Source organism: Tiliqua scincoides, chromosome 13 (genome assembly GCF_035046505.1).
Source record: "Tiliqua scincoides isolate rTilSci1 chromosome 13, rTilSci1.hap2, whole genome shotgun sequence".
Lineage (NCBI taxonomy): Eukaryota > Metazoa > Chordata > Lepidosauria > Squamata > Scincidae > Tiliqua > Tiliqua scincoides.
Genome location: NC_089833.1, coordinates 4,117,247 through 4,255,669, shown reverse-complemented (window position 1 = coordinate 4,255,669; position 138,423 = coordinate 4,117,247). Strand labels below are relative to the sequence as shown.

The window sequence follows — 138,423 nt, the reverse complement described above, 5'->3', positions numbered from 1 at the left end:
TTTAGCTGTACCTATAAAATGATATAAATAAGTTATTAATTTAAGCCTTAACATTATTTGAATAAATACGTCTTAAGAGTTTATGTTTCACACACACACATCCACACAAACACAAGCGCCCACATGCACACTTAAAGTGCCCACCCCACCTTGAGTTAGCTCCTGCTCTCAAATAGAACAGCTCCTTCAACACTGTGGAAGAGTTTTGTGCCTGTAGAAGTAATATTGCTTTGCTTAGCCCTTTTGTAATGCAACTCTTTTCCTACCCTGAGAGTAGGGGTAGGGCGGAGATCTACTCATTTATTGCTCATAGACCTGAGAAAAAAGGGAGGGGGAGAATCAGTGCATACTCCTTTCCAAAGGAAGCTGTTTCAGTGCACTGCAGGAAAACTTGTGTGTGGGGCGGGGGGGGTGCATCTCTCAAGAATGCCAAAGCATGTTAACTAGCACTAGCCAGGCATCCATCCTCTGAAATAGGTTTCATACTTGAAAAAACCTGGAAGTGTTCCACACCCACCCACCGAATCTATGTACATAGTAGGTGTGCATCTAATTTCTGTTACTGAGACACCTTGTGCAACAGATGGCTCTGTTGATGCCCCAAGAAACTAGGCTAATTTTTTGCTACACATAAAGACAGCTCTACAGGTCCTAACAGGTAAGGCGACATAAGGTAGCTCTACAGTGGCATAGAGAGATGCTAACAAGAAAGAGCCCTTGAATCAGGAATTATGTAAAAGACATGCAAAAGTGATATGCATTCTAATGCACAGATTTGCTCATACACCACCCCGGAAAGTCCATCTTCACAACTTAAAAGCCGTGTCTATTCCTGAAGGATTTCAAGCAGCTCTCCAGAAACAGCATTCTGTCCAAATTGTCGCCCCCTGTGGTCATCCAGATGGCCAGTCAGCCATGTGGTTCTTCGGTTCAGTCCACAGGGCAGACCTGAGGAAGGTATCTCTAGGCCCAGCAGCTCACTGTTCAGCATCCAGCACACCCCTAGATGAGGTTATCTAGAAATCAGAGAGCTGCTCTGCGATTGGTTGGAAGTTGTCGTAGCTCCACTGAGCTGTGAAAAGCCACTGTTGCAAGATTCCAGGCTTGACATGGAACCCCTGGAATGGAAGGACAACATGCATTACACTGTGCCCTTAATATCGATGTGCACTTAAATACAGTCAGTTTGTTTTTTACTCCAGTGCGGTCATCTGCTTGTTCTTTTCTAGTGTAGGACTGGCCAAGGTGTCCTAAGAATTGTTCAGAAACCTTACTAACTCCAATAAAAGTTCACTAGCAAGAACTATTCAGAAGGTAGAATTAGCTATGGCAATCTAGAGTTACAATGATCAACAAGCCCTCAAACTCAATTACTATCCAGACAAATCAGTCATAACTAGGGGTGGGTGAAAACGGTTTTTTAAATTATTATTTTTCAGATTTCAGTGTTTTCAAAAGTTAGAAGTGCAGAAAGCGGTGTTATGTGTTTTTATTTCGTTATCACCGAAAAACCCACCACAATGTTTTTGAGGATATTGAAAGAGGGAGCATTTTACATACACATTTAAGGACAGGATTTTATTAGGGCTTCCTTGCTTCGACTCTGAAGCCAGAAGTAGGTGTTTGGCTATGCAAAGGATTCACAATTCTGATTTTTTCCTCAATAATGAGATTAAGAAGCCTGAGTTTGCCAAAAATTTACTTCCATCCTGAAAAAAACTGTTCTAAGGGTCAGTTTTGATATATCCTGTGGAAAAGTGGTAACGTGAACAGAGCAACATTGCCATTTTCTATCTTTGCACACGCTCAGATACGTTTAAGCTAGACTAGAGTGTCAGATCAAGTGATTGTTTTGATTCCTTCAAGATCTTCACCTTCAGGATAACCTCAAAAGGATTTGGAACCTATACCGATTTGCCTGATAAGACCTTCAGTGTCTTGAGCCAGATGGCATACATTAACAATGAAAGTAAAAACTGAAGGTCATAGCTAATACTTCTAATTGTCCTGGAGACTGAGCTGATATGAAAATGTTTCAAGGAAGAAAAAGACTGATCTCTGGACTGATGTGGCAGCCAGATGAGCTGCCCATAAGAGTGTTGAAACCCTATTAGTGCCATAAAAGAAGAAAAAATTACAGACAACATTAAACTGGATTTAGAAAAGAGAAGTCTGTGATGGGGACTCTGGGCGATGGCTCTCCAGAATCACACCAAGCACAGCTTCCATAAAGCAAGCCATGCAGTCAGTTGTCCCATCAGCCCTCTTACCTGAACTCTTTGGATGCAAGCACCTCATAGTAATACATGATCTTGCACTTGTGGTTAGAGACTTGGAGAGTGGCCAAGACATCGTCAACCCGAGACAGGCTTGTCCCAGCAGAGGGAGTTGGGCTGTGCATTTTCCACTGCAGGATATAAAAGCCAGGCCAGCGAGTCACATGGGAGCCCTGAAAAGTGAGAGATGGTGAGAAACAAAGGTAAGGAGATAAGGGCATTTGTTGTTCTGCATTTTTAAAAGCCATCTTTATATTTGGTATCTCAAAACAAAAAGCCAAACATGCTGTAAAAAAGGTCAAAAGTGCTGTGAAAGTGACGTACATATCAGCCTCATAGAAGACAGAATACTTTTGTTGGTGGAAAAAGGTGAAATCATTAAACATTTTCAGTTACCTGGTCCTTTCCAGCAAATGTTCTGTCTTTTTCACACTTTGGAAACTCTACATTTCCAAGCTGTTTCCCAGCTAATCCTGGGGTTCCTCCTTCACTTATGTGCTCCTCCACAACAAAATCAGTCACAGCACCCAAACTTTCCTGATGGACAGCTTATCTGCCACAACCATGTTCAGCCAACATTGTACAGCCACGGAAGAGTACTTGATATGCACTCTTACTTCAGATGGAGCAATTGATCTGTGTCCTAAACTTGTTCTAGAACCCACTACAATGTGCTAGGTTTCCTTGGCAGGTGTGCAGTGGTGCCTTGACAAACAGGTTGATGTGGAAAGGGTTTTCTGAAAGTAGAAAGCTTGGAAACCACTTCTCCAGGCCCATGCTGAGAATGCTGTTTTCAGTTATGTGCCACAGAGTTTTACCTAGCAAAGGTTTACTTGGCCTTTACATGGAAAACCTGGGTTCAAATCTATATGCCACCATTAACTCTGATTCTAAATCACTGACTCAGCAGCCCATCTATAAAATGGAAACAGGAACAACCAGCAGTTGTGAGACTGAAATACACTATGGGTGGCAAATCACCTTGAATGCTGAAAGTATTACATAAACAACCACCACCCACAGCTGAGCACCACAGGCTGCATCTAGAACCTCCAGTGCAATTGGTCAAGTATGCGTCCTTGCAACTGATGTGAGGAGCTCTAAGTCGATGTGAAAATCTCACAGTTTTAACCTTGGAAACAGCTTGCTTTTCCCCTATCAGTTAAACCAGAAGTTCTCAGGAGTAGAAGCACGACTGACCTGGATGCTCTCGCCTTCCCGGCAAACCAGTGGGGACTCCACACGGCTGTAGTCCACCCCTAGGACCCAACTCTTGCCAATCAGCTGCACATTATCCCCACCTGTCAAAGCATTTGGCATTGGGGCCTCCTTGCGGCTTGTCTCAGGTGCTCGCTTGGAATGGAAAAGGCTGAACACCACATCCCCCTTGAGGATGTCGAAGTCCCAGGTGATCACTGATTCACCTTCCAAGATCTCCACAACTATCTAAACAACAAACAAAAGTCAGAATTCAATTATCATCTTGCTCAACATAATGCTGGCCTTATCCAACAAAGAAATTAAATCATGCAGTAACTTCTGGCTCCAAGCAACCATCTTCAATTCCATTTGAAGGTTTGCACCTAAGCACAATACTTCGCCACAAGCTTCTCAAACCAGCCGTGCACCCAGGAGCCTGCCTGATAAGTCCCAATACAAGTACAGCATATTCAGTAGGTGTTGGGGCTCATGTCAAGGCTGCTAAGACAATACATTAGCCTGTGCCCCTTCTACCAACACCAGATTGGGGGGCTTCAGGTTAAGGCTGGGGAGCTACACAAGACCTGGCCACCTTAAGGTCAGAGGAAGATCACAAGCAAACAATAGCCAAAAGGCTTTCCCCAGCCCCACTGAAACAGGCACGCCTGGGATACCCTACTCAGCCTTTGGAGTGCCACACTACAGGAGGCATCATGACAGGCAACGACATAAGCGGTGCTCAGAGCATAGTTACCCTCCACATGCAATCTCATCTGATCTCAGAAGCTAAGCAGGGTCAGGCCTGGTTAGTACTTGGATGGGAGACCGCCTGGGAATACTGGGGGCTGTAGGCTTATACCATAGTCTTTCGAGACTGAAGGTTGCCAACCAGAGCATAGTTACCATCCCCTGTTACTCTAGCCTTCATAACCATAGAAGTGCACTTGTACCCCTTAGCTACTATCAAAGTTATCCTCTCCAATATCCAGAGGATAGAGGACCAATTGACTCATGCAATCTCAAGCAAATTTGAGAATAATCCAAGGCCACAAAACACTTTCCTTTCATAGGATCCTCACGTCTTTCAGAAGCACAAAACAGCTATGAGTTCCATTAATTTTTTTACCCCTTCAAGAATGAGGTATTTGTGACATGTGAAGGGACATTACACGAGGAACCTGAAAATGTTTCCTGACCCCCAAACAGTTTTCCTTTCCTTTCATGCACCTCCAAAATCCCACCTAAATCATCCAGGCCTGGTCCAGCCAAGCACAGAGCATTCACCACAAGCTCAGGCCTCAGACCCCGTAGGCTGTCCGCAACTCCTACTAACTCTTCTATTGATCAGCAGACCCTACCTCATGGGGAGCACCTTTGTAGATATTTGCAGAGTGATAGATGGTTTCGGTCCAGAGGCGGATAGAATCAGATATCTCAGGCTCTTCATCTGTTTGATACAATGATTTGGGGACTAGACCACCTTCAGGCACGTTACACTGTTGGGATGGGGGTGGGGGGAGAAAGATTGAGCATGTCGTGCAAAAGAGCATGTCGTGCAAAACATGATTCTCAGCATTTTAAAGATTTCTACTCCATTTTTTTTTACTGATTTGCAGTAACAACCAGCATGATATGCCTTGCTATTCCACATAGCAATGCAGCTGGCCTCTGTTTTCTACCACTTAGCAAAAAGACATAGGACAGAGACAATTCTCCTCCTCACCCCTCCCACCAGCATTTTCCAATAAGAAGTAGCTATGGCAGAAGGGACCCAGCATACACATGCACCCCTTGAAAATTCACCATTCAAATCAGTACATCCTCGACTCAGCTGTTAAAACCAAGAGGAAGTTTGCTGCCCAATTAAAAAACCCTCCTCCTTACTAAGAGAACTGTACACAGGAAGCCAACAAGAAGTGGTCAGCCCAGCAGCCCAGAGGAGCGAAGCAGGAAAAGGGACAGTGTTGCCAGGGAGTACGTGAGCTGCGGCTATGCACTTTAATGCAAGGACAAAAAAAACATTGCCCCAGAGAGCTGCCCCAGGGAGCTGTAGCACCTGGAGGACAGAAAAAGCAAGCGAGCAGAGTGAGAAGCAGCAGGAAGGCACAAGTAGAGCATGACTGTCCTCTTGCAACAGTGTACAGTAAGTTGCACTGTAAAGCACCAATGCACAGCACATTTGTGTTCAGGTACTGCAGCTTCTCACAAAAACTGAGACGGGGTCCTGATGTTTTTACAGAGTTTACCAAAATGAAGTCACAACGGAACTGGAACGTGGCACATTAACATGACTAAACTTTGACTAAGGAAGTATTGACTTCAGAGATAAGAGACAGAACCTCTGTCTCAGCGCTGTGCTGCACATTTCAGTCATTCTCCAGACTTACCACACATTCTCCTCCAAGGAAGTCTGGAATCACATCTTTGTCTAGATAGTCCACAAGCCCTCCAGGACCCTGGTAGTTGTTGCCACTGTAAATGAGGAACTTCTGCCTGGTGTTCTCATTGATAAAGGGACTAACCTGAAACAGACAGCAAAAGCTGTTCTTATTTAAAATGCATCACTTGCCCTGTCATGGGCTCACAGCATGTCATGATCTCAAAATCTCATTAAAAATAGGATTAAGTTAAATCAAACTTAGGATAGTTAAAAATAGTTAGACTGAGATGCATTCCAAATGTCAGATCTATCCACTGCCTTAACTGTAACCCCAACAGTCAACCTAAAGACATCTTGGTGCTTTCAAGATGTTCAGTCACAGACTTGGATGTGTTTCTCAGGGAAGGAAGCTTTGCAATGGTGAGGCAGCCCTGGAGAAAGGATTTCTGCACACATTCTTAATATCTAACCCTACAGCATCGATGTTCTTGTTGAATTGACATTCCTAATTGATCACACAACAACGAGGCACAGGAGAGGTGGAAATCTTTAATGCATGTTGCACCTAAACCATTTAGAACTTTGTCAAGGCCTCCTCTATACCTGAATGAAATGGAAAGAAAAGAGCGCCAAAATCTCACTGGTTCATTTCTTGCATTTTGAGCCCAAAACCTCTCCCAATCAATATATAGTATTATCGTTTGTGATTCCCATCACAATTCTCACTGTGTTGATGTTTTACAGTTATTAGCATTGCACTATCCATCAAAAGTAAAATTCTGCATTAAACAAAGAAGTTACAACAGCCAGGATGTCCCTCCTAAGTTTGCAATTTTCACTTCCACATGCCTCCCAACAACACTCCCTTATAAGGCTATAGTAAAGAACAGGTGAGATTTCCCGTCACCAATTATTTCATGCACTGAAGCAGATCTTATTGCCTGATTGATATTCCACTCACCAGAGTCCAGAGAACAGGGAACACTCTGGGTGCTCGCACAATCAGAAGCCTTCCCAGTGTTTCCGGGTAGTTGTCCTCAACAACCTCAATAATCCTGAGAAGAGCTTTTACTCCAGGCCTCCAGAGGTGACGCATGTTCAGCCCTTCAAGATCAACTAGGCAGGTCCAAGATCTGAAAGACAGCAAATCTGTGAAGTCGTCCTTTTTCATAGGAGCAAAAAATAAATAAATAAATAAAGCAACAGGGAACCTTTCTACAGAAATCTGGCTGTTTCAACAAAACAGTCATATTCCAAAGTAAAGTGACCAAATGCTAATTTCTCAGGAAATGGTGAAAGAAGAAAGTTTCTTCTAGTTTCTTCCCATCTAGTAATGGGACACATACTTAAACGGTCAGTTTTGTAATTCTCAACAACTATGCCATTACAATACAGGCTGAGCCGACTTATCTGCGGATTTTCCATCTGCAAACCTACATGGAACCAGACTTGGCCCAACCTGAGCCCTCTGAAGGTGTGCAGAGCACAGTTCCAGTCGCCTCAGGAGGGCTTTCTGAAGCCTGCAGAGGCCATGTGCATCCGCTATGGATGCTGTGGGATTTACAGTGCCTCTTAGAGGTAAAAACACAACTTCTGGTTTTTTTGTCAAAACTAGAAGGGACTTTTTATGCCTTTAAAAAGCACTCCGAGGGTTGGGGCATAAAAAAGTCACTTCCATTTTTTTTGTCGGAACCAGAGGAACCTTCCTACATCTAGGAGGTATTCTGAAGCCCACAGAGGCTGCGGGCAGATACGTGCGGCCCTCCAGAGAAAGTCATCCAGAAGCAACCAGAAAGCTCTCCGGAAAGCACAGGTCTGGTTGCCTTTGGAAGTTTAAGGGGCCAAAAATAGTGGGTTTGTTTCATGATTTTCAGTGTCCATGGGGGGTGGGGTTTGAGAATGGATCCCTGTGGATACCGAGGCCCCACCTGTATCATCAATTCTGAGACATTAATTCAGTCCTGGTCCAGTCAGCCAAGAATTAGAATCAATCGTGTCCAACTTCAAGAGAAACAGAACAACATAATTAGGGACAGATACTCTGGCCTTACTCCATATAGAAAGGGGCTGTGTATTGGTACTGCACAACTTGCTGGTCCTCTCTGGTCACAGGCATTTTAGGGTGATGCTCCAAACAGCATTAAAATCCTTCATACTAAAAATGGCTCTCTTCCGATGTCACAATTAGACTCAGAAGTGACATGTCCAAAGTAGAAGAGCAGAATCACCAAAAAAAACTGTCCTTGTCCTAGGACATGGGTCTCCAAACCCCAGCCCGGGGGCCAGATGCGGCCTGTGGCAAGCCTCTATTTGGCCCGTGGCCAGCCTCTTGTCCCCTGAAAGCCCCTGACCCACTTGGCCAAACACGACTGGAACTGTACTGTGGTTGTGTCTGAAGGGTGTTCTAAGGGCCAGAGAATTTGAAGGAATGAGCCCATTCATTCATTTATTCACTCATCTAAGTTCCATCTCTAATTTATTTATATAAATTTTATATTTAAATTCTTTTTTCGGCCCCCAACACTGTGCTAGATATTTGATGCAGCCCTCGGGCCAAAAAGTTTGGAGACCCCTGCCCTAGGACAAGGCATCACAAGATTTTGAAACACACCTTCCCTTACTACCCAGGTTCATGTAGCCCATTCAGAAAAACAGAAGCATAGCTCAGTGCATACTTACGTGATGGGACGGCCAAACAGACTGGTGTTTTCCTCACACCTCTTTTGTCCTTCCTCATTAATTGACAGCACCTGAAAGAAGAAGAAGGACAGATTGCAATTAATTTAAAAAGTTCTAACAAATAAGTCATGGCAAATTCTCACTAAATACAGAGAATTGCACTTCTTTCTAGAGTGGTCCTGGGTGCTGAACAAAATAATCAGGGCAGTGGCTGATCCACATACAATTCAATGTAAAGTTTGCATATTATGTTGAATTACCAAGCATGTATATAAAACTACATACTTGGAAAGAAATAATTAGTGGGTGCAGAGGAACCCAAAATGCAGTGTGTGGACTGTGTGGGCTACAGACATAGCCACAATTTTGCAAAGAGTAACTGTCTTACAGAAATAGGTTTCCTTGTTTAAAATTAGGTTTCCAGTGCTACTTCCACACTTTGAAGTCCCCACCATTCCTGCAAATCCCAATCAGCAACAGCTGGGCAACCCACTAACAAGATTCCAAAGATCCACTGCTTGGCCATCAGTGTACTCAGAAGAGGCTCATGCCTGCAGCTTCTTAGGACCAGGACTGGATTAATGAGGCTGATGCCTGCAGCTTCTTAGAGATTTCGGCCATTAAAATTACACAGGTAAAATAAAAGACATGTCTTACATGACGAAGGAGTGATTCCTCGCCCAGGGCCTTCACAAGACCTTTGGTATCCATCTGGCCAAGGCGAAGTATGTAGAGGGGTCTTCCATCTTTAAATACAAAGAATCAACAAAGTAGCTCAAGGAAAGAGGTTTTTGTGCTGCAGAAGAAAAGTTTCTACTGGAGACACAGAAATGAACTAAAAAAGAAACTGTGCCAGTCTGATTTCAGCTGCCTGCCTATGGAGGTAAAATGCCTGAAAGATCAACTCTTCTTGTCACTGGCTACTGACACAGTACTAAACACAATCCCTTGCTCAGTCCAAAGTCATAACCTACACCTAGGAGAAACAGAAAGGCCTACAAAAGATTAATCTGTAACCTCTACTTTGTACAGGAGAGTGTCATGGGTTAGAGCCTAAGGGCCCAATTCTAACCAGCACCGGTGCTGAGCTCCGGTGCTTAGCTCCAGCGCCAGGTGTCACAAATATGCCATAAGGCACATCCATGACACCTGAGGAGGAGAGGACACTGGTGCTGGACCAGTGCCCTGGGCCTCAGTGCTGAGACAAGATGCTGAGGGAGCACCTGGGGATAAGTTGCACAGCTGGGAGGTGGTGTGGGTTTTTTGGGGTGGAGGGAGGGCAGAAACTGACCTGGAGGGCTGCTTCGCTGAATCCTATCCTCTGTGTCTGAAAAGAGGTTCCCCAGTCTGTGCTGGCAAAAAGCCGATGGAGACTCAAGTCGTCCCACGGCAGGGCCTCAGAGGAAGAGGATGAACAGGGGAAGGGGAGGAGACATCCAGCAGCCTCCAAAGGGCCGCAGGATACAGCTGTCAACATTTTGGCACCACTACACCCAGCAGTCCCACTAGGGATAGGATTGGGCTGCCCTTCTCTCACATACTTACTATTCAGCAATAGAATATATCATCAGCCACTGAAAAGCTTTGCTTTTGATGGAAGAAGCGAGTTCTTTTTTGGGGTCTTTTATACTGAGAAAGAGCAAGCATGAGTATGAAATATAGGATGATCCCAAAGAAAAAACACTAAAAAAAATGCTTTCCATGTGATACTTATATTTGCATCTTCTCTCTCCTGAATACATTTTGTTTTTATGATTACAGTCCTCTTTCACCCATGTCAATCTCTCTCTCTCTCTCTCATGTGTGACAGTCACAAGGAACATTCACAGCACCACGACTATGGGCAATCAGAGACAGTGTGACAGGGACAAGGCCTGATGCTGCCTCGTCCACAGCTGTTGCCTCTGCTGCAGCATGCTAAAAAAAACCACCCTTTTCTCCATTGTGTGGTTTTTACAAAGCAGGAAGTGCGGGACTTCCAGCTGCGTTTAAAAGAACCTGGCAAACAAAGAAGCTCTGCTTCATTCACATGGCCCTTTTAAATTAAACTGCAAATCCTGCCATTCCATCTTTGCAAAAACTGTGCAACACAGTATTCAAGTAAGTACGAAGACAACCAAAGTGGCTTGTGTCCACAGTCAGCTGGAGGGAGGCAGCAGCAGGCTTAAGGTGGAGGACATTTCGTATTCACAGCCCCCCTCACCACCTGCCATTGACATAAGCCTCATCAGGTGGCTTGGCGAGACGTGTGAGCAACAGAGCAAATTCAATCTATTTGAGACTTACAGTAGGGTTGGAGGTGGTTTTTATTTGGCTTAATTAGGAAAATCTCAAAAGGAAGACAGTTGCTCAAGAATAGCTGTCTACCCCATTAGAGACAGCTATTCCAATTTCTCTTTGGAAAACAGTTAGGGCACCTCAGGTGGCTTCCAACACTAGTTCTCCCAACTCATTCATGTCAGAAAGTGGACAAAGAATGGGCTAACATGCCCATTTCTGCACTACAACAGGTAAAAATATGAGATGCACACCTGCTGCAAGTTTTTGAGTTACATTCCCAGGTCACCAGATCACATTCTAGTTGCTTGACTACAAGTCCTTTCAGAAACCAAGTAGGGACATGTAACAAGAGAAGCAGCCCTCAGAGGTGTCAAGAGCCTTAGGCAATGCTGTGACAAATGGGTAACCAACTGAACATTACAGGTCACCCCAAGATACAGCCCAGAGACATACAGCAAGCTTTCTACCTTTGTCCTGGTAATGCCACCCGCCAGTATAGTACTCTTCCAGAAGAGATGGTGGTCTCCACGTTTGCAGGATATAGTCCACCTGATATTGCTTGCGCCAGGTCAGTGACTGGCAAAGCATCTCCCGAGCTTTGTCAATGTTAAAGTCCCGAGCCCTCAAAAAACGGAGGATATGTTCATCTTTAGGAATCTGAAGAAAGAGACAAAAGGCAGTGCACCTATTTTTGCTCATTACATTATCAAAGCCACTGGCCCATAAATATGTTTTGAGATGTCTGCTAAAAAATTAAAAGATAGCAGCTATAAGGAACACGTCAAATGTGACAGAATTCTTGTGCCCATGTACTGATAGTAATTTAGCACATGATTAAATTCAGGCATAATCAATTAGCTTCTCTTTGTTGCCTAGTGATCTCAAGCCTGCTAAATGTAAACATGTGCGGACAATTTAATCTCATTTCAGAAATGGGTAAAGCAGAGGAAAGGTGAGCCACATAGCTATGCAGTAGAAGCTGATATGATAGCCTGAGTAACACGAAACAATTAAGACCACAGGATTGCAAAAGTCTACTTAATCCTTTTCTTTCACCTAATAGAGAGACTTTTCCCGCAGGGGCTTACCTTGCCTTTATGTGTTTCTTGCAGCCACTGGCGAAGTCTAATCAGGCAACTTTCCTGCATAGGAGTCAACTGCCCAAGGTACCTTTCTATGTAATCTGCATCCAGTTTGTCAGCTGGGGAGTAGCAAGAAAACAACCCCAGAGGGCAGCAAGTCAACCAAATAATCAAGATATTTCTGCTAGCTATTAGCTTCAATAGTGACTGCAAAACAGTTTAAGCTTTACTCAGAAAAGGGAATCTATAAGGCTTTACTCCTAGAATGGCAACAAGCTAATTCCGCATACAACTTTAACAATAGCTCAAAAGGTATTTGAGGCAGGCGGGGAAAGACCAGCGCAGTCCTAATCCAGACCACACTGGGGAAGGCTGTGGCTCAGCGGTAGAGCACCTGCTTTGCATGGTTCAACTTCTAGCATCTCCAGGCAGGGCTGGGAAAGACCAGTCTGAAACCCTGGAGTCAGTCAGTGCTGACAATACCAAGACACATAGATCAGTGAACTAAGTAAAAGGCACTTTTCTATGAATCAGCAGAGTGTTGCCCCTACAGTAACTTTCTTTCCCTATCCCTAGAAGAGCCAATTGTTTGCCATGTTTGGGAGGCCTTAACCCTCTTCCTCCTCCATCAATGTTACCTATTTGTTTTGTGAGCCCTGAAGGGGCATGGTCCCAGATATACAATTAAATTGCTGTTCGCCTCCCAGATAGGGTGGGAAATATAGATTTTTTTTTGGGGGGGGGGGGATATAAATTTTTATTTTAAAAGTTTCATACTACAATAAAGTAGTAGGGTGGGGATCTGAAGGTGCATGATGCATCACCCTCATTGATGCTGAGGAGATGCATGTCTGCTCAGTGTCTGAATGGGGCCCGCTTAGAAACACTGTGTACACTACCTTGGGTTCAGCTGAAGAAAGTGGGAAAATAAAAGTAAACAAATATAAATTGAAGCATCTAAGCCAGTGAATTTAGACCCACTGCTGGGTCATGAACTGAGTTTTGGTGGGTTGCCAAAGGGTGATGATAAGATCAGATAAGTAATTGCCTCAAGCCCTGAGGCTATTAAAAAATCATATACCATAGCTGTCAATTACCCTGCAAAGAGCTCAGTTCCTGCAGTTTGCAAACATGTGTAAATATAGAGAGAGATGTTTGAGGGTCTTTTTTCTGGTTACTGTTACTAATAAATATATAAAAAATATTTTCTTCTTCTTTCAAAGTCTGGTAAGCCTAGGTGGGTCCTGATAGTCATTTTAAAAAGTGGGTCCTGGTATTAAAAAGTTTGGGAACCACTGATCTAAGCAAACTGGAACGGGATCAGCAATCCCTTTGCTGCAAAGCATCAATTAACCCCTCCCCCTTTAATTTCTGCCTTCATCACAAAGCAATTCTGGACACTGTTTCTACAGCAGAAAATACTATTCCATCAATTATTATGATAATCAGTCAAAAAAAGGTGGATACTTTTTGCTATATGGCCACCCTGCCACTATGCCTCTGGAACATGCATAGAAAGTGTTACACAGACAGCATTTCGGGCAGAGAAGCAGATGTGCACCTGCAGGCAAGTGGAGCTAGTAAAGGGAACTCTGCACCAGGAGGGTAGTGTCATGGGACTGTGGCTATGCAGGAGGCATATGGAAACAAAGAGGAACAAACAGGAGGGAGGGGAGGGAGGAAGGGAAGGAATTTTCTCGGTCGGCTCCACATGAGGCAGCAAAAACAATTTTTTTGCTCCCAAACACAATAGTTTACAGTACACTCGAACAGGGATGAAATGCCTAAGGATACCCAGCTGCCAGGCTGCAGGAGTCCTACAGTCAAAATTAGGCTTCCACAAATGATCCAGAACAGATATTTGAAAGACAAATTGTAAATGAGAGGCCAGGCATGAGGTGGTTGTGGGGGGAACTGTGGCATCTGTTCAAGGTTCAAACTGACAAATGCTGAAAGAATCCTAGCTGGCTGGCTCACACACACCCACCATCAGGAGTCGAGGCCTCCACAGAAGGGCAGGTGTTTCCACTCTGCTCTTGGCCACCTGCATGCGGGTGGAATTCTGTATTCACAGTATCACTACCACATCCTGAAGGAGTCCTTTTATCCACCTTTCCACCAACTGCTGGAGGAGTCCACCGGGGAATAAAAGTGATACGCTGGGCAATCAGCTCCTTCAGGTAATGCTCAATCACTTCTTTGCCCTGGAATGAAATGATTTATTACCTTATAATCTGCCTTCTCAGATCACGCAGGAAAGACGTGACCCTACATTAGCAAAGGCTTTGCACACGTATGCAACACAGTGTCTAGTGAAGAGTTTTCAGTATGGACCTGGGCTCAAATCTTGCATTATTATTTTGTTTGTTTTCAAGATTTATACCTTGCCTTTCGATCTAAATGGTCCCCAAAGAAGGTTACGATTATCCAATTCAAGACAGGTTTATGATGGTGAGACAGGTATGAAAGAGGGGCAGGGAAAATATGACACTGAAGCCTCTTCCTAGGTTCCTGCTGCACAGCTACTATCGTTGTAGGATATGGGAGCTGTGGCAAGACCTGGGGAAATGGAAGCAGGCTGTCCAAGCAGTACCAGATTTTACCTGGGGAGTCCGACCTCATATACACACACCTGCACTAAGAGTGGTGTAGGTGCTGTACATATTTCTTTTAATAAAAATCAATCTGTTAAGTCTGCATCATTAGGCAAAGATAAATGGAAGAATGCAGAATTGGCTCCTCTTTTGGAAAGCCTACACAAAGACACACACAGCAGCTTTGCAATCTTCAAATTATGTTTGGTTTTGTGGGCAATGGGGTCTTTTGAAGAAACAGACTAAACCAGGAGGAGAAAGCTTCTTTAATAAAAAGAGTGCTGGTTTAATAGTTCAATTTCCATATACTCTTGCTCACTATAAGGAAATTTTGTGTTGGTGTTTGACCCATATTGGAGAGCTGAAAGGATGCCAATTCAATTATACTTATTCCTAGTTCTGTGATACCATCCATAGAGAAGGGACATGACATTTTATCCTAGCCTCTGAGCAAGAGCTCAGAACGATGAAAATACTGCCCATCAGCACAACAACCTAACCACACCTATCACTGGTTCAAGGTGACCCACCAAGCTTGAAGCCAAGCAGAGATTTGAACCAGGATCTCCTTTCCCACTACATCACATTGGCTTTCAATGGTAGATCCATGACTGTAACTTCTAAAATGCTCCACAGTTTGACAACAAGGTTACAGCTCCTAGGAGGACATGATGGTGTGCACAATGACTCCTGGGAGCTTCCAACCTTTCCAACTCGATCACTCGCATGTACAGTAATTTTTTAACCAAAATAAATCAACACGGGGCATCTGCAACCTTGTCTCTGAAGTCATCACCAATTGTTTATTTCTTCAGACTAAGGGCACAATCCTAACCAGGTCTACCCAGAAATAAGTTCTAATTTGTTCAATGGGACTTAGGAAAGTGTGGTTAGGATTGCAGCCTAAGACAGGAAAGCTGCAAACCACAAAGAGATGGGACAATCATTTCTCACCCGCTTGATGTTGGCTGTATATTGCTTCATTGCAATTTTCTCCACTGTGTTTTCAAAGCCAAAGAATGATTTGATGTCAAGAGACGCAGATTGTTCAAAGCACGTCCAGTCTTCATTCTCAGGGTGAACCTAACACCAGACATAGATATGGCAGTTAGAATTAGACTAGTTGATTGCAGAAAGGCTGTTTATGCTAAGAAGCCAGGTCTCTGATGCATTTTTGTGCACAAATTCTGTGTGTTCTCCTTCCAAGGCTGAATGTTTCTCTGGGTTTAAACCGCAAACAGGAAGAAAGCACCTTCCAGCTGAATCAAGGAATTGGGAGAAAAAAAATATAACAGTCCATTTACCCCTGAAAGTTGACAACTTGGCTTTTGTGGACATCTATCCCTCAGCATTCCTACCTGAGGAAGGTGGAGCTGACCCAGCACTTAAACAGCTTTGCCTCAGAGCACAAACTTTCCCTTGCACTACAGGAGGTTAGTGTGCGGGGGACTACAGGAGGTTAGTGTGTGGGGGACAGTTCCTGAACCAATCGTTGGCAATTCAGGTGTTCATTCACTGGAGTAAAAAATCTAGAGCAGACAAGGACAGCAGACACCTAAACAAGTGAAAGAATCTGTATCTAAACAGACAGGGAGAAGAAAATATGAAATTCAAGCCAAGCTGAGAAGAAACTCAGCAAGCCCAGACAGAATCCCTATTAACTGGCAAGAGGCACTTTTTAAGTGGGTGCTCTTCTTTTATTTAGCAGGGGGAGAGTAACTGGCCCTCCTCACCCCATCTTATCTTATCTAGTGGTTATCTAGTCTAGATAAGATAACCTTATCTAGTCTAGTCTAGACTAGATCTTATCTAGTCTAGATAAGATCTAGTCTTATCTAGTGGTTGTCTGCTGGTGTTCTTTTGCATCTTTTTTAGATTGTGAGCCCTTTTGGGGCAGGGAACCATTAGTTGTTTGTTTGATTTTCTCTGTCAACCGCTTGGTGAACTTTCCGTTGAAAAGCGGTATATAAATACTGTCGTCATCGAACGTCCACACACTTCCCTGCTAACAGCAGCAGGAGCGTCAAACTGGCATTAATTCCTGCTGCATTCCACGTAACTGCTCTTCTCTCAGAACAGGCAGAACTGGAAGCAATAAAGAACAGATCAAGAACCCACTGCAATGATGATGCCTAGTTGCTGGGCCTCCTGGAAACAGGCTGGAACAAGATGTAATGGAGGAAGACTCGTCTCAAGCAAAGGAGGGAAAGAACAATTTCAAATGTAAAAGCAGGCTATGGTGGTGGTGAAACCTCTTCTCTTAACTAAGATCAGCAAATAAGCCTGGCTTGTAGAAGAACCAGTGCAGAAGGAGAGGGAAGTGAGGGGTAGAAGAAGGATTGAGCACCTCCTCCCATCTGCTACTTTTCCACTTGAAGTCACCCACCCAGCTTTGCAGCTGTTTGACAGTGATCTATATTTGAAGACACAGGTCGGCCATTTTTTCATCTAGTTTCATCTTTAGTTAGCACCTGAGCCAGAGCAAAGGGATAGTTGATTAGAAGTGCTGCAGTATTTTAAAGTAACCACACCCAACCACCTCAGATACAGGACATGTGTCTTGGAACATATGAAACCCAAGAAGCCTGGGGGGTATCGTCACCAGGGTAAACAAATGCAGCAATACTTGCTTCTTGGCTTTCACAAAGATACTGTCCTGAATTGTTGCCAATGAAGCAGGTAAGTAACACAATCTGGGCTTTTGTTTACTGAACACAAAAGAGTATTTAATTACTCCCAGTGATAGACCAAGCTACTTCTAATGCTGCAGCCGACATAAGAGGCAAACCTCTGCTTCACTAAGGACAGGCCAAGATGGCAGATGGTGCACAATCATCATAATAGGCTCCAGATCCATAGTGACAGTGGCAGGGAAAGAAAAAAAAAAAAACACAAGCCGGGGGACCTAGGAACTGACTTCACCTAGCCTAGTGAACTTCACCTAGTCTAGCCTGGTTTTGGCTGCTCCAATGAGAAAAAAGCATTCTAGGGAATTCAGCAAGGTTAAACGGAACAGAGTGTGGGCCAGAACTATTCTGTATTAAATATGGCTCCCACTAGCTTACAGAGCCTAAGAATATGATCTCCTGAGATATCTTGTCTGTCTGCTGTGAAGATTCTGCAGGTCGACGAAGACCAGATCACACAGAACGTTTACACTCCAACATGAGACCGACATACAACCAACCCAAACAAAAAAACTACAAACTCAGGAAATTTTATAACTGTTTCAAGCAACTACCTGTGACCACATAACATTTCAGGTTCAATACAGTGCAGGCAGTCTGGATCAGGTATCTTCAACTAAGAGGTTGGGACCCCAAAGTGTGTCACTATCAGACATCAGGTGAGACATGGAAGTACTACTGCCTGCCACTTTATTTTGAGGCTCAGGCCTGCACAGTTTGAACAGTAGCCAGGGACAAAAGTCCTACATGACATGAATCCCACATTGGCTCTGGAGAGGGTATTTTGGCCTCACCCTATCCCCTACTCATCCAGCTGTTCTCCAGCTATTGTAGTACTCTATCTTGCTTTGGCTTCCTCCCTCTCACTTGCCAATCGAGTGCACCCTGTTGCAATGCCATTCTCTGCCTTCTCCCTTCTGCAGTGTCATTCTCATCCTCTCCTTCCAATTGGTCTGGGAGTAAACAAGGGGCAGGACAGCATGCTGATTGGCCCCCAGGTGGCACAAGGAGAGAGAAGAGCAAACACGGTAACGTGGGTATTCACTTAGGGTTTGGGGTGAGCTGTAACTTCAAGTTAAGGCTGGTCTAGAACTTAGTAAGAGAGCCAAGAAAGAGCAGAGTCTCAATTTCCCTTGTTTTTATAAATTCCAATTAATCTTGCAATCCCCTTCCCTCCAGAAATTGAACATGAGCAGGCACAAATCCAAACCATCTCAAACCTCCAAGTGACATCCATTAACAGACTACTGCACAACCTTGAGAAAAACCTGGCTGGCAATAATAAAAGGTCTCTATATGAGTGACCAAGATGCAAGGCTGAGCCAGGGATGAGAAATTTGGTAGAGTGAAGACTTACTGAGTAGTTACATGTCTCCAGGACAGTGACACGATTAGCAAAGGTCTCATTACTAGCTTCAATAACAAGGGTTCGCTCCTTCCAGTTCACTGTGTTCTTCTGGATAAAAAACACATATTCTACTCCAGCAATCTGAAGGAAGAAAAGCAAGGATAGCATGTTAAATCACAGAAGCAAGGAATAACCTATAGCTCCTTTCAAGCAGGGCCAAAGGAGCCCTTTTAAGGGGTCCGTACATCCCTGAGCAATTTCAGCTCCCACCTTCTTTAGCAACCGAGGTGCATCCACGTTCAATTTACAGCTTCGTTCAATGATATGAATGGCTCCATCATCGCTCTTAGATTCACGAAGGACCTCACTACCCAAGAAAACTGGGATCTCTGGACAAGTGGGAAAGCGCTTTTCGTAAGCCTGAGATACAGAGAGTCAATGTTATAAGAACCAGTATGTTTTTTGTGCTTTAAGTAACCATTTCTGTTACAGTAAAATACCACCTAGTTAAGAACTGAAATTAAGGCTACATACCTAAACACACTTAGAAGGAAGTTCTGTTAAACTCAGTGGAGCTTACTGTCAAGAAAACATGCTCCATGTTGGGTTACAAATCTTATTTGGGTCAGGAAAGGAACACAGAGAGCTTAGAAGAATTGCATGCAAAACCAATAACCAAGCAAGTGACCCAACAGATTTTGTTTTATCAAACTCATGCATCTTATTCAGTCTCTGGATAGCACACCTAGGCACACCTTTGTATATCACAAACAAGGCTTTGTGCTCGGAAGCACAAATAGGATCAATCTTCAGGCAAAAGTAATACTGCCTATAAATCACATTGCTCCCCTGTTGGGGGAGGAGAGCACAATTTCAGTATCTGAAAGATGGATCTGCTACTGCCCACGTACAGGAATGCATTCTGGGACAAGACATACCAATATTCCTAAAATACGCAGATTGGTTAGTACACGTTCTACTCTTCCTAGTCATATATCCTAATGGAATAGTGGCTATTTTAGGCCATGGAGGTAAATTAATATCTAGATAAGACAGATACAATCATGTACACTCTAGTCAAGCTTCCAATATTGGTGACTGTTGTGTTGTGTTCTATCGTGAATTTTAAAGACTAAACACTATCACAGCCAATCTATTTATCAATTCTTGAAAATAAATATCTATATTAAGTATAGGTATTGAGTTTACTCTGTTCCGTTATGGATTTTATTGATTTATTTATATTTTTCATATGCTGCATTATGACTTATTTTACACATGTTTATGGACTACTTGTGAGTTGCCCTGGTGGTCTCTGTGGACCTGGTGGACAGAAGGGTGGAATAAAAGTTTGTTAAAATAAAAAACAAAGCAAGATGAACTCCATCAAGGTTAGTAGCCAAAATTAGAGAGATCCTGTGTTTTAAAACAGCTACAGCATCGTCTGCTTTAAACATTACTGTATACACGTGGAGAGATGGGAGAGAATAGTGAATGAAAATGCCCTTGACATTAAAAAAAAAAATTCTGATGTTTTCCCCATTTGATCACAGCCAATATTCCAGCAAATGACCTTGAGAAACACATTATACAACATGTGTTGGTCAGAAGTATCAGCATCCAGTCTCCAAAGGCACAAGAATACCCAAGTGTTAAGCAGCAAACAGTTAAAAAACCCTCACAGACCAGGCCTGTACAACTTTACTCCAGTACACCCTGGAAAATTCAGGTCTTGTACAGCTTGATGGAACAGCTACCCAAATTAGGATATCAAAATTTCATAATAGCCTCTCAGTTCAGGAAAGGAAACTCAAGAGGATTACACAGGGAATGTAGCAACCCAGAAGATTTCTTAGGAAAGCAACCATTTGGCTGGTCTCCGTCCAAGTCATTGTTTTAAGGAAAGATGAACTTTTAAATATCCTACTCACATATGACCAAGTGCTATCAGAAGACAATGAGTGTGTGATCCAACACCCCACCTCCAAATGGCTCTCTGAATCCAATGTTTATTTAATTCCTATCCTGCCTTTCTGCTCCAAGAAGGAAGGTTCTATAAATCTTATTTACCATATACATACTGTGGCAAATACAAAACTATTATTGTGTTTAGGAAAAGTGTGTTGCTATGTGGCAAAAGCTGACCAACAGTAATGTTACCTGTGGCAAAACTCCTACAGTGAAGGTCTCCAGAGATCACAGCAAAAAGCTGCTATTTTGGGCAGTCTCCAGAAAACATAATAAAAAATGTTTTAAAAAGCATACAGTATACATACAGCATACAGCATACAAATTTCAGGCTAATTTGAGACTCTGGCAAGTACAATGGCATATACCAACAAACTGCATTACGTTAGATTTGAATATGCCCTTGGACATCTATAACCAGCACATTAAACAATCAAGATACATTTTGCGCTTTACAGCACAGAAGCCGATTTCAAACCAGGCAGGCAAGGAACAGCTGACATGACATTTAACATGACTTGCCTCTAACATGACATCTCTGCTAAGGATTAAATTACATTTAATGATGCAGAAGTTACTATGACCCCTCAAGGTCTCAAACAGGCATGCTGCAATGTTCCTCTATAGAGCAAACAAACAAGAGATGTACCTGCTTGTGTTATTCAGGATTGGGCAGATAATGCTCTAATGATACAATTGGGTATGAAAAGTTTCATAGATGCCCCTGAGAAGACAGCTGGGATAATACTGCATTATAAGCTGTTGCAGCTGACAGGAGAAAAATTACTCCTGACAGGCTATCTATGACTAGCTATGAACACATGTATAAAAAGGATGCACCCACAGAATCAAGAGGTGGGGGAGAAGACTTTTATCAGTACAGTGGTGCCTCGCATAATGAAATTAATCCGTTCCGCGAGTCCTTTCGTTATGCGAGTTTTTCGTTTTGCGAAGCGCGTTTTCCCATAGGAATGCACTGAAATTTAATTAATGCGTTCCTATGGGCAAGAAAAGTCAGAACAAAGTCAAATTTGGTTTACAAAGTGTTTATTAAGTGCTCTTTAAAGGCATACATACTGTACAGAGGATTTCAAAAAGGGGGGATGCTGAGTGGGGAGCTTGAAAGCTGTAATCCTGTGCACACTTTCCTGGGAGTAAGCACAATGGGACTTACTTCTGAGGAGACACGCACAGGATTGTGCTCTAAGCTGGGGAGGACACAGCAGTTGCATTCAATTGCTTGCTTTTGCCGTGATCATGGGGGGAAACGTGAAGGAAATGGGGCAGTGAGAGGGTGAATGAGCGATGGGGGGGATGCTGAGTGGGGAGTTTGAAGGCTGTAATCCTGTGCACACTTTCCTGGGAGCAAGCACAATGGGACTTACTTCTGAGGAGACACGCACAGGATTGTGCTCTAAGCTGGGGAGGACACAGCAGTTGCATTCAATTGCTTGCTTTTGCCGTGATCATGGGGGGAAACGTGAAGGAAATGGGGCAGTGAGAGGGTGAATGAGCGATGGGGGGGATGCTGAGTGGGGAGTTTGAAGGCTGTAATCCTGTGCACACTTTCCTGGGAGCAAGCACAATGGGACTTACTTCTGAGGAGACACGCACAGGATTGTGCTCTAAGCTGGGGAGGACACAGCAGTTGCATTCAATTGCTTGCTTTTGCCGTGATCATGGGGGGAAACATGAAGGAAATGGGGCAGTGAGAGGGTGAATGAGCGATGGGGGGATGCTGAGTGGGGAATTTGAAGGCTGTAATCCTGTGCACACTTTCCTGGGAGCAAGCTGACATGAAGATCCTCCCCTTACTAGGGTGGACGGGATCATAAAGTGACATGAAGATCCGCCCCTTACTAGGGTGGACGGAATCATAAAGGGACATGAAGATCCGCCCCCTTAAGACAAACCAGGACAATAAAAAAAAATTCGTTATGCAAAGCATAAGTCATAAAAATTTGTTATGCGAGTTACCAAACTTCACACACCGCTTTCGTTCTGCGGGTTTTTCGCTGCGCGGGACATTCATTATGCGAGGCACCACTGTACAGTCATAGTTTACTATTAGTGGCTGAAATATTAGTATAGGTTGAGGCTACTTATACATAGATTTTATATCTGCGAATTTGGCCCAGCCTGAAGCCTCTGGATGCCGAAAACCAGAAGTGCACTTCTAGGACCTTCAGATGCCATTCTGATGCCCATAAAGGCCATGCGCGGCCTCTACGGGCCTCAGAAGAGCCTCTAGAGCAGTGGTTCCCAATTATTTTTCACTTGTGTACTCCTTGGCAGCCCATTTTCGTAAATTGTACCCTTCATATTAGCAAATTGTTTGTATTTAACAAAGTTTTTATTTCAAATGTGTGTTTTCAACTACTGATTAATATCTGATAATACCCAAACTGATGACCAGAAACTAGCAGTTGTGGGGGTTTTCGCTAGCTGCCTTCCTTCCTGCCTTATCGGCCCTGCAAGGCTTGCCTTTTCCCACTATTATTCAGTTCCCTAAAGAGCCTGGCAAGTACCTCTAGGGGTACATGTACCCCAGGTTGGGAACCACTGCCCTAGAGGCAACAGGAGCCTGAGGTGAGCTCTGAAAACCATGGATTTTGCTATCCAAGGTTTTCGGTATCTGGGAATGAAACCCCTGCAGACAAACAGGCTCTACCTGTAGCCATAATCTCTGGTATCAGAAAACATGGTAGATATTATGGACAAATCTAGCTATTTTAGAAATGTGATAACTGGTTCTAAAACAATTAAAAATGTTGCTCAAGCCTTCAAACCATAGATTAACACACTGTAGGATCAAGTCCTAACGTTTCACTTTCAACTGTGGAAAGCATCTTCAGAGGGTTACAAAGAATTCTGTATCTTCTGCTCGATGCTTTTAATGAAGCAGATTCGAACCAGCTTTGCACACCTCTAGGCAATTATTATTCACTGGTTCTCTCTTAAAATGTCAGGGTGTAGGCACATGAATAGAATTAACATCACTACAGAATGACCACACAAGTTCTTCTTCCATTTTTCTGCTCAACCCACACTGTTGTTACTTTACAACAAGCCAAGCAACTTCACGCCCATGGAATTTCCAAGAGCAAAGAAAATGAATCCTGCAGATGTCACAAAAGTCAGTCCTTTTCTTCCTAGCAATAGACACTGTCATCAACTCTGCATACTCTGACATTGGCTCTGAGAAGACATACATACATATTTATATACTGCTTTTCTGCTTTATTAAATGCACTCAAGGCTGTTTACGTTGGCAGGCTTATCTAAACCACTATTTTTCAATGGGTTTTTTTTACAATATCTTCTGTAGAAAGACACACAGAACCCTCAGTCATCATAAGTTGCCTTCACAATGTGAGTCTCTCTCTCTCTCTTCTCTTTACACACACACACACACACACACACACTACTACAGAGTAGCTGTAAACTATTCTCTTTTGGGTTTACTGTATATCTGTCTCATTCTGAAAAAAAGCCAGATGAAGAGAACAAGGTACAGGGGACATTTCAAGGGTAGCAAACTAGGCAAATCTTCTTGGTAGGGGCAGCCAGAGCAAAGTAAGTTTAGCCAAAGAGAATAGCTGGCTTGCAATGCTCTATATGAGTCAATCTGTGACTGACAGGACAACAGATTCTTTACGTCAGAGAGACTGCAGTAAGATTAATGGCAAGTGAATGTCTACTACTAACTTTGATCAATGGGGCTCTCTCTCTCTCTCTCTCTCTCTTTGTCTTTCTTTCTCTCTGTGGTAAGCGTGTTTGGAATTTCAAACTTCTTGGAATTTCAGACCACTGAATCCAGAATATGGATTCAAAACTGAGAGATGGGTCAGCACTTTATAGTTACCTGCTTTGCAGCTCCCCAAAAGGCCACTGCTAGGATCGACTCCTTGTAACTAGAGATCCAAGTGCTCCATTTCACACGTCTGAAAGACTTTCAGCGTCCAAGCAGCCTCCTATACAACCGTGCGTTAATGTACCAAATTCCAAAACAGACAACAAGCGCATGTATAACTGCTCTCAGGTTCCTTACAGCTGCCTTGTTCAAGCGCAGACTTAGCCTGAACCTGCTTTGCACAAGACCATATTATCATAGCACATGGTAAGTGAGTGAAGACTGCAGGCCGAAGCACAAAGTTCCTATGAATATTACACGAGCAGCACTGCTGCTTCAGGGTCAATCCCTTCAATTTATTCAGAGAAAAGCTTCGAAGCCAACATCAGTGCAGCCATCAGGCCATACAAAATGTTTTAACGGAAGGTAGGAATTAATTTGGGGCTGTGCAAATTACTATGTCAGCACCCAGATGGAACTGTCATGTGCAATCCAGGGACCCTTATATCAACATTTTGCTCACAGTGTCAGTAAGCTGGGAAGTTTCCACTTCTGTACCAGCCCAAATATAAAGTACTTTGTTTTTCTTTTTCAATCCCAACAGCAGAATAATGAGGGCAGAGTTAAAGGTACAGAAACTGGACACATCTTAGAACTACTTACAGGTATTCACAACTACGGAATATAAGGCAAGGTGTTCATCCCACCGTAAGACTATCTAGCATAAGAAACTCCACCATGGAGATCTTGTCGCATTCCAACAATGTCAAGAACAGATTGCTTCCTCTGCATTTAGCTGGTAAACAAAGTCACTGCAAAGCAGACTAAGTCAAGGCATGGTCAGCATGGCTGTTCACTTTCCTGATTATTCAATGAGGATACATATGGTCACTATCAGCTAGGACACACCCTTAATTCTTCCGCTCGTAAATGTAACGAGACAGAAATTTTAAGGGCTTGTTGCTGTAAGAAATATACAGCAACAGACACCTAAAATGTTCCTCTCATTACATTTCTGTGAGGAAGAATACAGGAAAGGCTTATCCTGAAGTCTTTCTCCTGGTCCTTTTTTGGGCTCCCCTTAGGACTGCTTCCTAATTAACTTTGTTCATAGAAATTCATTTGCAAGTCTCTCTTGTAACAGAAAGCATGAAGCGAGATGCAGCTACATCCAGATTCACAATGTTAAGTGAATCTGGGAGCAGTTTAACATATCTGCATCTAACTAGTGCATAGGCATCAATTTATGTGTACCCCATAAGGTACAGCTGTAAGTAACATCAAACTATACTATAAATGAACCCCTAAGTGTACACTAAGGGCCAAATCCTATTCAATTTTCCAGTGCAGGTGCTGCTGTGCCAATGGTACATGTGCTGCATCCTGTAGTAGGGGGGTAATCACAGAGGCCTCCTCCAGATAAGGGAATATTTGTTCCCTTTCTTTGGGGCTTCTATGCTGTTCCCAAAACCAGGGGGGTGGAAGCATGAGCCCTATAGTTGTCTGGCTGCTTAGGGGGCGAGAAGCAACGCCATTTTCTGCCCCAACAAGGACGGCAGTCAGGGGAGCATGGCCAAGAATCGCCCTGCAGCCAGGCTCCTATGCTGTTCCCAAAACCAGGGGGAAGCACGAGCCCTACAGTTGTCCGGCTGCTTAAGGGGCGAGAAGCAACCCCATTTTCTGCCCAACAAGGACGGCAGTCAGGGGAGCTCAGGCAGGACGGCTGCAGTCCTTTTCCTCACAACTTGTTTAAAAGTAAAGAAGGGGTCAAAGCCCCAGAAAAAAATAGTTTTGAAGGTCAGGTAAGCTGACCAAGAAAAAACCCAGCCTACAGTGCCTAGAGGCAAGGTCGGTCTGGGGAATTGAGGGAGCCCTCCCATCAGGAAGACTTTGTAACCTGACCTGACCTGCCTGCCTGAGAGGGAGGACTTTCCCAGATGTCAAGGACTGACCCTGCCATGGAGATTCCACCGGAGAACATCTGATGCAATAACAGCTGTCCCTATTAGCCAAAATGATAGAAACTGGTCTTGTATGCCTGCCAGTCTCTTTCACTGTATTCAGAAAATGTGAAAAGAGCTGACTTTATACACAAAAGTCTCCAGTGCCAAAACCCATAAGGCACAGTTCACATGAGATGCAGGCATGCATGTCTCCTCTCCCAGATGCACTGAACATGGCACAAAAGACAGATATCATGAGCAGAGTAGAATTAGCCATGGTTGGCTTTACAAGAGATTTCTACAAGTCTTTTCACCCACCTCATTCTACAATAAGATCTATAGACACAATATGAAGCACATTTCCTAAAATGAGTATTTAGAAAGAGCAGAATGACAAGGGGAGTGAATCTTTTTTCCCAGGCAACACAAAAACATCGCTCCAGGCCTGGGGGTTAATGGAAGGGGGGCAATACTACAGTACTTATTCTACTTAAGTAGAGGGAATTTTTATGCAAGCTGCTCTGAGAGATATTTAAAATTTTCATTGGTAATTGGCAGAATACTTTTCTACTGGAGCGAAAATCAGGTACAGAGGGAGCAGTTCAAGTACAGAAGGTCAACATTTTGACAGCTTTACTACATGCTTAAATAAGACAAAAGATGAAAACCAGAACCTTTCCCCCATTCCTCTGACATTTGCCACAGATCAATTCAGCACTGATGTTAGAAGCAGATTTTTGGTGAAAAATACGGCACATAATCAAAAGGAGCCCAATGACAGGTTGATATAGAAGATTCAACCACAACTGCAGAAATAAATCTTTAAGGAGCTGAAATATGACACATGCTACATTAAAAAAAAATAATCAAATGCTAAACACTATACAAACTTCTGAAGGATGGTTTGTGCAGCCTGACCTACAAAGGAGAGACAGAAATCGGCACTTACCGCCATGACAAGCTCGAAAGGGTATTTGTAGACTCTAACAGGGGACTGATATTTTTGCACCATTTTTACTTCACACCTGTAAGGAAAGAACAGCAACCCATTAAAAAGTCCACCCTGAACATCACATAGAAAGTTCAAACACACCTCATTCAGTTTTGCAAAGGAACTGGTGTACTTTCAGCATGGAGGTTGCAGCCAGGAGGTTCAACAAAGATGGTTCAGTTTTCTAACAAAGTTGCCCAAGGAAAAGAAGCCACATGCTGGTCAGTTCTCACAGCCCAAATGCTGTAATTCCTTTCTTTTTATTTTGTGTTGATGTCATATCACCACCCTGAAATTAATGCTTTGGATTTTAAAAGCCGCCTAAATCAACTGCATTCAAAAGTTACATCCCACTGTGCTAAACTCTTTTGATTTTCAAAACCAGAAAGAAAAAGAAATCCAAACAGAAGATGGTAGGCTTTATAAAATGTTCCAGGAATAGTTTAGAAAATTATACCATTCTGACAAGTAACTCAACATCAACCTGCTACCTTGCAATGAACACAAAAGCCTGAGGAACTTAACAATGTCAATCTCTGCAGTTCATTTACCCAAATCACTGGAATTCCTCCCTCTGCCCCCATCAACAGCTTTTAACACGCACCCCAGTAACAAGAATTCTGCAAGATAATGAACCCATTCTTACAAAAAGCTCATTGTGTGCTTTCTGCAAACCCTGTTGGATATGCTGCCTCTGCTATTACAATACTAAATTCCCATGAATGCCAGAAATCTCACAGGCGAAGACTCTAAACTTAGCTTTTCTTACTCATATTCCAGTGCTGGAGGCACAAATCTCTGCATCCAAGCAGCGAGATCACCCCAAGGGACAAAGTGTTGGGAGTAAAAAATTGGAGAAGAAATGGTGAAGGTACTCAAGTGCAATATACCTTCAGGAAACTTTCCATCTAAATGTCATTTAGCAGCCTCAAAAAGCAAAGCTTCTATAATTAATTTATTCAGGAAAGAAAAGTAGCTATTCAAGGTTATTCATAGAGATACCTGGTGTTTGGGGGCTGCCCGCTTCAGTCAGTAAATTTTCAGAACTGGTATTAACACTGCATGTCCATTAAGCAGCTATCTAGAATTGGGAAGTCCTGGATAAATCATTAGTACCACACAGATGCTGGTACGACATCAAGAAGAGCATATAAAGGTCTTCTGGCAAGCACTAACAGGACAAAACTGATCTCTAGAAAGCTTTGCTGATATCATGTAACAGCTATCCGAGCCACAAAAAACACAGGGTACCTTACAACCTTAATTTGTAACCATGATACCTGGAGTGCACAGGGAACATCTGACTGTGTTAGTATAGTGGAAGAACACCAGCAACGAAACATATCAAACTGATTTTTTTTGCACATGTTGAGCTAACATCTAAGAAATCTGTGTTACCTTATACAGAAAGGCCAGCATTGTGAAAGAGGCCTGGATTTGCAAAGCACCATCAGCATCTACAGTACATTTTTAAAAAATGCACCAGAATGCGAAGGTACAGGAGTAAGGATTCAGCATTAGCAGGTACTTGCTCCACTTACAGATAAAGCTGGGAGTAAATATGTATAAAGACATATTTCACAGGGTAACCATTCCCATTCTGTATTATTTGGGATGTATTGTATGAAGCGGACTAGCTATCACAGACTGAGCTAGTTCTTACACAGGCAAGATACTTACCAACTGAGAAGTTCCCTGACATCAGTGCATTACTCAGTAGGATTTGCTCCTTTACCTCTAAGCTCATTAGCATCATCTTATATTTCTACAGTTGTAGAGCTGCATTTAAAACTCATGCAGTATTTTTTGTGCATGCATGCACTCCCGCCTGTATCACACAGTAAAACAGTCTCCCAATTCCAATGGCAGTTAGGAAGTTTCAGAGATCTTGAGAAAGCTTATTTGCTCACAGAAAACACCGCCATGGATCTCCAGCTATCAGCATCCTCACAACTCCTTGCCCTTCAAAGCAAAACATATACTAAACACTTAGCTCTTGCTTCCAAAGCGAAATATATCTATATAACTAGTTAGCTATCAAGTTACGGTCACAGCATCAAAAGCGCATGTCTTGAACTCTATATACATGGCTGTACATTCTCTTTCTTGCCCCACTTCAAGGGAAATGAGAACTATGAATACGCAGAAAAGGGATATTCTTTAGCGTTAGAACTCTTTCCTTCCTCCCGGACTTAGGGCCCAGTCCTATTCAACTTTCCAGCACCGGTGCAACCACAATGCAGCCCGGAGGTGAGGGAACAAATGTTCCCTTATCTTGAGGAGGCCTCTGTGACTGCCTTCCCAACACAGGATGCAGCTCATGCCCCACTGGCACTGGAAAACTGGATAGGATTGGGCCCTTAGTCACTCTGGAACTTTAGAAGCCAGGTTAAAACAAATTGAGTGGCACTTACCATTCTGCATCCCTGTGTCCAGATCAGCTTGAACGGTAAGCACCACTCGGGACTGGGGAGGGGTGTGTGCTTTTTCAGGACACAGCAGTTTCCAGTTTGGAGACCACTGTTACAATGCATTTATACAGTGCCAGTGTACATAAGGAGAGAGACAGATCTTTGTCCCCCAAGAACTTACAATCTAACACAGATGGGGGGGGGGAATAGAGAGAAGGGAGGGACAGACAGACAAGAGCACCTCTGCATTCCCACAGATGTAGGCCAATACAGCTACATATACAGGGTGTCCTTGACTTACATCAGCCTGGAGCAGGTAGGCTCTCTGTGGGCCAGCAAGGGGAGGAGAGAATAGATGCCAGGGAGGGGGTGTATTGCAGCAGATTGGGCCCAAGAGGGGGACAGGGATGGCAGCAGTGTCTACCACCATATCTTTTCCCCCTTCCCAGGCCTGACTGCCCACCACAGGGCTGCTCGGACTTGCACCAGCAATTTTACTGGTCGAAGCCCAAGTAGCCCCATAGCAGCAGGTATTTGTCCCCATCCCTGAGGGAGACGTCCAGCAGCCTCTGTTACTACACTAGAGGCTGTTTGGGCACCATTGCATCACAGCATGATAATGTCAATAGGATTCTGCCGTAAATAAATGAAGTCACAGCAATCATTGTGGAGAGGGCTGTCCAGTTGCAGCTCGCCACTGAAGCAGATGATGTTCAGGAACCGTTTGCCTACCACACCCTGAAACTTGCCAGTGAAGACCTTGCTTATCATGAGGAGCAAAGGAGAGCTGAAGATGACACTGCATGGGCTGAGCCACATGGCTGTGCCATCGTGAGGTGGCACAACAGAGAGCAGAGCAAAGGCTCTTCTCTGCATGCTGCAGGTCATTTAGCCAGGTGTGGGAGGCCTTCCTTCCCACGCTTACCTGATTTACACTGATTTTAGGGTCCTCTGTGGCCACTGAACCCAGAAGGACGTGCTGATGAGATGACCAGCCACCTGTCATTGGCACTTACTTCTGGGTTTGGTGACCAGCAGGAACAGGGTGTCGCTAGCCCAGTAAGTTTGGGAAGCACTGTTCTTAATGCAGGCACATGGTTAAGAAGAGGATGCCTTTCTGAAAGAATAGGCTTTAAGTTTCCCAGTTTAATTGTAAAACTCCATGCTGACAATTAATGGAACACAGCCTGGCATGCAACCTGAACTATTGTGATTAAACTGCATGCACTTATCTAGACCAAGGTTGTCAAGCATGAGGCCCATGGGCTGAATCCAGCCCCCGGTTGTTATTGGTCTCTCTCATATCTTGAAAATATGAACAAGATTTGCACATTTTTCTTCTGTCATTTACAGCTAATGCGTTGCAACGTGAGAAGAAAGAGCTTATTTCTGGCCAGCGTCTGCTTAAGGATGTCACTTTCTGCCCTCAGCAGGCATCCTGAATGGTAACTTCGGCCATCTGCACAAGTTTGACATCCTAGACCAGGGTGTCACTCATTTCATACAGCAGGCCAAATAGCATTCATGATGCCTACTGAGGGCCAGAAGTGATGTCATTAGGCAGGAAGTGATGTCATTAGGTAGGTCATAAACCAGAAACAAGCACTTAGGAACTCATTAGCTGCAAACGACAAAAGAGAAAATAAGCAATCTTGATCATATTTCAAGGTATGGGAGAGCCCAATTATCATGCAGGCAGCCCTTTCAGCAGTTACAGCTTGGCACATCTCAGCAGCTGATTATGGTGCCGGGAGAGACACCGGCCAAATAAAAAGCTTCCAAGGGCCTCACCCGGCCCCTTATATTTGACACCCCTGTCCTAGACTATAGTTGTTAAGAATTGTGGCTACAGTCTTTTATGTATGCCTGCTCCTGGTTCACCAAGCCCAACAGCAAATCAGCAGCAAAATGGAATGGACGCAGATGCTCATAATGGACTTGTGCATAGCACATAAGGTAAACACCCAGCCTGCAGAATTGCGCCTTCATCACTTGGGCTTTGTACTTCCAATGTTAACATATGTTCCAATCAGTCAAATTAAAATTTGATTTCATTATGGGTAGCCTTCCGAGTTCATCAAGGGGTCTGGCTGCCTCTCTCATTTAAATAGGTTAATCTCTCTCTACAATTAGGAGATAGGTAGAAACATCTAAAGAGATACACATATACAGATTGAGTCTCACCATCTATGGGAGTTCTGTTCCCAGAAAATCATGTTAAATAAACTCAATTTAAAAAATAATGTCCCTTTACTCAGCTGTTTAAACATAGCCTCGCTTACCATTGTAATGCAGGAGAGCAGGCAGGCAATCAAACAGCTTAGGTCAGTGGTTCTCACACATTTAGCGCCGGGACCCACTTTTTAGAACGAGAATCTGTCAGGACCCACTGAAAAGGATGTCATGACTGAAGTGACATCATCATGCAGGACAATTCTGAACAATCCCAGGTTGCAATCCTACCCACACTTACCTAGGAGTAAGTCCCATTGACTAGCTTCGTTAAAAGATGATAGCATCGAGTCTAATATATTAAAAATAAAATATTGAAATGAATAGATCCACCTGAAAATGGCTCACGATCCACCTAGTGGGTCCTGACCCACCGTTTGAGAAACACAGACTTAGTTTCAGTTCACTCCAAGGAAAGCAACTCCGCCCCCCCGGAGCATGCAAAAGAATGCAAAGAGGAGGCAATAATCACAGAGACAATAATCACTTTGCGTTCTTTCCCACGCTTTCCAGGGGGAAAGGAGGGGTTGCTTGCCTTGGAGTGAATGGAAACTTAGCTGTTCTAAGCCCCTGGAGAGAGTTTGATTGCCTGCCTGCTGTTGCTTTCTGGCATTACAATGGTAAGCAAGACTGAATAAAGGAACATTAATAACTCATTTTTGCCTGGCCCACAGGTGTACATATTTGGTCCCTGTTGTGTATATGCAACATCGGGCAGGAATTAAAGGAATATTTTTCCTTTTATTTAAAGGGCCCTCCTCATCATGCTGAGATAAAACCATGGGTGAAAAATCCATGGATAATTAGGCAATATCTGTACAGTGAAAAAAGGTAGCTATGAGCGCTTCACTCTTACAACTTTTTCTGACTCTCTAGATTTCTCAGTAGATGGAGCCCTCTTTACACATGGCTACTTCTCACACAAGTGTAATATTCAGCTAGAGTCTGTGCAAGCTAGAAAGTCTAATTAAAACAGGCAAGTCCTCACTCTTATGATTATCTGGCTTACAAGCAACATCAGTGATACTAAACAGACATAAAGATGGATGACATAATAACTACACATGATTGGTTGGAATCTTCAAAATGTATGTATACAGATTGTTCTTTAAACTATGGGCATGCTTTCCACCATGATTTCTCTATGAAAACTGCAGCCCCAGCAACGAAGATCACTCCTGTTGAGTGTTGGCCATCACGCAAGCTACTGTTGTAGATGTCATTTATAGACTAGGCCTGCAGTTTTCAAACTCTCCAGGAATCTGAAAGCTGCCGTAAGTCCTTGCAAGGGAGTGGAGGGACGCAGAGGGGACAGGGGGAAGGCAGCAACACGATTCCCAGAAACACGATTCCCAGCATCCCGGCAACACAATTCCCAGGATCGTGTCGGTCAGGTGGCTGCAGGGACTGGGATGCACTCACCAGTCCCTGCAGCAGCCTTCCTGAGGTGTGGAGAGCCCTGTGCAAGCATCTGCAGGGCTCCCCAGCTGGCAGAAAATGAAAATGGAGCGATCGCACTCTACTTCCAGTTTTGCAGAAGTGGAGAGCAATCGCTCCACTTTCACTTCTGACAAGCTGGGAAGCCCCATAGACACTCACGCAGGGCTCCCTGCATCCCAGGAAGGCTGCTGCAGGGATTGGGGATCGCATCGCTGCCTCCTCCCTGCCTCCTTGCTGCCCCTGCCCCTAAAGGGGGCAGAGGCCAGGTCCTTCAAGCTGGGGCATCGCGACACCCCAGTGTGAATACCACTGGTAGGCTATCGTAGCCCCAGGAATAAAAATGAGTAATTGAGTTTGCCAAAGTTTCCAGAACTGTGGGCTTGAAAGAACAGGGCAATCTAGTCAAAACTGTGTTTCTCCAAAATGAAAACTATTTTCTGAACACTATCAATGAATTTCCCAAGAGTTGGGTTATATTCAAAATTAAGATAGTACCAAAACTCACTACCTATTATGGCCAAGACAAGCCTCTGCAAACCTAAGCAACCGCATATTTGAAACACACCATCCCATTCTGAAGCTTTGCTATGACATTTGGGCCCAAATTCACAAACGCATGTGAGCATAGCCACTTGCAGTACTGCTACACAAGTATAGCCTCACAGGATAAACTAGCTGGATGAAGCAGCCCCTCCCTCAGTCTTGGGTATTTCATCTCTGCAAAACAGGAAACTTGCAATAACTTTGTGGGAAACAAAGGAACCGCAGAAAGTCACTTTATGTTTGCCACTAATAGTCGGAGAAGCAAGAGAGGTGGTATATGGATATTGGAATTATCATTATTTATGTAATGACTTGACCTCAAGAAGCCAAAAGGCAGAAGACTTGGGTTGTGTCAAATTTTTATAGGCAGGATCATGCATCAGAATCTGAAATATCTGACCACCTATATTTGATTAGAATAAAAAACAAAAAAGTAGTCAGATAAATCCAAAATGATTTATGCCTTCTTTCTCCAATACATTTCTGGGTGTACATTTTCCTTAGTTGTCTTCTTTGGATAGAGCAGTGTTTCTCAAACTGCGGGTCGGGACCCACCAGGTGCTTCACGAGCCAATTTCAGGTGGGTCCCCATTCATTTCAATATTTTATATTTAATATATTAGACTTGATGCTACCGTGGTATGCAACTGCATTTGGGGAAGTGTTACAGATCTCTACTTTGAACTGGCTACTCTATATATACTTTTAACAATGAGAGTCAATAGGACTTAATCCTGGATATGTGTGGGTAGGATTGCAGCCTAGGATTGTTAAAAATTTTCTGCTTGATGATGTCACTTCCGGTCATGACATCACTTCTGGCGTGTCCTGACAGATTCTCATTCTAAATAGTGGGTCGCAGTGCTAAAGGTGCGAGAACCACTGGGACAGAGGATTTAAGGCCCAATCCTATTCAACTTTCCAATGCCGGTGCAGCCACAATGCAGCCCTAAGGAAAGGGAACAAACATTCCCTTACCTGGAGGAGGCCTCTACGACAACAGTACATGCCCTGTTGGCACAGCTGCACCAGTGCTGGAAAACTGGATAGGACTTGGCCCTTAGTCTGTAGTTCTGGAAGGCCTCCCCACACCCCAAACTCACTAAAACCGATGGGTGAAATGTCAAATAATGGCACAGTATTTTTAACACTAGTTTTATTGGAACATACACATTAAACAAAAGTATATGTTGATTAATTACAAGAGTAAATTAGTGAAATTATGAATGAAGGCTGCAAGATCTGCTTGCTTGCCTCGTCTGCCCAACTTCTCTTCCCTGCCTCTTTTTCACTCTTCAAAATTCTTCTTTATTCTTCATCCTCCTTCACCCTGTAGCATTCTGCAAAATCATGTTATTGCCATCATCCAGCCTAACCCGTCTCTCATCCTCCTTCACAATTCCCAATTCCCACCCAGATCCCTCAACTCACTACCCGTTGTTCTCTAAAAATTCTTCCATCCCTTTCCCAAATTCAAACACTTTCACTTCACTGACTTTCCATTTGGTCCTATTTCTCCTTAGTATGAACAGAGAAGGGAAGAGAGTATTGCCTGCATGTCACTGGGATAAGGGCCCTGCACATTAGAGGAGGCAGATCTGGGTCTTAGATCTACAGCAAATTTGTTAATCCCAGTTTTATTGCATTAGTTTTCAAACTGTGCTGTTTAGAAGCTTATCATAGGCTCCTCAATTAGAAAACCAGTATCAGCAGAAACCTTCTCTAAAGACATGTTGCCTGTTCACTCCCACTCTTTCCATGCAATCTGCTGATGCAGGAAAATACTGGGTGCATTTTAAGCCACACTCTGAAGTCTTGTTCTCTGAAAATGCAGGTATAACTGTGTCTGTGCTATACTACTTCAGCCAAAGGCAAGGGCTCACATGACAATGGCCCTCCTTACAAGAAGAGTCATGCATACTGGAAACAAGTAAAGGCCCAATCCTATCCAAACTTTCCAGCACTGGTGCTGCTGTAATGCAGCCCCAAGATAAGGGAACAAATGCTCCCTTATCTTGAGGAGACCTCTGTGACTGACCCTCCACCACAGGATGCAGTGCATGCCCCACTGGCACGGCTGCACCGGCACTGGAAAATTGGATAGGATTGGGCCCTAAGTCACGGAAAGGTTAACCTAGGCTTCTCCCAAACATGCTAGCTTGCTATGTGCAGGATTTTTTGTATGGAGTAGCCTTTAATCATGTGAGCATCTGCTTACAGTCTGCAATGACATAGTCCAGAAACAACTGTACCTCTGCATCTTCCATCTGTGACAATGAGGTCCAAGTTCACACTGGTCAGCAGCAAGTCCTAAAAATCCTGATCAATATGAACAAGGTCCCGTGTGAACCTGAGAGCATCTCTCAAAATCCTTTCAGAATCCAAGCATACACAAGAGGTATCTCATCAAGCAACTCAAAATGCAAATATTCCCTGAAAATCTTGATCATGCCACCCTGCAAATTCAAGCCGGGAAATCAGATGGATTAAACAGACTGCTTTAAAAATGCCTAGAGACAGTTGGTGAACAAGAGGCATTAGTTTGAATTCAGCTGCAAGAATTCTTTTAAAGAGAACAAACAAGTAATAATTACCATATAAAGCAATTTACTTTGTAACAGAAAGCCATTTGAGCTCGTCAGTCACTTGTCACCAGGCTGAAAGCTTTACTCCTATTTCTGCTTCCCTAAGGCTCATGACTAAGTCTTCCTCCATCTTCTCAGATCTGAAAGCAAAGCAATTCTTTCCCACCCACTCCCCCTCTCAAGCCCTGGCCCCTATATAGTTATGAAAGTCATTTTTAAAATTTAAAGGTTTTGCCCACATGGGAACAGAAAGCGGGCAATCCACCACTGAGCAGTTCGCTCACCATGGGTGCTTTCCCAGAAACAAGTTCCTGACAGTTTCTGGCACTTATGTCACCATACAAGTTGTTAAGCCTACTCAACTTCTCTGACTGACATTGAGCCATCTCAGCAGGAGCTCCTAATCAATGTAGTCAAGACAGCAGAACCTGGTATCTACTTTCAAGCTAATTCAGTGGCTCATGTTTCAAAATGTTAGTATTCTATATGCCCATTCTGTTCAATATGCATATCCCAGAGCACCTCCATCCCACATGCCCTAGATCAGGGGTGTCAAACATAAGGCCCGGGGGCCGGATGTGGCCCACGGAAGCTTTTTATCCGGCCCTCAGGTTCTCAGCTGAGGAACAGTGCTGAGGTGTTACTGCTAAAAGGGCAGCCCATGTGAAATTGGACTCTCCCATAACCTGAACTATAATCAAGATTTGTGTATTTTCTCTTCTGTCATTTGCAGCTAATGAGTTCCTAAGTGAGAAAAAGTGTTTATTTTTGGTTATGACCTGTTTAATGACATCACTTCCTGCCTAATGACATAACTTCTGGCCCTCAGCAAGCATCATTAATGCTATTAAATAGCATCATTAATGCTAATTATTATTATAATTAATAATTATAGCATCATTAATGCTAATAAACAGAGGGCTATTTGGCCCTCTATTTGAAATGAGTTTGACACCCCTGCCCTAGATATTATACATTATGAAATATGTTTCATATTATAAGTTTATAAACATATGTTTATAATATATACACACACACATAATATACACACAGGCATGGAGAGAGAGAAATATTGTAAACGTGTGGTTAACTGGTTTCAGAATTCAACAGGTACCATCTGACAATTCAATTTAAAGCTTATAAGAAACTATGGCCATGCACAACAGTAGAAATGAGCATTACTGTTCACTTTGCTGTCACTGTGCTTATTTTTCATGCATCTAAACTTTACTTAAAATTGTCCAAGAAATGCAAAATGTACAGTTGGTGATATCTGAACCCCGTTAATATTGCTTTCTCCATGTCCTTGTAATTTTAGGTCAACTGAGGATAGCACTTCACAAAAGTAGGCTCTTGTCCACAGAAGACCATGCCACAATAAATACATTAGTTTTTAAAGGTACAAGAATCTGCTGTTGTTGAAACAAACTTACCATGGCTGCCTCTCTGAGAACTGCCTGTTTGACACTCAGATTCCAACCTTGTATCAGGTCTTTAGATCTGGACTGGCTTTCTATAGATCAGCTTGAGCCTGTAGTAGAGTAAAAGGACTGATTATACTGCTTTTCCAATTAAATTTTACATAATTGTAAAGAAATATTTTGTTTCTCTGGTACTCTCCAAGCCTTCAGAATGAAGCAGATTACATATCTACATAAAGCACAGACATCCTTTTCAATATTCATTGTTTCTGTTTCAAAAAAACACAAGGATGACAGCCGGGGGGCTGAGGTTGGAAATGAAATTCATAACAGATACAGACCTACAAAGTCTTGCGGAAGACTGAGGAAATCTGACTACACTATAGGAAGAATCTCAGTTTTAAAGACTGAGCTGGAAGTACCTACATATTTGGTTTTGAACAATACTATGACATGCTAAAATGGGTCAGCTCATCTGTCTGAATGAACACTGAAACTTCAGTCTTGTAAAGAGCTTTTCTAAAAAGCCATTTTAAGGTATAAGTTACTTCTAAATCAGTGATCTGAAGCAAATACAGTATACATTACATTCAAGGAGCCAGGTACAACCCCATCTCAAAAAAAACAGGGAACTTAATCAGCCCCAGAGCCTGGCTGCATTTTCCATCTATCCTGTCTCATGAAGCAAACTCTGGCAGTGGTGCCAGCTATCCCACTCCCCCACTGCTTTTTTAACTTAAGGACAGAAGGCACAAAAGAGACACACAAGAGCAGGCAACTTAGTACTTCACTGCATTCCCATGGTACATTGCTATAGCAATTGCCTCTCTGGACTTCCTCTCTGCCCGACGGCCTGAGAAGACAGGGAGGAACATGTGAGAGCAGCAGCAGCAGGTAGGGAGAAGACACTATATCAAGAGGAGTAGGCAAGCACACTTCAGATGATTATCAGACAAATGTAGAACAGTCCACTATCAGCAGGCTTCATAAACATTGATTATTGAGAGAGCAAAGTAGGGTTAATTTTCTCTAAGGGGGTAATGTCTCATGGTACTTTTATCCTGTGGCAGCAACAGCTATTTAAAGCAAGCAAGTTTACCAGAGCTAAATTCTGAACCTGGATTAGCTGTCTCTTTTACCCTAGGTGTCAGACTCATCTTTTAATTGCAGGGTAATTTTCCCCATGGTAAGTAGCAATAATGTCACAAACAAACTCAATTTACTCTCCAGAATTAACTCTCTCCTATTGAAATAAAAAATCCTCCAAATCAAGCAAGTATAATTCTTTAACTGGCTATGACAGCTAGTTGCAGAAGTTAAGGCAAGCACTAAAAAGACTGTTCCAACAGCACACATAGTGACGAAGGGGTGTGTGAACCTACATCAGTGTCAGAAGGATGCAATCGAACTTCAAAAATTATCTACACCAGCAGTTCTCAAACTTTTGGCAGCAGAACCCACTTTTTAGAATGAGAATCTTCAGGATGCACTAGAATGAGAATCTTCAGTGATGTCATGACCAGAAGTGACATCATCAAGCAGGAAAAATTTTTACAATCCTAGGCTGCAATCCACACTTACCCAGGAATAAGTCCCATTGACTATCATTGTTAAAAGCATATACACAGTAGCCTGTTTAAAGTAGAGGTCTGTCACATTTCCCCAAATGCAGTCACATATACTAGAGCCTTTTGCTTTAAAAAAAAGCATTACTTCCACTAGTGCTTGTGAACTTTGGAGAAAGGAAAGGGTTGCCATATATAAGGCCCCATAAGCCAAATGGAGTGGGTAGATCAAAAAACACTGACAGGATGTGAGATGGTTCACTGGGGAGAATAATGGGCTACTGAGGGGTAGGGAACTAGGATTTCAGAACACACATAGTGAGGGGGAAGGGAAAGAAGCTGGGCTCTTCTATTTGTCTGCAAACCCTCCATCAAATATGACAGGCAGACATTACTAATACTTCATTGATAATATTAGTGATCCCTTGTTTATCAACGACGGTTAAAAATATAGAGGATGATTGAGGGAGATGATATTAAACAGAACCAGAAGGTTCTGTTTAATATCATAAAAAAAGATTATAAACACTAAAACAGAAGGGTTAAAAGGAGTTAAAAGGGGTTAACTAACCCTTAGTTAATAAGGAGAGGGCTAAGGGGTTGAAAGGGAATAATACAGAAGGAAAGGGTGACAAGAAATATTAACATTGAAGAACTAAGGAAAAGTTATTAAATTCAAGAGGGAAATGGTAAGAATATATCAACACAAAGGACTAAAAAAGGATATTAAAACAGAGAAATGCTAAGATTAGAGTAATAAAAACAGTGCAATAAAAACAAGGAGATTTACAAGGCAATTGTAGGAGAGGGTTGCATTCCAAACATTAGATAATATCTCTTCCTACAAAAGTTCAGGATATACAGATAGAGCCTCTGTATCCACGGATCTGGCTCTCCGCGGATCCCCAGGACACATGTTGAGCCAGACATGGTCCAAACTGAGCCCGCTGGAGGCGACTGGAGCTGGCCACCCCTATATATAGCATTCCTTGTCCCCAGCATATCCTCACCTGCACTCTTACACTGTAAAATTGAAAATTAGCTTTAAAATTAAATATCTCCCTTTCCTGTGTTTCTCTCCTTAACACAGAGGACGACTTAGGGAGGATATCATCATCTTCAGCAATATGGGCTAAAAAAAAGAGAGACATTTACAAATGCAGAGGACTGTATACAGATGGATATATGAGAGGAATTCTATCAGGGGTACGAAGTTTCATCTGGACCCCTTTTGGGTACAAAGTTTCTTTGGGGCTCTTTCCCTTCTCTACTGGATCATAATTTCATAGGATCATTGGGTCATAATTTATATGCATCACAATATACAAAACTATGTAGGCTGACAAAATAGACTACTAGTCTTCACACAATATCTGCAAGCAATTTCTGCGTTACCAGGAAATTTCTGGTTCCCCTTCTTTGGTACTTAGGGCCCTTTTATTGACTCCAGGGCCCAGGTATGATTTACCCCCTACACGCCCCCCCTTCATGGTCTCAGGTAAGATAGGAAAATGTAAGGTCCCAGGAGATTATGGGGGCCCCTCCTTTGGCTCTTGGCCCCCCTGTTTTGACCCTGGGCTTGGGTTCAATTTACCCCCCTGCAACCCCTCTCATGAGCCCTGTAAACAGAGGGCCAAGAGAAGTTACAGTCAGTTCTTGCTATCTGTGAGGGGCAGAACTGCCACCTACCTTTTGTTATCTGCGACTCTGTTCTCGTTATCCCTGAATACTGTGCTGGTGCACTCGGGGCAGAAGGGATTGGCGTAGCTACTAGCACACAGATGGAAGCAAGCAAGATTGCATGAGGAGAAGAGACAGTGCCCTCCTTCATGTCCAGTGCTAGTTTTCTGTATTAAATTGGTATTAGCCTGTGGAGAATCGCCAGACACATTTGGGTCCACTTCCAGACTTGCCCTACCATCTTGGGGGTGCTAGCTGAACTTGCACAACCCAAGTGATGATGAGAGGTCTCTGGAAGGCTACCTGAGAGCTGCTCTGGGGCTGGAGCAAGCCCAGGGAAGGAGCTAAGAGACAGGTGAAGCAACCCCCTCCCTACTGCTAAAGTTTAGCCTTACTGTCAGGCCAGCAACCTTCAACAAGTTGAGGGGCAGGCAGCACAGAGAAATCACCATAATCATTGCCACAACCTTCAGTGCATCAAGGTATATCCAGCACAGAGGCATCAGATGTTGGAGATATAGATGAGCCCTCATTATCACCCATCCCCATAGACTTCAAGTTAAGATTCAGGTTCATGACGTTAATCCAATGTATGGTGAAGAGGGACCCCTGGAAGCCTAACCCCAATTTTCCCATAGGCTCAACGATTCAGTATTTCCTAATTCGGTATCCACTAGATCAGCGATTTTTAATCTTTCTCATCTCACAGCACTCTGACAAGGCACTAAAATTATCAAGGCACATCATCAGTTTTTTTGACAACTGACAAGGCACACTGCACTGCTGGTGGGAGGCTCACATCCCCCAATGGCCCCATTAATAAATGACTCTCCCCCAAACTCCCATGGCACATCTGCAGGCCATTCATGGCACTCCAATGTGCCATGGCACACTGGTTGAAAGTTGCTGCACTACCTTTTCCAGGAAGCTAACCCAAGGCGATAACCAGAACTGACAGTATAAGCATTCCTAGCGCACCCCCAAAAGCATACCTTCACCTGCAGTCCAACACTATAAAAGTTTTAAAATCAGCTGTAAATGAAACCCCCCTTCCCTTGAGTTTCTCCTACCCCCATTTTCCCCAGAGCAGCCCTCAGGTATCCTTCCAGAGACCTCTCAGCCTCTCACCATTGCCAGAGTTGGGAAGGTTCAACTGGAGTCCCCAAGGTGGTGGGGCAAATCTGGAAGTGGAAACAAACATGTCCAACAATTCTCCACGGGCCAATTCCAACGCCCGTTTGACACAGCACCAGCACAATATTAGCAGGTTACAAGAACAAAGTCATAGATGAGGAGAGGTAGGTGGCAATTCTGCCCCTTGTAGATAAGCAGATTCACAGATAGTGAATTCACATATAAAGATAACTGTACATCATTGAAATAAATGGAGATCCACCTGAAATAGCTCACAACCCACCTAGTGGGTCCCAACTCACAGTATGAGAAACACTGAAGTAGTAGATAACATCTCTCCCTACAAAAGTTTGTGATACCTCGCATTCCTCGTCCGTCCGTTCCCAAAAGCAAACCTCACCTGCCATCTTACACTGTCAAAGTTTAAAATCGGCTTTAAATGAAATCTCCCCTCCCTTGTGTTTCTCCCCTTAAAAGAGGACGACATCATCATCTTCAGCAATATGAGTAAAAAAAATAGACACTAACAAACACAGAGGACTATAGAGGGATATATGATTAATGTAAAGAGAAGTTATTACTAAATGTTCCTACTATAACATAAGGGAGAAGGCTCATCGTGCATGGAAGAATGCGATGAGGGGGCGTGTGTCTGTGCGGGGGGAGGGGCAAATTCTGACATTGGGGGGAAGGGAGGAGGAAGCTCCTAGGTGGAAGGGGAGGTGATCCATACCTGATAATACACAAATTGATGAACAAAAAATAGCAGCTGGTGGGGCTTTCACTGTCAGCCAGCTGCCTTCATTCCTGCCTTGCCAGCCCCACAAGGCATTCTAATACAGACCTGACTTTTTCCGCCATTATTCAATTCTTTTCAAGTACCCCTACAGGTCCTGGCAGGTACTCTGGGGTACACATACCCTAGGTTGGGAGTCACTGCTGTAAAGTAAATCAACTTAAAATGGAATCTCCCCTCCCTTGGGTTTCTTCTCAACACAGAGGAGGACTCAAGAAGGATATCACCAACATTTTCAGCAGTGTGGGTAAAACAGAGACATTAACGAACACAGAGGACTATAGATGAACATATGATTGACGTAAAGGGAGGGCCAAGAGAAGTTATTATGAAATGTTGCTCTGTCTACTATAACAGGGGATGAAGGTTCATCATGCATGGAAAGGATGCAAAGAAGGGACATGTGTGAGGGGTGTGTGAATTCTGTCATCAGGTGGAGGGGAGGGGGAGGCTCCCAGGTGGAGAGAGGAGAGGAGGCTATGACAGGGATGGGGGTTCAGGGAGCCTCATAGAACCCCTTCTCCCCCCCCTCACACATTTCCCCTCTGGGCAGGGGGGAGGGGATATATGATTAATGTAAAGGGAGGGCTAAGAGAAGGTATTATTAAATGTTGCTCTACTATAAGAGGGGGAAGAAGGCTGATCATGCAAGGCAAGGATGCAATGAGGGGGCATGTACTGGGGGGTGAATTCTCACAGCGAGGGGAGGGGGAGCTCCCAGGTGGAGGAAGGAGGAGAGGCTGTGACAGGCAGGGGGGTGCAGGGAGCCTCACAGAGCCCCTTCTGTCCCCCCAGCTGTCACAGCCTTCCATCTAGGCGAGGGAGGGGATCACCTGTTCAAGGAGGCGGCTGAGATCTTGGAGGACCCACCTCGAGGCAGCCGGGCAGTCTACTGTAGGCTCCCCCCTGTGTGTGACAGCAGGGGGAGGAGGGCTCTGTGAAGCTCCCTGCTGCAGCCCCCCCCCGCCTTGAAATGCCTGGGGGGGTCCAGCACTGGCAACTGGGGAAGGGGTGTGTGGCCCGCAGGCACCTCAGGTTGAAATCCTAGGAACACTTTCCGGAGAGTAAGCCCCACTGAGGATAATGGGACTTACTTCTGAGTAGACCAGCTGAGGGTGGCGCCCTCAGGCTGACAGCCCAGGCACCCTTCTCTGGGAGTAAGCCCCACTGAAGACAATGGGACTTACTTCCGAGTAGACCAGCTCGGGAAGGCTGCCATGCTAGGGATACTTTCCCTCGAGTAAGCCCCATTGATGACAACGGTGCTTGCTTCCGAGTAGACCAGCTGAGGCTGGTGCCCTCAGGCTAGCCCAGGCACACTCTCCCGCGAGTAAGCCCACTGAAGACAATGGGACTTGCTTCCGAGGCCGGGCGGGACTCACCGGCAGCGGTCAGGGGGCGGCGGGGAAGAGGAGGAGGCCCCCCGGCGTGTCCGCGGGCCCCGGCACCGCCGTGGCGGTGTCCATCCCTCGCCCTCCGCTGCGAGCCGGCTTCGCGGTCCCCTCGCAGCGCGCGCCTCCGCTCTCCCCTCGAGCGAAGGAGGGGGCGTGGCCACGAGGCCCAGCCCACTGGCGCGCCTCAGCCAATCGGAGGCCGGCACGGCTGCACGCGCTGCCTCTCTTCCAGCGCTCCCGCCTCCTCCCTTCGAGCTGCAGCTCCAGTGCCACGCCCACTGCGGGAGAGGCCGCGCCCACCTCTCGAGAGGAGACTCAACGCGAGGCTCCGCCCACCGGCCGGTGGACCCGTGGGGAGGCACCGCCCACTAATAGGCGAGGCTCCGCCCACTGTCTCAGAGCGGAATGGAAGCCCCGCCCACCTCAGAGGAGAGTCAAAGTGAGGCTCCGCCCACTAGCTCAGGCCAGGACAGAGGCCCCGCCCACCCCTTGCTAGGACTTAGCCACACTGTCTCCATCCCCCAGGGCAGGTCTTGCTCCCTGCAGGTGAATAAGTGAGGGGCTGCCTCAGAGCCCCCTGTTGCAGTCGCGTCGTCGGCCTGCGGAACTCCCTGCCGCGGCGTCTGGCCTGGATGGCTTTGCAAGGGGCTTGGGCAGATGGATGGAGGGGAAGCCCTTTCCAGGTTATTAGACACAGTGGGTATATAAGCTGATTAACCTGCGGATGGGTAACCAGGTAGATGGGACTCGTCAGCCTGGGAAGGCAGCTCATCTAAGAGAAGGAAACTCTGACCTCAAACCTCCACTGCCTTGTGGCTACATCCAGTTGTGGAAAAGGCTTCAGGAGTCAACCTCGAGGCAAAATCCGGAGCCGGAGTCCCTGAGGCAGTTCATGGCTGAACACAGTCACGTTCTGGCAACTCCTGCGATGCCGCTGGAACCAACCGTATTGGCTTCTGCCTTTCCATTGGACCATTCCAGCGACGTGGAGAGGGGGGGATTTGCTGCATGGGTAACAGCCTATCCTCCATACCTTCTTTACCCAGGCTTCACGCACTGGAGGGGAACCACCATTCAGAGCGCGATACCATAGTTTTTCAAGACTGAAGGTTGCCAACTAACCTGCGGAACTCCCTGCCACAGGATGCAGGGATGGCACCTTGCCTAGGTGGCTTTGAAAGGGGTTTGGGCAAATGGATGGAGGAAAAGCCCATCCCAGGTTATAAGCCACTATGGGTCTAGGCTGATTAACCTAACTCTGCCACAGGATGCGGCATCTGGCCTAGATGGCTGTGGGAAGGGCAGATGGAGGAAAAGTCCATCATAGGTTACAACCTACCATGGCATGCCCACCCACTTCATTTTAAAGGTAGGCTGTCTCAAAAGACCAGGTGCAAAGGAGTTAATGAGTCAGGGGTTTGACTCCGAACCTGTTTTCAGAGCCACGTTGCAACCATGGAACATGTGAAACAAGGAGAACACCCTCTGAGTTAGGCTCTACTATTTTACATGAGGAAGAATTTTGAAAGATTACTCAGCATGTAATCAGCCTGTGGAACCCCTTGCCACAGGATGTGTTGATGGCGTTTGGCCTAGATGCCTTGAAAAGTGGATTGGGAAGATTGATGGAAGAAGAGTCCACCCAAGATATAAGTCACCATAGGCATGGCCAACCTATAGCCAGCTATCCTAACCAATCCTAACCAACTATAGCCCTGGTATAGCTGTGCCAGTGGGGCATGTGCTGCATCCTGCAGTTGGGGGACAATCACGGAGGCATTCAAGATAAGGCATTCAAGACAAACACTCAAGATAAGGCAGTGTTTGTTCCCTTTAGCATGAAGTTGCATTACCCTTATGTCGGTGCTGGAAAGTAGGTTAAGATTGCACCCTAAGTGTAAGAGCTGTCTTGCTCTGGAAGAGTCTGCCTCATGCAGTAGCCTGGAGCACCCTCATTGGAGGTTTTCAGAGGCTGGAAAGCCACCTGTTAGAGATGCTGTACTCACCTGCACTGAGCAGAAGGTGAGTGCAGTATCCCTCCAGTATCTTCCAGTATCCCTTCCAACTCTTATTCTGTGATTTTATTATTCAGTGTGAAGTATGTGGTATAGTGGTTAGAATATTCAGCTTAAAGCAGGAAGACCTATATTCAAAATACCAAGATGCTTACTGGGCGACATTGGGCCAGTTGGTGTTTTTAAAGCTTAGAGGCAGTGCTGTCACTAGTGCAGTTCGTACCAGGTGACACACACAGGGAGGTGACTACTGGCCAAAATTTTTAAAATGTTTAAAATCTTGGTATTTCCAAATAATGCCATCATGTTGTATATCATTCAACGCGTAATTTCCTGCAGAACGCAATGAACAAAACACGTCGAAATATCTCAATGCTATCAAAAGTTATAGCCACAAAAAACAGCAATTGCTTTTTGGGGACTAACAAGTGTTTAAAATGCTGGAAGGAAGCTTCCAGGCATCACTGGACTCCAACACCAAACGTACAAGAAGGCGGACAGAAAAACACATTCGTTGGTCTCTGCAGGGAAGTTCTCACTGAGTCAGGTCACCTAATAAGCAATGGGTGCTCCAGCCCCTGGGAACAAAGGATGAACCTAGGCGCACAACTTCCCATATGCGACTATGCACCTGTGGATCTATGGCTTGAAAGGGATGCTATAAATATTTTAATGATAAAATAAAGGTGAGAATATGCCCAGTACAGTGCCTTTTTAGAATGGAGGAGAAGCCTTTTGTTGTTTTGATGCACTTGAAAGGGTGGTACACTATAGATCAGGGGTGCTCAAACTTTCAACTTTAGGGATGCTGGACCTTTAACAAGTGTATAGAAGAGAGAATTTCAGCAGGTGCAGCTTGTCATCTGTGGGATGAGAAGTTGCACCTGCTGCAATTCTCTCTTCTATACACTTGTTAAAGGTCCAGCATCCCTAAAGTTGAAAGTTTGAGCACCCCTGCTATAGATGAACACTCGTGAACCTCTTGTAGACTGTAGTTCTTGGATCACACAATGGGACTTTGAATTGTGTGACCCAAACTTTGAACTGACAGTGCTTTTTAGATATTTTGTAGAGGGTTTGGAGTGCTCATTAGTTCATTTTAAACAATAACCATCAAGATGGCAAATTTTAATAGATTTAAACTGAGAGATTCAAAGCCAAATGGAATATTATGCAGCACAGGTTTGCTCAGTTCACTTATAAAGTGGGGTAAAGGAAGGGGTCTACTCTTTGCAGAAAAAGAATGAGCAGGGGAGGGAAAAGAAATGTACCCCCTGCCTGCAGGGCCATCTCCACCCATGAGAATAACTCAGGCTATTGCCTCAGGCAGCAGTCCGGCAGGGGTCACCAACCGTAATCCCCCCCCCTTGTCTTCCTTCCTGCTCCTCCTCTCATTTCCCAGATTGGAAAAGGAAGAAGGGAAAGACCAAAAGAGGAAGTGCAGTGGAGAGGAGAGTTGTGGGCTAGAGGGTCTCCTCTCTTCCATACTTCCTCCACTGTTCCATAGCCCTCTTCCTTTTCAAAACCAGGGAGCAAGAGGAGGAAGAGGAATAGGGGCTGGCCGAGAGCCCACTCCTAGGCATGTCAACTCAGAAATAAGTCCCATTATAGTCAATGGGGCCTACTCCCAGGAAAGTGTGGATAAGATAGTAGCCTGAGACAGTGGACAAATGGAGGAAAGTTCTCCCCACATGTTCCCCCCTGGCAATCTGCCATTTGACGCAGCTACCTCAGTTCACCTCATGAATGGGTCAGCCTTGTTTAGTGCCAGCTGTTTACCTGTTTGCTTGCTTGCTTTCCACCTTCTCTGCCTGAACAATTTGAAGCAGATGCTACAAACTACCTCAAGCCTTCAGTACCTTTTCTTTGGCAGGAAACTGAGCCTGTAAAAGGCAGCTGCTGAAAAATTCTACCCCTTGGAGACGTGGAACATGAAAGTGTGTATCTATGGAGAGTGGAACATCAGACAGCACTGAAAAATCATGCTTTAACTCAGGGGTGCTCACACTTTTTTGGCTCGAGAGCTACTTTGAAACCCAGCAAGGCCCGGAGATCTACCAGGGGGGAAGGAAGCGTCTGACAGACACCCCCTTTAATGTATGGAGCCCCTGCTGGAGTCTAGTCAGTTTCGTCAGTTTTGTTGCTGCATGCCTGAAGAGCAGCTAAAGTGTCAGTTTCAGTGCCAGTTTAGTGTCAGCTAAATATGTCAGTTTTGTCTAGTCACTAGACGAAACTGACATATTAACAGTTTGGAGAGACAGGGCTCCGCGATCTACTCATTTTGCCTGGTGATCTACCGGTAGATCGCGATCCACCTATTGAGCACCCCTGCTAACTGGTTCAGTTTGAAAAGATGGGTGGATATTAAGTTTTGGTTACACAAGGTCATTATAACATCTTTTCCTCTTTTCAACTCTAAATTGAAACCATCCATCCAATCTCCCTTCCTTCCTTCCATGCCTCCCCAAACACCTGTGCCATACCTCCTCTCTCCTTCCTTCGAATCGCTGTTTAAAATCCACATTTTCAGACAAGGCTTTAGCACAGGGGTGTCAAACCCGTTTTACTGAGGACCAAAGTTAGCATTCGTGGTGCCTTCTGAGGGCCAGAAGTGACATTATGAAGCAAATGATGTCCAGCACTTTTTTCTCACCTAGAAACTCATTAGCTGCAATTGTCAGAAGAGAAAATGTGCAAATCTTGTTCATATTTTCAAGATATGAGAGAGACCAATAATCACACAGGGAGAGCCCAATTATAACACAGGCCGGATAAATGGCTTCCAGGGGCTGCATTTAGCCTGTAGGCTTTACGTTTGACAACCTCTTACCCTTGACAGTCTTCTTACCCTATGCTATAAGCATGCTATAAGTATGCTTGTTGTTGTTGTTCAGTTGTTAAGTCATGTCTGACTCTTCATGACCCCATGGACTACACCAGGCCCCCCCATCAACCACTAACTTCTGGAGTTTGCCCAAATTCAGGTTCATTGCCTCCGTGACACTATCTAACCATCTTATCATCTGCTGTCCCCTTCTCCTTTTGCCTTCAATTTTTCTCAGCATCAGGGTCTTTTCAAAAGAGTCCTCCCTTCTCATGAGATGACCAAAGTATTTAAGCTTCAGCATCTGTCCTAGCTTACATACAAGTGACTAAAATACTATATTCTTGCCTTATTTATCCCATCTTCCTTTCATTTCTAGGTTGTCTCATCTCAAATCTAGATTGTAGGCTGTTTGGAGCAGAGACCTGTTCGGCCATTCTCTGCAAAGCACCATGTGCATGGATGCATCTTCTTCATCATTATCATCATCATTTTTTCAGCTCGCACACAACAACCCCAAGTCTGAAGTCTGCATGTTGAGTTTTGTATTTAAGAAATTTTATGTTGAATTCTGTTTGAAACTACCCCCCTAAACTGGTTACATTTCTCCAGAGACTTGCAGTCAACTAACAGGTCACCAGCTCTGAGATTCAGAAGCCTCGAGAGTTATATCTTCATTTATTAACCAGAACAGCGCTCACATCAGATCTCTACCATATTACTAACCACGTAAAAATCAATGCCTAATTAATTTTTTTTCCAGTTTATTAAAACATTGAATTGCTATTGAGCTGTCTGGGAAAGAGCTCTCAGTCTTCGTACAGCATCTGGTGATCAATATTGCTTATAGAGCATCTATAGAACATCTTCCAGGGACTTTCTCCACGCAACCATCTGGCTGTCTTCTGATTCAAGCAATGTAGTTTCAAGTGGAAAAAAAGCTTTTACAACAGAGAGCAAGAGATCAGTATGTCCCAAATCAGCTATGCAGAGCTAATAAGGAATGAGCTACCATAACCTACAGCCTGTAAAATGTACTTTGGTTTTTCATGAAAAATGCTGAGGATCTCTGGATTCCTCTCGGCTGTAGGCTGTTTTTCCTGTAACTATGTCTAAGTTCTCCAGCCTTCTGCCTGTGAAATTCAGGCATCCTTCAGTTATGGTTTCCTAACAGTTTGGAAAAGAGGAGAGAGCTGCACTGTGCAGTGGTTCATAAATAGCCATCCAGAACATGAGTTTCTGGGTTAAGTCTTGGGTGGACAGATGGGAGACCCAGTCTTCTTAAGAAGAAAACATGTAGGGGGTTCTTCTTATTTGCTCCTTGCTTTTCTGCCTCCAGAGCAGAGCATCCAAATCTCTGAACGTACAAAGTCAGTGACAGGAGCTTCCCGGGGCAGTAGAATTATGCAGGCTTCTCAGAAGGGTCCTTGGATGCGCTTAAAGGTTGTGAATCATCCTCAAAGCTTTGGCTTGGTGGAGGAGGCCACGTTGTCTTCTGCTGAAGATGGCTAGAAATTAAAAAAAGCTGTTACTCAGAAGCCAGAAAACTGAAAGTACCAGGGTAAAAGAAAAAAAAAACACTAGACATGGGTTCCAAGAGAAGAGTCAACGAATCCCATTTCCATGGGTCATGCAGGAAGAGATTCTGTTCCTGGGGCCACTTTGCTGACTCTACAGATTTACTTGATTTGTAAATGGGGGCCAATTTACTTGATCAGTTCCTGTGGCAGGGACAGAGATATGGCCTGTCATATTTTTCTGACTGCTGGTCAGAAATTATTTTGTATGGCAGATTACAGGTTAATAGTTTGGGATGGTTAGTTGATGGTTCATTGGTTGATTAGGAGATGATCACCGCATAATTGATATCTATCACAGCTGGGAGAAGGAGACACCACTGCCCCCTAAGAGCAGGGCTCGACTGTCTGAAGCCAATTGAGGAGGTTGTCTTGGGCAGCAGATCTGGGGGGGGGCACACAGGATACTCATCTCTCTCCTACCTTCACCACTCCTCTTTTTCCTCTTTCTTGGATTCAAAAAAGGAGAGGGGAACAGAGTGGGACATGGAGGAGAGGTGAGATGAAGTATCTCTGATACTCTTGCCCAGGGGCCTCTGAACTACAGCCCGCAGACCAGATTCGGCATGCCAAGAAAATCACCTTGGGTGCAGTGTGGCAGTGGCAAATCCTTGCCTTTCCACCCCACAGCCTGAATTCTATCTATGCCTGAATTCATGCTGGGCAGCCACTTCCCCCGGGAAATTGGGTTGTAGAGCTTTCTGAGGTGATGGGCAGCAGAAGTGGCTGCCTGGTGCAAGTTTCTTCACCATGGCGAAGCATGGTGGTGGCTTTACCACCACCATACCCAAGATTTTCTCAGTGCACTGTGGGACGTAATTTGGAGGTTCCTTCTCTAGCCCACCAGTCTTCTCCATACTTGTTTTTCCACTCCATTCCCCTCTTCCTTTCAAATTCAAGTAGATGCTAGGTGGCATGTCACCTTAGACAGAACTTGGGCCAGATCTCCCTAGAGGGTGTGGGTGAGTGGGTGGGTGGGTGGGTGGGACTGGCTGAGCGCTTGCTGGCCTGAAGGCAAATGATGCAGTTGCTTTGATGAAGTGAGGCAGGTCTGATCTGATCAATGCCTGTGAAAACCATGGAAGCTGCGCTGAAAATGATCGAAGGAAGGCAAGCAGGTATGTATGTATAACATACATACATACAAAGAGGAACTACCACGATCTTCTGAAGCTCAAGAGGAAATGGGGAAATGTGATGGGAGAGGGTGTCAGTTCCCTGTCTAATCCTCTCCTCCTCCAGTTGACCACCCCAAAAGATTTGGAACACAAGTGCTGTTCAAAAGCCTGAATGGTTTCTATCAACCTGTCCAGCCAGGAAGGTCAACTTTTTTGCACAAGTTTTCATGATCTGTGACTGACAGCATGTCTCTGGCATTTTTTTTTTTTATTCATACATTAAGGGGATTGGGAGATGAAAATGACCTGCAAGTGATCTAAGGCTCAGAGGCAGACTGAATGACTAGGATGTCCTGTTTCAGACACCTGTGGATAGCTTGGCAGATTGACTGGATATGAGAAGAGGAGCACTGGATTCAAAAATAAACCCAAATCACATAAAAAAAGAGTCCTTGATAACACATAAAACTAGAAAAAATCTTAAGGACTGACCCTCATACAAATTATTTTCAGTTCTGAACACAGCATCAGGAGGAGGTGTTTTGCATGGGACCCTGTGCTTAGGAATGTCAGCTTATTACACCATTGTCTAAACTTGTTTTCATTTTCAGTTGCAATGGTTCACTTTCTAATTGCGTTCATTTGTATTTGCACCAGGTTACTCTTGCCCAGCTGACAAAATAAGCGATCAAACAACTTCCAGTTTCACAGTCACAAACCAGAAGTGGTTTCTGATCACTTATTTTTTAATATTCTAAGACTCGGAAGCCCTACAGACGGCTTCGCAGGGCTTCCTGCACCTCCTGGAGGCCACTGCATCACCCTGTAAGTAAAACCTCCCCTTAACCCCCAGCAGCAGGGCGATCCTTGGGATTGTGTCACTGCCTTTGCCTCTCCCCTGCCAAGGCTTACCCCGGGAGAATTACTCCCAAGAAGTTTGAGAACCATTGGACTAGGGCAATACTGAACCAAGCAAGCCCACCTTTGGACTTCTTGCACTATCGTCCCAGTTGCTATGGGCAGCTGTCCCACAAGAGGTGGTGTCAGAGGTCAGCCAGGTTGGAGACTGGCTGAGGGCTCAAGTCCATCAGAGAGCTCACCTGGCCAGGATGTTGCCTAAACCCTCAGTACCGGTGACAGTACAAGCACTCAAGGTACTATGGGGGGACGGGGACACAGGGGTCACCATGGGGAGTCATGCAAGACTTTGACTCAGGATCCCCAGCAACCTAGTGCTGCAAGTGGCCACTACATTTCTTTCCAACAGTGCACGTGCATCAGAGAGGATTGTGGGAACAATGACAACTGGAGGAAAAGGGACAGAGACTCAGAGGGATCTTCAGAGAAGATTTGCAGGTCAGAGGTGGCTCTCAGGCCATCTGTAAAAGTCGAAGCTCCTAGATACTTACTCCTTGTAGTCTGAGGTTCCATCACCAGCTGGACTATCATCATATGGGAAAGCTGCCCATGCGATCAAAAGGCATCATCATGTCCATGTAATATAATCAAGAGGATAAATGCCACCTATAAATGCTGCCAGTGCTCAAATCAACAACTAATCAGATAACAGTTTTGTGTGTTTCCTAGGTTGATATCCCACCTTCCCACTGATGAAGTCCTTGGGCAGAGATAGAAGCAGGCAGAAAGAGAACTTCAGCACCTTGGACAGGGCACGTTTCACCTAAAGTGCTGGCAGAGATCTGTGCATAGGGCAAGGAGCATAAATGGCCTCTTGGCATAAATGGCCATGGACAGAGCTGCGAAGAGGTTAGGTGGGCCCCCGGGGAATATTTTTAACTGCTCCCAAATGAAGTGCCCTGGTTGCCTTGGCAAGTGGGACATGCTTTGGGGCATTTGGGAGCTGTGCAGATGGTCCCTGCTAAGTTCCCGTACGGTAAGTCCACACCGGACACTGTTAAAGGTTGGGTGGCAACCCTACTCTGGGCCACATTTAATGTCAGGGCCACAATAAATTATTCCAGGCAGTCCATGGAGAAGATACCGAGCCTCCCAAATATCAGGCTACTTTTCTTTACATGGGTTGCCTGTTCCTCAAGGACTTCTTTCTTGCTTTCTCTCTGGAAGGTGACTTACCGTCCTTTGGAGGGTGAGACGACGTGATGGGTTCCAGCAGTTCTTTTGCCTCTGCTATCAGCACACCCACAAGATCTGAAGATGGAAGAGAGGCTTCCGAGCTCACCCCTGTGTCGTCCTCATCTGCCTGAATGTCAGCTCTTGCAAGAAAGAACAGGTCATGTGAGACCATCTTGTGGAACATTTCAGGAAGTCCCTGGTTCAAATTTCACCATGGCTAAGGTTGACCTAAGCAAACAGTTATGACCTCAGCCTCTCTGCCTGAAGTAGAGGAATAGCAGCCTACCTTATAAAGGTGTGTAATGATTACTGAAGTATCATTTAGAATGTGGAATTTCTTCCCTTGGGATACAAGTGATGAAATTTTAATTGTGGCTGTTTTAGCAATTCTGCCACATTGCAGGCTGCCCCGAGAACTTGGGCTTAAGACTGGTTAATAAATACCATAAAGAAACTAAAAATACACTCTTGCTGTTATAAAAAGGCTAAGAATGGCTGCCAAAAATTGCTCTTACCTCTTTTCATCTGTTAATGTGCAGGATGTGCTCAGCAACTTATGGGCATTCTGTGTGGGAACAGAAAGGAAATGAGGAACTCAACTATGCAGGAATGTAAAGCTGACAGGCAATGATAACTCCCATCCACCTGGGTGACCTCTTGGCTCAAACAGCTTCTTCCTTTTGAAATTCACTCTCCCTTGCTACTACTCCCCAGGAAGGTCTGTGGCAATCCATAACAAGAGTCAAGCAGTTTAATGCAGCATTAAACACCAACATGAATTTCTGAGTGCAGGGAATAAGGAAGAAGAAATTACCACGGGGGAGGGAGGGGAAGACGCGCTTCTGAGGACAACTTTTCAAAACCAGGATAATTAACCTTTTGCCATATCCATTATATGCCAAGTCTGGCAAATGGGAAGCTACTGGCTACTGATGCACTGTTGAGCAAAAAAAATGGCTGCCCCTAAGGAGTCCCAAATGAATTGGTCTGAACTGGACACAACTACACCACAACCCATCAGTTCTGTACCAGTTTGACTGTCATGACTTCTCCCAAAGAATCCAGGAGAGTGCAGTATGGTGAGAGTGCTGAAAACTTCAACTTTCTGTAGCTTCCTCCTCACCAAATTTAGATTCTCAGGGTCCCTTGAAGAGAGGGAATGCCTGCAAAAACTGCTTTAAGCCTGTTGTGAGAATCTACCCTTACTGCTGAAGGGGATAGGACTTCCCTAGCAAATCCAGGCCAAACCCAGGGCCAGTCTAAGAACTCCTGGAACCTGAGTCGGTGCACCAAATGCCACTCCCCCTTAAGTAGTGGCATGGCAGCCACTGCTGCTGCCCCTCCTACTCCTAGAATTTAAAAAGAGAGGAATGGAGTGGAAGTGTGTAGGAGAGGAGACACTCTAGCCATGACTCTTCTCTCCTCCACAGTTCCTCTTCCATTCCATTCCCTCCTTCCTTTTTGAATCCAGGGACCAGGAGGAGGCAAAGGGGTGAGAAAGGCAGGAAGCATCCACCCCTTGACAACCCACCAGCTGAAACAACTGCCTCTGCCTGCCTCATGGATGGGCTAGCTGTGACAGTTCATTCTTCCACTGCAGTAGCTGGCCAATAGCAATCCACGCCCAGGCTCTGCAGATCATCGGGTGGACTGGGCACCCAGCTATAAATGGCTTCAGCAGTCCTACATCTCACCTGCACAAAGAGCAGCAGTTTCCTGTTGCAGGCTTCCAGGCGTTTCCGCGTGACCTCCGACTTCCTCAGCTGCCCATCCACCTGGGACAAGCGCTTTTTCAGCTCTAGAACGTCACTCTGATTTGGAGAGAAAGAACCAAGCGGGTAGAAAAAAGAAAACTAGGGCAATGTCTTGAAAAAAACAGCCACCTTCCCCAAAGAACGATGGGTGGAAACGTCAGGTGCCTAAAGGACTTGGCGAGCTAAAAGATGGAGCACCTGCTTCCACCCCTCCTGGTGCCAGTCCTCTTATTTTTGGGACTGGGGAATGCTCAGAAGTGGCACTCTCACTTGGAGCGATATTGTTGACTCTGCCACCTCCTTCTGCAGCATGTGCAGACCAGGCCTGACTGGGCAGGCCACCAGGAGAGGCATGTCCAGCTTCCAGTGCTTGGCTAGCCCTCTTCCTCGGTGCCTGCAAAAAGGAGCTTCAAATTTGTTTTCATTTTTAATTTTTTTGCCATTTGCTTCATTTTCCATTTGTTATTTTTCCCCCACCTTGTTGTTTTGATTCATTTCTTTACCATTTATTTTTTTCTAAATGCAAACAAAAATCCTCTCACTATGACAAGTAGCAGGAGAACCTCCTCCTGGCAGCAGACTTTGTTTTTCTACCCAAGCAGTCCCATGACCACAACATGGATGTCGACTGCAATAAGGCAGCTGCATAGTAGAGCTGCAACTAGTTTCTTTTCCTTTATATATATTAAAACAACAGCAAACAAGGGTTCCAAAAACGTCATTTGTTCCCTTTGTTCAAAAGCATATTTATTTTAGAATGAATGGAACCAGAACTGAATGGGATCCATTCATATCTGGTCCCCTTCCTTCCCAAGGCAAAGGCCCGTGTGTATTCAGGAAGCATGAACGGAATCAATTGTTTAATTATTTGTGGTGGCAGCTGGGATATTTCTCTGAGAATAATTATCAGTATTTGTTCAGTGATTTCTGAGAATGCAAAACCATTAACATGTATTCTCTTGATGTCCTCTGTACAACAACTCTGCAAGGTATGTGAGCTGCCCTGGCAGCTGCAGCTGAACAGCTGGCCTAAGACTGCCTAATGAGTACATGGCTGGGGTAAGATCCCAAACATGGAAGTCCTGATTCACAGCTGACTCTCTTTGTGAAGCCACAGCCCTACACAGCTCTCTTCTGCACCAGTGAAATTTACTGACAGCACAACCCTAACCTCCACTGGAACAGGCAAACTGGCTGGTCTGTGCTGTATCCAGTGGAGGGTTGGAGATGACTGTGGCGCAACTTGAGGCAAGGGGATATTTTTTTCCCCTTACCTCGAGCACTGCCCCAGCTACTGCAATGGGGATACTCGGATCTGTGCCAGCTAAATTGTTGGTGCCAGGCTGGGAATTAGGCCAGGCTGCTCAGGAGGGGTTTATGATCTGACCTAAGTGCCGGAGGCTGGCTTCACCCCCCTCCTGGGCCCGGCCCACTCACCAGTCCACCCGCTGTCCACCCTCTCCTACCCCGAAACACCCCCAAAATGCCCTTCCCCCTTCCCCAAACCCTGGTGCTGGCAGCCTGCAGGCAGCACAAGCTCACCTCTGCCACAGCTTGCTCCAGCACAGGAAGGCTGGAACGCATAATTGCGCCAGCCTGTCTGACTCAAACAGCGGAACAGACATGCCTTATGGGGTCCAGAACAGGACTGAGCTAAAAGCCATACTGAGGGGTCAGATCTACCTAAGAGCCAGTAATTTGACTTGTGTCTGCCAGAATTTCTAATCAGAAATTTTGTGACTTTGGCTATGTCACACACGTGCACACATGTTAAAATAGGTTCTAGTCTATTGACAGCCACATCAAGGAACTCCAATGCCATTTTGATAACTGTGTCTGAGCCCAAGAGGAGTGAGATATCTTCAATTATATGGGGCATTGGAATATCACCCATATAGTGGCACAACTATGTGGGTAGACACAACTACGTACATATGGACTACTAATGGCTGTTTAACCATGAAACAGACATCGGAATGAATATTTTAGCATTTTGATTAGTCAGTGCTATTGCCTGGTATGACTCAATGATGTTCCTGTCTTTCCTTTGTTTATGGTATACTAGCAATTTGGACAACGACTAAGAAGAAAGCATTTGTAAAGGGATGCTAATTTTGTCTAGAAATGGATTATTTGTAAAATTCAGACAGACAGAATCAACTCCTCAAATCAGACCTTTTAAAGCCTTTAATCACTTCCTTCTGAGTAATATAAGCCTTCGTGGTTTTATGTTCTAATTCTAATGCAAGGATTCTTAAGACAAAAGTTCATTGAACTTGGATCAGAATTTGTTGGTGAGCAAAATCCAAAATGTCATTTGGGTTCCCTGTCAAAATGGCAATTCTAAGGATGGCAATATCAAAGTGCAGACAAACTTTGAAGCAACCATTATGATCATCATAACCTAGAAGCTGATGTAGTGTCATGGCTAAGAGATGGGCAGTGTGATCCTAACTTGCACTGGAACAGGCAGGCCAAGAGGCCTGCGCTGTATCCAGCGCAAGGGTGGCGCTGACTGCAGCTCAGCCCGAGGCAAAGGGGAACTTTTCCCCTTACACCAGGTAAAGTGGCAGCAGCCCCAATGGGGCTACTTGGATCTGCACCACTTGACGAGGTGGCACTTGACGAGGTGGGCAGAATGGAGCAGCCTGGAGCTGCACTGCACTGCCCAGGAATGGGGCTAGGATCCGGCATAACCGCCTCCCACTCCCCTCCCACTTCCGGGAAAAACAATTTAATAATGGCGGAAAAGCAGATCTGAATTAGAATGCCTTGCGGGGCTGGCAAGGCAGGAAGGCAGCCAGCCAGCTGGTTGTGAAAGCCCCAGGAACTGCTAGTTTCCGGTCATCAATCTGTGTATTGTCAAATATGGATCAGTTGAAATATGCACATTTAAAATAACAGCAACTATATTAATTACAAATATTTTGCAAATATGAGAGGTACAATTTATAAGAGGTACGCAAGTGAAAAAACATTGGGAACCACTGGTGGAAAGGATGATGAATGGTTCTGATGATGAAGCTTTGTCCCCAAACTCAAAGAATGTCCATTTTCACAAATGTAAGAGATTCCCATTTGAGCTCTGAGGTCCGTCAAATCTGGCTTCTTCTTAGCACTGTTAAACTTTCCAAGGACTTCCTCTGATTCAGTAATGAGATGCTGGCATTGCAGAAGAGCCACTCCAGCAGCTCACTGGGGTCCTTTTCCTGCTTTGGTGGCTTTTTAACACAGGAGGCTGCACAGATTATTGTCCCTTGAATACTGGCTTTGTACACGTCCCACACTGTTTGCAGCCTTAGCTTGCTGGTTGGAGTCCTCCTTAAAATAATCATCTAACCCCCTCAGCAATTTTATCTGTCAAAGCCTCATTCTGCAAAAGTAAGCAGTTTGCCTTCCACCAGAAAGGGCCTAGTTGTAGTGGCCTAGTTCTAGTGAGCACAAAACTGCTGCTCAGCATACAATGCTTCCGTCCACAGAGTCAGACTGTTGGTCTATCTAGGTCAGGATTGCCTACAGATCGGGACTGGCAACAGCTCTCTGGCTATTGGACAGGGGTCAGCTCTGCCAGGAGATACTGCCAGGGATTGGCCATGGGACCTTCTGCATGCACTACCACTGAGCCATCACTTGGTGTGAAGGAGCCAACCATGTAGAACAACACTTGGTTCTGTGGCTAATGAAGTACAAACAAAAGTCATGCTTCCTATTGGTCTTTGGACCAAGCTTAGTAAGTGGGGGCTACCCCCATCAGAGGTCCCACCTCACTGGGCTGCTCCCTGAACCCTCAGTACCAGTGGAACTACTCAATGCCCCATCAAGAGGCAGGTGGGGGGGAGCCATTAGGGTTCCAGTACAGCACATTGCCTTGGAGCCCCCAGCAAGCTAGAGGTGGCACCACACACATGGACATGCTGGGTGCCCACTCAGCAGGAATAAGAAGACCAGAAAGGCCGCCTACTGCTGTGAGGGACCCCCGTACTATGCATTTGGAGGGGAGTATCAACCCTTGCCACCTAGGCTTTCCACAAAAACCAGTGCCCACAAGGGACGGCACAGGTGCACTCACCTGCACCGTTTGGGAATGCTTTGGCAGCAGAGGATAGCATGCAGGCAGAAGCCCTTGCCAGGGGCAGGAGGGTTAGTCATGTTGTCTGTGCATCCCCCAGAACCTGATGTTCCCTCAGTGTCAGCAGACTCACCTCTGCTTCGGAGACCTGTTTGGTTTTCCTTCCCACCAGCTGAGTTTTCAGCTCCGCAATTTCAGCCTCCAGCAAATGAATCACTTCCTCGTAGTCTTGCTCAGCGCTGTGGGCCTGCCGCTGGGACACCTCCGCCACCTGCAGCTTGCTGTGCAGAGTCCGGTTCTCTGAGAGGAAGCCCAGTGCTTTCTGGGATGGGATGGAGGAGAAGAGCCATTACTACTATGATAAAACCAACCCACTAGCTCATCCAACAGGATTTACGAGCTCGTATTTTATTTATAGTCTGCCCCATTCCAAGGACTTGGGGTGGAGAAGAATATATTACAGCCCAGTATATTACAGCCCAAGCATGTCTATTCAGAAGTAAGTAAGAAGTAATTCAGAAGTAAGTCCCACTGTGTTCAATGAGACTTACTCCCAGGAAAGTATGGATAGGATTTCAGCCTGTGCCACACAACTTCCAATTATACTGTTCAATCCCATCTCAAGCTATTCTTCCTTATTCTGGGCCACAAAAAATGCAATTGGGGTGACTCCTGGCGACAGTGGCGTCACTAGGGAGGTGTGGGGGAATTTGGGCCACATCAGGTGACTTTTGATAGAATAACTTTTGATAGAATAGAGATATTTCAATGCGGTTTGTTTCATTGCATTCTGCATGAAATTACGCATCAAATGATATACAAAATGATGGTATTATTCTAAAACACCAAGATTTAAAATTTTTTAGCCAGATCACCCCCCCCCCCTTGGTGCAGCCTGCCCCCTGCCTGCTCAATAGCAATCCCACTGGGTGGGTGTGATCTGCCATCTCGGCTGGCCTTGCGCACCTCATTACATGACGCTCTGGGATGGTTTGCTCCCTGACCCAGCTAGCTATGCCACTGGTTGGAATAAAAATGTCTTCCACAGCTTCCTGAAGTCATCTCAACACACCTGGCTGTGGTGAATCTCCAGGAAGAGGCAATCCCATCCTGTACAGCCTCTCTGTTCTCCTCATTCGCTAACATATCTCTGTTCTGGTCCTGATTTGCTGGTCCTGACTGACGAGTCTTTGTCTCTGTCAAAGCACAGCCCCAATTTTTATATTTTGGGCAGGGACTATTCAAGATCTTTGGGTGCCTGAGGCCCAGCACCAGTATTGAGAGCCAGGATGGTGTAGTGACTTGGGAGCTGGATTTAGACCTAGAAGATCCAGGTTCAAATTCTTGTCCAGCCATGAAGCCTCCTGGGTGACCTTGGGCCAGTCACCTACCCCACAGGGTTGTTGTGAGCAAAAAAGGAGGGCAGGAACCACATACACCACCCTGCGGGTGGCATAAAAGTGTGAAAAATAAAAATAAATTTTTCCTATCCGGTGTTGGAGGGGATATGGAATTTGAGAGCCACCCAGCACACCTCTCTCTGCCCTCTTGTGGTACAGACGTGACATGACAATGGTGAGCTCAACTTATCCTGCTTTTATTGTTCTGGTCTTTTTCAAGCAAGGTTGAGTTAATGGCAGCTTTGGAAAGATGCAGATTTGAGAAAATGACTTGGAGAAAAGGAGCTATTCCCCCCTCCCCCAACTCAGCCACTGCTCTGATCAAAACCAGTCCCTCATGTCTGCTGGAAAACAAAAATAAAATAAAATTGGAATATCCAATCACAGATTTCCTGCATCATATCTGTTTTTCAGCCCTAAATTGTTGACATTCAGGGCTTGCAAGCAGTTGCATAGCTAGAGGGGGTGCAAAGCACTAAGTTTTGCAGGGAGCTTCAGCACAGCATGCAAGCGGCCCCTCCCCTTCGCCTCTGTTTTGCTCCCACTACCTGGAATGGCTCCAAGGGGGAGGGGCTGCCTGCACTCCCTGAGGCTGAGACTCCCTGCAAAACCTCCTCTAGCTGCTCCATTGCTTGCAACACCCTGGTGCACTTGCACATTTTGCCTTGCCCAACGGAAGTCCTGCATTGTGAACTGCAGTTTATAAGCTGCAATGCACAAATTATAATGCAGTTTATAATGTGCAATGCACATTATTTTCTTGCACAAACATGCCACTGAAATCAAGACTCAATCAACCACCAAGCCACTTTGCTTACCTGATTCAATCTCTGAAGCTCATCTTCCATGGACTTCTTGTTGCTCTCCACCTCCTTCAGGAGAGACTAGGAAAAATAATAATAATAATAATAATAATAATAATAATAAAACTTTATTTTTATCCCGCCCTTCTCCCTAACAGGACCCAGGGCGGCTAACAACATATTAAAAAACAGATTTTTAAAAACATTAATACAAGCAAATAAAAACATTTAAAAACACACACTACAGAGGCCATAAAAACAGTAGTCAGATTAAAAGAGTAAAAGAGCAGATCACCGAGGAATCAAGCCTGTAAAACTAAAAGATCTATAAGAAAGTTAAGAAGGCCAGAAATCAGAAGGCTTGTTTAAACAACAGTGTTTTCAGGCCTCGCCGAAAACTCTCAAGAGAGGGAGCCATTCTCAAGTCAAGGGGAAGAGAGTTCCATAATGTTGGTGCCACTACCGAGAAGGCCCTATTTCTTGCAGCCGCCCCCCGGACCTCCTTGGGTGGCGGCACTTCCAAAAAGGCCTTCTCTGATGACCTGAGAGGACGAGCCGGATTGTACGGGAGTAGGCGGTCTCTAAGATATCCTGGCCCAGAGCAGTATAGGGCTTTAAAGGTCAAAACCAGCACCTTGAATTGGGCCCAGAAACGAATGGGCAGCCAATGTAGCCCCCGGAGAAGCGGGCTGACAGAGTCAAACCGCCTAGCTCCGGTGACCACACGGGCCGCCGCATTCTGTACTAATTGTAGTTTCCGAACCGTCTTCAGGGGCAGCCCCACATAGAGTGTGTTACAGTAATCTAACCTCGATGTCACCGTGGCATGGATCACTGTGGCCAGGTCTGCACGATCCAAGTACGGTCGCAGCTGGCGCACCAGCCGAAGCTGAGCAAAGGCCCCCCTAGCCACAGCCGCCACCTGGGAATCCAGGAGCAGCTGCGAGTCCAGGTGGACCCCCAAGCTGCGAACCTGCTCCTTCAGAGGGAGTGCAACCCCATCCAGAGCAAGTCGATAATCCAGCACCTGCATCGAGGATTTCCGAACCAGGAGAGCCTCTGTCTTATCCGGATTTAATTTCAGCTTGTTAGCCCCCATCCAGATCCTCACTGCTTCCAGACAGCGCTCCAGGCCCTCAACCGCCACCCTGGAGTCTGGAGGAAAGGAGAGATAGAGCTGGGTGTCATCAGCATATTGATGACACCTCACTCCAAACCCCCAGATGACCTCTCCCAGCAGTTTCATGTAGATATTAAATAGCATGGGGGACAGAATTGAACCCTGTGGCACCCCGCACCTCAAGGGCCAGGGTGTCGAACAGGCATCCCCCAGCACCACCATCTGGGACCGACCCTCCAAGTAGGAGCGGAACCACCGCAAAACAGTGCCTCCAACTCCCAACTCGGCCAATCGGCCCAGAAGGATACCATGGTCGATGGTATCGAAAGCCACCGAGAGGTCCAGCAGGACCAACAGGGACGCACTCCCCCTGTCCAGTCCCCGGCGTAGGTCATCCACCAAGGCGACCAAGGCAGTTTCCATCCCAAAGCCCGGCCTGAAACCAGATTGAAAAGGATCCAGATAATCCGCTTCATCCAAGACCCTCTGGAGTTGGGCCGCCACCACCCGCTCAATTACCTTGCCCAGAAACGGGATGTTGGAGACTGGCCGATAGTTATTCAACACAGTGGAATCCAGGGAGGGCTTCTTCAGGAGGGGGCGAACCACTGCCTGCTTCAAGGCGAGCGGGAACGTCCCCTCCATCAAAGAAGAGTCGACCACCCTCCCCGTCCACTCAGCCAGTCCCCCCAGGGCCGCTCTAATCAGCCAAGCTGGGCAAGGGTCAAACAGGCAGGCAGACGGCCTCACACTCCAAAGGAGTCTGTCCACATCCTCAGGCTGCACAAGCTGAAAAGAATCCCACAATACTGGACAAGCAGTTGCCAAGGGGACATCATCAGACATTGTCAATGTGGCATCCAAGTCAAAAAGATTACCACATCACCATTTCTTTTATGCAAATAAACTCCTCATGTGAGCTTTACTCTCAGGACTAACAGCTTCCGTCCACTTCTTCCATCCATGAAGTGGATGGCAGGGGTTAAGTTCGCCCTCCTTGTGTACTGTGGGTCCAGTCCTGTTTTGGGTCCCTCCATAGCTGGTTAGCTTTTATGGGGAGGTGGAAACAGAATCACAACTGAGTTGTCCAAGAACCCCTGTTCAGCACAGACCTGTAAACTTAAGAACATAAGAAGAGCCCTGCTGGATCAGGCCAAAGGCCCATATAGTCCAGCTGCCTGTACCTCACAGTGGCCCACCAAATGCCCCAGGGAGCACACAAGACAACAGACACAACCTGTGGCCTGGTGCCCTCCCCTGCATCTGACAGCCTGCCTCTAAAAGCTTGCACATACCTACTATGACTTGTAACCTGTAATGAACTTTTCCTCCAGAAATTTGTTCAATCCCCTCTTAAAGGCATCCAGGCAAGATGCCATTACTACTTCCTGTGGCAAAGAGTTCCACAAACTAATTACACACTGGGTAAAGAAATATTTTCTTTTGTCTATCCTAACTCTCCCAACACTCAACTCTTGTGGATGTCCCCTGGTTCTGGTGTTACATGAGAGGAAAAAGAGCGTCTCACTATCCATTCTGTCCATCCCCTGCATGATTTTTTATGTCTCAATCATGTCCCCCCCTCAGGCACCTCTTTTCTAAACTGAAGAGGCCCAAACACTGTAGCCTTTCCTCATAAGGGAGGTACCCCAGCCCAGTAATCATTTTGAACTTGACTGCATTTGTCCAAAGTGGTTCTTAATGCAGGGTATATCTATATTATTAATGAATGTATATCCTGCTTTTCTCATCAGATTCAGGATGACAGTAAAAAAATGAAAACTCAATAGCAGTAGGAAATAACATTAAATAAACAGGTATAAGGTGGTAAAAATTAAAGCAAGTTGGCAAAGGACTACCAAAACAAAAACACCGTCAGCTGGTGTCAGAAGACCAGCACAGCAGACACCAGTTGTACTTTTGCAGGGTAGGGAATTTCCCAGGCTACCAATGGATCCTCAGAAGGTGACAGGACTCCCAAGGGGGCCTCCCTGAAGATCAGAGGACAGACAGAGTCATGTGGCTGAAGGTGGTTCCAAAGACTACAGAATTCAACAGAGATGTTACGAACATTCAATCAGGGATGCTTGAAAAAGTGAAGACCCTTGTATGAATGCTTGCAAATGGAATAGAGGCAAACTCAGGCCTGTTCACAAAGGCTCAGCCTTTGGTGAGCAGTTGAATCAAATGCTTGCAAAGGCTCCAACATACAATGCCCACAATTGCTGCTACTTCCCACCTCCCCAGTCCCCTCCCTACAAAGTAAAGTGCTTACTTTTGGGGGTGGGAAGACAGTGCCAGGGGGTACTTCCAGGACTCTGGTGGTATCATTTTTTATTTTTTATTGGCAGGAATTGGGACTACAGGTCCCAGAAGTCCTGGTGGGACACTGATGCTGTTTATATTGTTTCCACCTGGGAGACGGTGGTGGCTGGGGTCTTGGGCTGGGGCTACTAGACCCAGACTCCATCAGGAAAGGATGCTGCTGGGGCTCTGGCAATGCCCACGTCACTTTCCCCATCTTTACTTTGGGGAAGGGGAACTGGGAGGTGGCAGTGCCCACAGCAGCAGGTGCCTTCGCAAGCAACTTGGTGTGATCATTCACAAAAACCGCAAACTTCAGCAAACAGTTTCCAAGCCTCTGAACATGATCAGATCAACCACTTATCACGCCTTGAGCATTCACATGGAGAACTACAGTTCTGAGCCAAATATCGGGCACTTATCAATCCCGAGGCTTCAGATAGCAGCCAACCAGGTTGCTTTTCGCAGCCTTGGCAGATCACATGCTTGGAATGAAACCAGCCTGGACCACAGACCCTCACCTTTAACCTTCGGACTTCCTGCCTCAAGTCTGTCATTTCCAGCTGCAGCTGCTCCAAGTCTTCGCTGTCATTGCAACTCACCGAGTCGAAAGTCTGGAATAAGGATTGTGCACCAAAAAGAGATGGTAAGTGAGTCATGCACAATTATGATATGTGTATCTTGCTCAGTGTGCGCTCCCCCGCCCCGCAAATGATAATTAGCCGTAATAGCCTCATAAAATGGTGTTACAATTCAAATAACTAATCCAGCCAGAGAAGTTTGTGTCTTGTAGGGATTTAGGCCCAGAAAGTGTTAGGAAGATATGCCCTCATCTGCGGTGTTATCGAAGTGGCAGCAGTTGCTCCAGGACAGCTAGAGATTATCTAGTGTGGTTTCACAATGGCTCATCTCTCAGCCGCTAGGAAACTGACATAAGCCATCCCCCCAAGGTGAGGAAGCAGCTTGAGTAGCTTGGCGGGGTAAATCCTTCTTACTCTGCCCTGGGAAACATTCATTCAGCCTCTTCCTTCAAATTCTTTGACACACACGAAGCCTGTCAGCAGTTTTTTTTTTCTTTTATCATCTTTGCTGTATTTGGTTAAATAAAGAACTGGTTTAGGCCAGAATTAAAAATCCCAATTATTCATTTTTGAATTATTGGAGAGCACAGATGGCAGCCATGGAATTTGTGAGAAAAACAGCAAAGCCTTAAAGGGTTTGTAATGCTTGTTTTGATGGATTGACACATGATTAAGGTTACTACTACTACTACTACTACTACTACTACTACTACTACTTCTTCTTCTTCTTACTTCCACACTAGGACCCATCAGCACCTCCAAGGCAGGGCTTTTCTGCAGTTAGCTGGAAGTGAATTCAAATTCAGGCTCCTCCTGGCACTTAAAGTGCTACGTTCTAGAAAAGATCCAGCAATGTGGCCAGTATGCTTCTACTTGGAAGCAAGTCCGTTCAGCCTCAGTTCTGCTTCCCTTGCAACTCTCCCTCCTTGTACCTTACTTTTAAAGTTGTTTCTACCATTTTAAATTGTTGCTTCCTGTACAATCAACCTAGCCATTGCATTCCTGAATTGGTCCTTGATTAGGGCCCAATCCCATTCAATTTTCCAGTGCTGGAGCAGTCGTGCCAGTGGGGTGTGTGCTGCAACCTATGGTGGGGAGGGAATCACAGAGGCCTCCTCAAGGAAAGGGAACATTTGTTCCCTTACCTCAAGGCTGCACTGCAGATTCACTAGCCCCTGTGATGTGGAGTTGCCCCATGGGGAGAGGTGGAGAAAGGAGGGCTACAGTGACCATTCACAACATCAAGTATTGCAAAGCTTAGGAAGATGCTGGTCACCTATTACTGCTCTTGTGAATGGTCCAATTTAAGCACTGATCCTCTTCTGGGGGGTGGGGGTGAGTGGGTTACAAATATTACATCTATCTGCCTTCTAACTCTGAGTTCTTCTGGGACATAGACACAATCTCCTCCTCCCTTTTGTAATGCAAAACTACTTTAAGAACATTTTTTGCTGAAAAGTGGTGTACAGTATAAATATTCTGCAATAACGACTCTTGAAGGTAACACTGAATGTATCCACCCCATGAACGCTCATGCCAAAATAAAAATGATTCTTGTTTAAGATGCCACGCAACTCTGTAGGTCTGGTGAACATTCAATAAGGGACAGAAGCGATGCAGCACGGTGCAACTCAGCAATATGCAGTTAGTCAGGTACCATGGGTGGATCCGGGGAAAGCATTGGTGCATGCCCCCCCAAACTGTCCCCAAACCAGTGGGGAGCAAAGTTGGGAGCCAGGGAACACTCACTGGGGAAGCATTGGTAGTCGATGGAGCTGAGTTGGAATGGGAGCCCAGGTCTACCTGGTAGGTAGATCTGGGCTCAATATCCAGATGGGAATCCAGGTCTATCTGCCCAACAAATGGCTACAGAGGCCATAAGTTCAACCAGGAGCCCAGGTCTACCTAGCAGGTAGATCTGGGCTCCAAGTTCAGGTGATTTGCCTGGCAGGTAGATCTGGGATCCAAGTCTAGGCTGGAGCCCTGGATTACTTTCCTGGTGGACCTGGGCTCATGAGTTCACAGTGCTCATGCCCCCCCCAACACAAACACTAGATCCACCCCATCAGGCATGGCACCCATTGGTATCCTGAGTATTCCTATCTGTATCTCAAGATGCATCCACCTGTTTCAGGTGACCATTGCCATGCATCTGCAAGCAAATCTCTCTTGCTGAAGCTGGGATGAGTGGTGTTTTATTTTGATTAAGGATTGGATAGTCAGTTCATTGCTAAGCAAATGCATCAGGTTTGGATGGCAAGCTTGACCCCCACCCAGTGGAGTGGGAAAAGAACAAGAAATTTCCCAGGCTGACCAGAGAATGGAAAGCAGAGGTGTCCAGCAAGGTTGCCACTTCATGCTGAGTGAAGAGGATGGAATTGGAATCGAGACCAGCCTCCTCCAGCTCCTCCGGCAGCAGATCCCTGAGTGCTTGGAGGAAATCTGTTGCAGAACAGGAAGGAATCAAACAAACAAGCAAACAAAAGACATGTGAACTTAAGATGAATGAGACTTCTCCGTGCAGCTCTGCTTTGGAAACCACAAGGGGCTGCTTCCAATGCAATAACCGCAGCCACTTCAGACTAAAGCCGACCCTATGGAGACTATTGTATTTATACAATCAACCTTCAGGGGGCAGCACCCCCTGCCCATCAACTACTGCTGAGAACAAAACTGTGTTCCCTCTTAGTTTGCTTTACTAAAGGCCAGTCCAGAGAATCCAAAAGTCTTTGGCAAAAAGGGCAGGCAGCCTGCTGTGTGTCTACACTTTAGCCCACTGGTACTTGCAACCTCGGCTACGGCAGACTTGGGTGAACTTGGCTGTTCAAAAGTGGGCATTTATCACAGTGCACTTCACGTAACTACTTGTTTAGTGGTGCACTGGGTGTTGTTTCAACAAATGCAGAGAACGTTCCCCTTTACCTGCCTGTGGATTTCTGAGCAGCTGCAGAAGGCTGTCCTATTCAGCCTAGGCATTCCTACTCAGACTTCCCTGGGAATAATAAGACCCATTGACTATAATGGGATTTACACCTGAATATACCTGCATAGGATTGGGCTTCAAGTGTACTAAGATAACACTCAGGAGACCAGTGCAGACAGTGAGCTTTCTGTGCAATTAGAGTAAGATGCTAGGAATGTGTGTGCAGTGGTGGTGGGGGTTTAAACCAGAACTTCCTCTGATCAGGTGCCAGCACCTTAACATGTGCAGCTCAAGTTGAACTGGTGCCTGAAGCAGCCCCCACTTTTTCCGTCCTCCCCACTTCCACTCCAAACCCTCAATTTTACTATCATCACCACCTCTTCCTCTTCTTCAGTGCCCACAATTCCTTCAAAACAGGCTGGGCAGGAGTAGAAGAGGAAGCCCTCCAAGCACCCTCCCATCCACCCTATTTAGAGCCTGGGCAGCAGAGGAGGTGGTGGTGGTAAGGAAGGGTGTGATTCTGCTCCAATTGTTCTTTTGGAAGGAGAGTGATCGGAACAGGACTGGAGCAGCCCCCTACCACTGCAATAGTCCTGCCCTGCCACTGCAATAGTCTAATCCCCTTTTAAGAACATCCAAGCCAGTGACCACCACTGCACCTTGTGGAAGGGAGTTCCATAAGTTAATGAAGGTGTGTGTGAAAACTTACTTCTTTTTGTCCACCCCAACTTCATTGGATGATGTCCAGCAGTTCCAATATTGTAAGAGGAAGATTATCCCCGTGTGAGAACTACACATATTTTTCTAAGGCTGCAATCCTAACCACACTTTCCTGAGAGTAAGCCCCACTGAACAAAATAGGACTTACTTCTGAGTAGACCTGGTTAGGATTGTGCCCTAGACCTCTGCGAAGTCCCCCAATCGTTGTCCTACTTCTGAAGTAAAAAAGCCCCACTCTCTAGCTCACTGTTGCCAACACTGACTGGTAGCAGGCTCTCCAGGATTCTGGATGGGGGTCAAGATGCTGGGGATCAAAAACCTGGACCTTTCTGTGGGCAAAGCAGGTGCATTACTCCTAAACAGCAGGCCTTCCTCTCAAAGGATGATGGAACCTCCACGTTTAGAGGCAGTGTGGCACTGAACATGACTTGCTAGGAAAGAAGAGTGGGAGGTGGCAACTGCCTTCAAGCCCTGTTTGTAGCTTTCCTGGAGGCATGTGGACATTCACATTGGTAGCAAGATGCCCTAACTAACTAATGCTCTAGAAGACTGCTGTGTGTCCTGCTCACCATCACCTCCAGTTAATTCCATCTAATGTGCTCCTGGGAGTCTCTTCCTCCCCAGCAGTGTACAAACCTAAATAAGCACCCTTTATCTCACCTCCATAGGCCACTGTTCCCTGCGAATCTGTTGTCAAACTCTGCCGTAGCTGCCTCTTCTTCTCCTCGCTCACATCAAGACCTAGATATTGTAGCATCTTTGCGCAGTTGCAAGAAGCCATGCCATTGACACAGGGAGGAGTGGGAGAAAAGTCAATAAAAACAGAGGATATGGATATCATATATACATTCTGCTATTTTGTAAACTCAAGGACAGATTTCAGTCAAGTGATCCCCAAAGATTCTCACAGCAGGTTCAAAATGGGGAGGGGGAACATAAGAACAGCCCCACTGGATCAGGCCATAGGCCCATCTAGTCCAGCTTCCTGTATCTCACAGCGGCCCACCAAATGCCCCAGGGAGCACACCTGATAACAAGAGACCTGCAAGGCTTCCTGGGAATTGTAGTTTAGAACATAAGAACAGCCCCACTGGATCAGGCCATAGGCCCATCTAGTCCAGCTTCCTGTATCTCACAGCAGCCCACCAAATGCCCAGGGAGCACACCAGATGACCTGCAAGGCCTCCTGGGAATTGTAGTTTAAGAACATAAGAACAGCCCCACTGGATCAGGCCATAGGCCCATCTAATCCAGCTTCCTGTATCTCATAGCGGCCCACCAAATGCCCCAGGGAGCACACCTGATAACAAGAGACCTGCAAGGCTTCCTGGGAATTGTAGTTAAGAACATAAGAACAGCCCCACAGGATCAGGCCATAGGCCCATCTAGTCCAGCTTCCTGTATCTCACAGCAGCCCACCAAATGCCCAGGGAGCACACCAGACGACCTGCAAGGCCTCCTGGGAATTGTAGTTTAAGAACATAAGAACAGCCCCACTGGATCAGGCCATAGGCCCATCTAATCCAGCTTCCTGTATCTCACAGCGGCCCACCAAATGCCCCAGGGAGCACACCTGATAACAAGAGACCTGCAAGGCTTCCTGGGAATTGTAGTTAAGAACATAAGAACAGCCCTGCTGGATCAGGCCATAGGCCCATCTAGTCCAGCTTCCTGTATCTCACAGCAGCCCACCAAATGCCTCAGGGAGCACACCAGACAACAAGAGACCTGCAAGGCCTCCTGGGAATTGTAGTTTAAGAACATAAGAACAGCCCCACTGGATCAGGCCATAGGCCCATCTAATCCAGCTTCCTGTATCTCACAGCGGCCCACCAAATGCCCCAGGGAGCACACCTGATAACAAGAGACCTGCAAGGCTTCCTGGGAATTGTAGTTAAGAACATAAGAACAGCCCCACTGGATCAGGCCATAGGCCCATCTAGTCCAGCTTCCTGTATCTCACAGCAGCCCACCAAATGCCCAGGGAGCACACCAGACGACCTGCAAGGCCTCCTGGGAATTGTAGTTTAAGAACATAAGAACAGCCCCACTGGATCAGGCCATAGGCCCATCTAATCCAGCTTCCTGTATCTCACAGCGGCCCACCAAATGCCCCAGGGAGCACACCGGTTAACAAGATACATGCATCCTGGTGCCCTCCCTTGCATCTGGCATTCTGATTATTAAGAGGAAATCCAGCAGGCCTTGTTCCTCTGGCTGGGGGAAGAGGCCAGTGCTTTCTTTCACTTCTGCAGTCCCAGGGCAGCTCTGGCAGGGAGGGAAGGACAAAGCAAGCTCCTTGCAGTTGCTCCTTTCCTGGCCAATGGCTGGGGGCAGCAGCTCTTCCATGCAATCACATCCTTGCAGTGGCCATTTTGGTTAGGTGTTCAGACGTTCTAGTTACCCAATACAAAATTATGCAGAGGATGGATAGAGGGATGTTCTTTTCCCTCTCACACAACCCCAGTGCCAGGGGACATCCACTAAAATTGACTGCTGGGAGAGTTAGAATAAACAAAAGAAAATATTTCTTTACCCATCATGTAATTAGTCTGTGCAACTCCATGCCTCACAATGCGGTGATGGTGTCTGGCCTAGGTGCCTTTAAAAGGGGATCAGACAGATTTCTGGAGGCAGACTCTATTGCAAGTTACAAACCATGATGGGTAGGTGCAACCTCCTGGTTTTAGAAATAGGCTACTTCAGAATGCCAGGTGCAAGGGACTGGCATCAGGTTGCAGGTCTCTTGTGGTCTTGTATGCTCCTAGAGGCATTGGTGGGCCACTGTGAGATACAGGTAGCTGAACTAGATGGGCCTTTGGCCTGATCCAGCAGTGCTCTTCTGATGTTCTTATTAGTAGCAGCAGATCATTTTATTTATTTTCAATACTCATTCTTATGAAAACTGTAAGTGGCTGGGCCCTTTCAGAATGAGTCTGCCACTACCTGAAATCATCCAGCCCATAGTCCCCAAAAGATATATCCACCCAGCCTGTGGTGGTCCTAAAAAAGAATTCAAGTTTATATTTCTATCACTTTAAGGCTTCTTAAGGGCAGAAGCTTCCTTTGAGCATCATTCTCTGTCTGGGCATGCCCATCCCTTTTTTCTGAGCTGTAAGGCTTAATCAGGAGGTTTGCACATGCATATCAATGCACATGCATGAGGAACCTATGTCTGATCCCTTTGTGGAAGCAGGACCCCTGTTCTAAACTGTGCTCCTTTTTGCCTCTGCCTTTGGGCTGCCTGGCTTCCAGTGTTAAACACAGAGTCTGTGAGCAATTCATCCCTCTGTCATTAACCTTTGGTTATCAGTGAAAATGCTTGCCAGTAGCTCACCAGTTCAAGTTTGCCATCCTTGAGACGAATGTGGGGATCCAGGGCTACTTTGGATTTGCTGGTGGAAGTGGCTCGCTGGTTTGAAGGGGAAGTGGGAGCTGTAAGGCAATAAGCAATCATTAACAAAAATGGGAACTCAAAGGGGTCTTCCAGTAGTACTTGAGGTGATGTCTGGTGGTACTCGCAGGACCCCTGGACTCTTAACGCCCAGCAGTGAGACAAGGAACATGACAAAAAAACAACAGAAGGAGGCTTGGCGGGCAGAACTCCATGATGAAAAAAGCCCTCCCACCATCCTCTTACAGGTGTTTCTCACATCACATTTGGCCTCCCAACCCAGCAGTAACTGATGATGATGTCATTGCCAGTTACTTTGGATGGTACTTTAAATAGGTGGATCATGTGAAGTAGTTCAGCAGAGGACAAACCTTGAGAAACACCTCCATAGCCCTGTTCACACACCCTTGCCTCAATGGGGCAGAATTAAAGCCCTGGTGCTAATTTCAAATGGGATTCTGGGAAACATTCCATGTCAGTGGCCTTAGGATAGAAGTAGGAAGGGTCCAAAAATAGGACAAAGTAAGCAAAAGTGGGGAAAAAATCAGGCATTTTCACCAGAAGAGGTCACAAATTATACAGTCCTGCTTAAACACAATCACATCAAACTGTAATTCCTAACGCTGGAATTATAGGGTTGCAGCCTTAGTTCTTACCAAAGGGACAAACCTGTGCTTGGGCTGCAGCAGAGGCTTCATAGGACAATGTGCCTCCATACTATAATATTCTCTTAGAAAGGGAGCATATCAAGGACAATGCTAGGCTAGAACCCTTGTTCCTTGACATGCTAGTTTCCTATGTGCAGGGAATGGGTAAAAATTCCAGGAAGTGGGCCCCTACCTGTTGTCTACCAGCACAGTGAGCACTAGGTCTCTGCACAGCAAAAGTCATTTGGGAAGTGAAAGAGCACATGCACAAGTTGTGACCCACCAATCAAACCCAGCTCACAATGGCCAGTCATTCACGGCAGCACAGCAAGATTGTAGAATAGAACAACCCCAAGAATAAGGAAGCTGGAGCACCTTGCTTATGAGGAAAGGTTGCAACTTTGGGGGCTTTTTTAGTTCGCAAAATGGCAACAAAGGAGGGAGGGACATGACCGAGGCCTATCAAGTTATTATGGATGGTGAAGATAGAGAGACTTTTTTCTCTTTCACTCACAGCATTGAAAGCAATGGTCATCCAATGAAACTGATTGGACAATTGGGATGGATAGAAGGAAGGACTTTTTCACACAGTGAGTGCATCCTTGAGATGTAGAATTCACAGCTACAAGACATAGTGATGGCCACTAGCTTAGATGGCTTTAAAAGGGTATCAGACACATTCATGGAGGGCACGTCTATCATTGGCTATCACCTCATGCTGGCGATATTCTACCTCTGAATACAAATTGCAGGGGAGCAAGGCCAAAAGATGGGTATTGGCCTTCTTGCTTGTGGACTTCCCAGGAGGAACTGAAAGGCCACTATGGGAAACAGGATGCTGGATTAGTTGGCCTGATCCAGAGGGCTCTTCTTATGGTCTTTGTAAAGCTGTTTGATGGTTCATAAGTTGTGTAGACCCAGCTGAAGGTCACCTTGATGGTAGTTTCCAAAGCACACCTCCCACTCCTTTCAGGTGAGGAGAAGGTTTTGTGGAAAGATCAGAAGAGCCAGCAGAGATGCTGCCATTACAAGCGTAATCCATCAAAATCCCAAGCTCTGTCCATCTGGCCAAGCGCAGCAGCTTTGTACGTGGCCTGGAGGAACCGACGGGCAAGTAGGATTTGGCACCCACCATTCTGCCAGGCAGGTTCAAGGACAGAGCAGCAGCTCCCTTCTGACTCCTTGTTAATCAGGATTAATGCCACCTTCTGCTCGTTAACTCAGAACACAGCTTTCCCAGGTGAATCTAAAGGTCAGCTGGAATCACCAGTGTCTCTCTTGTAGGTCCTGATCGCCCTTCTGTCTGCAACTGTACCAATGCAGAGTTGGGCACTTCTTAGGGCATATCTATTGCTCAGAATAACCTTGACTTGAACTTGCCATGGCCTTCTCAGACTTCAGTCGCAGGAAGAAAGGGCAGCAGGTACCCCTCTAGGAGTTGTTCAGACTGCACTGCAACTGCATTGACGCTGGAATGTTGGACGGAATTGGGCACTTACATCATTGGCCAGGGCCCTGCTGTGAACTTTGATTTAATTCACAAAGGACAAGCAAGAACCAGTAGCACAGCAAGGGGTCGCAACAGTAAGTTTTGCGGGGTGCCTCAAAGTGCCATGTAGGCAGCCCATTGCCCCACTGCCTACTGGCAACAACTTTTGGACTGGAGCAACTGGTTATTACTCCCAACCTGTAACTGAATCAGTGACCTGAAGTCCAAGCAGTCTTGTATCTCGTTACTTTACCAGTTACCCCTTTACCAGTTACCTCCACAATACTTTCCACCACACAGAGAGCCTGGCATAGGTTGATGTTGACACCTGCCAAACAAAAGCTATAAGGAGATTTAGCTCACTGGCACCTGACTTCATAAGCACCTACTCACTGCTAGGACTTCAGATAGAATTCATGCAAATAAAGAAGTACTTCTGGAGGGATTTGTTGGCGAAGTATATCCAATGACCTGGATCATGCCATCCAAAATTCTCCCAGCCCCCTCACAATATAAACATGCCTACTTGCTCCACAGGATTCGGGAGCAAGTCAAATCTCTACCTAGCCATGAAGCTCACTGATCTTGAGCCAGTTTCAGCCTTACAAGTACACTCTAAACACTGGCGTCGCTAGGGGGTGCGGGGGGTGTGTGTTGGCCGCACCAGGTGACACATTGAGGGGGGGTGATGCGTCACATGCTCCAGCCCCCTGCGCGCTTACCAAGCGTGCAACACCACAGCCTCAAACCTGCAGCCAAGTCCCTTCCCTTCCGAACTCGGCTGCAATTAGATCTAGCATTGTGCCTGTGCGCGAGCCTCACAAATGCACACAACGCTAGAGGCACCGCCCACTCACAGAAGGAGGTCCATCATGGGGGTGACGCGCTGGCCTCCCGCACCGGGTGACGCAAAGCCTAATGATGCCACTGACTCTATATCCTTGCAGGTACATTGTGTGGACAAAATGGGGTAATTTGGACAAAGGATAGGACACAAATGTGAAAAATAACATGTTTTTTCCAAGAAAATCAGAACAGGAGATAGTACATTCATGATGGGTATTGAACCTAAATAATTTCCCATGTCAAATTGGCTTTCAAGCACAAATTCCAGTGTGCAAGAAAAGTACACAGTATAGCCCTTCTTGGACTGCACCACTTCAGACTACAGACAAGAGATCCTTGGGGGAGGGGATTTTCCTCCATGTGATAAAAATTCCCACCTGTGGAAAGCTTGCATGTCCTATAGAAGGGTTTAAAGGCTAAAATAGGTATGATATTAGCAAACCGGACACGTCCCTCAACCCCATATCTGCAGAGGTAATGGAAAGAGGGAAAGGCACTTTTCAGGAGGAACTAGTGAAGCAAGAGGAGAGGTGGTACTTAACTCTTCCTACATATCTCCTACCCAAGACTGTTTTTTCCCCAGGCTGACTCACTATCTGTTTATGAGCATGAGGAAAAAAAATTAAAACAATCCAGAGACAATTGTGGAGTGTTACTCCCTTTTTGTGCCTGCTCCGTCTCACCCACTGGTTCTCCACTGCAAATTCACATTTCCCACCTTCTGCATCTAGCATTCTGAGGAACCCCATGTTTCCCTTTTAACATTGAGTTTGGCCCTCAGTCTAGTCTTTTTGTGCCAATCATGTAGATTTCCCTGTAGATTTCTGCATGCAGGATGTCCGAGTACTGGCTGGACACCCATCTTGTCGGAGGCGTCCCACAGGGCAGCAATTCCCTTCCTGGCTGGCAGCCCCTCTGACAAGCCCGCAGAGTGCCTGCAACAGGACCCACAGCCCAGAGAGGTTGAGCACAGCGAAACAGCCATGGCTGAGGCCGAGGCTTTGGGAGACCGAAGTGATGTGGGCAGAGTACAAGGAGGAATAGAGGCACCAAGGGAGCAAGGGGGAGAAGCGGGGTAGGATCCCGTGACAGATCTTGTCACACCAGGGAGGAAAGGAGGAGCAGGTCCAGAGGGGGCCAGCAAAACTTTTATAAGGCAGGAGCTAGCCAGGGATGAAGGTCAGTGGTAATAAGCAGGTTGTCTGGCAAGGTAACTTGCTGGCCTTTGAGCCTACAAGAAGCCACGAGCCGAGAGAAGGATAAGGGTGAAATTATAGCCTTCCTCCATAGCCTACCTGAGGCATATCACTCTGGACCTGTAAAGGGGAGTCACCCCTTTGCCTGACAGCTGTGACCTCTGGTGGATTCCATCAAGCCTGACACCCCTAGGGTGGCAGGTGCCCCATTCAGGACTGGACACAGGGAGACATTCTGTGGGGGAGCAGTCTGAACACGCAGTTGCCCACCTCCAGAAAAAAGCTGCAATTATATGGCTTTTCTACACATTGAAATTAGGTCTAAGAGCAAGGACTCATGGACTGGGTTACTCGGTGCGGTTCTGCCCACGCACCCAAATGCAAAATGAGAAAATCCCCTTACCAGAAATGGTGAGTTCTGGTGGGCAGATGTCTGGTGATGGAGAAGGCACAGGAAAGGGGCTGTCATGCCTGCTCTGGAAAAGAAAATGCAGCAGAAGAAGCATAGCTGGGGAGTAGCTGTGAGCCAAACGTAGAGCAAAGACTGAAACAGGGATTTACTAGTTAATAATAATGCAAAATATATATACAATATGATATATACATACAATATGATGAGAGCCAGGGTGGTGTAGTGGTTTGGGAGGTGGACTCAGACCTGGAAGACCCAGGTTCAAATCCCCCCTCAGCCATGAAGCTTCCTGGGTGACCTTGGGCCAGTCACTTTCTATCAGCCTCACCTACCTCACAAGGTTGTTGTGAAGAAAAAAGGAGGGAAGCAGCTGTGTACACCTCCCTAAGCTCTTTGGAGGTAGGGCAGTATAAAAATGTGATAAATTTAAATAATTAATTTATTATTATTAAGATGAAGATTACTAATGTGCTGCTTTTCATCCATTTTGCATAGCCAAATCAATCAATCAATCAATGGTTCCCTGTCCACAAAAGGCTCACAATCTAAAAAAAGATGCAGAAGAGACACAGAAACAGCCACTTGAAAAGATGCCGTGCTGGGGTGAAAAGGGACAGCTGCTCTCCTGCTGCTAAAGTATAAGAGGACACCACTTTAAAAGGTGCATAAGAACAACCCCACTGGATCAGGCCATAGGCCCATCTAGTCCAGCTTCCTGTATCTCACAGCGGCCCACCAAATGCCCAGGGAGCACACCTGATAACAAGAGACCTGCATCCTGGTGCCCTCCCTTGCATTGGCATTCTGACATGGCCCATTTCTAAAATCAGGAGATTGCACATACACATCATGGCTTGTAACCAGTAATGGATTTTTCCTCCAGAAACTTGTCCAATCCCATTTTAAAGGCATCCAGGTCAGCTGCCGTCACCACATCCTGCGGCAAGGAGTTCCACAGACCAACCACACGCTGAGTAAAGAAATATTTTCTTTTGTCTGTCCTAACCCTCTCAACAAATTTTAGTGGATGTCCCCATGGTTCTGGCGTTATGTGAGAATGTAAAGAGCATCTTTCTATCCACTTTATCCTTCCCTTGTATAATTTTGTATGTCTCAATCATGTCCCTCCTCAGGCGTCTCTTTTCTAGGCCAAAGAGGCCCAAACACCGTAGCCTTTCCTCATAAGGAAGGTGTCCCAGCCCCGTAATCATCCTAGTCGCTCTCTTTTGCACCTTTTCCATTTCCACTATGTCCTTTTTGAGATGTGGCGACCAGAACTGGATACAATACTCCAGGTGTGGCCTTACCATCGATTTGTACAATGGCATTATAATATTAGCTGTTTTGTTCTCAATACCTTTTCTAATGATCCCAAGCATAGAATTGGCCTTCTTTATTGCCGCCGCACATTGGGTCAACACTTTCATCGATTTGTCCACCACCACTCCAAGATCTCTCTCCTGATCTGTCACAGACAGCTCAGAACCCATCAGCCTATATGTGAAGTTTTGATTTTTTGCCCCAATGTGCATGACTTTACACTTACTTACACTGAAACACATCTGCCATTTTGCTTGCCAGTTTGGAGAGATCCTTCTGGAGCTCCTCACAATCACTTCTGGTCTTCACCACTTGGAAAAGTTTGGTGTTGTCTTCAAACTTTGCCACCTCACTGCTCAACCCTGTCTCCAGGTCATTTATGAAGAGGTTGAAAAGCACCAGTCCCAGGACAGATCCTTGGGGCACACTGCTTTTCACCTCTCTCCACTGTGAAAATTGCCCATTGACACCCACTCTCTGTTTCCTGGTCTTCAACCAGGTCTCAGTCCAGGATAGGACCTGCCCTCTAATTCCCTGACTGTTGAGTTTTTTCAGTAGCCTTTGGTGAGGGACCATGTTGAACGCCTTCTGAAAGTCCAGATATATAATGTCCACAGGTTCTCCTGCATCCACATGCCTTCTGACCTTTTCAAAGAATTCTAAAAGGTTTGTGAGGCAAGACTTACCCTTACAGAAGCCATGCTGATTCTCCTTCAGCAAGGCCTGTTCGTCTATGTGTTTTGAGATTCTATCTTTGATGAGGCATTCCACCATCTTACCCAGTATAGATGTTAGGCTGACTGGCCTATAGTTTCCCAGGTCCCTCCTCTTTCCCTTTTTAAAGATTGGTGTGACATTTGCTATCCTCCAATCCTCTGGCACTATGGCCGTTTTGAGGGACAAGTTGCATACCTTAGTCAAGAGATCAGCAACTTCATTCTTCAATTCCTTAATAACTCTAGAGTGGATGCCATCAGGACCCGGTGACTTATTGATCTTTAATTTATTAATGAGGTCTGAAACATCTTCTCTTTTAACCTCTATCTGACTTAATTCCTTGGTCAGGAGGGCCCGTTTAGGCAGCGGTATCTGCCCAAGGTCTTCTGCCGTGAAGACAGATGCAAAGAACTCATTCAATTTCTCTGCCATCTCTAAGTTTCCTTTTAATTCCCCTTTCCCTCCCTCACCATCCAGAGGGCCAACTGCTACTCTGGCGGGTTTCCTGCTTCTAACATATTTGAAGAAGTTTTTATCATTCCCCTTAATGTTGCTGGCCATGCGTTCCTCATAGTCTCTCTTGGCCTCCCGTATCACCTTCTTACATTTCTTTTGCCACAGTTTATGTTCCTTTTTATTCTCCTCATTAGGGCAAGACTTCCATTTATGGAAGGAAGCTTCCTTGCCCTTCACAGCCTCTCTAACTTGGCTGGTTAGCCATGCGGGCACCCTCCTGGATTTAGTGGAACCCTTCTTCCTTTGCGATATACACTTCTGCTGGGTCTCTATTACTGTTGATTTGAGCAACCTCCATGCTCTCTGTAGAAACTGGACTCTTTTTACCTTCCCTTTCAACCTAACTAGCCTCCTCATTTGAGGGAAGTCCACTTGTCGGAAGTCAAGGGTTTTTGTGAGAGATTTGCCCGGTATTCTTCCTCCGACGTGCATGTCGAAACGGATCGCAGCATGATCACTGTTCCCCAATGGCTCAGTAGCATTGATATCTCTAACCAGGTCCTGGTTAATCCAGTATTAATATTAAATTAAACAATATTAAATCCAGAGTCACCTGTCCTCTGGTGGGCTCCATTACTAGCTGCTCTAAGGCACAGTCATTTAGCATGTCAAGGAATCCGGTCTCCTTTTCATGACCAGAACACAAATTGACCCAGTCAATATGAGGATAATTGAAGTCCCCCATGATTACAACCCTGTCCCTCCTTGTCACCTCCCTGATCTGTTTCCTCATTTCAACGTCCCCTTCCGATTTCTGATCTGGAGGACGATAGTACACCCCCAGTATTACATTGCTCCTCAGGCCTGGTAATTTAACCCATAGAGATTCTATGGATACACCTTCAATCTCTACTTTGCTGGATTCTATCCCTTCCTTAAAATAAATGGCTACCCCACCTCCAACATGCCCCTCCTGTCCCTCCTGTAGAGTTTATAGCCCGGGATTGCAGTATCCCACTGATTCTCCGCATTCCACCAGGTTTCTGTTATGCCCACCTATGTCAATGTTTTCCCTTGTCACCAGATATTCTAGTTCTCCCATCTTTGCTCAGAGACTTTGGGCATTTGCAGAAAAGCATTTGTACATGGAATGCCCCAGGGTGGGCTGCTTATTAGCTCCTTTATCCTGAATCCACTCACTGTGCCAAACCATCTATCACATCCCATCACACTACCATTCTCTATTTCTTCTCCTACTTTGCCTTTGTCTTCTTGTTCTCTAACCTCCCCATCCTCATCCCATAGGGATGAGGAGTCCCGAACCAGATGCCCCTCGGCTCCTGTCGGCTTTCCCCCAGGGATCAGTTTAAAAGCTGCTCTGCCACCTTTTTAATGTTATGCGCCAGCAGTCTGGTTCCATTCTGGTTCAAGTGAAGCCCGTCCCTCTTGTACAGGCCCCGCTTCTCCCAAAACGTTCCCTGGTGCCTAACGAATCTAAACCCCTCCTCCCTACACCACCGTCTCATTCATGCATTGAGACCCCGATCTCTGCCTGCCTAGCTGGCCCTGCACATGGAACAGTTAGCACTTCAGAGAATGCTACCTTTGAGGTCCTGGCTTTCAGCTTCCTATCTAATAGCCTAAATTTAGCCTCCAGGATCTCCCGGCTACACTTGCCCATGTCGTTGGTGCCGACATGCACCACAACCGCTACCTCTTCCCCAGCACTATCTACCAGCCTGTCTAGATGAGAAGTGATGTCCGCAACCTTCACACCAGGCAGGCAAGTCGCCATGCGGTTCTCATATCCGTCGCAAACCCCCCTCTCTATGTTTCTAATAATCAAATCCCTCACTACAAGAAGCCCCCCTCCCGCCGAGGAGTATCCTGAGTGCGTTTGGATACAGCCCCGTCCCCTGGAGAAGGGATCCCCCCCCAGGGGATTGTTTCCCTCCTCTCCAGGATGACGTCCTCCAGCCGACTTCCCACCCGGGCAGCTGAGGAGCTGCACGCCTGAGGTTGGGATGAAGCCTGATCGTCCCCGGAAGTCTCCCCACGGTCCTTCTCTGCCTTCCTCTGCTTCTCCAGGTCGGCCACCAAGGCTTCAAGAGAGCGGATGCATTCCCTGAGTCCCTGGAACTCCTTGCACCGAGGAGACACCCATGATTTATGCCCCAGAGGCATATAGTTATACATGTGGCATTCGATGCAAAACACTGGATAGCCCCCACCCTGCTGCTGGCTGTCTGACTGCATAACTTTTTTATATTTTGTTTGTTATAAACCTCAAGCTAGTTTTTAATTTGAGTTTAAACTGCACTGGTTTAAGAGTTTTTTGGCTTGGCAGAACTTGCACACTAAGATTTAAATCCTGTTTAGCCCTGCTAAAATCCTGCTTTTTATTAAGTGTGCACATTTATTTATTTATTTATTTATTGCTCTCACCTAGATCCTGTGCCCTAATTTACTGAACCTTTAGATTATGTTTTAATTTAGATTAAGTTTAACTTGGGTTAAGTATAGGGTTAATTTAAACCAAGTAGAGAAAGCTACTTTCTCTTTAACCAAGAGAAAGCTTTCCACTTTATCCTCTTCTGTTTTATTTATTTTTCCAAGTGCCTGTACCTTGGGCTCTTATTCACAAGTAGGACTCTGCTCCTGCTCAGAGTAGACCTCTATACGCACTTACGTATTTATTTTTTATTTTTTTTGCATTTCTGCCCAGTTAGCAGAAGTTACTGTTATTCACGGGAGGGCATATGGGTGTGTTATCAACAAGCTATTTAAGTCGATGCTTTTAATAAATGTCTACTTAAACAGCTTGCGGATAATGCAGAACCCACCAAGGAGATGGCAAACAGACCCAAGTCAGTCTAGTCTGTCACTTTCTCAAACAGCTAATCAAAAAAGATGATGGCCAAGATCTTAAAGGTGGTCATCATTTCAGGAAAGGAGATTGCAATCAGTGGAATCCAGTGGGTTCATCTGGACTTGTAACCTTACCTCGGGGGACCTCACATGGACCTTCAGTCTGCAGGATCCCAGGCCATTCCCCATGGTCTTGATTGGTGAAGAGTGGATGTTGTTGGGAGCCGAGAGTCCAGGGTGCAATCGGCCCCTTCCAGGAATAAAGGCCACTTCAGTGTTTCCCTCATGTCTTAAAAACAAACAGAGCCGTATGTTAGGGTGAGGATGCAGTGGGAAAAAATTCATGGGGGAAGACTACCACTGTCAAACATTGATATAGCACTGGGGGAGTGCCAGGTGCTGTAAAGAGATCACTCAAGATCATGGGTCTCCAAACTTGTATATCTGATGCAGTGACGGGGCCAGAAAACAAACAAACAAACAAACAAACAAACAAACAAACAAACAAACAAACAAACAAACAAACAAACAAACAAACAAACAAACAAACAAACAAACGGAGAAAGGATGTGCTGAGAGTTTGATTGAATACAATGGGTGAATGTGGGGTGGGAGGAGGAGGCAAGCAGAGGGCAAAACTGACATGCACAGGAAGAAGGAGGAATGAATTTTGAAAATTGATTGGGGGGAGCAAAAATTGGCTTGCACAGGAAGAGGGGGGAATGGATTTTGATTAAGGATTGTGGGGAGCAGAGGACAAAATTGGCTTGCACAGGAAGAGGGGGGAATGGATTTTGATTAAGGATTGTGGGGAGCAGAGGACAAAATTGGGTTGAACAGGAAGAGGGGGGAGTGGATTTCGATTAAGGATTGTGGGGATTAAGTCTTGCAGGGAGCGTCACTGCAGTGTGCAAGTGGCCCCTGCCCCCCTTCAGAGCCATTCCAGACAAGGGGAGAAAAATGGAGGCTTTTGCCTCTTCTCTGGGTCTTCTTTGGCTTTCACCTCCGTTTTGCTCCCCATGCCTGGAATGGCTCCAAAGGGGAGGGGCCACTTGCACTCTGTTGTGAGGCTCCCTGCAAAACTTAATGCTTCGCACCCTCTCTAGCTATGCCTCTGACTAGGTATCTTAGCCAAAACTACATCACAGGATTGTTGTGAGCATAAGATGAGGGAAGAGGTAGTGAGAGAATCATGTACATGCCCCAGAGTTCCCTGACGGAAAACTGCATTACTCTCATCGACAGAGCAGCTGAAATCACCTGAATTTTGTTTTTGCAATAATCCTTCTGGCCTCTTCATGTGTGGCACCCACCAGGGAGTCTTTATTGATGGCGATTAGCTGGTCACCTGGTCGGAGACGTCCATCCTGCAAGAATTGGGGGGGGGGGAGAAAGTTTGGTGCGGCATTAAAGCTGAATTTATTTAGTATATTTTATGCCCTACTTTTCAGCCAAGATTGGTTCCCAAAGAGTCCAGCAATTAAAAAAAAAAGCAAGCAATACAAAGGCACAGACAGGGTTGCCAGATACAAAGAGGGACAGACAGAGTGCCTCTACCTTTAACCATTGTATAGAAGAGGGAATTTTGGCAGGTGTGGTTTTTGAAACCCTTCCATGTTGACATTCACCTGCCAAAATTCTCTACAACAGTTTAGGGTAGAGGCACTCTGTCCTCCATTATCTGGTCACCCTGGGTTCAGATTCATTACAGATAAATTGGGTGCGTGTGAGTTCTTCTGGTTCTTGGCAGCTGGAGATAGTCCAGATTCCAACCTCTTTCTTCCAGAGGGAGGGGGGAAGAAGGAGGTGCAGGTGATCCCAGATGCCAGAACACACATAGGGATGTGTGATTCTTCTCTTGACAACACCAGATTCTTCTCTTGACAACATTTGTAACAGGATGCAGAAAAACACATATTTAAACATGTTCTTTGCAATGTATTATTGCACCAGCTGCTGGGTAGGAATTATGCAAACACACTTGGGGGAAAAAATATCACCAGATATGGATTGTTTTCAGTGGTAGGAAAAAAGGGGGATTTTTAGAGGAAGTGACTGGAGTAGAAATCAAAGGCAGCTGTGTGATGTTCCAACAGAATGGCAACAAAGAAGTCTGTTCCTTTCTACCTTCCTACGCATAGGAGAAATCTTTTCTATGTGATCAGAAGCCAGGATTTGGGGATCCATGCGATCAGGCGCAAGATCTTTGGAGCTCTGTTGTTGATCCTAGAGCATGGTCTGAGGGCAATGATTGGGTTCATGATTTAGGGCGCAATCCTGAAGGAGAGATGGGCTGGCACAAGGGACTTGCACTGACCAAGGAGTGTTGCAAACATCCGTAAAGTATGTTTGTGCCTTCTTAAGAGCAGGCTGAGCCAGTGCATAGATGTGTGCTGGCTCAAGGAGGCCAGATCCAGGCCCCGTATCACCCAGACAGGGTAGGTTTGCACCAGCCTAGGGTGATTGGCACAGGGGGTTAGAGAGGGTGGTGGGAGAGCACAACAGAGAGGTTTTGGGTGGGGGAGGAGGAAAGGTGGGCTGGTGGATGAACTGGACTCAGGAGGGGGATGGAACCCACTTTGGTAACTTACACTGGATCCTCATCCCTGTTCCAGCCAGGCTGACATTACACTGGGCTGCTCAGACTTGTGCCAGCGATTTCATTGGTGCCAATGCAAGTAGTCCCATCAGGGTGACTGACATGCAACACAGGGTAAGGGGAAAAATGTAATCTTACACTTCAGCCACCTCCTAACCTGTGCTAGATAAGGTGCAGGCCAGTTGGCCTGCCTATTCCAACACAGGTTAGGATTGAGCTCTCAATCACCTAGCTGAAACTAAGCAGATCTGGGCCTGCTCAAGTACTTGGACTACCTGAGAACCTCAAAGGAAGCTTCCTTATATTGGGTCTGTCGTGCTCAGTATTGTCTATATAGATCAGCAGGGGTTCTTCAGGGTTTCAGGTATGGATCTTTCTTGGCCCTACCCAGAAAAGCCAAGGATTACACCTGGGTCCTTCTTCATGCAAAGCAGGAGTTCTACTGAGCTAAAGTTCCTTCTCCATAAAGGAAGGAAGGTGTGAGATAAATGTGATAAAAATAGTGGGTCTGTTGTCTCACAGCAACTCATACGGTTTGCCTCCTCTTAGGCTTTGTTTTTGCATTTGTAAATGGAACAAATATAATAGACTGTAAGTGTCTGGTGCTCTGTCCTCGAAAGACAACTAAATGTGCAGCACCAGCTGTATCAGCGCATGTTATGACAGTGAGAAAGAAAATCAAAGTAAGAAATTGAAAAGGGAAAGAGAATATCTCTTTGACACATGCACACAAAACCTGAGGGGATGCTGACGGCAGACTGAGGAGATAATCTCTGCATTTTCCCTATAGCAGTGGTTTTCACACATTTAGCACCGGGACCCACTTTTTAGAATGACAATTGCTCAGGACCCACCGGAAGTGATGTCATAACCGGAAGTGACATCATCAAGCAGGAACCTTTTTAACAATTGTTTAAAACTGGCTGCAATCCTACCCTAATGGTTGGCAACCTTCAGTCTCGAAAGACTATGGTATAAGCCTACAGCACCCGGTATTCCCAGGCAGTCTCCCATCCAAGTACTAACCAGGCCTGACCCTGCTTAGCTTCCGAGATCAGACGAGATTGGGCATGTGCAGGGTAACACTTGCTCACTTTGCAGTAGGTTGCAATCCTACCCACACTTTCCCAGGAGTAAGTCCAATTGACTATCATTGTTAAAACTAGTAGCTTGTTAAAAGTACAGGTCTGTAACATTTCCCCAGATGCAGTCACACACCATTAAAAATAAGATATTGAAATGAATGGGGACCCACCTGAAATTGGATCGTGACCTACCTAGTGGGTCCCAACCCACAGTTTGAGAAACACTGTCTCATGTGTTATTATTAAAAATACCTAGCTATTATTATTATTTATGGTGTACCAGCATCTCTCTGAATGTTCCACTTACCCTATAGCAGTCACCTTCTGATTGCAGCTCTTGGACATACACCATTGGCCCATCTGGCCTGTTGGCACCTCCACCAATGGTCAACCCCAACCCAGAGGACTTGGCTATAGAGATGCTCTGGATCCCAGATTCAATAGAGCAACTGTAAGGAAAGATAATAGGGTTAGCAGGGATACATGGACAGCCCTTATAAGGAGAGAGTCTAGTGAAAGTTCTGTCTAGTCTACTCTCTTGTTTCCAACAGTGGCTAGCCCTGGGATGGTTTGTGGGCTTTGCAGAGATAGCTTGTTTGTCCTCAGCATCAGTTATTCAAAGGGATGCTCTCCCTGAACATGGAAGTTCCATTTTGCTACTATAGCTCTTGACTGGAGGCAAATAGGAGAGCATGTACAGATTGACCAAGTCTTTATGAATTTACCTAGTGGCCATGGACACATAACATGATGGTATTATTGTATATACAAATATATAAAAAGTATATAAAAATATCAAGATTTCAAAATTTTGGCCACTAGTGGTGTCACCCCCCCAAGTGCATCATCTGGCGCATTCCACACCCTCCACACCCCTAGTTATGCCACTGACAGGCTGTCCAACAGATTTAAACAAATAGTCCAAAATCCTGTGCTGATCTAGGACTTACTGTGAGGCTGAGTGCGGAGAATGTCCCGGATTTCCAATCAGTGGTCCATGGGAATTTGCTGGGCTCAACAACAGAGGGCTCTGGGAACGAGAAGAGGATCCGGAGGATGTGCTTTCCAAATACCTGCCTGAAGAACAAAGACGAAGACACTGTTAGAAAATCAACAAGAGATGTCCCAGGTCAGCAAAACATTTTGTGGGAAGCCAGTTTGAAAAGAGAGGGAGGCAGGCCAATGCCCCAATCTTCATCCCCATAATGGCTTTGTTGACAACTCCTGCTAGTCTGGATACATACTGTTCAACCACACACCCCCGGCTTATTTCGGGGATGGTCTACATCAGTGACATAGCTAGAGAGGGTGCAAAGCACTAAGTTTTGCAGGGAGTCTTACCATGGCGTGAAAGCGGCCCCTCCCTTTCGGAGCCATTCCTGGTGGGGGGAGCAAAATGGAGGCATTCGCCTGGCACCAAAAGGGACAGGGAGGGGCCGCTTGCATGCTACGGTGAGGCTCCCTGCTTTGCACCTCCTCTAGCTACACCACTGGTCCACACAGTATTCCCCAGAAGACCTGTTTTGATTCACCAAGTCTTTTCCCCTCTCCTTCTCCATCGTTCTCCTTAACACTCCCCATGACAACATGGAGAATCCAAAAAGTCAAATGATCAGTGACACTCCACTTGCAATTAATGAGATGACTCTGTCACTAAACTTTTTTTCAGTTTTTGCAGCGAGATGTCCAGCTTGTTAATGATGAAATGGAGAAAAATCCGCCCTAGCAAATTCAGCAGATTCTTAGTGAAAGGAGCAAACTACACTTTAAATTGCTGGCTGCTGTTGACACACACCTCATCTCCTGGTACTGCTTAATTAAAGCCTGACATAGTTGCACTCAATGCTTCTCACACCCTCTACCCAAGCTGCAGCCAAAATGGGGAAGTAGAAGCGAGGAACCTGTGTACAATGACTTCATTACCAGAAGACACAGTGGCCCTGTTCAGACATTCCAATGTCTTTGTAAAAGATTATGTAGAGGGTGCTGCAAGAGCACACTGGCAAGCCCTGCTCCAGACATGCTCTAGGAACCCTGAGCACAATCTCCACGTTTACAGTGTTGGCTGCAGAAAACAAAAATTGTACCTTGGGAGAGATCTGTTGAAAAGTAGCATAGAAATATTTTTAATAAATCCCCCCTCCTGACCTTTACCTACTGGTCTAGGACCAAGCAGTGACAGGCAGGGTGTTTTTAACTTGCAAACCCAAAGAACTAAGAAGGTGATTCCCTCTCTCAAAGGGGCTTGGACTCTAAAAAGAAACTCAAGGGAGACACCAGTAATGGCCACTGAAGAAGGTGTTATGCTGGGATGAATAAAGACAGTTCCTCTCCCCCTACTAAACATAAAAGAGACACCATTTTAAATGGAAGTAGCAAGAGTGTTTCTGTTTTAAGGGGCTGAGAGAGTGGTGAGGAGGAGTCATTCTCCAAGCCATCCCCAATTTTGTGGGGAAGGAATTGGATCATGTCGACATTAACCCAAGCAGGAAAGAGTTCGGAGTTCTTGCTTTCGTCTTGCTCTCTGGTTTTGACTCCTCACTTGGCTCCTAGTCCCCATGGTGGCTCCCCACAATTCAGCTCTGACTTCAGACACTGAGTACTGTCATGTACAGTTTAGGCCTAATAACATGTAAAGCCTGAACCAAGCTAAAACAGTAACACAGAAGTGGCTTGCAGTCCTAGCTGCTAAGAATTCACAACTCAATGGAAGGTGATTATGTAGCACCTAGGCAGCCAGAAAGACGCCCATCAAGGATGGAATGCAGCTGGAGATCTCCAGGGGGGAGGGAAGAGCTGAGAGGGCGAGCTTCCAGCCCCACTTCCGGAGGACAGAGTCTTTGGTCTTTTGGTCTTTGTCTCTTGGTGAGATAGGAGGTGGGTGCACATCCTGCCCCGCCAGGACCATGTGGCCTCATACATAACTGAGGATCTACAAAAGAAGCTGACCCAGGTGAGAGTCAGAGAATAATAGCCAGTTAGCTTTATTATTTTATGCTGATATGTTTCCTAGAAGTTTTTAATGCCTCTAGCATTTGCTGCCTTTTGTAACTTTTTGTAACCCTATGTACTTAATAAAGTAAAAATCCTTTTTTTTTTGTTCATTGTCTGTTGGGGACAAAGGTTCAGAATCCTGCCTGGCTGTTCAGCAAGCTACCAAAAATCCTCATTGTGGACTAGTAACTTGAGGACTGAGACTTTAAGTAAAGAAAGTGCTCAGTGCCCACAAGGGATATAGTTAAGCCTAGAGGGTCTCGGTGTCCCTGGACTGAGGCACTGGCTCTTACAGGGTGGCGGCAGTACTACCGAACAGGGATCTTTGAGGGCTCTAGGGTTCAGAATCAACAACTCTGAGCACCCAAAACCCTGGGAGTGTGAGACCAAGTATACGACAAGTACTTACCCCCACCATGGAGAACCGGTGAACTGCGTGCTGAACCTGTGTTGCTATGAGAGCCAAATTTTTCCAAGAGTTCAGCGAATTCTCTTCTGAAAAACAAAAAGGAACAAAATTTTGTTTCGTTAGGAAACAAAATTATTCTTAGACCACAGTCAGTAACCTGAGTAGCTCTTACTGCAACCCTAAAAAAAGACAATATTTAAGATAAATTTTTAAAAAAACACAACTTTTTTACACAAATTTGAATTTCAGGTTTTTGTTTCGGAAAAGAGCTTTTATGGGGCATTTCAAAATCACTGTGAATCTTACATCTTGTTGTGAAAGATGCAACTGATGCAACTATCCATTGGGGCTTTTTAAATTGTTTTTTTAAACATTATTTTATTGTTTTAAAATGATTGTAAGTCACCTTGAGTGCCCTACTGGGAGGAAGTTGAGATAAAAACAAAACATTGATATATAATACTTTGCCTCCTGTTAATAGTTTTCCAACCCTTTTCTGTTTCACTTTTTGGGTGTCTCCTGCTCTCTCCTCCGTTCTGTGCCCAGCCAGGACATCTTTTGAAGAGAAGAGGGGACTCACTTTCCTTACAGACCCACCTTACTGCCGTAATGCTCTCCAGTCATCTCCTGTTGGGGGTTGGGGGCTAAAGCTCTGTCCTGATGATCCCCACAATTCCCTAGGCTTGCTGGTAGGAATGGCTAGTAGCAGACTCCTCTCTCCTTCCCAACAGGCCAATGAAGAGAATCTACAGTGGCAGTGCAACTGTTACCCTGCACATGCCTGATCTTGTCTGATTTCGGAAGCTAAGCAGGGCCAGGCCTGGTTAGTACTTGGATGGGAGACCGCTTGGGAATGCCGGGTGCTGTAGGCTTATACCATAGTCTTTCGAGACTGAAGGTTGCCAACCAAAAGTGCCTACCCACCGTCAGCAAAGATGTGGGGGCTTCTGCAATGTCTCTGGGGGATGTTGTCACTTGTAAATGGGGATACCAGGTACAGTAGCACAAGTCACCACATCAGAGTGTTGATAGTATCGATAATATCATTAGAACTAGGGGGTTCGTAGGTTGGCCCTGTGTGAATACCGTCTGATGGGCACAGGCCCTCAGCCAGTGCCTGACCAGGCTAGCCCCTGAAACCACCCCTGGTGTGTGGCCTAAATTTCAGCAGTGTGTGAGATTGAAGACTGCCCCTGCTGAAATGTGACCCACAAGCAGTCCAGACATGCTGATTACTATCACTGGGGCCAGGGACAAGCAAGCCTTGAGGCGATTAGAATCGCATTTGCAGTGTGAACTTCTGGTCATGACCTGGAGACTGGGGGGAAAAAAAAACTCAATACAAAACAGGCTCAGCCAGGATTGGCCTGACCCTGGGTTGTTCATCACTGATTGGCAGAGTCATTCACGGTGCTCAATTGCAGACCTCCAAAGAAGGGAGGGAGCGATCTGGGCATGTCACCAGTCCTGGTCACTACATCTGCGTCAGCAAGCAAGCACCCCTGACCCTACGGTGGTTCGGAGGATGATTACTCCTCTGGGCTCAAGGACACGGCTGAAAGATAATAAGGGATAAATAAAATAAAATACTAATCATAAAATGGGCGGCATAAAAAGCTCTCTCTCTCTCTCTCTCTCCCCTCCTCCTTAATCTTGGAGAAATGTATTGATGTATTAAACATTTTGTGAGATGATTATATAAGTGAAATCTCTACAAATCTTCAAAGGAAAAATAAAATATTTACAAGCCAGCTCCCCCCCCCCAGATAACCTTTTGCAGATTTACTGAATACCCAAGAGCAAGGGTGACCATAATATTGCTCTAAGTTGGACTTCTTTCTCTGTGCCATTCAGTATACTGTATGCCTTTCCTGGCCCCCGGAGCCCAAGGAGCCCCTGATATATGCAAACATAGCAGGGGCGTGCAGAAGTGGGAGGCGGGTGAGGCAGAACCTCCCCGCTGGAGTCCTTCGAAAAGCGCCTCTGCCGTGTGAGGCATGCAAGCACCCACAATTCACAGGCAGAATCATGGAGGGCAGAGTTGCAGACAGGCAGAATGTGTGGGTTTGTGGGTGCTTGGGTGCCTCAAACAGTGGCAGTGCTTTTTGAAGGACTCCAGCGGGGAGGCTCTGCTTCACCTGCCTCCCCACCCACCGCACATCCCTTAAACATATCCTGCATTTTTAAAAACTATATACATGAACTATGAAGAGATGGCTGGGCAGCTAGGCCAAGAGAAGGCCAGGTCGTGGTCCCCAAACCATCATGATGTTATGTGGAACATCAAGGGACTGCGGGCTGTGGAATGTTAATGCTATAGAGCAGGGATGTCCAAAGTTTTTGGCAGGAGGGCCACATCATCTCTCTGACACTGTGTCGGGGGCCGGGGAAATAAATAATTAATCTACATTTAAAATTTGAATAAATTTACATAAGTTTACATAAATGAATATATTGAAGATGAACTTATATAAATGAATCAAGGTCTTGCAATAGCTCAATGCCTATAAGAGGCCTTGCAAAAAGCAAGGCTGACCTTTCCTTAGCTGCCGCTGCTGCATCACAGATGTGAAAGAGCAAGCAGTGGAGGGAGCTCTCATCCCACAGCTCACACGAGAGGTCAAACAGTCGCCCTCACACTGAGAGAAGTTGCGTTGGGCCAGTGTGGGCTTCAGCAAATCTCCAGAGGGCCAGAGGCTCATTGGAGACTGGGGGCTCCCTGAGGGCCGCATTGAGAGGCCTTGAGGGCCACAAGTGGCCCCCGGGCCGGGGTTTGGGCACCCCTGCTATAGAGATAAGAAAATATGAACATGATGGATATTATCTGGTGAGAAAATTTCCAACTTCACACTGAGTGCCAAGGGTAACAATTCTGTTTTTTTGCCTCTACCTTTTTGTTGGGTGGAGGGACAAGAGGCCCAACCCAAAGCAGCTCAGTGCCTGAGGTCATGCTTGAATTTGGTCCCTCCTTTTTTGCATGTTTTATATTGGCATGCACATTACAGGTGGAGGAGAGGAAGAGATGGGGGCAGTGGCTTCCAACCTCCAGCTTTGCTGTCATGCCAGCAATACCCCCCCTGCCCCCGCACATCCACACCTGGTCCCTTCTTACCTTTTGCTGCCTCCAAATTTGCTCTCCTGCTCTGTTTTGAAATAAATCAGCACAGCAGTGGCCAGAATAAGGAAGCTGGGACAAGCATTGCCCTACTTTGAAAAAGGAAGGGCTATTTTTTTCCTTTTGGGGAAAGTGGGACAGCGTTCCTCCCCGTTTCCCTGTTCTAGCCCTACTCTGATGCTCTATTTCAAAGCAGAGTGGAAGACTGAGGACAGAGGGGGCAAACAGGGGGGGGGAAGGTGAGGCTGATGTGGGAGTGGTTGACTGGCACATGTTGCTGCCTGCCCCCATCCACTACCAGAGGCAGCCCACCTAATCCTGCCTCGTGGGTAGGCTAGACCTGGGGGTAGAACCTCCAGTTAGAGACATGGGGAACTCTTGGATTTCTACAGGATTTCTATAGGAAACCGTCACTTCCACCTTGAGAGAGGGAGAGAAGGAAAAAACAGAATCAACCCTAAAGGAACCAAAAATCAGATAGATAGTGTGTGAGTAGGAATTCATTCTGCAGTTGAGAGCACTGAGTCACAGAATGTTGAAGGTGACTGGGGTGCGGGGGTGGGGAGCACTGGAAAGAGGCCTGCTTGAGCCCCAAACAGCTTGTTTAGAATCTTGCAAATCAGGATGAACCCATTTCTGCCCAGCCCACAGGTGTACACATTTGATCCCTGTTGCATATATATAAAGTTGGGCAGAAATGGTTTAAGGTCAGAGGGACGCCTCAGACCAGGGTGGCCCAACCTTTACTGCTAAGGGGGCTGCAGTACCCTGGTGCCAATCCCCCAGGGTGCAAACATGAAAGTAACTGGCCGTGATGTGAGGATGGCAGGTTCTGAGCCACCAAAGTCACTTGAAGGGGGCAGTGGCAGGAGAAGCAGACAGAGGAGAAAGAGGAGGCAGTGGGTATGGAAGGATTTCTTGATCTCCCTCCCACAGTAGGGAGATAAAAAAAGTCATTCAGTTAGAAGGAGGCAGTGGGTGCGGCAGGGTTCTTGAGGGCCAACAAAAGAAATGTCATGGTCCACAAGTGGGCTGTGGGCGGCATGTTGGACCACCCTGACCTAAACAATTCTCTTTGCAGCTGTATAGTAAAACAGATTCTGGGGGCCCGAGGTGGTGGTAAATGGGCATGGTTAAAAGAGGAGGGGTTGGAGCTATAAAACCAAGGTCAAAGGTCCCTGCAAGAGAGGTTTGGGCTTGCTGTTTTTCCTTACATATGCCACTGATATGAACTCCCTACAGGTAGACCACAGCTGCGATACAAGGACATCTGCAAGAGGGATCTGAAGGCCTTAGGGATGGACCTCAACAAGTGGGAAACCCTGGCCTCTGAGCGGCCCGCTTGGAGGCAGGCTGTGCAGCATGGCCTTTCCCAGTTTGAAGAGACACTTGGCCAACAGTCTGAGGCTAAGAGGCAAAGAAGGAAGGCCCATAGCCAGGGAGACAGACCAGGGACAGACTGCACTTGCTCCCGGTGTGGAAGGGATTGTCACTCCCGGATTGGCCTTTTCAAGCCACACTAGACGCTGTGCCAGAACCACCTTTCAGAGCGCGATACCATAGTCTTTCGAGACTGAAGGTTGCCAATACAATACCTACAAGTGTCATGAATCACAAGCAAAACAGACCAAAAGCACTACCTGGGCAACAGAAGCTGACGTGTGTGATGCAGATGCTGTCAGCTCCTATCTTGTGTAATCATCCCAGCGCCTGACTGAAACTAAGAACAAGCAGATGTTTGTTACCGACTTATGACTTCTTTTCGGGGGCATAGCTAGAAGGGGTGCAAAGCACTCAGTTTGGAAGGAAGCCTCACCGCAGCGTGCATGACGCCTCTCCCCCTCCCCTTCGGAGCCATTCCAGGCCACTAAAGCAAAACGGAGGGTTGCCTCTGTTTTGCTTTAGCAGCCCGGAATGGCTCCAAAGGGGAGGGGCTGCTTGCATGCCGTGATGGGGCTCCCTGCAAAACTTAGTGCTTTGCACCCCCACTAGCTATGCCACTGCCTCTGTCTCTAGAGCAGCCATTTTCAACCACAGTGCCGTGGCACACTGGTGTGCCGTGAATGGTCCCCAGGTGTGCCACAGGAATTTGGAGGAGGGTCATATATCAATAGGACCATTGGGGGATGTGAGCCCCCACTGACAGCACAGTGAGCCTTGTCAATCATCAAAAGGCTGATGGTATGCCTTGACTATTTTAGTGCCTTGCCAGTGTGCCGTGAGAGAAAAAGGCTGAAAATCACTGCTCTAGAGGATGATAGAGCACCATAACCTCCATCTGCTGCATTGGAAGGGAGGGGCTTTCCACACTAGCTTCCTTTCTTTTAACAAGCAAACTGAAGATCAACCAATGCTCTGTAAATACTCTGCTTGCTCCTTCTGAGAACAAATCAAGCAGCCATCTACCAAATCAGATCACTGGACCCTCTGGCTTAGTATTGCCTACTTTGATTTTGCAGCAGTTGTCCAGAATTTCGACACTGAGGTCTTGCTCAGCACCAGGGCCTAGGAGGGGGGGGGGGTAAAGGGGGTAATTTGTACCTGGATCAAAAGGGGGGCCCAGGAACCAAAGGAGGGGGCCCAGAAAATTCCTGAGATCTTACAATTTCCTATCTACTGCCTGCACGGGATGCTGGCGACACTACCACAACTAGGGATGTTGAGGACGCTACTGATGGGTTGGTAAACCTGGGCTCCAAAGACTTTTCCAGCTGCCTCGACCCTCCCCCCACTCTGTTTTGACCCTCCCTGTCCCTATGCTGCTTGCCCATCACCACCTTCACCCGCTCTGTTTCACCCCTTCCCCTTTGCAAAGGGACCCAAAAGAAACTTTGTACCCCCTGATAAAATTCCTCTCAGAGGCCCCACTCAGCACTCACCTGGCAATGCTGCAGACTGAATCTGGGACCTTCCACAGGCAGGGTGCATACTCTAAGCCAGGGGTGCTCACACTTTTTTGGCTCGAGAGCTACTTTGAAACCCAGCAAGGCCCGGAGATCTACCAGAGTTTTTTTTTACAATGTTTGCGCCGTCATAACATATAACATTTATGTGTACAATGTATGTTGGTGTACCTTGAGCCCCACTGAGTATAACAGGACTTACTCCTGAGTAGACATGCCTAGGATTAGGCTGTGAGGCTGCAATCCTAGCCACACTTACCTGGGAGTAAGCCCCATTGAGTACAATGGGCCTTACTCCCGGCGTTTCCTCCCAGAGGCACCTGAAGGGGGGGGTCGGCACTCTGCGATCTACTCATTTTGCCTTGCGATCTACCGGTAGATCGCGATCCACCTATTGAGCACCCCTGCTCTAAGCCCTATGGGGCTTTTGTCAGGGCCCATGCCCATGTTAGGGTCCACACCCATGTCTAACACACCCTTGCCCTTGAGATGGCAAGGGCCCACTGCAGTTGTTGCCCCCCCCATGGCCACCAAGTAAGACAAGCGTCCAGGGAATGCTTGCTGGGTGATTGTGGGGAAACAGCAGTTGAAATAGTTTCCTGCCCCACTGTGCCACTTTAAATTCCCAGGTGTCCCGTCGGTCCCCCCCCCACTTAATCAGAGGCATCCAGGAACGGTTAAATAGCACTGTAAAAGGAAAAAGGCAGCCTGCTACCAGTGCTTGCCCCTCAGTGCCTCCACACTGGGCACCTAACCAGGAAAGCTAACTGGAAACTGGGCAGTGGACAGATGAGACCTCTCAGTGTAGCTGCAGGTGGCAGTGTGAAAGAAGACTCAAGTCTGTCTGCTGCCCAGTTCCCAGGCACCACAAGGGGTAGCTGTTGCGCACATGCGCTTTCTAAGCATGGGGAGGCTCCCTAAGGGCTTTTGCCCCAGCACCCCTCCCCTCAAGCTGGACCCGCTACTGGGCCCAAGAGTCTACCAAGCCCAGCAACGTGTTTCTAACAGTGGTCAGTCAGATGCTTCCAGATTACCCACCTGAAGAGCATGAAAAAAACAGCCCTTGCCTCTTGTTTTTTCCCCCCTGCATCTGGCATTCAGAGGTATACTGCCTCTGCTCATGGAGGTTTTCCCCTTGTTTGGGAGAGCTCTCTGTTGAAAGCATTCGTTTACAACAGGGGTGCTCACACTTTTTCGGCTCGAGAGGTACTTTGAAACCCAGCAAGGCCCGGAGATCTACAAGAGTTTTTTTTTTATAATGTTCGCGCCATCATAACATATAACATTTATGTGTACAATGTATGTTGGTGTACCTTGAGCCCCACTGAGTATAACAGGACTTACTCCTGAGTAGACATGCCTAGGATTAGGCTGTGAGGCTGCAATCCTAGCCACACTTACCTGGGAGTAAGCCCCATTGAGTACAATGGGCCTTACTCCCGGCGTTTCCTCCCAGAGGCACCTGAAGGGGTGGTCGGCACTCCGCGATCTACTCATTTTGCCTCGCGATCTACCGGTAGATCGCGATCCACCTATTGAGCACCCCTGGTTTACAACCAATAAAATGTATTCACTGAAAGTCACTACAACACACGCTTTGCACACAACCCTCCACTCCCCAATTGGTATAAAAGGAAATCCTCACCGAGCATCATCATCTCGGGCAATAAGAAGGCGCATGTGGCTGGTGGCAGACGCTGTTCTGAGAATATCCACAGCTCTGGGGGAAGACCAGAAAGAAAAGAAGCAGTGAGGCAGAGGCTCACACAGGGACTGCTTCGACCTTGGACTCAATTGCAGTGGTTCTCATACTTTTAGCACCAGAACCCACTTTTAACCATGAGAATCTGTTGGGACCCACCAGAAGTGATGTCATGACCGGAATGACATCATCAAGCAGGAAAATTTTTAACAATCCTATGCTGCAATCCTACCCAAGCTTACCAGGAGTAAGCCTCATTTATTATTATTGTTAAAAGCATATACAGAGTAGCTTGTTAAAAGTACAGATCTGTAACATTTCCCCAAATGCAGTCACATGCCATGGTAGCATCATGTCTAATATGTTAAAAATAAAATATTGAAATGAATGGGGACCCACCTGAAATTGGCTCGTGACCCACCTAGACACATAGTTTGAGAAGCACTGCTTTATTGAATGCCTCATTCACTTCTCTTAGAATGACCAATCCTTGTAGAACTCCTAGCTTGTTGGGAAGCTTAACCTCCTCCTGAAAATATCCAATTTCTGTAAAGTCGTGGATTCTTCCACACCCAAATCAAAACCTGACCCCTGGAGATAGCAATAACACCCTTTAGCTTCACTCAGAATAGAAACACCAGGGAGCAACATCCCTGCAACTTGTATGTTGGGTAGATCCCAGAACCATGTGGAGCTGAAGCAGATTCAGAGCTCTCTTTTGGATACCATACCTCTCGCTTGTAACTCCAATCAGACTGTCTCCGTTCACTTCTAAGATCTGGTCTCCTGGTTGCAGGCGGCCTGAAGGAGCAGACAAGGGAAAAAAAGTCAGACTGATGGAAAGAGCAAAACATCTATCCCTGAGAAGTTGAATGGGCGCTGCTAATTATGAATAGTTTATACTCCGTCATAAAACTTTGTACAGTTCCTTTTACCCAAACAAAAAGGAGACGTTTCTGCCCCAAGTGGCTTACAGTCTAAAGGCAGGAGCCTCTGATGAAGGCTAAACTCCAGAATAAGGTAAACAGCAGAGAGAAACATTTGGGCAAGAGCACTAGAATGGACGGAGCAGGACCTCTGAGAGGAATTTTATCAGGGGGTACAAAGTTTCTTTTGGGCCCCTTTGCAAAGGGAGAGGGTGAAACAGAGCAGGGGAGGATGGTGACTGGCATGCAAAATAGGGGCAGGGAGGGGTGAAACAGGGTAGGGGGAGGGTCGAGACAGCTGGAAAAGTCTTTGGAGCCCAGGTCTTCCAATCCAGGTGGCATCAGTAGTGTCCCCAGCATCCCCAACTGTGGTAGTGTTGCCAGCATCCCGTGTGGGCAACAAGTCTGATTAGATAGGAAATTGTAAGATCTCAGGAATTTTCTGGGCCCCCTCCTTTGGTTCCTGGGCCCCCCTTTTGATCCTGGGCCTGGGTACAAATTACTCCCTTTACCCCCCTCTCCTAGACCCTGGGATGGAGGCTAAAACTGCCCCCCCCATGACTCAACTAGGGTGAGGATTGGGTTATATTCCCTTATCAACCAGTTGTTGTTGTTGTTGTTGTTGTTGTGTGTCATGGAGATAAACTTTGTGGAACTCTGTGGCTGGGAAGCAATGAGCTATTTGCCTACATGACCTGCTTCTGAGCTTCCTGAAGGAATCTGGCTGATCACTGTGGAAAACAGGATGCTGGAATAGATCCGGAAAGGCTCTTCTAATTTCTCTTGCATCCTGTTTTTGCCCCGTGGCACTTCCACCAGCCTCAACTGGCCACAGATCTCCTGCTTCCTCAAATCACCCTTTCTCCCTTGCTTCCCTTACATTCCATTCTTTAAACTAACTCTTTCCGCAATCCATATAAACTGGGCAGAGAGGCACAGTTTAAAGGGCTGGTGGCACTTTTACATTTAGTAGGAAGCGGGGAGAGTGACTACCTCTTTTCATTTCAGCATAGCCTTTTTTGTGGTGACTGTTTCAGTGTCTCCTTCACTTCTATTTTTTTGGATTCTGAGTCCCTTGGAAGAGGCACCCGTCTTCTCATTCCCTGTTGCTATTCAATCTGGTTTGAGAATCTTTTTTGTTGAAAAGCAGCACATAAATATTCATAAACGACAACCAGATAATTACCTAATAATGGAGTTTGGGTCAAAACAATGAGGTTCAAGACTAGTTATTCCATTGACTCCAATGGGAGGTTTTTTCCCCCAAGACAGGGCAAATAGCACATCCAGAGGAGGGACAATCCAAGACAAAAACACAGGAGGGATAGGGTTAAAAGGTGCACTACACTCTTCCACATCCCTGATACAGATCAGACTTCCCACGCTTGTTATTTACAGGAAAAGAGCAAGCACACCCAACATCACCTCCAGCCTGGGCCTGCTGCCTGCCTCAGTCTGCCCTCCTCCCCCCACCACTCCTCACTCCCCTGCTCTTATAACTTGAAAACAACGAAGATAATTGAGCAGAAGAGGAAGTGTGCAGGAGAAGTGGGCTAGAGTGTCTCTGAGTCCTCTCCTTCACATTTCCTCTTTGGTTCGAAAGCTGCATTCTTCCACTGCAAATCCAAGCAGTAGCAGATTTGGAGCTGGTGGCTGGCAGGCCATGGAGTAAGTGAAGTGGCATTTGTGGCCTTGTGTGGTAAGGCGCTGTACAAAGGGGTAGCGTTTGATGTGACACCTTGGGCGCTGGGAGGCCTTGGGCCAGCTCTCTTACCTAGAACCTACTCCAGCCGCATAAACCTTGCCAGCCTCCCTGGGACACTGAGCAGATTTGTTTGCCTGAGAGCACAATCCTAAGCTTGTCTACTCAGAGGAAAGCCTCACTGTCTTTAATGGAGCTTACTCTCAAGAAAGTGTGCACAGTATTGCAGCCTGAGTTTCTCACATTCATGCCCAGCATTCCATACACTGCCCCATACAGGCTCCTGTGGCCTCCAAGTACAATCCTGCATGACAACCCCATCCCTGAATCCTCAGACCAGAAAGATAAATGGTAAACAACTCACCATCAGCGTACGCAACACCGACTGGTAAGATTCTCTTGACGTAAACCCCATATTCCTCTCCTGTGAATTCTTTAATACCTCCAATCACCTTAATACCTAGAAAGAGAAATAATTCCATTATCAGGAGCAAATTCCACCCCGTCCTTACAAGGCATGATGTCTACACAATGAACTGAAGTGCTGACCTGACAGCCATGGGTTCTCCTCTCAAAGAATTCTGGAGACTGTAACCTGGTGTGGTCGCATTTAGAAGACTGTTTACAGTCCTAATTACCACATCTCAGACAGGATATATTGGAGAGCTGGAACAGGTGAAGGACAGGGCAGCCAAAATAATCAGCGCCCCAGAGCACCTTCCGTAAGGGGAAAAACCATAATGTTTGGGTTTTTTAGTTTATTTTTTTAATGATTAAGGGGGAAGAAAGGCTTATATTTCTTCATAGAGTCCATACATAAGTGGTGGAGCTTGCTACCACAAGTTGTGCTGATGACTGACAGGTTAATGCTTTGAAAAAAAGAGTTAGACATATCCATGACCAAGCCTATCAATGGCCTTGCCTAAAGATGGCTATAAGCTACTCCCACTATGAAGGCAGTATGTCTCTGAATACCAGTTGCAAGCAGCAAAAGTGGAAGAGGGGCATGCCTTTTGCTCCTGCTTGTGGGGTACCCAGAGGCATCTTGTGGCCACTGTAGGAAAAAAGGTGCTAGATGAGACAGCCCTTTGACCTGATCCAACAGGGCTATTCTTATTCTAGTGGGAAGAGATAGGGGTGGGTGGCTATAGATTCAAATGAATTAATATGCATTCATTACAAGCAAATTGACATTAAGTCTTCATCTGTGATTCCAGAAATGGAAACATAAGATGCATTTTTCTTTAAAGATACAGTATTTCATTTTCTCTTTCCTCTACCTATATGTATAGATTTTTATCGACACCAGAGCAGTGTTCTACATCCTCCCATTCCAGTTTCTACATAAAATATCATGAGTTCCATTTAATGCTAGTTCAATTCTAGCTAGCATCTGTACTGTCATGTAGTAGTGGCAAACATCCTATGCATATTTACTCAAAAGTAAGGCTCATTGTGCTTACTGAGGCTTACTCCCAGGTAAGTGTGCAAAGGATTGTGTCCAAGGGTCCAGCAAGTACCACCAGACACCTCAAGTAATACTGGTGGTACCCGTACCTGCATTGAGAATCTAGAGCAGTGGTCTCAAACTTTTTAGCACCGGGACCCACTTTTTAGAATGACGATCTGTTGGGACCCACTGGAAGTGATGGCATTAATCTGGAAGTGATGTCATGGCCAGAAGTGACATCATCAGTTTAGGCTTCAACCCTAAGCTGTGATCAGCCATTACACAGTGTGCTCATGCTGTTATTTTGCATAGCTTGGAATTCAAACATTATAGTTTGGAAGTCAAAGCAGAACACAGACTTGGATTCTTCTCCAACCACACAGCTCTCCCCCCCCCCCGCCCAGTATCCCATCTTCCCACCTATTCAGGGCAAAGTACCCTGCCTCTCTCCCCCTGGGAACCTGCCCTGCCCAGCAGCTCTGTATTTTGAGCTCTGTATTTCCCCTGGGGGCTGGGGATAAGAATAGGCCCTCAGTTTGGCTGTACTTGTCAAAGAGGCGACTAAACAGCCACCAGGTAGTTGGGACTCGTTAGCCTGGGAAGGCAGCTCATCTGAGAGAAGGAAAACTCTGATCCCAAACCTCCACTGCCTTGTGGCTACATCCAGTTATGGAAAAGGCTTCAGGAGTCAACCTCGAGGCAAAATCCGGAGCCGGAGTCCCTGAGGCAGTTCATGGCTGAACACAGTCACGTTCTGGCAACTCCTGCGACGCCGCTGGAACCAACCGTATTGGCCTCTGCCTTTCCATTGGACCATTTCAGCGACGTGGAGAGGGGGGATTTGCTGCATGGGTAACAGCCTATCCTCCACACCTACTTTACCCAGGCTTCACGCACTGGAGAGGACACTCTGTTCCAGAACCACCATTCAGAGCGTGACACCATAGTCTTCTGAGACTGAAGGATGCCAACAAATTTCCAATACAACTGAGCTAGGTTTAACATAACCCACCTGAAATTGGCACCTGACCCACAGTTTGAGAAATGCTGATGTAGTGAATTTCTCTTCCTCAAACTGTCTGAGATTTCCACCTTGCCTCCAGACTGAAGGAGTTCCAGTTTTGAGGGCACAACACCATGTGGCTTCACATCAGTGAAGCTTTCAGGGATGCTTGTCAGCTATTACACACACTTCAGTACCTTTATTGGCATACTAAAAGTTTACAGAGAATAAATAGCATAGTAAAAAAGAACAGCTTTGGGAATGTTAACTTCAAACTTTGGCCTTAGAGACTACCGCTAAAAATTCCGCCACCAGGTTGGTAATAGGAGGGGAATAATCACTGAGAAGAATTGGGAAAGGATCAACAAGGGAAACAGGAAGAGAAGAAAGAAAAGAATCAAGTAAGTGGGACCTGAGGTTGTGATGAGCAGTGCACCGAAGAAGGATATGATCCAGAGTATCTGGTTCAGCTGAACAAAATAGACATAATCTATTTGAACGAGGAGTTTTAGAGAATCTCCCTTGATGTAATGCGGATGGAAAGATATTCAGTCCTGTCAGCTATTACTGATCTTATTGAGGGGCCAAAATAAACTTCCAGGGTCCCCCAGAACATATTTTGAAAATCACAGGCATCGAGCACTTATGAAAAGTGCTTTTCCAGCACATTCTACTAAACACTTCAAATGAAATCCACTTAGAAAGTGTAACAGTGACTCACATCTCATCCCCATTTAACAAACATACTCAGTAGTGACTCAGTAGGATTGCTTGGTCCAGCACAAGCTACAGTACGGAGCCCATCTAAAAGAATTCAAGTGTCTGTTTCGCAGTGCCCTCTAGTGGGTGGTCTATGGAGAATGGTGCTAACACTGAAATGAAATCTGGCAAAAATTCTAAGCATGACTTGGGAGTTCTTCTGTGCCTGGACATCCATCTTTTCTTCTTCAGAATCAGGCTCAAGCAGGGCTTACCATTTTCTCCCTAAGGCTGATTCAAAAAATTTAATTACCCCCTATTAGCCACCGCGTGTGCAAAACTGATGAACACAATATTTGGGACTTTTTTTCCACCTCCGTAGCTAATCATAGCTTTAGGGAAGGTGACCAGGATTGTGACATGGCAGGAAGGGGTTAACCTCCTCCCTCCTGTGCCATGCTTTGCTATGTCTTTGCCAGATTTTTGAAAAGAAAGATTCAGCCGCTTCAAGCATAGCACTTGGCAACAAGAAGTCTGAGGAAACTGAACCAGAGGTCATTCTCCCTGGGCTGGACTCACCTGAAGGGCCAGACCATGATATACCAGGGATTTTTCAAGGTTCACTGCTACCTGATGATGCAAGAAAGCTTCAAGTAAGAGAGGAGAGATGACCACGTGCTCTCAGCACTAAACCTGGAAGCCATCCCTTGAAGGATCTTTCCTTTTCAACAGTGAGGTAGACCCTGAGAATAGTCAGGGGCTCTGAGAGGCATTACAATGTTTCTTTAGGGTCCCTTTTGGGGGTACCAAGGTTTTTTTTTTTGCCATTTCCCTTCTCCATTGGATCATAATTTCTATGAATTCTGATATATAAAACTATGCAGGCATACACAAAATGTGAGTGCTAATCTTCACACAATATAATATATGCAAACATTTTTTGGGATCCCAGGAAATTTCCTCTTCCCCTCCTTTGGCTCCCCAGGCCCCCTTTTTGACCCTGAGCCTACGTACAATATACTTCCTGTTCTCTCCTTTCATAGGCCTTGGTGAGATCAGAAAATGTAAGATCCCAGAAAATTTACAGGCCCCCTACATGGCTTCTGGACCTCTTTTTTGACCACAGGACTGGACAGAATTTACCCCCTGCATTTCCCTCACATGGTCCTGATGGTAGTCATGACCAGGAGATATAAGAGGGCTCAGCTGGATCTGGGACTCTTTTGGATCAATTGCTCCCTCAAAGATTTCTGAAGTTCTGTATCTTTCAATGCTTTGCCTTGGCTTGTCCCATCATTCCTCTAGAGCAGTGGTTCTCAAACTTTTAGCACTGGGACCCACTTTTTAGAATAAGAATCTGTCAGGACCCAGCAGAAGTGATGTCATGACCGGAAGTGACATCATCAAGCAGGAAAATTTATAACAATCCTAGGCTGCAATTCTACCCACGTTCACCCAGGAGTAAGTCCCATTTACTATCAATGTTGAAAGGATATGCATATTAACCTATTAAAAGTACATATCTGTAACATTTCCCCAGATGTAGTCACCTACCATAGTAGCATCAAATCTAATATATTAAAAATAAAATATTGAAATGAATGGGGACCCACATTAAATTGGCCCACAGTGAGAAACACTGCTCTAGAGCAGAGGTGTCCAAAGTTTTTGGCAGGAGGGCCACATAGGAGGAAAAAATAATTAATTTACATTTAAAATTTGAATAAATTTACATAAGTTTACATAAATGAATATATTAAAGATGAACTTATATGAATGAATGAAGGTCTTGCAATAGCTCAAGGCCTATAAAAGGCCTTGCACAAAGCAAGGCTGGCCTTTCCTTTGCTGCCGCTACTGCATCACAGACGTGAAACAATAAGCAATGGAGGGAGCCCTCATCCCACATCTCATGCGAGAGGTCAAACAGTTGCCCTCACACTGAGGGCGGTTGTGTTGGGCCAGTGTGGGCTCCAACAGATCTCCGGAGGGCCAGAGGCTCATTGGAGACTGGAGGCTCCCTGAGGGCCACGTTGAGAGGCCTTGAGGGCCACAAGTGGCCCCAGGGCCAGGGTTTGGGCACTCCTTCTCTAGAGGCCCTATGTGAGGCTGGGACAGATATCAGCTGCCACTTCCACTCCTACTCCCTGGACTTGAAAAGGAAAAAAAAAAAAAAAACAGTGCAGAAGAGGAAGTGTGGGATGGCACCAGGGGTATTAGGCTAGTTGGGGAACTGCCCAGAAGAATCTAGGCAGGAAGAGCAGGGATTCTTAGTTTCCACTTCCATTCTCTTTTTATAAAAAGAGCTAGCCTTCCTAGGACACCATAAGACTTGGGTGTTCTCTTCTCTCTCTCTCTCTCTCTCTCTCAAAGGAAACCAAAACCCTAGTAGCTCTGTCCCTGGAGCCTGACTAACTTAATGGGGAGCAAAATGCTTTCTCTCCACTTGAACAAAACTGCCAGGGTCAGTACACAGGGTGACCAGATGTCATCACCACAGAAGAGGACAAGGCAACCCTAAAATGTAGGACCTCTCAAGAAAAATGTAGGACATGACAAAATAAAAGCTAAACACACTCCTATCAAATTGATTTCATGCGGTTAACGTAAATAATATTACTTATTATTAAATTTAAAACTATATCACATATAATGTATTACATATAATTTATTAATTACAAGAAGGCTATGCATTGCCTGCAGGGGCCCACTCATTGTGCTTACTGAGGCTTACTCCCAGGTAAGTGTGCAAAGGATTGTGTCCAAGGGTCCAGCAAGTACCACCAGACACCTCAAGTAATACTGGTGGTACCCGTACCTGCATTGAGAATCTAGAGCAGTGGGAAAGGAGGATATTCTGTCCTGGAAAGTTCTTTTCTAGGACACCAGAATAAAAAAGAGGACATGTCCTGGAAAAAGAGGATGCCCGGTCACTCTGTCAGTACAAATGTTACCACCCTCATCGAGGGCAATCAGGAAGCTCTTCCCCACGGAAGTGTTCCATTTCCTGCCTGGCAGGAAAAGGGTAAAGATGTGATTTATCTAAGGCTCATTACGCCTTGCTTCTTGGAGACAGGGCCAAGGGTGGGAGGGGGGATTAAGAACGTTGACTTTAATTAACAAATTGACCAGCGAGAGCCAGCATGGCCAGACTTTTCCCAGCCCTCAATCCGAGGCGGAGACATGTTAATGCAAAGGAAGGAGGAAATCACTAGAGAGCATCTGTCCCCTGCAGCACAAGAGGTAATTTTGCCTAGAAATTAACCCCATTTAAATGCTCTGCACAGAAAGTATTGTTGACAACTTCAAGTCATTCTGCAAATTCAAAATTAACAGAGTTTATTTATATAATGGCACAATCCTAACCCCTTATGTCAGTGCTTTCCAGCACTGACATAAGGACAATGCAGCTCTGAGGAAAGGGAACAAATATTCCTTTACTTTGAGGAGGACTTCGTGAGTGACACCCAACTGCAGGATGCAGCATATGTCCCATTGGCACCCCTATGCCAGTGCTGGAAAGCACTGGCATAAGGGGTTAGGACTGCGCCCTAAATAAATATATAAATAAGTTGTATTTGACTGTAAGCTTTTATCCTTCTCTCTCAATTCTAGAACCCAGGGTCATTCATTGGAAATGATTGGTGAGAGGGGGGCGGCGCTAACTTTCAGCGAAGTTGCAGTGAACTTTGGGGGTTCCCGAAGAGACTGCGAAATAGATATGTTTTCATGTGCCTAAATAACTAAGGCACGCTTTGGTGCCAGGAAGACGGTACGAAGAGCTGAGAGCTTGAACGGGGGGGTCCTTAGAAACAGGCAATTTCAAGGATTTCTCTCTGTTTTGCTCTGTGCTGAAGCATATCTATCCCGGGCGACATCTTTGAGACGCTCGGAGAGCTGAAAACCCATCCTCCCACGGCCTAGATACAACAACATTGCAGCAAAAAAAGCTATTAAGAGTAAGTGAACTTGGCTCGTTAAAAAGTTTTACTGAGAACTGTAAGTAAGAAGTCTGGAGGAGGAGGAGATAATTCAAGATTATTCACGCTGGCCATTAGCCACCCAGGGGGGGAATAGGTGAATTGGTATTTCCCCTGCTGGAGTAAGTACAAGATTATATTTTTTTTTAATGGTATGTACCGAAGAGAAATAAATAAGTAATCTTCAACAAAGGAAATAAAGTCTACCTTCATTTTCCCAGCAAAAAGCCTTTATTTAAGCCTGTACACTGCTGGTTTCGGTTTCGGTTTCGGTTTCTCAGCAAGAGGCTTGAATTTTTTTCTTTTTCTTTTGGTCATTTAAAGGCATACTAACCTAATTTGACTGTAGATTTGATTGACTTTTTTTGGATATAAAAATTTGGAAAGTAGCCCTGGATACAAAATTAGAAAGTAGCCCTGCAGGAAGTGGCTCAAGTTGGTGTTGATAAAAATGGCTTTTGAAAATCTAAAAGATGATCATGAAAGCCAGGCCTTGTTGGTGGACTTTCTGATGGATTTTAGAAGAGAAATGGAGCAACAAGTCAGAGAACTCTCTGAACAAATTGGGCAAATAAGCTCCTCCCTTGTAAACTCGAGGGAACAGATTATAAACAATAGAGAAGAAAAAAGAATGGATCAGATGTCAGGTGAAGTTAAAGAAGTGGAGTATTTTGAAATGGGACACGAGATGGAAGAAGCAATTGTTATAATAACTGGGAATCTTAAGGAAGAAAAAAGACAAAATGTTCAGAGAGCAAGCTGTCTCAAGAAGAGGAAGAATTTATGGATTGAATTCAAGAATAACAGAATGAAAAAGAAGAAAGAAAAACAGAGGGGGGGACTTAAGAAGAAAAAGAAGAAGTGGAAGAACCAGTAGGAGGACTAAGAGGGAACACCAATAAGATAGAGTACAAAGTAAACAATAAGAAGAAGGGCGAAATGGTTGAATAATAAATAGAATTTTTTTTAACATATTAAATTAAAATAGATGTAAATGAAAATTTGAAATATAAATATTGTGGAAATTAAGTGGTATTTTGATAAATATTTTATTAATTAAATTAAACTAAAGTGGATGAAAAGGGAATTTGGAATATAAGTATTGTGAAAATTAAAGTGGTAAATATATGAAATAAATTAGATGGAACTGCAATTTTGGAATATAAGTATTGTGTAAAATATAGTGGTATTAAGACAAATAAAAGGGTTATTTTATAAAAAAAGAAGGTAAATAAAATAAATTATAGATGTCAATTTATTTTGGAGAAAATATTAAACCTGTATTTTGGGTTAATAAATATGTGGTGGATAAGCGAAGTATAATATTATTGTAATTGGAGAAATTTTTTTTAGATGTGATATTAGAAATTAAGAGATAAGAAATTGTATTTTAGAGGTTAGTTTAGTGGTAAGAAGAGTCTATAAGTAAAAATTTGAAGCCTTTTTTGATTGGATAGTTATGGAAAATGATGTATAACATGTTATAAGAGATATTGAAGGAGGTAATACCATGGTAATCGGAGACTTCTTTCTTAGATGTCATATTAGAAATTAAGAATCAGATAAGAAAGATTTTATTTTAGAGACTAGTTTAGTGGTAAGAAGAGTGTATAAGTAAAAGTTTGAAGTGTTTTTTTTATGATGGGATAGATAAGGTTAGAGGAAAAATATGGAATGTTAAAGTATTAACCAGTTGGGTTAAAGAATATGATAATTTTTGTATTGATTATTAATTTCGTTTGGATTAATGTTTGTTGTAATCGATGGCCACCACCCTCGTGTGTAACCTATGTAGTCCTAGCCCTAAGTCTATCCAATTTTCCTTACCTGTATCTGTAATAAATAAATAAAGCATTATATAAAAAAAACAAAAAAAAAAGGAAATGATTGGTGAGAGATTTAGGATGGATTTAGGAGCTTCATATGGTGTGTAGTCTATGGAACTCACTGCCACAAGATGTCACAATGGCTGCTAGCAATCGCTGTAACAATGGACACTTTTAAAGGGGGGTTGGACAAGTCATGGAGGGCAAGTCTACCAATTGCTATTAATCATGATGGCTGTATGATACCTCTGGGTTCAACAGCTGTATGCCTTTCAATATCAGTTACCAGGGCAGCAATGGTGGGTGAGAAGTGTGCCTTTTTGTCCTGCTTTTTGACATCTCAGAGACAGCTAGAGAGCCAATGTGGGAAACAGGATGCTGGACTAGATGGATCCTTGGAATAATTCAGCTGTGCTTTTCTTATTTTCTTATGCCCCAACTTCCTTGATAAATCAAGGCAGATGGTCAACAAAGAATATTTAAATCAAATTATAAGACTTGATAAAAATATGACAAAAAATAAACTGACACAATCATCCAAGCTGTTAAGAGGCAGCCATAAAAAGAATATTTTTACAAATTCCTGTGCTGAGTTTGACCTCAGAGATGCCCTGGTCCTTAATTCTAGGTGTACGTCCAACACCTCCAGTCATTGTTCTGCACTTGGCTCCTACTGCTGGGCCCCGGGGCTCCTGTGTGCCTGAAGATGCCCACCTCATATGCTCAATGATGTGCTGGAATACTTGGATAGCATCTGGTGGGCATATGGTGAGCTGCCTTAAAAGACCCTCCTAGGAGGGAGGGCTTGCACGAGAGAAACTCTCCGAAATGGCCATTAAGGGCTCTGGAAGTCAGTACAGACATCCTGAAGTGGGCATCAAGTGGTAGGCCAGTTTAGAACCATGACTGAAAAGGCTGAGCTGTGACTTCTCCAGATCAAATTTGCTCCTCTGCAATTGGTCTTCAGAGACACACTGCAACTGACAGAGGCATATCTTTTCACCCATTTTGCTTTCACCCTGGTTTTGTGGGCACAGGTATATGACTTGTTTGTTTGTCAGGAATTGAATTTTGTTGTTGAAATGCAAATATGTCCAAGAGGAATGTGGAGAGTAATCACTGATTTTAATAAACAGATAGGATTTTTCTGACAATGTTAGGGATAAAGCTGGATTTGCAGAGACTCTGAATACATTAAAGCACTTCTACCAACAATTTCTGGACACACAAGCCAATTTAATGATTTCTGGAGTCTTTGGGAGAGAAGGAAAAGACTGGCGTGTGCCCACCAATTATTAAACACCTGCATACACATGAAGCCTGCTGAGGGATTCCCACAGTCTGTGGGCACTGATAATTAAAAATGCTTGCATGCTACATGGCTGGCTGTGGGAACACACCAGTACAATACTTGTGTTTGGACAGCAATGTGTGAATAAGTATTTTTGCCCACTCTGAATCTACTGCCAATATAGCCACAATGGCTATATGGACCCTTCCACAGCAGTCCACTGGATACCAGTGGTGGTGGTGGGGAACAGAAGGAAAAGGCCACCTTCCTCATGTAGGCTACAAACAGGAATGAGGATCAAGTCATCCTCCTGCTTTTGTGTTCCTAATTCCATCGTGTTCTGCTTGTGGGCTTCCTGAGGGCTTTGGGCAGGGCTTTGGGGAAACATAAGAACAGCCCCACTGGATCAGGCCATAGGCCCATCTAGTCGAGCTTCCTGTATCTCACAGCGGCCCACCAAATGCATGGTGGATATAGACTAGAAACATGGATATAGACTAGCTACATCTTTCATCTTTCATCTAACACAGGGGTGTCCAAAGTTTTTGGCAGGAGGGCCACATCATCTCTCTGACACTGTGTTTGGGGGCCGGGTAAAAAAAAAAAAAGAATTAATTTACATTTTAAATTTGAATAAATTTACATAAGTTTACATAAATGAATATATTAAAGATGAACTTAGATGAACAAATGAAGGTCTTTCAATAGCTCAAGGCCTATAAAAGGCCTTGCAAAAAGCAAGGCTGGCCTTTCCTTTGCTGCCACTGCTGCTTCACAGGCTTGAAACAGCAAGCAGTGGAGGGAGCCCTCATCCCACAGCTCACGCGAGAGGTAAAACAGTCACCCTCATGCTGAGAGCAGTTGCGTTGGGCCAGTGTGGGCTCCAACAAATCTCCAGAGGGCCAGAGGCTCATTGGAGACTGGGGGCTCCCTGAGGGCCGCATTGAGAGGCCTTGAGGGCCGCAAATGGCCCCAGGCCCGGGGTTTGGCCACCCCTGATCTAACACAACAGGGCTCTTCTGCATCAACAGGGGACCCTTAATTCTAATGTGATGAATTAGGGAGAATGTGATGTGCGAAGCTGCTCTTATGAAACCTGCTTCTGAGATTTCACCCATTTTGCTTATACAGTTAATAGTAGCCATCATAAGGACCAGAAACTTGGGATATTTTTTTTAAAGAAAAAAATGAAAGCCAAGATTCCTAGCATGCCATTTCTAAATTACAGGTCATGCCTCATTATCCACTGGGGTTCCATTCCAGACCTCCCTGTGGATTTAAAAAATAAATAAAAAATCAGTGGCTACCAAAGCAGTCGAAAAATAGCTTTAAAGACCCACTTCCAGGTTTCTTGCTCCTCCATTGTTGCCCCAGAATGCACTGGGATAGATTCTATACCACATTCACTCTATAGCACATTCCGATGGGATGAATAATAGAATCTAATGAACTGAAATTATAATTATTTAACAGCGCAAAGGTAGGAAATGGGATTTTGGTACTTTTTTCCATGTTACAAGGCATTTAAAGGTAGACCCCCTCAATATTGGTGGTGTGTCAAATCAGTGGATACCAAGGTCCCACCTGTATTTATTTTTTCTGCACTTGCATGGAAGTGCAGCATGCACTGCTTTCTTGCCACAGGTTGCCTGAGGCTACATGCTGTTGTAGTCTACATGCACCTACAGGTGCTTTAGATCTGCTGTTTTGTTGCATTTTATTTAGTACCTTTGTTTTGCTTTCTGGTCTCCATGGCCTCTTTTTCTCGACTGGGGTGAAAGTGGCTACAGGTAAATTGAGTTAAGTCTGGCTCTAAGGCAGGGTGCCCAAACCCCAGCCCAGGGGCCACTTGTGGCCCTCGAGGACTCCCAATGCAGCCCTCAGGGAGCCCCCAGTCTCCAATGAGCCTCTGGCCACCAGAGATTTGCTGGAGCCCACACTGGCCCGATGCAACTGCTCTCAGTGTGAGGGTGACTGTTTGACCTCTCATGTGAGCTGTGGGATGAGAGCTCCCTCCACTGCTTGCTGTTTCACATCTGTGATGCAGCAGCAGCAGCAAAGGAAAGGCCAGCCTTGCTTTGTGCAAGGCCTTTTATAGACCTTGAGCTATTGCAAGACCTTCATTTGTTCATCTAAGTTCATCTTTAATATATTCATTTATGTAAACATATGTAAATTTATTCAAATTTTAAATGTAAATTAATTCTTTTCCCCCCCGGCCCCCGAACACAGTGTCAGAGAAATGATGTGGCCCCCCTGCCAAAAACTTTGGACACCCCTGCTCTAAGGTGATGAAAGTCACGATAATTGGATCTCTGGTTGTGGGGGAAAACAACACTTGACGGGCACCTCCTTTCAGATGACTGACTTCTAATTAAATGATCAGGAGAGATCTCTGGACACCCTTGGAACTTGTGGCTAAAGAAGAGCACCCTATGGGAGTCACACAATTGGAACCCCCTGCATCTTTTCCACAAAATAACCAGAGGGAGCTAGGATCGGAGCTGTGGCAATGCTGGTGCCCAATTCCTGGGAGTACTGGGGCAAAGCTCTGCACTGGCACCCTAGCGGTGCCTCCTGTCCACCCCATGAAGGTGCATTGGGCAAGACCATTGCCACAGGTACTGAAGGTTCAATATTCAGCGTGGGTCCTCTGATGAATGTGGACTCTCAACCAGTGCCCAGTCTGGCCAAACTATGCCTCCGGGCTGAATCTTGAAGGAGGGAATCTTAACTTTTGCACCTATGCCAGTTCCTCGAATTAAATCCCCCATCAGCCATGGGACTGAAAACATAAGGCACAATTTAGTTTAGCCCAGTGATTCCCAAACTTTTTTTCAACTGGCAGCTCCCTTAACCTTCTGGGCCATTGGTCATGGCTCCCCATTAGGGCTACAATCCTATATATTGTATAGGTGGCGGGATTTTCATGAGGATTCCGTGGTCCCCCTGGCTGGTTTCTGCAGCTCCCTGGGAAGCCATAGCTCACAGTTAGGGAACCGCTGGTTTAGCCCTTTGTTTTAATTCCAGATGTTAAGTTTGACGTGCAAAACAGAATATATGATAATATCCTGGTCTACTCTTCAGGGACATAGTAGTCTGGAGCTGAAGTTAGCACATGCTATCAGCTGATTTGCCAAGGGGTGAGCTGGCTGTGGGAATGACAAACACCTTGCTTGGCAATCAGGGCTGGCCACGTTCTGCTTCTCACAAGCCATTGCAACTATGCAAAAACCACAATGGACTACAATAGAACTACCTGTACCAGTTTCTGAATGCATCGGCCTTCATACAGGTAGCTGAATGGGCAGCATGGCTAATTGAAGTGGCCGTGCATTGTAAGCATCCTGTGGCTAATTCCTCCATTCCAAAGATGTGTAGGTAAGCCATTCACGCACCACGAGCCACCGGCTTCCCACTCTCAGCTCAACAAAGCATGGGCAGGACTTATTTGCTCTCTCAACTGACTCATGGGCAGTTGAACTGGGCCGTCGGCAAGGAGGTGTGAGGTGCAAAGGGAGCCCCTATTGCCAACCATCACCTCCCACTTGCCCCCCACCTGAAGCAGCCACTTCACCCTTCCCTAGATACAGCCACCTCCTGTGGGTCTCTCCACATGGTTGTTCACAGATGAAGTTCCACAGCTGAGGTTCCATTTTGCTATCACAGGTTACAATCGTTCCAGTGCTGATGCAGCTGTAGAGTGGGCAGTCATTGATCCTTCTTCAAAGTAAGGGAACGTTTGTTCTCTTACCTCCTGGCTGCATTACAGCTGCAGGAGTGCCAGAATGTTGGATAGGACTGGGCCTAAAGCCACCTAAGGTAGTGTCCATTACTATGTCTTGTAGTGGTGCATCTCATAAGAACATAAGAACAGCCCCACTGGATCAGACCACAGGCCCATCCAGTCCAGCTTCCTGTATCTCACAGCAGCCCACCAAATGCCCCAGGGAGCACACTAGATAACTAGAGACCTGCAAGGCCTCCTGGGAATTGTAGTTAAGAACATAAGAACAGCCCCACTGGGTCAGGCCATAGGCCCATCTAGTCCAGCTTCCTGTATCTCACAGCGGCCCACCAAATGCCCCAGGGAGCACACTAGATAACTAGAGACCTGCAAGGCTTCCTGGGAAGTGTAGTTAAGAACATAAGAACAGCCCCACTGGATCAGGCCTCAGGCCCATCTAGTCCAGCTTCCTGTATCTCACAGCAGCCCACCAAATGCCCCAGGGAGCACACCAGATAACAAGAGACCTGCAAGGCTTCCTGGGAATTGTAGTTAGGAACATAAGAACAGCCCCACTGGATCAGGCCAAAGGCCCATCTAGTCCAGCTTCCTGCATCTCACAGCGGCCCACCAAATGCCCCAGGGAGCACACCAGATAACAAGAGACCTGCAAGGCTTCCTGGGAATTGTAGTTAAGAACAGCCCCACTGGATCAGGCCATAGGCCCAACTAGTCCAGCTTCCTGTATCTCACAGCGCCCACCAAATGCCCCAGGGAGCACACCAGATAACAAGAGACCTGCAAGCCTTCCTGGGAATTGTAGTTAAGAACAGCCCCACTGGATCAGGCCATAGGCCCAACTAGTCCAGCTTCCTGTATCTCACAGCGCCCACCAAATGCCCCAGGGAGCACACCAGATAACAAGAGACCTGTAAGGCCTCCTGGGAATTGTAGTTAAGAACATCAGAACAGCCCCACTGGATCAGGCCATAGGCCCAACTAGTCCAGCTTCCTGTATCTCACAGCGGCCCACCAAATGCCCAGGGAGCACACTAGACAACAAGAGACCTGCAAGGCCTCCTGGGAATTGTAGTTAAGAACATCAGAACAGCCCCACTGGATCAGGCCATAGGCCCAACTAGTCCAGCTTCCTGTATCTCACAGCGGCCCACCAAATGCCCCAGGGAGCACACCAGATAACAAGAGACCTCATTCTGGTGCCCTCCCTTGCATCTGGCATTCTGACATAGCCCATTTCTAAAATCAGGAGGTTGCACATACACATCATGTCTTGTAACCGGTAATGGATTTTTTTTGTAAGTCAACTACACTTTGTATGAAAAGTACTCCTTCCTTTTTTGTCCCTCCTGAATCTAAGAACATAAGAAGAGCCCCTCTGGATCCGGCCAAAGGCCAACTGAGTCCAGCTTCCTATATTTCACAGCGGCCCACCCCTCTGGGAGCACACAAGACCGCAAGAGACCCACATCCTGGTGCCATTCCCTTGCATCTGGTGGGCCAATCTACTGCCAATCAGCATGGCTCTCATGTGTCACCCATGATGATTACACAAAACCACTGTCTTCAGAGGTGACAGGCCACTGAGTACTAATTGCTGGTTGGAAACTTGAGAGAAAGCCAATCTGTACCATGCTTAGTTTGTTGGATTCCTGGAGGCATCTGGTGGATGACTGTTGGAAACTGATACTCAACTCTATGGACTTTTGATTGGACCCAACAGGGCTCCTCTTATGCGCAGCTTCATTGGGTGACCTTTAGTTTTTATTTTATGAATGACAGAGAACCCTCTCTTTACCCCCTCTATGCCATTCATAATGTTATAAACCTCTAATGGGATTGAAACAGGGATTTCCCTGCTCACATCCTTAGTCCAGCTTTCACTATAATGATAAGTACGCATGTGTAGCACTCCTTTTTATTTTGTGGGGGAGGGCAGATTATGAGGGAAGTCCATTTTTGACAGATTGTCAACATTTGAAAAGATGTCTGAAAAACATAGAAGCCACATTTATGAGAGTTTACAAGAGCACTCCATCACAACAGATAAGCAAATTAATATAAGGCAAATTTTTAAAAAGCTGGGTACGGTTTAATAGCCCCTCCCCAAATAGTCTGTAGTTTATAAGAGTCTTGAGATAGAGCAGTGTGTGTCAGGACCCATTAGGTGGGTTGCGAGCCAATTTCAGGTGGATCCCCATTCATTTCAATGTTTTCTTTTTAATATATTAGACTTGATGCTATCCTGGTATGTCACTGCATTTGGGGAAATGTTACAGACCTGTACTTTTAACAAGCTACTATGTATATTCTTTTAACAATGATAGTCAATGGGACTTACTCCTGGGTAAGTGTGGGCAGGATTGCAGCCTAGGATAGTTAAAAATTTTCCTGCTTGATGATGTCATTTCTGTTCATGACGTCACTTCCAGTGGGTCCTGACAGATTCTCATTCTAAAAAGTGGGTTCCGGTGCTAAATGTGTGAGAACCACTGAGACAGAGGATAGGAAGAATTTCATGAATTCATGCTGATTAGTCTCACTAGGTGTTGGCCATGATCTCCAGGGTCCTGGGATGAAAAGAGTCAATAACAGGGGCTACCTGCCATTTTTAGAATATATAACATTCAGGAATTTATTCTGAGCCACTTCCAGCACTAAAGTGTACAGACACTTGAAAAGCAGAGAACAGAAGCAAGAGATACCTGTGGTTGTCTTTTAATATTGAACCAAAGCTGGAGATCAGCTCTGGTTATTTCACTAGGCAAAATGTCACCAGAAATCAAATTGGTGCATTACGCAGTAGTTGGAGGGTATCTTCAACAATAAAGTCCAGTCCTCAGGGGGCAGAAGATAGTTACCTCTAATTAAATTATATCAGCCATCACCTCCCACCAGTCCCCACCTGAAGCAGCAGCTTCATCCTTTCTTTTGAAGAAAAAAACTTGAGCAAATGTACTATGGACTTCCAAACTGGAGGAGGTGGTTCCCCTGTAACTTGTAAAGGCAGAGACAGCTGATATACAACTATTCTTCCTCCAAGTTCTTAGACATTGGCAGGAGTTAGCTTATACATCCCTGATGGATTTGGGCTGCATTGCAGAAACTACCTTCCTGAAAGTCAGCCATCCTAGCAGGAAAATAATCCTGTTCCAGCTAATCTGTGAACCCAGAGTTCGAACTGCTGTGTTACTTGAAATGAAACTGGTAGCATGTTTCATGTACCAGTTATGGGAATCAGGCAGTAGGGATAAAATCATGGTCCATAGGACCATGGAGAGCTCCCACTGCGAGAAGGAACAGGCAGGGCCATAGTTCAGTCGCAGAGTCACACGTACTTTGCCAGATGTGATTCCTGGCATCCCCCAGTTAAAAGTTCCTGGGTTGCAGAGCTGGGAAAAACCTCCACAACAGCCTCTGTCAGTCAGAGGAGATAATATTGGGCTAGCTGGACCAAAGATACTACTCAGGCACATGCTGGGAACTGAACAAGATCACATCAGTTGGTCGCACTCCTACCCCAGTAGACTGACTGGGATCCTTGCCATGGTTTGTAGAACACCCCCAGCATCCTGGACATCATCTCAACAGATGTCGGAAGTCTCAACGCTTCAGACATCACTTTGGCTGCTATCAGTGCACCGGCCCTGCAGTCCCCAAGGGCACTGTTGCTCACCTCATGCCTTGGGCTTGAACCTCCCCATCAGGAGAAAGGAGCAGCATGAGAAGCGCACGATTCTAAACCATAATTTTGCCCGAGTAAATTCTCAGCAGCTTTGCTTACAAGGCAGAACTGGCAGTCCTCAGGTTTCCAATTGAACTCTCCGGTATGGGAGTTCAATTGGGCACTGGACTCCAGATAATAATAATAATAATAATAATAATAATAATAATAATAATAATAATAATAGTAGTAGTAGTAGTAGTAGTAGTAGTAGTAGTAGTAGTAGTACAGGTATTTATATACCACCTTTCTTGGTCGTCAGATTTCTCCTCAGACTTTATTCAAGGCGGTTTACATGGGCAGGCTATTTAGATGCCACTTCAATATATTTTGATGCCACTCCAATATATCCAAGTGTACTGCATCACTGGTACACATTAGGGTGTATGCACATAGACTGTGTTCAAGCAGTACTGTAGAGCCTCCCCTTCACCAGTGTTTGCATCTCTTTTGCACCTGAAGGCCAAAAGCGGAGTTGGTCTCTAGATCCGAGTAGGATAGTTGCTTTCCCCCCACCTCCCTTTAGTGCCTCACTCAAGTGTTAAGGAGAGAAGAAGGGTATACTGCACTTATGGAAATTCCTGGCAGCTATCTTAGAGTTTCCAAGGTCCTCAGTATAGCTCTATGGCCGTTGTGAGAATTCAACATCCCCATCCCCAAGCACTACCCCAAAATGGTATTGATGCACTACCTCTAACTGCTATTCACTGACTTTCTCAAACACAGCCAAAAGATTTCTCAATCCTTTTTTTTTTGTGCCATATATCACAATGCCACTTGCACAAAAATTGGCATACTCACCCAGCCCATTGGCACAGTCATAGAAGTCAATGCAATGCACGGTCCGATCCATTCCATATGGTCCCATTAGTGTCCTGAAAGCAGAAACTAGGATGAAATAATGCTTCTTATGGATACAGGTACCCACATTCCAAACATGAAACAGGGATAGTTTGGATGCCCAATCAGTGGGCACAAGTCAATCTTAGCAGGAGACTTGGCTAGCCCAGACAGAGCAAATACATATCCAGCCACACGGCTGTTTGAAATGCCATTTCCAAACAGGTCTACTGCAAGAGGGTGTCCAAGAAGCTTTTAGAACACTGAACCATCACAGAAGCCTCTGGGGCATTGGTTCCCAAACTATTTAGCACAGGGACCCACTTTTTAAAACAACACTCTGTTGGGACCCACCTAGGTTTATTGTACTGTTAAAAAAAAGGAGATATAGAAAGAAATAGTATTTTTATTTATTTAAGTAATTATAACTAGAAAAAGACCCTCAAACAGTTATCTCCCTATATTTACACATAGTTGCACACTTCATGAGCTCAACTTCTTACAGGGCAATTAGCAGCTATGTTGCAAACTGCAGGAGCTCAGCTCTTTGCAGGGTAATTAGCAGCAGCAGTATCTGATTTTTGAATAGCCTCAGGGCTTGAGGCAGTTATCTGATCTTTCCATCACTCTTTGGGGGACCCACCCAAAATCTGTTGGGACCCAACAGTGGGTCCCGACCCACAGTTTGGGAACCACTGCTGTGGGGGATTAGAAATGTTCCAAGTCAAGGAAAAATAGGCAAAAAATAGAGGGAAATACAGGGCTCTCATCACAGACATATGCAATGAGGGTGTTCATTCCGTTGGTTGAAGATACACTAGAAAAATACATTTGTCCAACAATATGTCAACAGTTACATGTGCACGACAGATAAGATGTACCCACTGACCCCATCAGAGATTTAACTTCTACAGTCTTCTGAAGAATGACAAGTTCCCAGACCATCTGTACAATGCTTCCTCTCTTTAAAATCCCTCCTTAAAACCCACCTTTTCTATGAATCCTTTTGTATTTCTTGGTCCCTGTGCCCTACTGTAAGTAAGCCTACATGAAATCATCACATATTCTTCCCTTGTTTATACTTCCAGCACTCCCTTTCCTTCCCCTGCTGTCTCTCTTGTGTCTATTTCTAGGTTGTTTCCAAATTAACATGCACACCAACAATATGCGCAAATAAATACATTGTCATCATCATCTCACATGATGATGAGATGCAAAAATAAGAGCAGTGATTTGTCAGGGAGACTGTTGGAGCATACAGGAGAGTCAAAGCTTATATCCAGTCCAAGGAGGCACCAGCAACCCTCCCAAGCTCCATTCAAGCCTGTGCAGGCCCTTACCTGCTAATGATGATAGCTCCTTTGTAGAGGACCGAGATGGTGGGCATCTTGTGTTCTGGGGTTGCTGCGCTCCAGTCCAGCCTATGACCATGTTGCTTTGCCCCAGATGTGATTAGGCAGCAGGGAAGGGAAGGGAGTCACATGACCATGCCTTGGGCACGTTAATTCCACCCCAAACATTAACACAGATGATGAGGAAACCATCCCTCACTTAAGCTGAAAGCTTATGGACAGAGCGGAGCCTGAGTTGGCCTATTGCAAACAACTTCACCGGAAGAATGGGGGCAAAACAATTCAATCATGCTTAAATAAATCCTCACCCCCTCCCCTTCCCCCCCCCAAACCATTGCTGCTCACATGTAATTAGAGCAGTGGAGTAATTATTCAGATGCCTTGTTCGTTGTGTGCTCCTGCCTCTGAACAAGTAGCAAATGACAGGCAAATGTTCAAATGAGATCATGCTGTCCTGATCGTTTGTCCCACAGGGACTGACATCCCCAGAAAACCCTGACTGTAATAACTTGTCAAAGAACTTTCTCTCTAATATCTCCACCTGCCCTTTGCTGTGACCACTTAATGTCAAATACGTTCATTTCATCAAGCATCAAGCTCACGAGAATGACTCATCAGACAGGCTGAAGGCCTCAGACAGCCTCCATTGCATTTCTGAAAGTTACCTATTTCCAGAGGAGTCCCCTACCCCCTGCCCAGTATATCTGTATGAGGGCCCAACCCTATCCAACTTTCCAGCACTGGTGCAGCTGCAGTGCTGTCCCGAGGTAAGGGAACAAATGTTCTCCTGGATCCGCAGTTGCTCCTGGAGTCCCAGGTGGGGACTATGAGAACCTTCTGTGGCTACGAGAACCTTTGCTCAGCTTCGGCTGATTCATGAGCTGCAACCTTACCTGGGTCATTCAGATCTGGCCACAGTGACCCATGCCCTAGTGACATCTACGTAGATTAGATTACTGTAACACACCCTATGTGAGGCTGCCTCTGAAGACGGTTTGGAAACTGCAATTAGTGCAGAACGCGGCTGCTGAGACTCATTGGTTTGACTCAGTCAGGCCACTGCTTCGGCGGCTACACTGGCTGCTGGTTCATTTCCAAGTTGAATTCAGAGTGCTAGTTTTGACTTTTAAAGCCCTATATAGTTCGCGTCCAGGGTACTTGAGGGACTGCCTTCGTCCATATAATCCTACCCGTCCTCTCAGGTTTATCTAAGGGGGCCCTTCTATCTGTGCCACACCAGTAGAGCTGGGGGGTTAGCGGCTAGGAATAGGGGCTTCTCAGTGGTGATGCCCCATTTATGGAATTCCCTTCCCCTAGAATTGAGAACAGCTTCCTCTCTAGAGACCTTTTGGTAGGGTCTTATTTATGTAGGCCTTAAACTGACAGTGAGGGCTGGTGCTTTTTTTAATGACTTGTATTTTAATTTTTTTTAATGACAAAATTTTTTTGATTTTTTTAAATTTTTAAAAAATGACTTATATTTTTTATTTTAATTGTGGTGATTGCTGGGATCTGGCAGATATGCCGAATCCAGCCCCCATTCCCAAGTGATGCAGAGTGGCTGCAAGCCACTTCACTCTCCTCTGACTTATGCCACCACTGGAGGTGCAAGTCCAAGGAGACCCACTGGGGCTGTGGCGGCCTACCCAGGGGTAAGGGGAAGAGTTTCCCTTTACCTCCGGCTGAGCCACTTCGGGCCCCAGTTTTGCGCTGGATACTGTACAGACCTCCTGGCCTGCCTGTTCCAGCGCATGATAGGATTGCACTGTGAATTGCTCACTTGTGACTTCCTAACAAGACAGATAACTTTCTCATGACTTTAGTTAGCCCTTTCCACACACAAATCATCTAAATTTAAAAGGGAATCTGACTGTTCCACCATACTTTCAAGATTTTAATGAGATTTTCAACCATCAGAGATTTTAATAGACCATGGTCTCAAAACCCAGACATTTCAGATTGCTTCATGGCAAGACTGGCCCTGCTGTGTGCTGCAGTAGCAACAACAATTCCTTGAAAAATGGAAATATCTGGTGCCAGGAAGGGCTCAGTGGCAACCCAAAAAAAATGACTTGAGTTTAGCCTTTGCCACACATGTACCTAAAAAAGGTTTGAACAAACAGAGTCATTTTCGGTAAGCTGGCACACAACAAGTGGCCCAATATTGGCCCCTGCACTGAGAGGGCTGCTGTTGGGGCTCATTTGCAAATGGACATGTACTGATTCACAGCTTCCCTTTCCTGGTGCTGAGAAGGACAGTATCAGCTCAAATCCGCTAATGCACCAGTGACCTTCTAGAGTACAACATTCAGAATAACGATCACAACAATTAATGCATGTTGAGATTTGGCCTCCCCTTCTCCCACCCTGCCTTGCTTGCGTTAGATGTGACTCGTCAGTCACAAGTCACAGTGTCAGTAGATCTCTTGCAACTTGGGGCCAACACAGCAGGGTGAGCCCCTTGATTAGAATCTTAAAGGATTTTTTCAAATGAAACACAGCTGGGCAGGGGGTTTCGAATTGGATTCAGACAGCAATTCAGGAGAGAAAGTGCTTAACTCTTTCTCTACTGAGAGTCTTTTCACAATCAAAATAGCCCCCAATAGAGTTCCCACTCATGAGGACCATATGAAGCCTCTTCTCTCTTTTACCCTTTGGGGAAAAGAGTTCAGGGAGGCAGATTTTGATCAGAAAAACAGTCCATGGGAAAACGAGCAAGGACCCCCCCTCCCACTGTGCCACTGCTCCAATCAAATCCACATAACCCCACAGCAGCAGTTCCGTTTTTTAAAAAATCATAAGGACTTATCACAGTGTTCCAATGACACATTTGCTTTGACCCTTGGGCCAAACTACACATTACCGTCAATCTATCATTAGCAGGTAGGTTAACATAAGAACATAAGAACAGCCCCGCTGGATCAGGCCATAGGCCCATCTAGTCTAGCTTCCTGTATCTCACAGAAGCCCACCAAATGCCCCAGGGAGCACACAGACAACAAGAGACCTCATCCTGGTGCCCTCCCCTGCATCTGACATTCTGACATAGCCCTTTTCTAAAATCAGGAGGTTGCGCATACACCTCATGGCTTGTACCTCATAATGGATTTTTCCTCCAGAATAGGAAAAGTAAGGTTTAAAGTAAGAAGTGGACCAGAAGCCCAAAATAGCCATAGAGTCCCAATGTGGTACAGACACACAGCACGCTGTGGGACAGTAAACACTTTCTCCACCATCACTGTGCCCAAAAAATACCCCCCTCCCCACAAGTGGTATTTCCTTGAATAGAGGAGAGATTTTCAGCATAAAGACAGAGGATGAGAAAAGTGTTCATATAACATTGGATGTATTGGTTGATGATTCCACCTGTTGTGTTGTTTTATTCACATACGTGTGTTGCAAACTGCTTCGATATGTTTTTAATTTAATTTATTTATCTGTTTAGCTGACCAGACTCCCAAAGAGGCTTACACATGCACTCGTTCAATGGGAAATCATTATAAAAGTAAAGGGGGGGTGTATCTCCGGTTCCTCCTTCTACCACCAGGGCAGTGGGTGGTTCTGTAGCCTCTGAAAAGGAGACTAGTTCAAGCTTTAAAAGACACCAGTAGGTGAAGGTGGTGATGGGGACTTTTTTGCCATCAATTTTAAATCGACTTAAAAGCAAGCCTATAATTAATTCATCAATACACATCAAATACGACTCTTAACAGCACCATTCAACTGCTGACTGCTCCTGATCATCATACTTAGGGTTACCAAAACAGGAACCTTCCTTCCACTAAAACAGGGGTGCCCAAACCCTAGCCCAGGGGCCACTTGTGGCCCTCGGGGGCTCCCAATCTGGCCCTCAGGGAGCTCCTAGTCTCCAGTTAGCCTCTGGCCCTCCAGAGACTTGCTGGAGTACATGCTGGCCCAATGCAACTGCTCTCAGCTTGAGGACAACTGTTCAACCTCTCACCTGAGCTATGGGACGAGGGCTCCCTCCACTACTTGCTGTTTCACGTCTGTGATGCAGCAGTGGCAGTGAAGGAAACGCTAACATTGCTTTGTGCAAGGCCTTTTATAGGCCTTGAGCTACTGCAAGACCTTCATTCATTCATATAATTTCCCTCTCTAATAAATTCAATTATGTACATTTATTCAAATTTTTAATGTGAATTAATTCTTTTTTCCCCCAGCCCCTGACACAGTGTCAGAGAGATGATGTGGCCCTCCTGCCAAAATGTTTGGACACCCCTGCACTAAAGCAAAGAGAACTGCCACTTTGGCTGATGGATCTAGTCCACGGTTTGATTTAACCCTCTCTATAACAATAGCCAAGCTGAGTGTGGAATGACTGAGGGCCCAATCCTACCCAACTTTCCAGTGCCAGTGCAGCCGCATTGCAGCTTAAAGGAAAGGGAATAAATGTTACCTGGAGGAGGCCTCCATGATTACCTCTCCCCCCCCCCCCACCAGTGCAGGATTCAGCACATGCCCCATTGGCACAGCTGCACCAGTGCTGGAAAATTGAATAGGATTGGGCCCTGAGTTAGCAGCTGGTGTAGATGCACTAGAGAAGAACAATCACATATGGACTGAGGCACTGGGGGTGCTGCCCTTTTCTTCACTCCCTCCGTGGCATTCCTGGCTCTTTGCAAGTTTTGGAAGAATCAATATTTGGATGGCATTCGTGCCAGATCCTCCTTTCTCCCTTCCTCCTCTCTGTCCGTCTCCCAAAGAGGGTTAAATCCCCAGCTGCCAAACAGCCACATCATGTCATCCCTCTGCTGCTGAGTCGACCACCTAATCTGATCAACGGCCCACTGTGTGCTGGAATAGGATGATTAGAGAGTGGGATGATGCAAAATGGCTGTAGCCATAGCAACGGGGGAGAAAGGCCACTGTCTCACAGCGGAGGTGAGTCGGCCTTGCATCAGCTCTGTGGGTACAAGATGGCATTTTGTGGACAAAACAAAGGGTGACACTAAAGACTTGCTGTCATTCCAGGCTGTGTTCAGAAGGAAGCACCTTCCACGACTGATGTAGCAACATAGGGCTAAACTAGAGGTGGAGAGAGAAGAGTTACCAATGCAGTTGGTAACTTAACACTCAACTCTTGCACAGAGCTGACCAACAGTATATTAAAACCCATTTTTGCCCGGCCCACAGGTGTACACATTTGATCCCTGTTGCATATATGCAGTGTTGGGCAGAAATGGCTTAAAGTCTGAAGGAGAAATAGGAAACAAAACTGCAGCCACTGATAGGGTCATTCAGGTAGCCAGAAACATTGTCCAGCCACCAAGAAAAGACTTCCATACCTAATGTGCTGCAGCTTCTACAGTCATTAGATTATAAGCCTTGACTTGGGTCCCCGCAGGGAGAAAGGTGGGGTAAATATACTGTTAATAAACATATACTAAATAATAAAGTTTAACTATATTATAATAAATTTGTATATACAACTTTTGGATATAGAGTTCCCATTGCAAAAAAAGTGCACCATTCTTGAACTGTTAGTACAGTGGTTACCAAACTTTTAGCGCCGGGACCCACTTTTATAAACAACACTCTGTCAGGGCCCACCTGGTTTTACCAGACTTTAAAAATGGAGATCTAAAAAGAAATAATATTCTATTTATTTATTTATTTATAATAATAACCAGAAAAAAGACCTTCAGTTAGCTCCCTATATTTACACATGCTTGCAAACTACAGGAGCTGAGCTCTTTGCAGGGTAATTAGTAGCTGCAGTATCTGATTTTTGATAGCCTCAGGGCTTGAGGCAATTGATTATCTGACCTTTCCAGCATCCTCTGGGGAACACACCAACAATCAGATTGTGACCCATCAATGGGTCCCCACACACAGTTTGGGAACCACTGTGCTAGAAGGTGGTGAGTCACAGGGATAGCCACACCAGATGCTTCAGAATCAGTAAGAACATTACTTACAAATTATCCAAGAGAAGCAAAGTCATTAAAATAGACCAAGTAGTTCAGAAGGAAGGGGCAGGAGCAAGGAGGTTCAGAAGGAAGGTTCAGAAGGAAGGGGCAGGAGGGTCTATTTTTTGACTTGTGATTCAGGGGGAGAAGTTCCATTCCCCTGTAGCTGTTATCAGTTGTTAGGTTTTGTTGGTGGAGATTTTTAAGGCAAATGGCTCCATTTTGTTCTCACCACCCGGAATGGCTCCAAAGTGGAGGGGGAGGGGCTGCCTGCACTCTGCAGTGAGGCACCCTGCAAAATTTAGTGCTTTGCACCCCCTCTAGCTACGCCACTGCATGTGAGCATGGCAACAGTGCATACATCAGTCTATTGTAAAAACGGTCAGCTGGATTTCTTCAGGCAGTGCACCAACTAAATATGGCAACAGGCAAAGTGTGTGGATCTGGTTGGATCCACAACATTTTGACCATCAACCCAGTTCCGATCACCGGAATTACCTTCTGCACAGCAGATTACAAGAATTTCCAGAACAAAGAATGGAACAAAAGTACAATCAGTTCTCTTTATATGAGAATTCAGTGTCTGCTAATTTGCTTATTTGTGAGAAACAGAACTGTCACCTATTTCTCGTTATCTGAGGCTACGTTCTCATTATCTGCTAATACTCTCTGGATTGGGTCAATTTTCTGCGTCAAATGGGCACTGGTATTGGCAGGAGGAGAATCATTGGACACTGCGTCTGGTTTCAGACTTGCCCTACCATCCTGGGTACCATATTGGGGACTCCAGCTGAACCTTCACAACCCTGGAGATGATGAGAGTTCTCTGGAAGGCTACTTAATGGCTGCCCTGAAGCTGGGCCAAGCCCAGGGAAAGAGCCAAGAGACAGGTGGGGGAGGAGGATGGGTGAAGCAACCCCCTCCCCACTGCTGATCTCTGAGGCCTCACTGTTGGCCTAGCAACCTTCAACCTTCGATATCCTTCAGCCTTCAATATAATAATAATAATAATAATAATAATAATAATAATAATAATAATAATAATAATAATAATAATAATAACTTTATTTCTACCCCGCCTTTCTCCCCGAAGGGACTCAAGGCGGCTTACAACATATTAAAAACAATTTAAAAACAAATAAAAACATATTAACACATACTAAAAACAGCAGTCAGAGTAAAAAAATAGGTAGAAAGAGCATAGAGCAGCAGCAAGTCATAAAAGAATCAGGCCTGTAAAAAATATTAAAAGATGTTAAAAAGATGTTAAAAGTCCAAGAACTCAGAAGGCCTGTTTAAACAGAAGGGTCTTCAGGCCTTGCCGAAAGGTCTCAAGAGAGGGAGCCATTCTTAAGTCAAGGGGAAGGGAGTTCCATAGCGTTGGTGCCACTACTGAGAAGGCCCTATTTCTTGCAGCCGCCCCATGTACCTCCCTAGGCGGCGGCACTTGTAAAAAGTATCCTTCAGCCTTCGATATCCTTCAATATCGAGGGATATCTAGCATGAGGGGGAAGCATCAGATGTTGGAGATATTGATGAACCCTCGTTATCACCCAGCCCTATAGACTTCAAGTTAAGATTCAGGTTCATAAAGTTCATAGAGTGTATGATGAAGGGAGTCCCCTGGAATCCAACCCCATTTCCCCCCATAGGCTCAATGATTCCGTATTTGCTAATTCAGTATCCACTAGGTTTTCCAAGAACCGAACTCTAGCGGATAACAATAACTGACTGTATTTATTTTCCTTACGACAGCATGTGATGAATGAAAGGTCAAACTCAGGCTACGGCAGCTCTATAATGTTTGCATTTAGCAGCCATGTTTGCAAGTGGGATAAAGAGCCTATAAGAAAAAGCACGGCACAAGCAGCTGTTTCCAGCACAAATCACCAGATGTACTGAGTAGCGATCCAGTTGAATTGAATGCCACTGTATCATATTCAGATGCTACAAGTAGGTTTATTTTTTTAAGTCTCAGTGCTCCACTGAGTGACTCGACCATCCGCGTGTCCTGTGCTAGGCCTCTTTTGCGTCAGGGAAAAGTATATTTGAGGAGGGGCTGTAGCTGCTTTGCAGGCAGAAGGTTCCAGGTTCACAGCCCAATCCTATCCACACTTTCCTGGAAGTAAGTCCCATTGACTCAAATGGGACTTACTTCTGAGTAGACATGCATAGGGTTGGGCTGTGAGTCCCTGGCAGCATCTCCAGATAGGGCTGGAAAAGACCCTTGCCTGGAATACTGGAATCTGCTGACAGTCAATGCTGACTGAACCAGATGGACCAATGGCCTGACTCAGGAGAAAGCAGCTTCATGTGTTTCTAATGCGTTGGTTGCGTTGGGTTGGTTGGCTGGCCTTATTAGCAGAAATAAGACCAGGAAACCTGATTTCCAAAATATGGGCAGAGCTGTTTCTCCTCTTCCATACACTGCAGGGATGTGTGGATGTAAGCATATTTGCAGTGGATATCAAACGTTTTAGCACTGGGACCCACTTTTGAGAATGACAGTCTGTTGGGACCCACCGTAAGTGATGTCATTAACCTGAAAGTGATGTCATGGCTGGAAGTGACATCATCAAGCAGGAAAATTTTTAACACCCCATACGACAAAATCAAATCAATTGCCTAATGAAGAAAGTAAATTCAAAGTTTACAATAAGTATGTTAAAAAATTTATTTAAAATAAAGAAGAACCCTCCTAGCCCTCCCAAGGTGTTGCTGATCTGTTTAAAAAAATACCACAAACATCTCAAAGGCTGCAATCCTATCCACACGCAGGAGTAAGCCCCGCTAACTGTCATTGTCAAAAGCATATACATAGTAACCTGTTAAAAGTGCAGATCTGTAACATTTCCCCAAATGTGGCCACAGACCATGATGTAGCATCAAGTCTAATATACTAAAAAATATGCACATTGAAATGAATGTGAACCCACCTAAAATTGGCTCATGACCCACCTAGTGGATCCTGACCCGCAATTTGAGAAACACTGTTCTAGAGGACATTCTCTAAGTGCTGTTGGTCAAGCTGTGCCAGAAAAGGATATGGAATAGCACTGGGATAGCAACTTAGAAAACTTTCCCCCAAATTAAAGATGCTCTCTATCTGGAAATAAAACTAAGGTACTTGCAGTACTGTGGTGAGGCTCCTTGCAAAATGTAGCACTTTGCACCCCCCTCTAGCTATGTCACTGATGCACACATGCTCTGAATAAACCCCATTCAGGAGAATGAGTCGAATAACTACAACTCTGTGTCCAATTCAGTAATATTAAGGGGGAGGGGGCTCCTTGTTAAAACCATTTGCTTCAAACTCCATCAGCAAGCCAGATACATTAAGGGTTAACAGTATTATCTGTCTCCCTCCTTTGCTAAATCCCTTCACGGATTGCCACCCCCCAGCCAGCTCCCCAGCCTCCAGGATTTTATGGGTTATAAACTTATTAACAGAAGCAGGTTATTAAAAGAATTGAATGCTAAACCCCAATACCTGGACCGTCTAGACTGGCAATCTAGGTTACACTGAGTAACCACATCATTTAAGGATCAGAAAACTGACTCTTAGGGGTGATGGGCAGGGAAAAATGAACCCTTATGATGACTGGGGAGATGGGATTTGCTTGTGCTTTGGGATGGATTGGTGTCTGAAAGGCTGTTTTCCTTCAAGTCAGATTAGTTAATGGGTGAGAGACAGGACTGAGTGGATGGGACTGTGACCTTCCCCTGGATGGTGTGCATTGGCTTGCTTGCTTGAGTCAATTAGGGTCACGTTTTCCAAAGTTCAGAGCTGAAGCCCATTTATTTTATAATTACAATTAGTGCCTCATGTCATGTTTATGCTCAGAAAAGTTTGCTTTTTGTTTGTGTGGGAATAATAATTTGGGGAGGTCATTGCTCAGTGGGAGAGCACAAACTTTGTAGCCAGAAGGACCCAGATTCTGTACCTGGAGGCATTTCCAGCATAGGGCCAGGTAGTAGCAGGGGATGGGAGAGACCCCTGCCTGGGACCCTGGATGGCTGCTGCCAGCCAGAGGGTAGAATACCAGGGCAGACAAGTCAGCTGTTTGACTCACTATAAGGCCGCTCCATTTCCATCTCACCCCCAGCGGAGTTCATTACCCATGTTTTTCTGCAAAAGAAACTAAACTTGAGATGACTTGAGCACATCATCAGCCTTCATCTACCAGCTTTGCAGGACATCTATACATCTCAAGGTCTGCAGAAGTCACATAGTATTCTGAGAGACCCCTTCCATCCGGCTCATAAATTCTTTGAACTGTTACCTTCAGGTCGACGATACAGAACTATTAGAGCAGCACCACACGATTCCTGAACAGTCTTTATCCCACAGCCATAATTACGTTGAATAAGGCAATATAGTTGTTACCCATGCTCCTTGCCATTATGGTCTGTTATACTGTTTTTTATATTATGATGGACGTTGTATAGAATGTGTGGGTGAGTGTGTAGAGTGTGATTGTTGGAATTGTAGTATATATTTATGCTTGTATCTCAAAGGTGCATAAATTTCGTTGTGCTGTAGCACAATGACAATAAAGTTACTACTACTTACTACTACTACTGCTTGGAGACAAACTCAGAACGTTAGGTGAAGCAGAGTTGCAATAGGCTGCCTTTACCAAGATACTGTATATGCTCCAACTGTCTATATTTACCTGGAGCAGTCTCTATTTTCTGGTCCTCGTCCCTAGAAAATCACTGTGCCTGTTTTGTCTCTGTTGCTGTCTCCAGGGAATGTCTTGCTCAAATGTTGTAACGTAACTTGCCGTTCTTGATAATGCAGTCCCCACCCCAGGGTCCCTAGAAGACAAATCTTGGAATATGTGCAAAAAGGACCGTTACGCAAGTGTAAAGGTGTCTGTTACATCAATACATCTTCCAAGCTCTAAGGAAAGGCAAAATTGAATTTTCAGGTGCAAGGGATGGTTCTGAAAGTGCTTGCTCTTTGCTTGCTCTGTTGTGAACGTGATGAAATCTTAATGAGGCTGGCCCATCCATGAGAAAGACTGAGACAGTCCCTGTGGGTTACAGAGGGACACCGCCTCTGTCCTCTTTCTTGCCTACACTACTCCTCCCTCTCCCTAGTAGCAAAAAGGAAGAGAAGAACAGAGTTGAAAAAGAAGCTTGGAGGACAGGGGAGTGGTTGGCTACAGTGTCTCCACCCAATTCCCTCTCCTCCAAATTTCCTCTTCTGCTCCGCCCCCTCTTTATTTACACATTCAAGGAGCTGGTGGTGAAGAGGGTGGTAGGAGTGGATGGTGAAGGTGTTTGGTCCACCAGCAGGGAGTGGGTGGTGTGGGTTGTAAAGGTGTTTGGTGGACCAGCGGGTAGGTGAGAGTCGGTGGCATAGCTAAGGGAGTACAGGTGGTAGCAACTGCACAGGGCAACAAGCTGAGCTTGACACTATTGGCCAAAATTGTGAAAACCTTGATATGTACAAATAATACCATCATGTTATATATCATTGGAAAGGTAATTTAATGCTGTATGCAATGAAACAAACTGTGCTGAAATGTCTGTATTCTATCAAAAGATATTGCCAACTAACTAGAAAACTACTTATTTACTTAATAAACTAAATTTGATTTCGTCGTGGGGAGAGGGCTACAAAATCTTCTTTGACTCAGGAGAATATATGTCTTAGCTATGCCATTACCCCATTTTTCACTCTCGGTGTGACATCACTTTCAGAAGTGACAACATTTCTGGGACAAAACTTTGCACTCTGCACTGGGCTACACTTTCATTAGCTATGCCACTGGTGAGGATGGTATTTGGAACCCCATCTCAGGCACCGGGAGGTCTCAGACCAGCTCAGGGTCCCAACAAGCCTACTGTTGCCTCTATCTGCAGGACCATCTGCTTGTCTGGTTCAGGAGTTGGACTGCATAAGCAAGTGAGTTCAGCTGTGCCCAGTTCTGCCCCACTGGCTTTTCTCACCATCCCCCTCCCCCCACTACTCAAGAAAGAGAAGCTTCCAATTTTGACAGGCGCTTAAAATCTCATTTGCTTGATCCTCATCCTGCTAGAAGCTGGCAGAATGAGCTGTGCAGAGTCGTGATAATTTTGCAAAGCTGATTTCACTGAAGCTCCAAAGTGACACAAAGGCAACAAACATTCCAGGCAGAAAAGGGGGGGGAGAAGGGCGCTCTCCCCATTGTACACCATCTACACAGCATTTCTCTCCCCCATGCTCCCCATCTCCAGTTGGCCTGGGTCCTTGGCAGAAATCTGACACTGCTCCCTGCACCCATTCACTGTGGCCACTGGCAGGCTTTTAATGACACTGTGCCAACAATTCACACCATATGGGTCTCATGAACAAAATCTCCTGGGGGGAACTGTTACTTAAAATTTTCTCCAATCAATTAGAATTAGAGAATTTGTTGCTATGAAAGCAGTAATGCATCTTAAAACCCATCTTTTCCACAAAGCCTTTGGTACAATTACTTAGCCCGCTTCCCCTGCTGTAACTAAGTTTAAGCACCATCAACAGAGACAATTGTTTGCTCTTCCTTTGCTTACCCTTGCCTGCATTTCCTTCCTCTTTTTTCCCTTGAGTTTGTAAGCTCATTGGGGCAGGGGCCTGTCCTCTCACTCTGTGTAAAGTGTCTTACAGAGCAAACCAAAATTACCTTGGAACGGGTGCAAATCCCTTGCGCCAGCTTCCAGGTCTTGCAAACGTTCTGTAAAGCATGTTCGTGCCACCTCAGGAGTCAGGTAGGCCAGTGTGTGGGCGCATGCCAGCCTCGCTGTGCCGAATCCAGACCTGGCCATGGTGAGTTTGTGCCAGTTGAGGCAGGCCGGCATGGGAGGTTGGAGAGGGAGGGCGGAATGAGGGTGTTTTGGGGCAGGGGAGGGCAGGCCAGTGGGCAAACCAGGACTTGGGGGGGTAGAAATGGCCTTGGCAACTTCAGCCAGATCCTACACCCTTCCTGGTCAGCCTGGCATTACACTGGTTGGCAACCTTCAGTCTCGAAAGACTATGGTATAAGCCTACAGCACGCGGTATTCCCAGGCGGTCTCCCATCCAAGTACTAACCAGGCCTGACCCTGCTTAGCACATACTTCAACTGTCCCCATTTACCAAGAACCAGCCTGGGCTGCTTGGATTTGCATCAGTGATTTCAGTGGCACAGATACAAGTAGCCCTGTAGGAGTGGCTGGCGCATGACAAAGAGTAAGGGGATCAATATCCCCTTACTCTGAGTTGCACTCCAGCCGACCCCTGCCTTGTGCTGGATACAGCACAGACCAGTCATCCTGGCTGTTCCAGCGCAAGTTAGAATTCTGCCTTTATTCATTGATGAGACTATATAAATAATGTCAATAATCTATTAACAGCAACACACAGTTGGGGAAAAAAATCTATTTCCTTTCCATATCAGAGACAATCAAAGGACAATGGGATGTAATCATCAGGTCAAAAGAACACTATTTTCCTCATCCTAATTTCTCCCCACATTTTGGAATTATGGATTATGTTGCTTAATTTCCAAAATGGAATCAGTGTATCAAGAATCTTCCAGTATATCTTTTTTAAAAATGTCTATATTTTAGTACCAAGTGCTGTGTATACAGTTTGCCACAACTTTTATTTCCTTCAGTTCCTCTGTCCATGTCTTTTCACCCCTCAGCATTACCAATGCAAAAGTAAGCACTGATAAAACACGGCAAAAAAGCAAACTTGATACATTGAGATTTTTTTCATGCATTTATCCAATTATTGTTATTCCATCCATGTACATGGTGCTTTACAGAGTTTTTAAAAAGTTCATTTTCTGATGGGTTCACCAGCTGAAATTTTATTATCTGTGTGCTTGAATGTGCTGATAAAACACCACCAAAAAAAGCCATTTTGATGTGCTTGTATGTACAATTGTATCATGAGTCTTGTGTGGTGGAGCTCATCAGCAAAAGCTCATGTGTGTGCCAATAAATAATCACACACAAACATTTTTTATGCTATCATATGTGCAATCACATCAAGATTATTATTTGGGCCAGTGTTTTAGGAATGCACAGGGGTAAAATGGGTAAAGCAGCAGGAGATGCAGTGAAAAGCTATGGCAAGTTGCAGATGTGTCAATCCCAGAATTAATTTGATGCTTTGAGCATGCACAGTGTGCCTTCACCATAGTGTAGCAAAACTTCAAATTAAAAAGGGAAGATCTAGTAATCAGTAAGGCCGGTCTGCAGTTGTCCCAGGGCTAAACGAGATGCAACATGGACATTCCATGATTAGAACGCCATCTTTTGTTCTTGTTTAAAGGAAAAGCTGTGTGGGAGGAGCAATTTGGTTTGGGGACACAACATGGAATCCCCCATACTGCAGCCTCAATCCATGAAGCTGCTATTAACTGCAGAGGGGAACATTTGTGCACAGTTTGTGTGCCAAACACTATCCACACCCATTTTTTGGTGATGCACCAGGCTCTGCTCCTTCTGCTGCCTGGCTTGGAAAAGGAAGAGGGGTTTGGGACAGAAACACGTATGGTGAAGAGGAGAGTGGTGAGCTTGAGTGCCCTGAGACACTCTTCCTTTTCCAAACCAGGGAGTAGAGGGATGGGAGATGGTTAGTGGAGGCAAGTGAGCTGATGGAGGTGTGTGCCTCCATTAAGCTGCTGTTCATGGCAACCACCTTCATCAGTCTCATGGATGGGCCAGCCCTGTTTGTGCTTATACATTCCCCACCCCCACCCCACAGCTAATGAGCACTTCAGGGAAGTGGAACTGGCAGAGAGAGGAAGATTTGGTTGGCAACCTTCAGTCTCGAAAGACTCTGGTATAAGCCTACAGCACCCAGTATTCCCAGGCAGTCTCCTATCCAAGTACTAACCAGGCCTGACCCTGCTTAGCTTCCGAGATCAGACAAGATAGGGCATGGAAAGACTATGGTATAAGCCTACAGCACCTGGTATTCCCAGGCAGTCTCCCATCCAAGTACTAACCAGGCCTGACCCTGCTTAGCTTCCGAGATCAGATGAGATCCAGCATGTGCAGGGTAACAGTTTTAAACCCTCTCTTTTCCCACATTATGCCCCCAATCCAAACTGAGGGGGGCCATGCCTTGTTTGTGAAAAAGAAAAAGAAAAAAAGCCAGGAGCTCCAATCACAGAAATCTCACTTTATATCCAGTTTGGCCTCTGCACATAATAATGAAACTTTTGCATGTCTATAATATAGAGCAGTGTGCAAAGGTTGAGGCTGGGAGGGAGTGCTTGCCCAGTAAGGTCACCCAAGCTGCAATCCTGTACGCATGTACTTGGGAATATGTTCTATTAAACTCAGTGGGATTTACTTTTGAGTAGACATGCGTAGGACTGCACTGCTAGTGAACTCATGGAAGAGTCCAGGCTCAAATTGGGGAAGTCCTGATTGACAGCTTGTACCCAGTACCCTACTCCAGCTATTAGGAATTAAACGAAGATGTAGAAGGTGACTACGGAGAGTTCACTACAGAGAGTTCAGAAGAGAATCTTTAATTGCAGTGAGGAGGGGGTGGGACTATCCTCAGGCCCATTTGTGTGCATTTCTGCCAGGTGTACCAACTGGAAAAGTACCAAGCCAAGATCCTGATTCTTCTTTCTTCTCTGCCCCTCCCCATCTCCAAACTCCCTAACAAATTAATCTTTTAATCAGTCACTGAGTTGGGCCATATTTATCAAAGTGAGGGGGACGCATTATCTCCCTCGCCATCTGCTTGCTGCCCTCCAAAGCTGGCTTCCCGGACAAAATCCTAATAAAAGTGTAAGGACAGCTGAACATCAGGCCAGGCAGCTGGCCCTTTTCACACACACAGGGGCCGCTCCGGAGAGCTGGGCTCTCGCTCCGGGTGGGCAGCTTTCCCTGGCTGCGTCACTGGAACTAATCATCCGCATATTGGAGTACAAACAGAGCATCCCTCCCAGGGAGGGCTGTCGTGAGAAGGCCTCCTTCCCCTGGCTAGGTTTTCCAGATGCCGGTCTGGGGTTTCTGCTGCACGCTGAACATAAAAACATTAGAAGAACCCTGTTGGATCAGGCCAAGGGCCCATCTAATCCAGCTTCCTATATCTCACAGTGGCCCACCAGATGCCTTGTAACCTAAATGGCTTGTAACCTAAATGGACCTTTCTTCCAGAAATAATAATAATAATAATAATAATAATAATAATAATAATAATAATAATAATAATTATTATTATTATTATTATTATTATTATTATTATTATTATTATTATTATTATTATTATTATTAACAGTATTTATATACCGCTTTTCAACTAAAAGTTCACAAAGTGGTTTACAGAGAAAAATCAAATAACTAAATGGCTCCCTGTCCCAAAAGGGCTCACAATCTAAAAAGATGCAAAAGAACACCAGCAGGCAGGCAGCCACTAGAACAGGCGCTGCTGGGGTGAGGTGGGCCAGTTACTCTCCCCCTGCTAAAAAAAAAGAGGAGCACCCACTTGAAAAAGTGCCTCTTAAATCTGTTCAATCCTCTTTTAAAAGCATCTAGGCCAGACATCATGTGGCAAGGAGTTCCACAGATTAATTACTGGTGAGGTAGCTGATGTGACATTGTGGCAAGAGTGTTGGACTAGGAACAGGGAGATGCTGCTGACATCCCTACTTCATCACAAAGCTCACCGAGTGGGTTTGGGCCAGTCACTTTCTCTCAGGTTACCAAAGGTTAGCTGGGAGGATAACATGGCGGAAGAGAACTGTGTATGCTAACCTCAGTTCTCACCTCGTGTATGCTAAGCTCAGTTCTTTTGAGGAATGGTGGGGATTGAATTATAGCCATACAGATCATCCGTCTCTGTCTGGATAGCTGTAAAGAGAGAAAGTTATGAAATGGGACTTTCCTCCTTCATGTCTTTCCTTTTGCCCACAACCTCCTTGGTGGCATCAGGCAAGCCTCAGTCTTCCCCATCTGCAATATGGGCATAACAATTCTCACCTTACAGGTCAAATTTATCATTTACCACTGCTGGCCAAAATTTGTAAAATCTTGTTATTTTCAAATAACACCATCATGTTATATATCATTCAATGCATGATTTCATGTAGAATGCAGTGAAACAGACTGTGTTGAAATATCTCTATTCTATCAAAAGTTAAAGCCAAAAAATCAGCTGAGGCGGGGCAATAGGGCATCACCGTGCCCACTGCCTGGGGTGCTGTCCCGCCCATTGCATGGGAGGAGGTCCATCTTGTGGTTGACACGCTGGCCTCCTGCACCAGCCTAGTGACACCACTGAGGAAGAATCCTATTTGTGCAAGGTACCAATTGGGCCGAGAGAGTATCTAAGCAGTCAGCGTGCATGAACACAGGCTCTGTACGACTGGAGACCAAACTAGACATGATGTGTCTCTCTTCTAGACATGAGATGAAGACCTATGGATTTAAGCCCAGATGTTTGAACTGAAAGAGATATGAACATGGAAAGCTGCCTGATACGGAGTCAGACCTTTGGTTTATCCAACTCAATACTGTTGGCACAAACTGGCAGCTGCTTTCCAGGATTTCATCCAGGAATTTTTCTCTGCCCTTCCTGAAAATGCTGCCAATGATTGAACCAGAGACCTTCTGAATGCAAAAGCAGGTGTTCCTCCACTACATCTTCTCCCTTGTGAATGTTTCATGATCAGAACTACCAACATCTTTTTCGTTATCATAAAGCATCCAGGGGAATGGAATGATTTCTATCAGGAGCACAGTTGTTGGGGAGGGGGCTTTACCCTTTCCCCTGTGCCAGTCCCTCAACTGAAATCACCCCCTGAAGCTGCTGTTAGCCACCAAGGGGAAAACTGACGAATTGTCCATAAATTTTTCCCTCCATGGCTGAAAGCATTTGGGGAAGGAGGGGCAATTTGTTCAGGGCCATAGCATGGTGGAAAGGGTTAGATACTAGATATCACACCTCTTACACTGTGGCCACAATCCACCACCTTCCACTGCAGTTGGTTTTGGAAAGAAATAGTTATCTGGAACTTTAATCTGGAGCTCCCAC

At 45.6% G+C, this 138,423-nt stretch overlaps 2 protein-coding genes and 1 pseudogene across 2 annotated transcripts; all 3 read right to left on the bottom strand.

The window, feature by feature from the left end:
* Nucleotides 1-1,012: 1,012 nt before the first annotated feature.
* On the bottom strand, nucleotides 1,013-27,302 carry SEC14L5 (SEC14 like lipid binding 5). Its single transcript, XM_066640746.1, has 15 exons — nucleotides 27,240-27,302; nucleotides 18,797-18,946; nucleotides 18,536-18,667; nucleotides 15,446-15,574; nucleotides 13,885-14,101; nucleotides 11,904-12,016; nucleotides 11,283-11,472; nucleotides 9,193-9,281; nucleotides 8,536-8,606; nucleotides 6,818-6,989; nucleotides 5,864-5,998; nucleotides 4,835-4,972; nucleotides 3,477-3,722; nucleotides 2,271-2,449; nucleotides 1,013-1,118 (listed from the first exon to the last, which is right to left on the bottom strand). The coding sequence occupies exons 1-15, from the start codon at nucleotides 27,300-27,302 to the stop codon at nucleotides 1,013-1,015; spliced, it is 2,130 nt and encodes a 709-aa protein (XP_066496843.1).
* Nucleotides 27,303-50,723: 23,421 nt separating this feature from the next.
* On the bottom strand, nucleotides 50,724-120,642 carry LOC136633685 (syntaxin-binding protein 4-like). Its single transcript, XM_066609459.1, is given in 23 exon segments — nucleotides 50,724-50,829; nucleotides 53,426-53,477; nucleotides 54,111-54,250; nucleotides 54,626-54,675; nucleotides 55,805-55,921; nucleotides 60,067-60,255; nucleotides 62,152-62,217; nucleotides 66,082-66,174; nucleotides 68,456-68,583; nucleotides 70,445-70,541; nucleotides 73,122-73,219; nucleotides 77,760-77,832; nucleotides 83,265-83,418; nucleotides 84,390-84,496; nucleotides 87,121-87,262; nucleotides 87,764-87,890; nucleotides 90,217-90,302; nucleotides 97,880-97,954; nucleotides 98,668-98,737; nucleotides 100,929-101,024; nucleotides 119,084-119,157; nucleotides 120,463-120,594; nucleotides 120,596-120,642. Coding segments are annotated over 23 exon segments (2,319 nt in total).
* A 14,685-nt stretch (nucleotides 120,643-135,327) lies between these two features.
* On the bottom strand, nucleotides 135,328-135,444 carry LOC136633972 (5S ribosomal RNA; annotated as a pseudogene).
* Between the last annotated feature and the right edge of the window lie 2,979 nt (nucleotides 135,445-138,423).

Coding starts and splice junctions, on each gene's coding strand:
- SEC14L5 (XM_066640746.1), bottom strand. CDS start 27,302: ATGGTGCAAAAATATCAGTCCCCTGTTAGAGTCTACAAATACCCTTTC. Junction 4,973..5,863: donor TCCTTGGAGGAGAATGTGTG/GTAAGTCTGGAG, acceptor CCATCCCAACAG/TGTAACGTGCCTGAAGGTGG. Junction 2,450..3,476: donor GGGAAGGCGAGAGCATCCAG/GTCAGTCGTGCT, acceptor CTCACTTTTCAG/GGCTCCCATGTGACTCGCTG.